A 142,657-nucleotide genomic window follows, 5' to 3' on the forward strand; every position below is an offset into this window, starting at 1 on the left:
TCCGTTGCTTCATTTCCCTCGGTTGTTAACACTCGAGCAACCGAGATGTATGTTCCGTCCAACGCCGCTATGGATTCTTCCCTTGACTCAACATTGCCATCCGTTTCGATTTCAACAGTCGGTACTTGGTCCATCTCCTTCCCATCCTGGTTTCCCATCTCTGGGCCACCTGCCGAGTCGTCGTTCGCAATATTGAATGCGTGGGCCGTCGACATATTGGGTTGTTGACTTTTGTTCCGCTCCTCGTTCTGCCGCTGTCTTGACATTTCGGAATTTGCACCAATCTTGCAATGAATACTCGGTGCCGTACTCAACACCTTCTGCGCGATGCCTGTATCCTCTGGATCAACCACCGGTGGCTCGTTCGCAGATTTGGCGACACACAAGGCCGGGACAGCTTCGTCAAAACGGGTGACTCCATTCAATCCAGTGCCGTGACTTGTCGCTTCCGTGGTAACCCCTGACTGGACACTAACACTCGTTGGCGTATGTACCACGTTTACCGGCCTCAGTAGTTCGTGTGTACGCACTACCGAGGCTTCGTTCGCGTTATTGCCTCCGCCATGGGTTGTCGTGTAAGTGTCCAAAGGTTCTGCGGAAGGCTGACCGTCGGCCAAATCCCCGGCTGTCACCCCAGACGCCAGACAGGCTTCCACTCGTTCACGCTCTTCCAGGATCAGTGCCCAGCGCTCTGCACATGTCAGACGATCACTAGAATCCACTAGCGAGTCTTCTAGAGGTCGTGCTAGCATCCCACCGGGTTCTGGGTAGTATGGTCGATCAACTGCTGAAGGCTGAGTTGCAAGCCACTGTTCGTAGATTTCGCATTCACGCTGAAAGAGCCCGCGGTCTCTACAACCTTCGTAGGCCAACACTTGCCAGTCTTGGTACTTCTTGGACTCCAGACGCACATAGCCGTCATCTCGTGGGCAAATCCCCATCTGGAATCCACATAGCGATCGAGTCGTGTGCTGGTAGGTACACAGGTTCGATCAGACACGTTGGGTCAATCGAATGCTCTGAGGCCGTCCACGTCGAAACCTCGTCACTGACGGGATTAGCTTGTTCGTTCGACGAACCCACAGTACGTGTTCTTCCAGCCCGACTTGACGCTTCGCTAGTCGATATTCTCGCCACTCGTGCGCTTGAATGTCCAACCGCTCGGGTGGCCCGGCGTTAACATGGGAGCCGTATTCTTCGCTGTCGATCATGTTTTTGGTCTTTATCAGCGGGATTTGGACTTCGTGCGGTAGTTGCGCCGCGCCGTGGAACAGGTCCAACCGGATCCCAGCTGGGATCATAAAGTCGGTCCCGAGTACCACGTCGACGCCTGCACTATGCGCCATTACCCACATCTCAAACTCGTACACCATCTCCTATCCGAGCGTAATCTTGACGCACGCTCGTCGCGTCGTAGACACCTTGCCTTCGTTGATTCCTTGAATGTCAATGCGGCGTCCGTGATCAGGTACATCTCGGAGTCGCAACTTCTTGGCAAAGGCGTCAGTGATCACACTAACGTTCGCTCCTGTGTCGAGGAGGATCCTCGTTCGCTGGTCGTTCACAGCGCCTTGCACCAGAGCTCTCATTCTGATCCGTCGGTCGAATTTCTTGGCCGACCACCACCCCTGTCTCTCGCCAGGGTTCAGCTTCATAATCTTGGAGTGACCCTTGGGCTCGTCTCGCGCTGCACTCGAAACCAAGCCGAGCGAGCCCTCGCTGGTGCCCTCATCAGCATCAGCACACTCCATTATTTCTCCAACACCTCCACCGAGGATTCTACTCCTCTCCTTTTCATTTTCCGTCGCGTTCACACTTGTTACGTATTTATCAGGCCATTCACTCTGCCCCATGAAAGCAAAGATACACTCTGCTTCCATTGAAGGCTCGGTTAACTGTGGCAGCCCGATAGGGACCAACCCAGTTGTAGTTGGCGGGCTGCCTAGTTTAAATGACGTTCTTGAACGACGGCCTTGAGCTCTGGCGGGAGTTCCTCCTTCGTGCCTTTGGTGCGCACAAATTTGGCAAGGTCTTGGAAGTTGCGGAAAAGCTCGCATTGTCCAGCATCGTGGAGCTGTTTGCAGAACTTGCATCGCTTGTTACAGTAGTGGGCGGAGTGACTCATGCCACCGCACACCGCGCATGGTCCGTACTGTGGGCGTCGGTTGTCGCGGTTGAAGTCACGTCGACCGCGTTGGTCCTGATTGAACCCACGGTCACCACCTCGGCGATCTTGATTGAAGCCATTATCGCGATCAGGCATGTTTCCACGTGGTTGACGGTTGTCTGAACGTGCGTAGGTGCCTTCAGCAGCTGCACGGCGCTCATTTTCGTTAGCCGCGGCGAATTATCGGTCGTTTTCGTCCAATGAGAAATCACCGTCCGTATTATCAGGCTGAAAGTCGTTGTACTCATCTTGGACATCGTCGTAAGCGTTCGGATCTTCGTTTGAATACTCGGTGCCTCCCTGAGCAGCTTCACGACCTTCTAATTCAGCTAGTAGGTCGTCCACCGTGGCTTCAATGAGTGTCACTCTTAGTTTGTTGCGGTTGTCATCGCGGCGACGGTCATCACGCCGGTTGTTGCGGGCGTACCCATCGTCGCGTCGCGTATCACGACTCTTGGAGTATCGGTACTCACTGTCACGCTTGGCCATTCTCTCCTTGCCCTTGAGAACATCTTCGATGATCTCTTCGAGCTCGTGAATGTCGGCGACTCGAGCGTGGTAGAGACTCTCCGCTAGCTTGTCATCGTCGCATGTTGCCAGGAATTGCTGTACGTGTTCTTTCGCGTCGCGACCACTCTTCTCAAAGTGTAGACGGGCGGTCCGAGCGTAGCCATTCAGCCTGTTTATGTAGTCGCACAGATGTTCATTACGTTCCCGCTTGGCGGAGTAGTAACGCGACAGTGCCGTCTGCGTGAACTGCGAGCAGTAGTAGCGGATGAACGCGTCGCTCAACAGCTTCCACTTGCGCTTCGTCTTCTTCGGCAGTTGACGGAACCAATGAATGGCTCCGTCCCGGAGACTTAGCGCAAATGGAATGCACCATGTGTCGGCATCTGTGTGGGTTCCAGTCATTTCATAGACGAACCCACGGAGCCACTGCATACAGTTCTCGCTCTTGTTGCGAGAGCCTGAGAACGGCGTGATGCGATCCAGCGGTCGGTGCGACGCAATTTTAATCCTCGGTGTCGGGTCCACGTCGTTCAGCGTCGCTAGCTCATTCATCTGACGCATCAACTCGACTTGAGGATCTTCCTCGTCGAATGTACGCACCAAAATGTCATCGTCACTGGACGAACCATCGCTGTCGACTTGACGACGTCCGGCACCACCTGTGGGTGCTCGCGGACCACCTCGGCGACCGAACGAACCCTCGTTGCCAGCGTAAATACGCTGCATACGGCTCTCCGAACGTGGCGTAACCATGTGCGAGTCTTGAAAGTACGGTGAAGTTTCGGTAGTGTCAAAGGCACCACGCTCAGCTCCACGCTTGGTCGGAGGAGTACGAACGAGTCGTTGGGGTGTCGGCGGCAGTGGAATCGTGGACGGATCTTCATCTTGAACGATCGTTCGACTCACAGGCTGCTTTTCGGCGTTGATGCCAACAGCGCCAAACGCCTTCCGAAGCTTCTTCTTCCATTTCTGGAGAGCAGCTCCGGCTTCATGTGGGCTCCAATCTTGGAGCTACATCGTCGATGGGTACGTCTCGTTCTCGAACCCCAGCGACAACAGTAGCGAAACTGAATCCTCGGCAACTTGACTAGTCGAAACCGAGTTGACTGGGTATTGAAGTTCCTGCGCAAGCGCAGGCCAGTCGGTCTTTTTCTTGGGGATGGGCTTGAACAGCTGCATCCACTCATCATTCTGCATCAGCGCTTGTACGCGGTCGAAAACGCGCTTGGCGGCTGGTGTATCACCGTTGATAGGTGGGCGAGGTGCCTTCAGCAGTGCTGAATGCTTTGCACTCGCCACCGAAGGTTTAAAACCCCTCAGTCCCATCGTCATAACCATCATAGGCCGGTTCCGGTCCCGCAACATCATCGAGCTCGTCGGCGAGGTTCCTCGAAAGGGACTTGGTCGCCCCGCTCAGTCCCGATGATAGCGTGGCCGTCTCCGGCGTCGCTGCGCCTGGCTCTGGAGCCGGCGTCTTATCTTCGTAATCTTCATAATCGTGGGCGTCAGGACCGATGTCCGCTTCGTCGTCGAAGCTCACTGAAAGCTCGGTGGCGGCTGCAAAGCGCGCAGCCGGGCTTGAACTCTCGTTGCGAGCCCCGCCAGACTTGGCAGGCGTAACTGGTACCGTCGGTTGTCCTTTCGCCATGTTTCTTGTCTTTTTCTTGTTCTTCTTCTCTTGGTAGCTCGTAAACTGGAAGGCCATACAAACAGTTCACAATGGTCACAATCTGTTCCCGGGTCGCGGCACCAGTTGTGGTGTTGGAAATCCCACGTGAACTCTAGCTACAGATGTAGTTAGGATGTTCCCACAACAATACGTCTACTAGGATAGTAAACGATCGTTCGGGCGGACCTGAAGACCCCAGTTCTGCCCTTGCACCGGGACAAACTGGACCTTGTAAACTACTTATATAGGCCAACCAGTAAAATAAGAACACGCTACTAGCACGAGCAAAGCTAGCAGGTGTTTTGAATCCTCGTGGTCCCAACAGCGGAAGGGTACCAGGCACGGGTAAGCCTTTTACGAGATCACCGAGTGTTCAACACTCGGCTGGAAGAAATAAAAGGGAGGCAATTCAAGCACTCCCAGTCGTGCAAATAGGCAACAATAAGCCGTCACGTAAAACCTCCCGATAATAATCGGCCAATACACAAAGTCTCTTGGCCTTGCCGGATGAACCCTCGCTACAGAGCTTCGAGTTCACCGACAGGCATAACACACTCAAACAAGCTTGACCTGACGCTTACCTTGAAGCCGGACGTCGCTCTGTGTGCTTGAGTGGAAATTCTGTTCTGTATTTAAGCTTACCCTTTCGGGTCTATTCCTAATAAGAAGTCCTAATCAAGTATACAAATATCAAGTGAACAATGATCCGTTATGGATCTTCTTGCATGCCAAGCGTCGTCTGCACTGTCGCATGAGCATCTTTAACGGTCCGCGCCCTGTCCCAGACGGTTAACGTGTCTTCCAAAGGTCGCTGAGTATTCCGCGAACTCATCCCAACCGCCACTGAGAGTTCGTACCGTAGATGGGTTAGCTCTTGGCCGCTGAATGCGAATCCGGCCAGTCCATTATTAATAATAAGGACAGCCTGGATTCTGTGACATAGGGCCGTATCCGATATTTGTTGAAAACTCGGAGGTGACGCCGTCGAGTCCCTTGCACCTTGGCGTCTCCGCACATCACTCGACCGAGGGTTCGTCGCTTGAACAACTTGGGCGGTGTCACGTCTTTGTCGACGGGTGATAATCCGCAACCACGGAGAAATCACTACACCACACGCCTTACGATAGTCTAGGAGAAGTATCAGTTCGCTGAACGCCGCTTTCAACTCGGGATGAGCTGTCGCTTTTGCTAATACTGCTAGCATCATCACTACCGTTTTAAGCATCTGCCTGCCGTGCACAAATCCCTGCTGTGATTCGCCAATTGGTTTCCCCAGCACCCGTTGAGTTCTTGTCGCTATGACTTTGGTGTGAACTTTGTAAGCTGTTTGCAACAACGAGATGGGCCTAAAGTTCATCGCATCCGTGGAGTCACCTTTCTTTCGTAGCGGGATGATAAGGCCCTCTAGGAACGATCGAGGAGGGTCGGCTCCCTTCAAAAGCTCGTTTCCAATGGCCACCAATGCTGGTACCAGTACCGCTTGGTGGTCCTTGAAAAAATCATTGTTTAACCCATCCGGCCCCGCCGCTTTATGACGATTCAGCGCCCGAATGGCCTGAATGACCTCATCCTCTGTAATGGGTTTCATCAGCTCCATGTTGTCCGCCATGGAGAGCAGCCGCTCAGCAGGTATGGTGACGAAATTGTCAAATTCTTTTTCTAGGGTCTGCCCTGCGTAAGCGTTGTGAACTTTGCCGAATATAGGCTGCCACTCGGACCCGAATTTGCTCGCTATATTCATTCCCCGGGTAAACGGTTCCCCGTTGATTCGTCCAATCGAGGAGACCGTCTGGTCCTTCTCTCAGTTGGAGACGCGTTTGTAGTCCCATCGGAGCTGGTCCATCGTCCGCTCTAGCTTTTGACCTAGACGGATTAGGTGTTCTTGGCGTGCGTCCTCTTCGGAAACTTCTAGCAGTCCGCGTCTGGTGAAAATTTGTGCCCGGTTTTGGGCCCGCAACGCAGCTACTGACTGCTTCCGTCGCTGTGCCTCGCTCCGAGTGATTTGCCGTATGCAATCTTCACACTTTCCTGCCGTCTTATCCCACGTACGTGTCGATTCCTCTCTCCCAACTCCCACACGCATGAGTGCTTCCAATACCGCTGTTTGAACTCTTGCCGGCTGGGACGATCTAATTGGGTAGATCACTGACCTGCGTCTGCGACGTTGCCTCCCTGTGTGTACTTTGTCGCTGATATGTAGCCGTACCCGCTGATGGTCCGAGGGGGCCGCCGGTTCTGCTACTTCAACTCGGCCAATCTCTGCTGTCCAGCTACACGGGACGTAGTAGCGGTCAATTCTGCTTGCCGCATTAGGTCCCCAGTATATAAAGAATTCGGTTGGGTCTTGGCCCTCTTCCTCCTCATCATCAGCTAGTTCTTCAAGAATCCGTGCATCTTCTAGCTGCAGTTGTTGAACAAGCCCGGTTAAGGCATTACTTTCTGGTCGACCTGACCGTTTGCCTCCAAGTCGGTCAAGAGGCGGACTCTGAACGCTGTTAAAGTCCCCTGCAATGATCGTGTCGGCAGCTGTCCACGTCCACTCTTTTAAGCGTGTGAAGAAAACTTCCCTGTCGCTGTGAAGGTTGGGCGCGTAGAGGTTTACGACCTGCAGTGTTCCAATTGTGATAGCTAGCACCCGATTAGTCCACTTGTCTTTTTGCCACGGACTCACCGTGTCTGCGATACTTGGGTTGAGTAGAATTGCTACCCCACCCTGATTGCTGTCATGTATACTCCAATATGACAAGGTGGGCCCGCCTGACTGGATGCGTCGTCCCCACAATCGATGCCATTGTTGTTGGAGCTCCTCCGCTTCGGCCTCGGAGCTCACGTGAGTTTCTTGAATTAGCCATGCCATTGGCCTTTGTTGCACCGGTGTCCGGCGCCATGCACTGAGCCACTTCATCCTAGTTTTTTTGGTAAAGCCTCGGACGTTTTGGAGTTCAAGTCTGCGATGCCGCACTCGTCCTGTCCGTGGTTTTCTTCCCAACCTTCCGCCGTCCTCATTTCGCAAAAACATAGTCCGCCCGTACTCGTCACTGCCATCTCCTGTCCAACTCCCCCCCCCTTGGCGATCAGGAATTATGTGACTACTAATCATATTGGCTAGTTGGACCCGGTCCCCCGTGTTCGATCTCTGTGTCGAAATAACGAGCCGTTCTAGTCCAGTTAACGTTCACTCCGTCTGGTGTAAACGCTTTCCTGAATGCATTTGCGTCTTTGAGGGCTGCAAGGTGTCGAACCAGCCTGGAACGGACTCCTTGTTCGTCTAGTTCCTCCTGGTGGGTTAGCACTTTGATCGCTTTGTCATACAGTAGAGAGCAAAGAATGTGTTGTGCCAGTCGCAACTTGTTGGTAGTGTCGCACAGCTTCAAAATCTCGTCCTTGCCATATCCATTTCCTCGTAGTCGAGTCCAGTCGATAGTGTTGTCCGAAGCTTCGTCCAGATTTTTCGTTCTTGGGCGAGCGATCCTGGTTCGCCAGTCCTCAATCCATTGTTGCGTCGCTTTGTCCTTGCATCTCGTGACGTAAATGCCTAACTGGCCATGTAAACATTCCCGTCTCCACGCGGCCGTCCACTGTTGTAGTACCGGTTCCGCTACTGCTGTCAGCAATTCATCCGGATATGGGAACCGTTGTAGAAGACGAACGAGCTTGGCTGGTTCTCCTTTTGCAGCTGCTGCCCATTGCGTAGTATTTCCAGTGGCCAATGGGAACTCGGACTTGGCGGACGAAGGCCAGGTTGTCCCGAGCTGCTGCCACAGCTGCGACCAATTCGAACGGTTCACCGTCGCGGCGTCATTCCCTGGCCCTACTTCATCCTCGTCCATTGGGGTCGGCTGATGCGTGTGAGATTGCGAGTCCTGTTTCGCCCGCACTAGAAGTCGTATTTGCTCGCCTTCCATCGGTGTGAGGGTGTGAGGCCTCTTTTGAACGGACTGCTTCGACTGGAAGTACTGTGGAGCTGCACTCCGAGTTTCCTGCGAGCTTTCTGGTGAACTGGACTCTGAGGGAACGTAGTCTGCATCCGAGTCAATTTCTGCTTCTGGTTGCACCCCCTCCTCGTTATCCAATTCCTCCTGCGCTGTCTCAGCTGCAGACTGCTGCCATTGCCGAAGGACTGCAAGGGAAATCTGATACTGCTGCAACATGTGGCGTACAACCGGTGAATCTTGGGTATCCAGGCGGGTCGATAGTAACGCTGTTCGTTCCTCAAGTGAGAGCGCTGAGACAGTATTGACCAAAAAGGCTAGGCGTTCGGTGTACCTAGCCGGATCTGCCTTGTCAAGGATCAAGTGGATCTCACATTTGAGATCATGCGGAATTGACATTCCTTTCATTCGTTGCTTCAATTCGGGAATGCTCCCGCTCCATTTGGCAGGGTCCCATGGATCCATATCTGCATCTTGGCTCTGATCCGCTGACGAACTGGAATCCGCCGCCCTCGCTGTAGCTGTCGACATCTGCACGGTTTCGCTACTCTCTGCATCGACTTCCGCCTCCTTAACCTCTTTTTGGCGCGTATGTACGAATGCGGAGTAGTGATTGCCCCAGAAACGGACAACTAGCGGCGGCGTCTTGTCTTTTCGTTTGGCCTTTCGGATTTCTGCTAAGCATCGCCCCACCTGGAGCGGAATCTGCTGCCCTGTGTCGTAAGTCTTGCGACCCTTGGACAGCAAACTGGGGCGATACTTGGAGCAGTACCAGAGATGTTTACCATCCGTGTTATAGGCTAGCACGTAGATTGGTCTCTGGAGAAAGTTTGCCGCCGCGGCCATGAGCTCGCTGCTGCCCCAGACTTCTCTCGGGAGAAGCTCATCCCGTTGCGACGACGAGCTCGCGAATTCCTCCAAATACCATCTAAATTGCTTGCTGGATTCTTTCGAGTCCATTCCATCCCAGCCCCGGCCTACGTTGACCAACGTATTGGCTCGCGTGAAGTGGTCGTATTGCTCTGCGTTGTTTAACAGCGCTGACCATTTAATGCCTCGCTTCAGCGTTGATGCGAGTTGTTCCAGTACCTTGCCATACGCTGCAAGGTCATGGTCCACGATGGCCTGAGAAAGTGCCATCACCATGCAATTGCCGGTTGCTGGTGTTGCAACTTGTCGAAGTCCTAGCAAAGCCTCGATCTCCGGGAAAGACGTAACCGCTTGGCTCGCGTCCCCACTACTTAATATGAGCTGCCCTTAAACTGTGACATGGAATCCTTGAGGGTTTCCATCTCTTCCCGCTCCCGTTGCTTTAGCGCTACTAATTGGGGTGATTCAATAAGTTTTGGTGGTTTCGCCTTGACCAGGCGCAGTTGTGCTCGTTCCTGTGGCGTGAGAGTACGAGGCTTCGGACTTTCAGATTCCTCGCTGGACGATATCTCGACCGCAGCTTAAACTAAGGTAGCTTCTCTCTATCTCCTTTGTTCTCATCTTCTTCTTCGAATACTGCAAACCTAGAAGAGATTCCAAACCTTTTCTCGGCTAACGCTGCTGGATGCGCGTATAGGGTTCTCCCTCGCGAAAGCGGAACGGTGGCCCACTTCTTTTGGGGTTGAGGCGCTGGTGGCTGGGACTTGCGGTTGTCCGATGCTACCGGCCCCACCGGATACAAACCCGATGTTGACCCACTGACTCTCTGTGAGTCCAGGGAGCCGAGATCTGGTGCTGGCGGTGCTACCGCCTCTCGCGCTTTGTTTTGGTGGGCTTGATGCACCGAGAGTCTCGTCTCTGCGGCTTTCTTGAACTCCGAGAGACTGGCAAAAGGTCGCGCCATATCTTCCAACTTCGTTACCTCCGTGTCACTCGCTACGCGGCTGCCTTCTCCCTTGAGTTGCTCCACTGTGTACCGGCATCGCACCATCGTGTGCCCCACGTTCCCACATTGGAGACACTGCAGACGGTTTCCAACTGCTGGATGTTTAAGCACCAGTGGCCGACCATACCAAATTACTCGCACTATCCCCCGCAAAAATTCCGGGCATTCAGCTGTCTTCATCGTAAGTCTCCACACTACTGAAGATCTGGATTCCGGATAATAGACATCTAGGTTTTCAAACTCAATGTCTGCCTTAATGTGCGCCTGTAGGTACGCATTTAAGCGCCCAACATCCGTGCACCGGGGTACATTGAAGATGTCCACCACATATTCTCGCTGCGTGTCCGTCCGTACACCGTCGTTGCCCAATTGCCTGGCCCATATCGATCCTGTATCCGGCTGATGCGGGTTCCGAAGCCTGTAAACGGCTCGCTTGAACGGAACTTGGGTGTCCTGGAACCGACGGGCCGTTGCTCGGTCGAAAGTGTGGAAATGAATGCTGCGTTTCGTATGGTCATAGCTAATGGTCTTGACCAAATGCAGCATTTGACGTAAGTCGTTGCTCGAGACACCGTGCTCCTCTGCAGCTAACAAAATGTCATCCTTGAGTGCTCTGGTGGCTTGCCTACTGGGTTTGACAGTGACCCATCCTCTGAGCTGTAGGATGAGTTCTCCTTCGACTTGTTTCTGGATCGTTCCGTAGAGACGGAGACGTTCCCTCGAGTCTAATACGCTCTTAAGGAAACCTGGCGCTTTCCGACATAGAATGGTTCCTTCCACCATGCCCGTGATGATCTTCCATTCGTCCTTGGAGCCTTCTCGAAGACCTCGTCCACTTGGTGCCGCTGGGGGCCTTTCACACAAATTTCGTAGCAATACGATGTCTGCTTTAGGAAAGACCGCTGGATTGAACATGTACATGGTGTACTGAGGAGTCCCCGCTTGGTCGGATTCAGTGCCTACTGCTCCACCAGCTCCAGTTCCTCGCTTGACTTTTTCTGCCCATTCGGGGTCTCATGCGCCCATTTGACCCTGCTGACCATACTCTGCATGATGTGCTTGAAGGACCACGTTGTGTTGTAGAGGTCTTGGGTCGCCGCTGTTGCCAGCCGGACCCAGTCTACGTAACTGCCTTCCGCCACTACACACGCTTCCTTGAACAACTTGCATAGCCAAGTTCGGTCCTCGCCTTTCAGCTTCGGATATTGCCGCTTATTTGCTGGCACCATCTCCACATCAACATTGACTGTATCGTGTACTATCGTGTACAACGTCACTATTGTCTCCATCCATTCCTCACGAGGCTTCTCCTGTGGCGCCACACTCACCACTGCCCCGAATAATTCTTCCGGACAAGCCGGTGAAGGAGGTTGTCCCGTCTCTCCATCCTGGGTTCTCGCTGGCGCTGCTAGGGAATGACCGATGGATGGAGGATCTGCGTCTCCTGCTGCTCCTACGGCTCCTGCTTGGCTCTCTATTGTTTCCGTTCGTCTGGGAGTGTTTCCGGATACTGACTCTGCCAGATCCGGTTGCGACTCTTCGCGTTGGGAATCCTGTGTTTCTCCAACGATGGAATCTTGGCTGGCCCCGAAGCTGCTATCATCGTGCTCGCTTTCCACGTGCTCCTGGTTCTCGCGGTCATCAGGATCCGGAAGTGACGCACATAGAAACCGTGAGAGGCTTTGAAGCGCAGGAATTTGCCAAGACCACTGGAATGAACTGCTTATGAGACGAGGTGACGCTAGCGGGTTTTAATCGACAGCCGCAACCGCGCTGTCCATGGCATCGGGTGTTTGGCACAAAAGCACGTTGTCGCTGTCGGCCGAAACCATGTCCTTAGGTATGGACTTGCTGCCTGTAGAGCTCCATGGGGATCCACTCGTACTGAAAAACGCTGTAAACCCTTGAATCTGCGCGAACTGATCTTTGGTTACGTTGAAGCCCTTGATCTCGTTGCCCTGGATGTATAGCGATTCCAATCTGCTCGTGTTGAGCGACGACCCCGGAAACCGTGAGAGCGTTGTGAGACAAGTACACTCCTTCAGTGTGGAGTATGTGCCGTCCACATACTCGGTGTGGATGCTTTCCACGACAAGTCCAGGTATTGGATCCAATTCGCGCATGAGGCTACTGCTGGGCGTCGAAATATTGCAGTCGCGCAGCGTCAGGTTCATCACAGTAACCGGCACGAAGGCAATGTTCGTCTTCGCCACGGAGCTCAGATCAACGTTGTTAATCGAAAAGTCGAGGTGTTCGTGGAGTTGCTGACGACGGTCAATGAAGAGCTGGAAATCACGCGGTTTTCGTTGATGGATGCAATTTCAGCTGAAGAATCTCCAGTACCTTCGATCTGAAAACTGTACAAACTGGAGGGGACCCAAATGGGACGGAAGGCGGTGAGCACCAGCTTATCCAAGGGGTAAATGCGTCATCGTCCTGAGCATATTGGTCCGCACTCGGTTCGGCTTGCGGACATGCACATGTGGCAGTTTAATCCCTTTCGACCTGCACCAGAAGTGCGAATTTTGCAGCGACATACTATGTCGTGAATTCTACTGTCATTTATGAGGTCTGTAGTGACGGCTCGGACCTGTATGAAGTGGAGGAAAACAAAGTATCCAAGAAGAGACTCTGTGTACGTCATTAACGTTGACTCGTGCATCTTCGAGGACGAAGACTTCATGGCTGCATTAGGTCCAGCAGTGACCGACGACGACTACGGTGAAGATTTCGTCGAGGACTACGAGTGTGAATGTGAATGGCTCTGAGTCAATTGGGTGTCTCGAGTGTTCATGGATTGAGACTGGTACTGATAAAATTAAGACATACTGAGCTGACTTTGAATCAACGGATGCTTGCAATTCGCCTGTGATTGCGACTGGCTGAGCTGCGACTGAGTGAGTCGAGGACGCTCGAATAGAGTAGACTTCTTCAGTCCATTAACCTGTGCGTTCACAGGTTTATCAAGCGTTTGCAGTGTTCTCGGATGGTTCAGTACATTCTCTGGATACAGCTCCGACACGTCATCTCGAAGTCTCAATTCAAGAACACTAGAAACAGTCAGCTAACGCAGAGTCGACTCAGTTGCTCCCAGCCTGGAACCTCAAGGGAAAACGTGCTGTCTCACAGTTAACTCACTGAATCGCAGAGTTCAACTCAATTCAAGGATACTCAACTGACCCAAAGCCAATTGATCACTTCCAGGAATCGCAGCTCACTCAGAGTCAACTCAGTCAATCGCAGAATCAATTTAAGCAACACGATTCAAACAAGATCGATTCGACGAATCCCTCGTTGCTCAACTGCGAGCCGATGTGGAATACCATTTAAAGCGGCCATTAAAAGCAACACTACGAGAGACAAGAAGGGGGTTTTACAGTACTGACGAGCCTGAACTCTCCATCACTCTGTTGGAACGAGATTACCAACTCGAGTTCGATGATACGACTGTAGTACGTTATTAGTTTTGGTGTCTTGAGTCCTACGTACGGTCGAAGTGCGCTCAATTTGCTGCCTCAAATCGCTGCGCCCCATTTGGATTGCCCCATTGGATACGACACGGTGATCGATCAATGGACTCAGTACGTCCACTTTCGTGGAGCCATCGGGATGTCAATTTCTCGAGAGCAATCCATGTGCTCACACACTATCTACCACGAACGGACTCTGGCCGTCAAGAACGCCTTGAACGACACCCGCTTCAGCCACATGGGCGTCGTCAAGCAAACAGATGCCCGGTTCTACGCTGGTTTCCCGATCCGAGCGCCGGACAGCGCTATAGTCACTTGCTGCAGGATCCACGAACTCGTACTTGTACAAAGGTACTGGGTTCACCAACTGACAAAGGGATTCCGGAGCTTGTGAATGTTTACTCGGGTCATCTAAGTACAATTGGTCCGTGAGCTCCTCCACCCAGCTCGAGTCAGAAGTCATTAAAGCTGTATCTCCACCCACATCCACGTGGAACTTGTCATCGTTGTATCACAATGCGTCATTGTGCTCGATCTGTTCCAACCGCTACCGCTTATTCCGTTGCGACTTCTTCTGGCATTTGTGTGGTAACATGGTGTGTGGAGATTACTCCCAAATGTACGAGGTGGAAGCTCGCATGGGGGGAGCTTCGATGCAATCGATAATGTCTACAATGCGTACACCGTGGTGACACATGTGTGTTTGACGATGAAGGAGACTTTGGGCATGCAGTTGTACCTGTATTGCCGGATCGTCGTACCCCATAGGGAAGTAGATGAATGTTTGGAAACCAAAGCGACGACGACGAACTGCCCTTTCAAATTGACAGAGAGACGTTCAGGACGTGTATAGCTTCGGGGTTCATGATACTTTCACGTCTACGAGCGATATATTGAATGGGTTTGAATCCATTGCAGACATGGAGCTCATTGAATACTCCGTGGTGAATGCCACAGCGAATGCGATCTTAGCTGTCGGATCTTCGTGTAAGAACAAATGGAGCCCAGTTGTGGGATCATTGAGCAGGCTGCTAGCACCAATAACACCTGGTTAAAGTCCAATGACCAAGAAAAGATGCCTCCAAACGAAGATCCATTCAGTGTTCCTGCTACGAATAAGTCCATGATGCTCCTGTCATTGTCGCAGCGTTGATGGACGCTTGAGCGTGTCCTCTAGTAGGCAGTGGCTCTCTCCGGGTAATTTCCCCACGACTGTTCCAGAGGTCGGCTTTCTAGTGCAGTCTCGTGCCCCGTCATTCCACGACATCATCAACCAGATACAGCACCTCTTTACCCACCACTGGACTTTGAAAAGCGCTGTCACGTCATTTGGAAATTGATTCAAAGCCGAATGCTGTTCCGGCGATTGAAGCGAACTGGGTGGATGTGGACTATGGGCTGAAGACGATCGTACTTGCTGTGTGGAGCTTGGCATTCATCGGATGAGTCGAAACAGATCTTGCGTAGATCCTGGGTGTATATCTATTGTGTGCCACGTTCTGGGTGATTGAATGTCGATGTCGCGAGTGTGGTGTGCACAGTGGTCGACGTGGTAAGAACCTGGAGCTCCCAGAAGTACATGAAGGTGGTAGCAGCTCCAGCAACTGCGCTACGTTTCCTTGTTCAGTTATTTCCTATCGTTGCTCCATGAATTTGACAGCAGTACAAATGGATTGCAGATAACATTTCGGAACACAGCGACTCCACTGGGAACTATTGCGTGTCTTGCAGTTCCGCTCGTGTGTGTCATTCAGAGTCATGTGCCGAGACCACTCCTGTTCTTCTGATTAACATATTACTTGCCTTTCGGATGGTCTCTCTAACGCTGCTGGACATCTTTTAGCTGTGCTGGAATCTCCGGTGCAGCAATTGGCAAGCGTCACAAAGAGCACGAAGACCTTCCTTGGCGCCTTTGGTGAACTGTTTCCAGTATTGTCGACGCTCAGCAGCCTCGCGCAGGCGACGCTGCCAATTATTCTGATGTGGATGGCCGACACCATTGGAGAACGTGCTATCGATTACATGACCAGGAGCTAATGTTTCACTGGCAACCAAAGTGATAGAAGACAAACACAAAACAACATTTTTCAACCATATCTCCGCGAGAGATTAATGCGCGTTGCCTGGGCGATAGATTCTGATGGGATCAATGGTTCACTGTACTGAACTAGTCAGTGAGCTAAAGATGAGCATGAACATCGCCTGATGTCTTGTTGAAAAATCCAGAAACGCTTGTAGCTCCGATATCGCTGTCACAGCATCATCTCCAAGCCTGGCACGACGAGAACTAATAGTTGCACCCGACGCAGAGAATGCCTCTTCACTTGGGACTGATGTTGCCATAATTGCCAAATAATCGCGCGCCATCATCTGAATCCGCGGAAATGAAGCGGCTTCATTCTTCATCCAGTTGCAAACAGCTCGACTTCCTGTCTTCAGGTTCATGGATCTGTCCTTGTGCTCCAACCACCGCTGTAGCTCCGACACGAACGACTCATTTGTGTTGTTGACCGGTTCGTGTAAATCCAAATGCTCATCAATGAGACCATATAATGCTTCTTCGTCATCGTCTTCTTCTTTCTCCTCCTGTGTTCTCTCAGCCTCGGCGATGCCCACAGCTCGTTCGTATTTACTGCGATACACAGATTCATATTCGTTCTCAACAAGGCGCTTGGCCTGCCCGATATCACCGTCGATCATCACAATGTGTTCCTTAGCTCGAGGATCAAGAACGGCAGCAATCCTTGCCTCGCGAGTCTTCACCAACGGGAGGTACTCATCCAACTTTGTTGTAAAGGCACGTGCAAAGTCCCTAGTGTACCACGACTCGGCATTCTGCATTATCTTTGACGCATGCTCCGAGATCAAATGAAAGACAACAAGTGTTACACCGAATGTGGGGTAATTTTTTGGTGTAGGATAATGCGTCCTAAGACACGTCCTAAACTGTCCTATTTGTCCTAAATTTTACAGGGAGATTTTGGAGATGTGTCCTAAAAAGCGACTAATCCTTCGTTACAGAATATTATAATTTGTGTCCTCCAGATTGTCCTAAACCTCAAATAATAACTTTTTCCGGACTATCTACGTAAATTTACGTAAGAGTTACTTAAAACTCACATTGGCTTTACTTATTGTCCTGGGGCACACCAACCATTTCTGAAAGCATCATGGACCATCGCGGCTACTCCTTCTGCAGCTAGGGCGCTCGTCTATCTGGCCTCTGCTGCCACCTGCGGAAGCAATGTCTTGTCCGCTCTGCTCACGAGCGCGAACGTTCAACAGTGCGGCACGGACCACTGAGATCCCGGACCAGGCCACCATTGACAAGATGTGCGCCTCGACTGCCTGCAACACCCTGCTCGCTGACGTGAAGGCCATGAACCTGGAGGAGTGCCAACTGCCGGTCGGTGTCAGTTCCAACCTGAAGACCGACCTGGTAGTCTACGTGCCGTCCAACTGCTCATCGACGTCGGCTCCAAGCCCGGACTCGCCTGCCACAAACGCACCTGTTGTCGACACCCCGACGACGCCAGACAACTCGACGAACCAGGCCGAGCACACTGCCGCGCTAACCAAGACCCCCATCGCTTGCTAACGCGTCTTCGGATCGACTTGCAGCCAAGTAGCCCTTGCGAGTACTTTGCTGCTTTTTGAGCCCCCCCCTATATCGTTACGTTCTGATTATTAACCGTCGTTTGCTATGTGTATGTTGAAGTCGCTCAACCGTTATAAGCGGCTATTATGACCTTCAATGACTGTCATCCTTTGAAACGCTTTAAAGATATTGTCACACACTTTGAAGTAGAAAAGTTTCGTTGAGGTGCTTTTCGCGCACAACAAAGAGTCGGCTGCTCTTGGAGAGAGGGGCGTTAAGATGATTATTGTTTCTAGCTAGGCCAGTTGAGGATGTTTTGAGGACAGTACATGTTGGGCTTGGTGTTGTCCTAATAGGACAGTGGTCTGAGTTGCAGTCTGTCCTAATAGGACAGCTGAGTGTCCAGTTGTCGAGTGTCCTATTAGGACACGCGGACCCTGGCTTGTTTCGTCCTAAAACTCATTGTGTTGTCCTAAATATCGGTTTTTTTATGAGCTGAATTGCTAGTTTTTATCCCAGGTTTTAGGACAATAGGACACTTTAGGACTCCTAGTAGGACGCATTCTCTCCTACCAATTTTTTCAGACATCATAGTAGTTGCTGCTTTGATCGGCTTCAAGAACGCCGTAAACTCGGTCAAGTAACTCCACGTAGTCTCCGAAATGGGGAAGGCAAGACGATGTGTATGATAAATTGACAAGTCTCTGTATCCTTCATGACGCTCGCGGATTCTACGCAGCAGTTCTTCGATCGCCTTTTGTAATGCACGAGCTGAAGCCAGCAACGTCAAAGTGCTGTTCCATCTTGTGACGCAATCGAGTTCTGGAGAAACATACTTGATACTAACAGCGGCACACACTCCTTGCAAAGCTTCTAGCAAAGACGGTGAGTCCGATATCTTCTTCAAAATGTCGCGAATACTTCTAACGCCATCATCCATTAAGGGGCACGCTTTCATTCCTTCTCTCACAGCAAGTTGAAGCACATGAGCGAGACAACGAACTTGTATCACCTTCAGCTGAGAACTTCTGCCTTCCTCACCAGCTATATGTACCCCCGTCGTGGTAGAAGCCGCGGTTGTTTGTTCATTGGTAAACACCTCATCAGCAAGTGTCTCGTTAATTTTTCTTACCATGGTCCCATTGTTAGTCGCATTATCTGCAGTAATTGCCCACAGCTTCGAGATAAGAGATTCATCCATTGCCCTCAGTGTATTCATTAAATGGTCGGCAAGTCGGACGCCACTATGAGGATACTCCACCCGTGTGAATCCAACCACTACGGACTTGATAGCCCATTCGTCATTGATCCAGTGTAACGTCACGACCATATACCCTTTTTGAGCCGCCGACGTCCACATGTCGGTTGTGGCAGACACACGACACGACGCAATTTCTTGGAGCATTGTGTGCCGGGCCAGTTCCTTTTCACATGTCCAGCGTTGTATTACCTTCTTGCGCACCGTTTTACGAGTTGGAGGTGTGTAATCGGCTTCAAGAATCTTACAAAATGATCGCAACTCTTTCTTTTCCACCAAATTAAACGGAAGTGAGTTCATCACGATCAAGTCCACAAGCTGATCATCGGCCGCAGCTTTGTCAAAAGTGCGCTGCTTTACAAAACGTTCAAAACCAAACGCAAGTAACTTCGTTTGCTTGGAATCCATTGCAGCCTCTGAAGCCTCGTCGTCCCCTCCGGAATATTCGTCACAATGGTACCGTTTAAGATGGCGGCGAAAAGTGGTGTGTGCAATTGATGACCATCGACAAGCTGAGTCTGTAGGGCACAGCAAGCAGGAACCTTCATCGTTCTCACGAATGAAAGACCAAATGTCGGAACGCTTGTGACTGTGAGATCGCCGATATCCACTCGATGAAGTGTTTGCGTTCGACGAAATGTTTGTGCTCGACTCGTCATGAGCGTCCATTGATTCTACTCATGTGGTATCTTGCCTACGTAGTAAAGCCAAAGTAGAGAAGTGAAGTCAGCTCATTACCGTTCGGCGTGCAGCCTTAGTCTGTCCCACGGAGGTAGCTTCTCGACAGGAATTTGGTGCAGGTGCAACTACGAGAGAGACAGACTTATCTATTTAACCTTAGTTTCTAGATGTCTGGTAAATCCTAAGCCTGGTTAGCAACGCCGGTGTCTGCGCTAGATCCGGTGGTTGTGCGAGGCTTGTCAGCTCATGTGACTGCTCTCTTGGTTCGAATTCCAGTGTAATGATACACCCCTGTAGTCGTGTTCCTTGCTCCATCCGTTCTGGTGAGCGGCGCTCGCGTTTCGCGAGCGCCGTTAGCTGCCTGAGTCCGGTTGTCCAAAACTCTTGTACTATGCCATCGATAGATGTCTCCTCGTGCTGAAATACGACTCGGTTTCTTTGGATCCACAGCGTGGTAATGCAGACACTGGATAGGATACGCCAGATCCTCGTCCATTCTTCTCGGTAGAGCTTCTCGTCCTCCGGATGAGCTGCTATGATGCTTCTCACTCTGGGCGTAATTAACGCCGGTGCTTTCATGGCCGCGCAATTGCTGCGGTACTGTTCGCGACGACTGCTTTCTCTGTGATCTCCCGTCCAATGGATGATTAGCTTGGACCAGCACTCCTGCGCACATGAACACTCCCAGAATATGTGCGCTAGGGTCTCCTTCACTCCTTGACACTCCGGCAACTTCCGGCAGCTATTATCCGTTAGTCGGCCTTCGTGGAAGAGATTTAGCTGTGCCACAGCGACCCGGTACGCCACTTAAACTTGGTACACTGTTAATTCGTTACCATGGGACCAGAGCTGCTTCGGTAGTTGGCTTAGGGCCCCGCATTGCCACTCGTCGGTTCTCCTCCGTACATCTAGTCCGTCCACTTGGGTCTTTAATCCTTTCTCTGCAACTTGGTAGCGTTTGAAAGGCTGCTTGTTGATAGCTGATAGCACTCGCTTGTTAGCAATTGTCGCCTGCACATCCCATTGTATGCCATGAATCGAGGGGTGTGCCTCAAAGACGATGCCCCCGTCATCCTGACTGTGCTGAAGCACCTGAATATCCGGGTGCACCTCTTCTGCTGTCGCGGGGCCCTCGACTACCCTCCAATGTATGCCGTTGGATTGTTGCTCGAGTTGGATGGTACATGCCCTCCCAGCGGCATTATCTGTCGATACTCCGATGGCGCGTGCCTGGCTCACACAACTCCAGTTGTAGGAGTTGATGAGCTCTGGTTGATTTCGTAGGCGTAAGGCCGGGTTGACCTGTATGGATTGCCCTATGTCTAACCGCGGCGAGCCCCTCAGAATCGCTATTGCCCAGCGCCGTAACGTTAGTTGGCGATGCCTCTGCTCTCCTGCCACGGGAATTATCATTGAGTATGTCCACTTGCCTGTCCTGTGAATTGCCAAGTCGGAGATCGAGCATTCCTGGATACGGTTATATTTTCGGCTGTTGAGTGTGGCTCCCGTGCTGTCTACGACCCACGGATTGTTAGCCCAACTGTACGTCGGCCAGAATTGCTCTTCCGACGTCGATTGTTCCCGATAGGGGGTTGGGAGCAATTGTGGGAGCTCCACTATCCACTCGCCATCTGAGAACCAGCTGATAGATCGTTTTGCCAAGTCGTCATCTGGAGGCTGGTCCTGCCGTAGGTCGTCGTTAGGCAACCGCGCTGTTTGCCACACCTATTCCCCCATTGTGTGCGCTAGTGCCACCCCGGGAGTATCCAAACTCCGTCGACTTCTGCCGGACAACTTTTTCCTGGGCGTTATACTGCCGTTCCAGGACTCCGGGAGACCCCTGAACATCCATGCCTTCCACGCATAAAAATACCGATCCTTCCGCTGGATTAACCATTGGAGAGTGTGCTTCGTTCGTTGCGTCTGACAGGCCAGTTCAATCGATGCCAATCCTGCTCCGCCTGCCTGTTTGGGTGTGAATAGAAGGGCTGGACTGATTTTATGGCGTGATGCCTCCGTCGAGGTAGTTTGGCGCCACAAAAACTGTTTCTGTAGGTTGTGAAGCTGCTTATTCGCCCACTTGGGCATGTCAAACACCGCCGCCGTGAAGAGAATCGACGGCAACACGATGACGTTGAGTATCTTGATCCTGAATTCGACACTAGTACCCAGCTTGGCCGCTGTCGCAAGACGCCTCTGCACTGCTCGAATTCTTTTTGCCCAATTGACGTCCGTGAGCTTGCCCGTTCCTACTTCATACCCCAGATATCTCACCGTGGCTCCCGGTTAAAGCACTAAGATCCCGTGAAATTGGGGAACTTCCACTGCTTTGTTCAGAAAAATCGCGCAGCTTTTTGTGGGTTGGACATGCAGCCCCGACAAGCGCCCGAATTGTTCTACGATCTCCATCACTCGTGGTAGTTGCCGAGCCTCCTTCAAGAACACTGTGGAGTCATCTACGAATGCCGAAAAGGTATGCTTGACCCCTGGCATCCCAGGGATTTCGATTCCAGAGAGTGTTGGGTCCTGTTGTATAGCCATAGAGAGAATTTCTGCTGCTAGGATAAACAGCAGAGGCGCTAATGGGCATCCTTGTCGGATACCAGACACAACTGGCTGCATTGCAGGTGCAACAACCGATCCGATCCGATCGGATCCGACCGGATCGATTGGATCGAATCAACCCATACAATTTCCAAGTATAAAAACTTCAATCACACACAGATCATGGCGCAAAATTCCAACCTCAACGAAGGGAAGTTCGGTCCCAGAAGTGGCGAGCCAATGCCGTGATGTGCTGGTAGACACTGCCAGGGACAGGTATCACACTTGGACTTGAGCTTCGAGGAGCGGATAGTTCGGGCGGTGAAGTGGTAAGCGGTGGGGCGTACCACGACCAGGTGTTCCGAAATAATCATTGTATTGCTGCTTCAATACAATAGTTTACACTTAATTATTGATTTTACAAATTGGATAACTTTTTCCAATTAGTTGTTTTGTATTACTTTTTTTTTCGTAAAATCTTGTTTTTTCTGCTTTGTTTTTGCGTAATACGGAGGACGGTCCCCAGACAGAATCGAATGGCTGTTAGCGACGGTCGCTCAAAATGCGAACCTGAGGCGCTCGTCTATCATTTTTGATCTCACCTTGGCTCTCTCCAACACCTTCACGGCTAAGCAAGTCTGCAGCTACTTTTTTACTGCTCTATTAGACGCTCAAGATGAGCCGACGCCGTATTTTCAGTGCCAATGCGGTACCACTCGCAAGCAGGACCCCAAAACAGGGTACTCAAACCTGTCTAACCACGTGCTGAAGCGCCACCCCGACTACCTGACGACGATGCAGTTAAGCGGCTTCAACTCGGGCACCCTTGTCACCTTCATCGACCAGAAGAGCCAGCAGCTGGCTCGTCATGATAATCGAGTGCAATCTTCCGTTCAGTTTCTGTGAGAATGACATCGTCACAAAGTACACGGTGATGAAGCCAATGTGTCACCCTTCTCAAGTACGCGGACTTAGTGACTAAGAAGGTCGAGGCTATTAATACGCTGAGCGAGGTGCTCCCCACCAAGTTTGGCATCATCATCGACGGCTGCACGTTTATGTCGGAGCATTTTGTCGCGGTATTCGCGGTATTTGAGCACGATGGCCGAGCAGAAAAAGTTCTTCTGGCGATGGCTCCTATTGTCGACGACACTACCGCAGATCATACGGCGGACAGTCACGTCTCTTTCTTAGAGAGTGTCCTCCCGTTTTACACGTGAGACATTAATAACATCGCTTATCTCGTTGGAGACAACTGTTCCGTCAACACCAGATTGGCTGACCAGCTGAGCGTCCCGTTTATTGGCTGTGCAAGCCATCGCTTGAACTTGGCGGTCAATTTGTTTCTTGCTGAGTACGAGCACCAACTGATTCAAATTCAGCAGCTTATGCGAAAGCTACGCGGACGCAACAAGGAGGCAAAACTACGGTAATGTTGTGGTACTTTTAGTATCTACCGCTTTTTGACTTTGTTGCTAAAAAGTGTTTTTTCTATTAGGAAAAGGACCACTTTGCTCCCGCTTCTTCGCTAGACAACACGGTGGAGCTCCACGTACAAGATGCTTGAACAATATTTCAAGCTACGTCCTGTTCTGGACGAGGATGACGATGAGATTACGGAGCTGATGCCGTCCCGTCGCCACGAAAACCGACTGAAATCTTTGTTGAGCCAGCTTGGCGACTTCCAGTCGGCCACCATGAAGCTTCAAGACGACAGCGTAACGCTTCTCGATGTGCACGATATCTTTGATGCGCTCATCGAGAAGCATTCCGTTGTAAGAAAGTATCTTGCTGCCAGCGCAAATATTGTCAAGGACGTGGACTTCGAGCGAGCGTGCGTTGTAGCCCTGTCAGGCGCCGTGGACGAGCTGACGAACGACCAGGAGCTGATGTTGCAGCCATTTGAGTCGGTACCCGCAATTACGACACCGGACACCAGGCACGGACGCCCACAGGGCTTTGCCGACAGAGTCTTGGCGACTAGGAAGAAGCGACGCGGCGCAAAGAAGGTATTTGACGGTGTGCGCTTCATCCCGCCGACGTCAAAGACCGTGGAGCGTCTTTTTAGTGTGGCGAAACATACTCTTTCCCACCATCGCCAGCATATGCTGCCTATTCACCTTGAAATCGTGTTGTTCCTGAAGATGAATCGGCGCTTCTGGGACGCAAACACTGTAGCAGCTATCGTGAACGCAAAGTAATGTGCAGTGCTGTACATCTAAGTAGTTAATTTTCCAATACACTACTATTGATGTCAATTATTTATTTATTTAGTTGTAGTTTTTGTAGCAATAGCTTATTTCGGCATGGACCTTCAATATGATTGCAGTTGTATTATCGGGATGCCTGACCACGACGGACAGCGCGGCAATGATCTTAAATCAAGTACATGTACAAGTCGCCAATCAAGACTCTTGATGAGCGACTTGTACATGTTCGGCTCGCCATGGACAGCTTCACAACGGGACGTGGAAGTTCCCGGGCACTTCGATGAGCTGGGTGGTGCTCAACAACAAGCAGGCAGAAGTGCTGGTACGACGTGGCTACACCGTTGCAGGCGTGTCGCCGCTGGATATATGCTCATTAATTTTCCGCCGGAGTCTGCAGTGGGCTAGCCGCAGACGTAATCGGTGGCGTAGTTTTCGGATGTGTTCCGGGAGTCTCTATTGCTGGTATTCTGCGATAAACGAGATGCTGCACTGAATATACGGAAGGTGCGTCTGCTGACGATTTCATGACGGCGTCCCGACGGGTAGCGTAGAGCCACACACAATAAAATTCGTCACTTTCCTCTGCCTTAGGCTCCTACGAAAAACACTTCCTAGCAGAAAACTTCTTGCTAGGACTCCTGCTGCAGGAAAACTCATCCTGGAGACGAACAACACGTACGGTACGACAATATGACCTCAAATATTTAATGCAGAACGTCTTAATCGTTTCATAGAATCGTAAAGGTTTTAAATGTCATTGGGTAGACTCTATACCTACAAGAACGTATTTCTTGTGAATCCCAACACAAGGGACTATATCATTTTTTGTGTTTCTCCTAGAATCTTATACATTTTTGATTGGATCCGATCGATCGATTAATCGGATTCAATCGAATAAGATCGAAACGAATTCAACCTCGATCGGATTAGTCAGACGAGACATATCGATTGATCCGATTCAATCCATTTCCCAAGCCTAGATGGAAGGTTTTGTACAATATCAATTTAGTGACTGCTACATCTTACCTTGTTCAATTTGTTGTTTGATATTGCTATGGTTTAGGTCCTTCCTGAGAAAACACGCGTGTTGAGGCTGCGTCAAACAAAATAATACTAGAGGAGCCCCGCTTTCGCTTAGAGTGCTTAAATCGCGATTCGTACTTAGATTCATAAGTATCATTTTGTTTGACGTATGTCTTTGATTGGCATCGTCTTTTTTTCTTCAAAGGGTTAGGCTAAATTTTAGTCGGTTGCAACCGATCAGATAGGAGGTCTTTCGTAAGGGCCATCCTCCTACGTAGGACCATAAAACTGAGGGCGTTTTGGCAGAAAGGCACAATATTTATATCACAATTTGGACTACCAAGCACATTGTGAAGTATTAGGTCATATGACGTCGCTAGTTAGAAGTACTTTTGTTACTCCTAGCTGGATCGAGTTCCATCGTCCACAACTCATTGTACAGCAGGAAGATGCCCCGACTCAGCAGCAAAGTGTCGTGGTATTGGAGAGCTGATAATTTATCCTCGTCCTAGTTTCATCCTGCTTCGTTCCAATCTCTACCAGCCTCTGCACGAGCCAAAGGTTTCCATTGTGTACAGCACTGTAAACTTCTGTAAAAGTATGGGATAGCGAAAAGGCTCGAGCCATCCACCCCTGGCCACATACTCCCCCAGTGCAATTAGCCACGAGTCACAGCTCCGCGTTATCGTCGTTTCTTATAAATCACGACTCCCGTTAGCAATTCGTTGGTCGTCCCACTACATTCTGTGGTAGTCACGCCAAAATAACGTGGGCGATTTCGCGCACGCAGCCTCAAATGAGTAAAATACAAAATAGTCGAGAAATGCTTAGACATAACTATTAAAAGTCGTTGTCTTCCCATGAGCGACTAGTAGTCACCCATGGAAGCTGCTGGCACAAAACCGCGATGTTTGCCAACAGCGATGGTCATCTTGTTGAAGTATTAATAGGGCCAGATGCGCAGTCTGTGTCCTGTGCGATGTGCGTCGAGCAGCCGCGAAGGTCTGGACGTGGGTACATGTGGCTGTATGGCTCATGAAGCTCGGGGGGGGGCAAGCAAGCTAGTTAACGTATCCGATATCACTCCATATTTAGCATTGTTAACCTCGTTGTCGTATCTACAAGGACTCGTGCGGTCTGAGTACTGCGGTTCAACAGGTCTTAAGCCCAGTGATCATTCTAAACACTGGAGCGGCGTCGACATACGCACCGGTAGCCAGCCACGAAAGGGTTGGTCTGGCTCACGATGCAGAAGAGAAGAGCATCGCCGATGATTACGAAAGGAAAGGGGAATCGTCAACACGCCTATCGTCCACGCGGCTGTCGGCAACAACGGTGTCAAGGACTTGTCCAAGATGTTAGTGCTGACAAAGGGATACGCTGGACGCCCGGGGTTGATTGCGGAGTCGCAGACGAAGGTAAAGAGAAAGCTCCATGGCGAAGACAAGCGTGCGCGCGAGATCGACCGTCCGATGTCACCACCTAACAATTCCAGCCAATTTCCTCTCGCCTCGGCCGAGAAGTACGCATGTATTTGACCTCCATGGCCGGATCATCGAGCATGATACCCACGACGCCTATGGCCCTGTGCTACAAGGTAGAGGAGTGAGGCACGAAACCAAGCCTGCAACAGTAAGGTCTAAAGGTCGCATCGCACAGTGATGAATATGGCGAGATGCATGACGTTTCCTTGTAGTATTCCTCTGGGTATCTGATGAGATGCGGTGCAGTATACATCCTGGGCAGAGACTACCTGCACAGTCTCAAATTCAGACTGTGCAGCCGATGCACAGTCTCGGCTATATTATGTTCTCTTCGCGCAGATTGCTGATCCATGTGGTCGGAAAGGCTAGCACGTTAGCGACCAAAACAATTGCATCTTCGGGTACAAGAACGTATGAAAAAACCAGAGTGATTGTCGGTGAGTGTGGCGGCAACTCGACTTTTTAAACTTATCTAAGCACCACTCAAGCGGCTTCACCGCGGTGTTCGCCTCGCCGCAATGTAGTCCCTGCTTCGTAAAGCCTTTCATATGTATGCACACCGGTCGATATCATTCTTTTTACAAAGAATCATTGACAAAAAATAACTACAAAAAAAGCTTACATTGACGATAATATAAGACTTAAGTATCTGTACCGGAAGAATTCCATCGCTTGTCTGATCCCGCTTTCACTGTCCAGTCCAGTGACATGCACTCCATAAAGCTGGAGCTCAACGAAAAGAAGGACAAATACGTAGGTTTTATTGTAGAACTTAAACTCCTCAGGGACTAGCTTGAAAGCAGACATATTTCTCTGTATTCCAGCGTTTCTTGTCCGCACTGGAGTGTTTGTTCGAATGGTGTAAATCTGATATCAGTAAGAATTTAGTACGATTTCAGAAACTGTTTCACAGTCTAAGCAGCACAAACCTGGAATGTTTTCCTGCTGTATGCCTTCAGATACGACTCCAGCGCGCCCCAGCTGTCGAACGCCGTCACATCCAGATCCGGTACGTCCACTAATTCGTCTTGAGGAGCGATGTCACCTCCGTCGCATCCTTCTGTTTCCGAATCGGACGAATTTTGGCTGCTCGCATCAGAGTCTGATGCGAATGAAGAATGAGATCCCTTCTCGTGCTCGGATTCTACTGACGAATCCTGAACGTTCAATGATTCTTCATTTCTGCGACTAGAAGAGTTGTGGCGACGCGAGGATAATCGATGAGGCAATTGCTTTCTTCGCTTGGTTACCGCTCGATCTCGGGCGGTAGGATGCCTTCTTAATCTCTTCTTCTTCTTCCGTGAGTTTGAGTGAACTGCAATGTCGCGGGATTCGCCGTCGCTGTTAGATCTTGACGCAACGCTTGCTAGGTCTTCGTCACCCCCTTCGCTGTAACGGGGCTGGTGGCGTGGCATGGCGGGCGTCGATACAGCAGACGTCGGACCCGTGCTGCTTTTGGAACGCTGGGATTCTTTTGACTGGGGAGGGGGAGACTTTTGACAGCCATTAAACTTTAGGAATGATGGTCTGCATCCGGGTGAACATCCGAAGATCAAAATGCACATCCGAAGATCAAACTGCACATCCGAAGACAAACAAAAGATTTGTCCCCACCGAAATGGCCCTTTTAAATACTGTGCAGGGAGACACTTTCATACATCCTGAATCGATCACCGACGAATTATAAGCCGGGAAGGCGTCGCCAATAAAGCTATTAGCGAAACAGACGCCGTCTCTTACTCCTTCCTTCGCGTAGAACACCACAAACTTGATTCGGACGTCGATGTGCTTCGCCTTCGACGACGTGTCACATTTTAACTGCTGAGGTGCTTCCCGGTTGTCGACATGCAACTCGAAAGACCGAATACAGGCCACTCCCAGTCCACCCAGCCGTTCTCGTATCCCCCGCAATTTCTGTCCGACGACCGAAGCTGCCGTGTACTTCGCTTCCATGGCGGACAACGCCACGCCGCCTTGGTTTTAACATTTCCATCCAACAGCCATGCCGTTTCGTCACAAATCACCCGTGACCGACTTCCTATCTTGCTTATTCGCGGCAAAGTCCGCATCGCTATATACAGCGACCTCCATCGCCTCACGCGAGCCACCGTCGCATTGCATCCGCAGACGCAACTTCTTGGCTCCCGCCAAGTATCCAACCACACGTTTAGCGAGCTTCTAATCCGCTACAGACGTGCGACGCGTGCGCCTCGACGCCTTATGTGCGGCAAACGCAATGTACGGCCATGTACATCTCGCTATCCAGAGCAGGGTTCCCACCGGAGATTGGAAACTGGAGTTACCGCTCCCGCCGGACCCGTAACCGGCAGTAAATCGGCTCCCGAGTCACAAACGGCGTTATATTCTTCCCCTATCAGGGACCTCATTCCCTGCACCATCTCATGCCCAACTCCTGCAACACGCTAGCTCCTGATCCAAGCTGTACAGAAGTCCCTCAAAGTAAGCGTCACCTACTTACGTAATACCCCGCCATATCTGCTACGGTACATACAGGTTCAACTGGCCAATCACAAAAATGCACTGATTTTGGATGTGCTGCAGTCGGCGGGAAAGATCTCCATCAATTCCAGACCGGTCCGGCCTCTTCGCTAACTAAACTATTGGAAAACGGAGAATGGAGATTAAATGTACGAGGTAACTCATGCTCCCGCTACGTACGTCTCCCTCCATGCACAATATCACTCTTCCAGGCGACCATGACCGCCAGCCCCATGCCGCGCCGGATCCGCCTTAATATGGAGCAGAAGATCGCCATGTGCAAGTATGCGAAGGATATGCGCGCCAAAGGCAAACTGTCCAACACACAGCTCGCAGCGTGGGCAACACGTGCGTTCAAGCTGGAAAAATATCTTTCACGCGATGCCGCTCGCAATGTTATCGCTGGGGAGTCTAAGTGTGCCGCTATGGAGCCCTGTTAGCTAGAGCGCGCAGCTCGTCAGCCCCCAAATCCAGGAGACGGACGCTCGCATTTTGAAGGTCTTTAAGGCCATGGACGGCAAGGTGGAGGCTATCACAGGCAAGGTGATAAAGGCCATTGCTCTTCGCGTGAACGCGTATGGCGAGTACACCACGTTGAAGCTCTCTAAGGGCTGGTTGTATAGATTGCAAGAGCGTCACGGAATCTCCAAGAAGCGGAAGCACGGCGAAGCTGCGTCAGTTGACCAAGAGGCAGCTGAAGCCGGACGTGTGAAACTACGAAAGCTGACGGACTCGTACGCCCGGTCCGAGATCTGCAACATGGATGAGACCTCGTTCTTCTTTCGAAGCGAGGCTAAGTACACTCTCACGCAGAGGAAGGTGATCTCTGGACGCAAAGACCCCAAACATCGGCTGACACTGGCTCTAGATATCTACACCGCTCTTTGTTGGAGTAAGGTGGCCTACGACGAGATCTCGCCCAAAACCATTCAGAACTGCTAGCGGCACGCAGGCATTCTGTCGGACAGGAGCAAGATCGCCTCGCTTCTTAACTAAATATCAGTACTTTTTAAACATCTGTTTTATCACCCTCTAAGATCGTGTCTCGGTCCCCCCTACGCTTACTTTGAGGGACTTCTGTAACCATCCGTGCTCCATAGTCCCCTCTCATCCCGAGGAACTTGCGTGCTCTTCTGAGACCCTTGACAGACAGAGACGCAAGATCGGCGAATAAGCGCCAACCGCGCCTTGATCAGTGCCCGTAACGAGAAGATCATCAACATAACGTCAGCAGCGACCAGAACGTCGCCCTTCGTACGGAAGTAGACGCACCGACCAAACTGTGGACAAAATCTTTTCTGTCAGTTTTCGGTATGGCAGTTTGCTCCACAGACTTCCTGTCTGTTTCAGGCCGTAGAAAGCCTTACGAAGCTCCAGCACCAGGGCTCCCGATTTTGGCATTGTTATTTAATGGGAACCCTATTTAACCATAAATAATGGCATTGGGCAGCTAGTGTCATCACATACATTATGTCATGTGCTGCGCACAAACAATAAATAAGAGCATAATGTAAAGCAAACCAACACCATGTTAAAATTAGCGAGTGACCTCGTCGACAGTCTGAGCTGACCAATACTCACCATTTTGGCGTAAGAACAGCACCATTTCTAATGTAATAGGTTGCAAGCTGTGGCGCTCTTGCCCGTACGTCGTCCTGGTGTCGCTAAAGAACCTCTCAACAATGTTAGAAGTGGATGGAATGGACCATAGTAGCTTAGCGAGGGGCTTTGTTCGAGTTGCTCAAATTAAAAAGTGAGGACGTGAGCAAGCTGTGTCCTTAGAGAAGTGAGAATTTAAGTACAGTAGTGAGAAGTCATGGTTGGTTGTGAGAGGTACATAATGATAAAGAGGTTTTGCTCATAAATTATGTCGGATGATTCCTTAAGTAAATAAATTATTAATAACATCCAGGTAATCGAAGAAATAAATAATTTTATGATTTCATAAGAAATAATTGAAAAGACCATGCCATAATCGGGAGCCCTGGGCTGGTCCTCAGACGACGCCCACAGACGTCTTAGCAACCATTTAGGGATCTTTATTCCCTGTGGGATCCAGATGAAGATGTCCAGCTCCATTACTTTGTCCGCCTTGACGTAAGCGCTAGGTACGTCAACGTGTTTCACCAGTATGCGCCACTTCCTTACCAGCACAAGGATCACCTTCACACCGTCACTTCAATGACGTCTCGAATGATACTCCATAATTCACATCGAACTCTTGTTCGTTTCCGCACGTTACCAGATGCCTTCGGGCGCTCGATAAGTCCCCCAGCGTTCCTCATTGTTTTGTACACCCATTTCATGTGGAGTACATGCACATCATGCGGTACACGAACCACTTCCAGACTCCGTTCACTTCTAGATCCTCAAGCTCTTCACTCATTGTTTTCATCCATCATGACGACTTCGCTAAGCTTGCATATATTTCTTCGAATTGGCCTTCATGACGTTGTTCACAACATCCTGCGCGCTCTCCGAATGATCAGCGAGCTCGTCCGCATTATCGGTAGTCTGGCGATTCACCGACCTCATCACCGGTCGCTCTCTCGTCCAGATGTTTTGTTCTTATACTTATTTCTTACGTTTCTTCACACCGTTCTCGCGGTCACTCATGACCGGCGATCTCCAGCTCTTCCCGCGTAAGCGGTTCTCAACGGTTCACTGGCAGACTCCTGATCTGGAGCATCCTCGTCGCTCAGATAGATGCGTTCAACTTGCTTGTTTAAGTCTTTTTCAAAATATCAATATTCTTGTCGTGCCGAGTCGCTATCACCTTCTTATACTTGATTGATACACCCTGTAGGCTTTAGTTTTCTCACTACATGTATTACCAATATTCATCGCTTGTTGCGATAAGTTGCGGCTCTCAGGATCCCAATACAGGTTCTCGAAAGTGTTGGCCGCACCGCGTTCGTCTAAACTGCGTGCGCTCGCATAATTTCACTAGGAGGTGTGAATGAGCTTGATCATCAAGTTGTAGACTCGCGCTCCTCGACGAGGAGGAGGGTTGAAGTAGATCCAGAGCGAGCCGCAGTCTGTGTCCTGTGTGATGTGCGTCGAGCAGCAGCTCCGGACCGCGGAGGCCTGGATGTGGGTACAAGTGGTTGTGTGCTCAGGGAGAGGGGCGAGATAAGCAAAGTAGTTAACGCACCCAATACTACTTCATCTTTTGCATTGTTAACCTCGTCAGCATATCTACAAGAACTCGTGCAGCCTGAGGACTGCAGCTCAACACATATCCTCTTCGCAGCCTTCTTCGTCAGCTCTCATACTGCTGAGCTTTGAGGGTCATGTACAACGGTCTCACATGTTTTTTTTCTAGAAGCCGAAGCCTCGAGGTCACCCCCTCCCCCATAATCTGATTTTAAAAAAAATTGTTTTATACTGCGTTGTATTTGCAAAAACCTGGGTTAAAAACATACTTGAAGCTCTGATCAGCTTGTTTACTGTTGCTCTTCAAGCCCGATGCTGTCCTTGTCCAAGCTGCCGTCCGTACTCCCGTCGCTCCGTCATGCGCGAAGCATTTCGCAGCGTGTGCGGACTCTTCCTGACAACGTGTTTGCCGAGTTCTCTGCCCTAGCGGCGAAGCATGATGCTGTGAATTTGGGTCAAGGCTTCCCGTCCTTCGGGACGCCTCAATTCGTCCAACAAGCTGCCATCAACGCTATTACGGACGGTAACAATCAGTACACGAGACCCGGAGGCCACCCAAGCTATGTGGAGGCGCTGGCTGGGATGTACTCGCCCCTATTGAACCGAGAACTAGACCCCATGACTGAGATCGTGACGTTTAACGGCGCCCAGGAAGGAATCGCGTCCATCATGGCGGCAGTACTCGAACCAGGGGACGAGGTGCTCACGTTTGAGCCCTATTTCGATGCCTACGTAACAGTCTCCCAACTGCACAGCGTTAAGTCTTCAGGTGTCCCGTTCCGCTTCGATCCAGCCAAGCGTTCTGCCTTCGTAAGCGAAGCCTCGAATGTGACCGAGCGGTTCACGTCGCGTGATTTCCAGGCGGATCTGGAGAAACTCGAGACCAAACTGACCCCCAAGACCAAAATGCTGGTGCTCAACACACCTCACAACCCCATGGGCAAAGTCTTCTCCAAGCAGGAGCTGGAACAACTCGCACGTGTCCTGGAACGTCACCCGAACGTCATCGTCTTGTCTGATGAAGTGTACGAGTTCATGACGTACGATGGACTGAAACACGAGCGGATCGCGGCGCTTCCCGGCTTCTTCGACCGCACCATTTCACTCTTCAGCGCTGGCAAAACCTTCTCATGTACAGGCTGGCGCGCGGGCTACGCAGTGGGGCCGGCACATCTGGTTGGAGGCATCACTAAGGCTTACAGTACTGTGCCGTTCTGTGGCACGACGCCGTTTGAAGTGGCACTAGCGTCGGCTTTCCGTCAGGCTCAGCACAATGGATACTACGACGAGCTAAGGGAGACGCTGCAGGTATAACGGGGTTCAAATACTTGTTAAGTTATCGCTGATTAGTGTACACTGACGTTTTTGTATGTTACAGACCAAGCGCAATCGGCTGTGCGACGCGCTCCAGGCGTACAACTGGCGCCCGATCGTCCCCGAGGGCGGCTACTTCGTGTGCTGCAACGTGGAAGGTCTGCCGTTCTACGACGAGTTCCGTGGCATCGAGATCACGCCGGATACTCCCAAGACGGTGCGTTGATGGTGTGGTTATACGCTGCCAGCCTTGAAGCTTACATAGTTGACCTGTGCAGGAATTCCCGGACTACCAGTTCGCGTACAAACTGGCCAAAGGTGGTCATCTTGCCGTGATCCCGACGTCGCCTTTCTTCAGTCGTCCGGAGAACCGCCTTGCTCCGGGTGTGGTGCGCCTGGCCTTCTGCAAGGACGACAAGACGTTGGACGATTCCATCCGTGTCATCGAGTCCCTCAGGAACTAGACGCGCGCGCAGTTCCTAGATGCTCGCAACGTAGACTCAACGCCTCACATTTTGCTGAACATGTTCGCGGATCTCCTCCGCTGTGGTCTCTGAAATCCACGGCAACATCCGTCTCCAATGCATCTCGTTGAACTTGAGTACAGGCACCTGCATCGCCGGGAAGTTCTTGAAGCGGAAGCTCAGAGACAACGCACTACCCAGCGACAGAGGAGATATCGAGCGGAAGAACTTGAGCCGCAACGCGAAATCCGCGTCTAGTCCTCTTACAACCCCGCCCTTAAACTCTTGGCGACATTGACTGGGAGACGGCAACTCGTAGCCTTCAGCAAGTTCCCGTTGTGAGATCTCGTGAAGCTGCGTACACAGAGACTCGACACGAGGCTGAACGATGACTGTAGCGTTCGGAAATTGCCTCAATCGGTGCACTTCAGGGAGGTCACCTACGTCGTGGGTGACTGCTATAATGAGCTTCTTGTGCATCGCCAAGAGCATTCCAACTCGTCGACTCTTGACCACACTGTGCGCTGGAGATGCTCGAGCCACCTCGTGCAGCTGTTCGCCTGTCAGGAAGAGAACGGCCGTGCGTACACTCAGTAGAGCGTCCGCCTCCATCGACTCTACGATGGCCACAGTGCAGTCGGCGTGCTTCGCAGATAGGAAAGCGGGGAAGCTACTGGAGCTGGCAAACCCTGAGCTGACAAAGATAACCCACTTGGGCTGCTGGACAGACCCGGGCTTTGCCAGCTTCGGACTTGTCAGATCGATGGTGGACGTCAGCGATGATTGAACAGCTCGAGTAGGGGTGGCAGGCAGTGACAGGCCACTTGTACTCGACCCCAGCAGGTTAAATGACATAGCGCCGGCTTCTTCCTCGGTTTTGTTAGAAACTAGAGCTGCGGCGGAGGTGAAGCCAGTTCTAGACTGGCTATTGTTCAGTGGCCGCGCATGGGCTTGCTGAAGCCTGGCTTGCCGACGTTCTTCCAACTTCTTTAGAGCCTTCAAGCGGTTTGCCTTGATCTTTTTGTGCAGTTCATCGCTGGTATCCTGAGCCTCGTTCGATGGTTGATCAGTAGACCGTGCTGGCACCGTTGCGTCAGTTGAAGAAATCCACCGTTGCGGTCTACTTGTCACTGTCGACGAAGTGTTTGCACTGCTGCCAGTACCAAGCAAACTGAAGCACGGAGGGGCAACTTCGCAGTCGGCCGTAGCGCTTTCCTCTTCTTGAACTGTTTGCAGTGGCTTTGCTGCACCAAGCAACTTGAAACTGGGCGAAGGTTCAGCTTCAGTGGCACTATCGTCTCCATCCGGTTCGGTCACGGTAGCCGACGCACTAAAAACGGATGCTGATAACGCTGACAATGTCGCTGCATCCTCCGTCGTCTCTGACACTCGAGAACGTGAACGAGGTCGTGGAGACGGCGTGTCCACGTCATTCGATCCATTGTGCAGTTCGTCCAGACACGCCCGAATAATTCCATTCGTAGGGAGAGCGCCCAACTGCCTCCCACCTCGACGCAGCAGCAACGGAGAACTCTGCGATTCAAACAGCGACCGCGCATAGATCGCCCGCATATTCGGACTGGATTTCTTCCGCTTCTTCTTCGACGTGTTGGCTTCGACGACTTCAGGGGATACAACCGACTGCGAGTACAACAACTGGGACGAATCGTTGATAAACGAGTCGTCTGCCGCGTCTTTATAGTCGTCTCCGTAGTCGTCTTCATCGTCATCGTCGCCTCTTGCGCCTCGAACATCCGCCGCGTCGTCAATATACGCAGCGGCCAAGACACGTGACGTCTCTCGTCTTCGTTTGGATCTTCTGATGCGTTTCTGTTGCCACGGAGAGGATGACACTGGAGCTGCCTTCGCTCCTGGCTGCGAGAACATCTGCGATTGAGAGGCGTCGTACTTTCGCTTAAGTCGTCGAAAGGTCTTGAACTTCTTCTTTGCCTCTACAGACGACGGTGACGCCAACAAATGACTCGGAGATGAGACTCTCGTAGGTTGCGATGGCTCGGAGGGTCGAGTCGTGGGTGTTAGGTGCGTTTTGTGCTGCTCAGGAAGAGTAACCGGGGCTGTCGAGTTGCGATGAAGAGGACAATACGCCAGGAACAACGTACCACAGTCACGGTCTTCGTCTTTGGGAGGGTCCAGCTGATCCATGCGATAGTGAGCGAAAGCAGCACAGCTGACGTGAAAAGCAGCCAGACATCTCTTGTGTGCGCACTGGATAATTCCGTTCCCTTTCCTCGAGTGACATAGAGAACAGTCCAGCGTCTTGCGGTCTGGGTCCAGTCTGCTTAAGTTACCGAGAACAAGCATGTCGTCACGGCCCTGCTCCACACGAAACTCTGGGATCCATAAGAAACACTGGACGTGAACCCACTGGCCGCATGTCGTCCGCTTATATGCACCACCGCGGTGTGGACACAACTGGCAGCGCGGTTGACTAGGCTTCGGTTCGTTAACACCCCCAGCGCGTCTGTCGGTGCAGACGTCACAGAACCACTTGTCATGGGGCACGCTGCGGATGCCATAGCAGAATTGATGCACAGCCACGTTGCACCCGTCGCAAAACACGATAGGATCATCGTCGTAGGACTCGCTCTCAAGGCAAACAGCGCAGCTTTCATCTTCCTCTTGCTCTGCTTCTTCCGGTTGACTCTGAGCTGCCTGCTGAGCGGCATGCTTGTCTCCGGTTGGATGCATGAACAACAGCGATGCTCCTTCACGATTCACCATCTTCCCCACAGAGGTGTCGTGGTCGTCCTTCTCCGTTAGGTCAACGACGGAGATGTCTAACTCGTTCTTGGCTGCAGGCTTTTCTTCGAGTGCTTCATCAGCCTCGTCGCCATCAGTTCCGTCTTCCACTGGCTGTGGAGAAGCCGTCGGACTTGGTCTCGTAGATGCAGCTACTGATCCAGTGTTGAGAGAAGGAAGCAGAGCGAAAGAGAGCGCAGAAGCTTCTTCCTCTGCCTCTGACCCTTCTATAGTTTCAACTTCAGCGCTTGTCTCTAGAGGGAGCAATGCGAATGAGAATGCAGCGTTGTCTATATCTTCACCTTCTGACGTCACCTGCTTCTCGGGCTGCTGCTGCGTTTCTGAAGTTGGCTTTGGTGGTGGGAGGTCAGTACGTGTGGCTTGATCCTGCAGATTCGCATCGATGACTTCATCATCAAATTGCAGCTGTCGTGTGCTACGAGGTCGAGGGGCATCCACGAGAGGCTGGGCGGTGTCACTTTCTTCTGCATTTTCTTGTTGGCGTACCGACTTGCGTGCGCTGTGGGGAGGGCGAGGAGAATCCGATGTGAGCGTCAAGGACAACGTCGCCAACATTTGCTGAGACTTCTCCTTAAGGTTGTGATCACCAGATGCACTTGGTACAGCTGTCAGCACTCGTACTCCCGACTCGTACGCGCTTCTCGAAGTCGACACGTTCGACAAAGATTCCACTCGGGAAACTTCTTCGACACTGGAGTTTGTCTTCTGTTTCTTTGCAGTGGCCATATCGAGGTCGTGTTGACGCCGTTTAGTGCCATCCTTAGACAGAATTTCCTCGTCAGCAGAAGCGAACTGCGTAGCCGAGTCCACAAACTGCGGGCTAAAGTGCATGTCAAAAGAATTCAGCGACTCGTTCATCGCAGAGAAAGACTCTTCGCATCTACTGTCTCCGTCCAGTTCCATGGGAGTGCTGGGTTGTCGCCAAGGAGAGCCAACCTCGCTGTCAGTTTCCGCGTTATCCGTACTCGCCCTGATTCGACGGTGCTTTTTTCTGTTGCTTTCGCCGCCGGACTGCTTAGAGTTTTGAGAGACTTCAGCAACAGTTTTGTCTCCATCAGCTTCAGACTTTTCCTCGTCATCGTCTGAAGCGGTCTCCAGTATTTCCTCCACACCGTGAATCTTCCGTACAAGACCCTGCAACATCAGCGACCTAGTCGAATATCCCACCCGAGCACCCACACTTGTCTGCACTAAACTCCGCGGCTGACGTCGTAGCAGATGCCCCCGATTAGCAACGACAGGAAAGAGTTTGTTCCTCGAGCTTGAAGCGAAATTCGGCGGGAAATACTTCATGAGCGCCACTGCTCGTTCAGCATCGCTGAGCTGCCACAGACTTGGATCGACCGCCACTGACGCAGTCTTGCCCCCCACCTGGGACGCGTGGAAAGTTGGAATCTTCATCTCCAGCTCTCTTAACTGCGGACAGATCCCCGTGGGGATCATGCGGGGACACTTGGAGTACGTGAACCTGCTCTTGAACGTCGTGAGAGCGCGACTCACAGTCTTCGCTGCTGACGCACTGCGGGCCAGCTTCTTTTGCTCATCGCCTTCCGTCACTAGGATGATAACTCTACCCACACGCTTCCGTCCAGTTCTGCCCATGCGTTGGATCATTCGCACAGGCGACGTGAGTGCATCGAACGACACGATGAGGTCCACTTCGCCAATATCCAGACCTTCCTCTGCAATGCACGTCGCCACGAGGACGTTGAACTCGCCCAGCCGAAACCTCCGCACGATCTCTTGTTGTACCTTCTGGGACTGGCCTTTGTTCTCCTTGGCTTTCCCAGTCGCGCCCTGGCCAATAAACGGCTGTGCATTCAGGAGAGGAGCCAGCGGACGCAGCAGCGCTACAATCTCCGACACGCTGGCCCGATACTGCGTGAAGACAATGGCACGCGTGCTGGACCCACCCGCAGAATGGCGTTGGAAATGCTCCAGCAGAACTTGACGAAGTTTCACCAGTTTCGGGTGGCTGTTCGTGTTGCTGGAGCTGTTGCTATCGTCAGTCACAGCCAGACTCGCTTCAAGCGCCTGGAACTCTGGAGACTGCAGCATTTCGCGCTTCGACCACGACATTTTGCCCTTCTTCCGTTCCTCCATCCAGCTCATGATTTGATCTCGGAAGCTACTGAGCCCATGGCCTGTCAGCAGACTCTTGGCGTGAAGTAGACTCACGAGAAGCGCCAAGTCGCTTTCAGCACTGCGGTTCGAGGCATAGTTGGGGCTTTTCCGAAACTTTTCCCGCGCTTGCAGCACATACCAGCTCGAGAGCTTCTCTGGGTCGCTGTTATGGATGATGTCACCCCGGAGAAGTCGTTGAATGATGGGCGTAAAGAACTTGAGGAACTGCGCCTTGATCTCCATGATCTGAGCGCCCAGACGACACACAATGACCTCTTCCTGCCGTGCGTGGGTGTATTTCTTCACGTCGGAATCGTCAGCCGAGCGACTTTCAATGTGAGAGATCCGCAGATTAGTCACCACGTCCTGGATCACGTCAAACTTGGCTCCTGGTGTGGCTGAGAGCGCCAAAACACGGAAGAAAGGCGTCTTGGCTTCGATCTCCTGCACCACGCAGCAGTACGCGTAGTTTCCCGTGGCTCGATGGGCCTCGTCCACCACAATACACACGAACTTCTCCGCTGCACAGACGCCTCGACGAAGATCATTCTGCAGACTCTGCGGGGTGCAAAAGAAGACGCGCCTCGAGTCCCAGAGCACGCGACGCATCGTCGGAGGCACATTTCCCTGCAGCTCTGCGGTGTCTGACAGCGGGATGCCCATGATCTCGTGACAAGCTTTGATCTGTTGTGCCACTAAGGGCTTGGTAGGGGCCATGAAGACGATCTTTCCAGTGGGGAACCAGCGATAGAAATTGTACATGACAACTGCAGCCACCAGCGTCTTCCCCAAACCGGTGGGTAACGATACCAGTGTGTTGTGGTACAAGGCCTTCTCAGCTATAGCCAGCTGATAGTCTCGGATGGCGTAGTTGGTAGGGTACACAAAGTGCTGGGCGGCCTCGTAGTCGATCTGGGGAAAGTTTGAGCGTGCCACAATGTCGAGATACCTGTTTCTAGCCTGGGAGTCCTCTCCTGCTGCGTGTCGAGACATTTGTACGGGCGATGAAGCTGGTCTCTTCGCTGTGGCAGCTCCAGAAACTTGCTCTGAACGTCGAGACGTGAGTACCAGCCCCGATCCAGAGGCTGCAGAGCCTAGAGTCGTCTCTTGCGAGGTCCTGATTGCTTGATCTCTGTCTCTTACTATAAATGGAGACGGCACGGAGCGTCCGACGTCCTGTTCTGCGTCCCGTTGCCTCTGTGGCTGGGACGGTGGCACCGCTACAGGCGCCGACGTCCCGTCAAAGGAAAGTCGAGCCTGTACATGCGCAGACTTCCTAGCTGGGGTAGGTGCAGTCTCCTGGTAGACCTTGCCACGCAGTGTGGAGCACACTTGACAACTCGCTCTCGACGCCTCGTTCTGTAGCGTACACGACCTGCAGCTCCACACTCCTGAGGATGGAGAAGAAACACTCGTAGTTGTGCTGGCTGTGGGCCGACTCTGGGTCTGATTCTGCTGAGTACGAGTCTGCAAGTGACGCTTCTCCAGCGCTGTGATCTCTGAGAGCAGCGCGTCGTCCCATTCGTCCTCCTCCATTGTCACGAACAAGGAACCAACTGCGAGCCTGCGTACCTTTTTGTGAAAGGCTTACTTTGCAAGCTCGTGTTTTTAACCGATGAGAAGGTTTAGCCAATCACAGATTATTCCCGCATCAGTTATTAATACCCTTTGTACTTCTTCGAAGTACTAATTAAAAATACCTGTATCGCTGTTGAGCATGGCGCAGTGCGGCGTCTTGTGTCGCTACTTTTTCCAGCAGATGCTGCTGGAGGCGGACGGCTCGCGGCTGGAGGAGTTCGCGTCATCTCTACTTCTTTCATCGCGCCCCACTTTGGCTGAGCTGCGTCGTAAATTTCCCTTCGAGGGCTCGTACCATTTCCGTCTACAGATTGACACGTCGAGTGGCTATTGCTGGAGGGACTTGACGGACGAGAATCGCGTACTTCCGATCTCTGACAATGGGGAAATCCACGTGAAGGTTCTGCAGCTATCATCGGCCGATGAGGGGGATAAGACGCCAGATATTCACGAAGACCTAGTGGATGTGCCTGAAGATCGACATTTCCGTGCCTTCTTCCACTGGCAAAGTAAACCCTCGGGCGAGGGATACCCGATGCCACAGCCCCAACAAGCATCGCAGCAAGACGTGAGTTCGGTTCTCTTTGGCGTAAAGAAGGCGCTTGCCTCCAAGATGAAAGGATCAGCCATGGCACAGACATTACAGAAACACTCGGCGCAGATGTGGGAGAAGGTAACGGCAGCTACAGGAGTTGGAGGAGGAGGAGGAGCAGGGAATGCGCCACCTACAGCGACAACATTGGCTCAACTGGCCAAACTCATTAACGCCATGAAGGCTCCACTACAATCTGGCAATCCTGAACATGATGAGTTACTGCAGAGACTGTGGACCTCCTGTTTTGACACAAAGCCATTCGCAGTGACGAGTGCCGAGTGGAATCGACTGGGATTCCGACATGGCGACCCCATGCGTGAGATTCAGTTTTTACTTCCGCTACAGTGTCTTGTATACTTCCACGAAGTGCGCCGCACAGTGGCACTGCCCATTCTAAACGACCAGAGCGGCCCAGAGGCGTTTTCGTACGCTTTGGTAGGCTCCCAGATCGCGTATGTCCTGGCTGATATCCTGCAGCTGAGAGATGGCGGGTGTCTAGGTTCCGAACGCCCCTTCTGGAGACTTTTTGAGGACCCGGTGGCCTTCTTTGAGTTGTTTTGCATCGCCTTTCGTGCCTTCGCCTCGTCCTGGAAACTGAACTCGAACAACTCGTCCGATGTCAATTTCCACCTCCACTACGTAGGTGACTTCTCCCAAGAGCTGCTTCGTCGAGGCCCAGAGACTGTAACAAGCCTCGGGGAGCACGCCTATCAGTTGCAGAACTGGTAGGCAGACAGAAAATCAAACGGAAGGATCAATAAAATATGCAATTTTTACCCATTTTGACAGGTGTCGTCTTACAGGTGCAGCTGAACCGCAAGCATCACCCGAAGAAGTTCTTCTACACTCGGTGCCTCAGACTTGGCGGACAGCACACATTGTGGGAAGGCCCTTTGGAGTTTCTCCATCACTTCCTTACGCTTCTCCACTGTGTCCAACTGAGCAAACACTGCGCTTTCCCTCACTGTGTTCGCCTGCATTGAAACTTGTGAGCTTTAGGAATGGTACGAGGCAGTAAGTTGTAGTCACATACCAGAGTCGAATCCTGTAGACCTCGAGTTAATGTTGCCTGCACGTCACGGTAAACGAAAACCGTGCCTGAAGTGCTGATGCCTACAATAGTGGGGTCGATCTGAGCAGACGAATCACGGATTCCCACTATTCACAATTACAGAATAAGTCAATACCTGAATCGCCCTTCAGGATCAAGAGAGATGCAAAACTTACCACAGAACATCGAGCAGCCAGGCAGCAGCATCCGGAAGCGCACGAGCTGTCGTTCGCTTTGGATTGCGTACATTTGTCCACTCCACGTGCAGACCACAATCTGCCACCAACACACCCAGGTCACGCACGCAGAAACTCCATTTACAGTGATCTCAACGTACAGCATCCTGGCGATCCCCACGCTCTGTTGTCATCTCGAGTTTGTCAGCGTTCACCACAGCCTCAGGCAACTGAATCGAGTCGAGTAGAAAACGCCATTCAAGCTAGCACAGAGGACAAATCTAGGGTTACTTTAACGCACCTGGAAATCCCACTGCCTCTCCCCAGAAGACGAGAACAAAGACACAAGGCCATTCATCGACACAAGCGCATTCATTCCTCGTTCACCTCCCAGTTCGATGTCGCCCACCACGAATGTGACACCTTCGGTCTCGCACGGCGGGCCTTCCCAAGGCACAATCGCTCTCTTGTCCCCATGACTGGATCCACTAATGGAATACACTTCACCCGAGAAGCACCGAGCCACCAGTCGAGGCGAAGCGTCCGTCTTGGAGTGAAGCACGATCAGCGTTTCGATCTCGCCATTGATCTCCATTTGAGCGACCTGAGAATACTCAGCAAGCTGAACACCCACCGTATAACATCATGATATATCCGCCACTCTTTTCCAAGAACAGTGCAAATATCACACACGAACCTCGTCATGATTCGTGTTGGGCCGGTAGACGAGCACTCGTCCATCACGTGTTGAAAGAATGAGCTCGTCATTCAAGTGCACCACATCACAGACATTGAGCGCAACACTCTATCAGCACATCAGTAAGTCTGCAAGAACTCGCACCCAAAACGTCGCATTGTCCGTACAAACTCGGAGCACAGCTGCAGCACTTCAGCGCCCTCCACCGAACGGAACACGGAGCATTTTCCTTCCGCTGTCGCCACAATAATCCGAGTCTAACGCAGGCGTCACAACATACCCATCCTACGTATCAGTCTTCCATCCGGCAGCATTCTTGACCCACACTCACGTCTCCAGCAAAGCAATAGTCGAGGCAAATGGACGTCACGGATCCGTTCACCTCGCAGCTTCTCCACTGCGCCAGGCGACCCCCCACAATCTGCATTCAACTTCGTCAACATTTAATTTACGGAGCAATAGTCTATCGTATCGACTGCAAACCTTGAAGACCGATACTTTGCCCATGAGTGAGCCGAAGAGCAGTTCCGTCGCTCCGTCGCCGTCTACGTCGCCCGCCGCGTGTGCATTCGCTAGGATCTTCCCGTCCAGCTGCGCCGCGTACGTCGGCGTTAACTCCAGCTTAATATACGCAACGTCAGCGTCGACCACTAGACTCAGATTTAGCCACCTGGCGAGCGCCATTCATACCGCACCTGTCCGCGCATAAGCCTCTTGATCTGATCACCTTACAAAACTTGAATAGCTTATATCGATATGTGTTATAAGAGCCCGCTTTATTTAGGATTTTTTCTTCTAATTAACAAGTTGAAGTTATACGTTTTTCAAACTGAGCTGTTTCGGTCGATCTTATACTTCCGCTTTTGCCTAGTATCCCGCACGCCCTCTCCTTCATCCACGATGCCGCCAATGGCTTCCAAGCTTCGCCCCCTTATCTCCAAGCAGGCGGCTGCACGTCTTTCGTCTCGCAGTGTTGCTGTCGCGCGTCGTGCTCCTTTGTTTCACGCTGCTTCCGCCTTCGCTCCAACCTCCCACTGCGCCAATTTTACGACCGGGGGCAAAGGACCTTTCGCTCGCTCCCGGAAGAAACAACAGAAGAGCGCTGTCGAGTCGGTCGAATACGCGGAACTGGATCTTAACCGTATGGCGGTAATCGGCGGCGGTAACATGGCTGAGGCCATTATCACTGGAGTACTAACCGAGGGGCTCATCCCCAGCTCCAAGGTCGTCGTCTCCGATCCCAACCCGTCCATGCGTAGTAAATACGCCAAACTCAACGTGGAGACTCACACACGCAACAGCTCGGCGGTCAAGGAAGCGGACGTGATCTTGGTGGCGGTCAAGCCCCAAGTGGTGGACGACGTACGTCAATAACTTCAGTCACGCTTGGCACTTTTGTCAGTTGCCGTAACTAGTTTTTCTTAATAACTTGCAGGTGCTGCGGGCTGTAAAGGCGTCGATGGATCCGGATGCGCTGGTCATTTCAGTGGTAGCTGGTCAGAGTATCAGGCAGCTGCAGCAACACCTTGGACAGGACAGCCACATCATTCGCACCATGCCGAACACGCCGGCCATGATCGGAGAGGGCACGACAGTGTGGGCACAGTCAGCAGAAGTCACGAGTGTGCAGCACGAACTCACCAAACAGATTCTTGGGTCTTTTGGTGTTGAGGTGAGGCATACAAGAAGGCAGCGATGGGTTTTCTATCTAGTGTTCTGATCTCGTTTTTGTTGTTGTTGCTACTTAAACGCAGGTGTTCGTGGACGATGAGAACGCTCTGGACATGGCGACAGCGCTGTCTGGGTCTGGACCGGCCTATTTCTTCCTCGTCGCCGAGGCAATGATCGACACGGGCGTCCACATGGGATTTTCTCGACCTGTTGCCACGGTATGAAACTTTGGACAGCTATTCTGAAAATCCTTTGGCTTTCTAATGTTTTACCGATCGTTTCATTGCAGAAACTGGTGCAGCAAACAATGCTGGGCTCCGCGCTGTACATGCAGTCGGAGGATGTGCACCCTGTCGAGTTGCGGAATAACATCACGAGTCCAGGCGGCACCACCGCTGCTGGCCTCTACCGCGCCGAGAAAAACGGTTTCCGCGCCGTCATCGCCGATTCAATTTGGGCCGCGTATGAGCGCTGTCTTGAGATCGGCTCCTCCGAGCCCGTGCAGCGTCAACGTCCGCGCTCGTAAGTCCGCGCCGTTATGACAAACGGAAAATGTTTCCATGTCTTAGATACTGGTAACCTAGATAAAAGTATTTGCTGACCTTCTAACCCTTCCTGAACGGGTGATCAAACAGCTACCTGAATTATCATTGGGCCTAAGTTTTGTTGTGACTCTGCCTCACAGCACACCAGCTCCGCCAACGTGCACGAAGAGGATTGCGACCTGCTCAAGCAGCAGGGAATATTCTACGGACTTTACTGACTAGAGTGATGGAGAATCAGTGTGACAGAAGCTCTATTGCACAACAGCAGGATAAAACATTTAATGCATTCTCAATTTTACTACCAACTCCGGAAGTCCCTCTCAAGCAAGAACTTCCGGACCCGAGCACTCCTCTGCAATAGTGCTGGTTTGGAACAACCCTTGTTCTGAACGTTCCTTTTGTTCCAATTGATCAGAACGTTCAGAGCTATTCCTAATTGTTCAGTTGGGAACTGTAAATCCCTCCTAGACGCACACGCAGTGTAGGAAGAACAGACACACACTGGGCGGCAAAAGCCACCTTTAGGCACTGGGTATATTAGCAGCAAATTCTCAACTGCAAATTCTCAACTGAGCCCCCTCGCTCCAACCCTTCTCTCTGTACCCATTGTCTCACACAATACAAACTTCAAGTGCCATAGTGTAGATCGGTATAACCCCACCTACTGATCCACAACTATCGCCTCACACCCTGAGACTTCGTGCCCTTCATCAGTACAACCCTCAATCATTCTCTCTTTCTTTGGCTCAGCTCAACAACTCAGAAAACGCTTCTTACCAAGGCTGTTAGGCACTTAGCTTGAGGTCTTCACAAGAAGTCAGCACTACTCTCAGCATGTACAGCACGTTCAGCCCCCATGTAGATGGGCCTGCTGACATTTCTCTCTTTTCATCCACTCACGCTTATTATAACCCCACCAGTTTGACCATCTCTCTCAACACGCATCATTGGGTTCACAACTCAATATGCCTCATCGTCATGGGATATGCACCATCCATCTCTCTCCTCAACGTCTCTACAGCTCCACCTTGTCTGCCCATTCTCGTTGTTGCATTATTTTCAGTCTTCGTTGTTGCCGGCAACATCTTCAACACAACTCACACAGCCCAACCAGTTCAACACTCTTTCTCAATTTCATCAAAACTCTCGAATCGCAAAACCCACAACTGACCGGTCACCTTCGTTTAATACGCTTCATCGTCATCAACCTCCTCGCTATATCTTCCGCCCGCACCAGACTTACTCTCATACTTTGCGCGCTATGGTGTCAATTCTCTCTGCGGGTCATCGCTTGGCGGTTGCTGCCCAAGATGAGGACATTCATACACGTAGTGGTCTCGTTTCCCACAATGGAAGCAACATTCTCGTCCTCCACGACCATGTCCATATCCACGACCACCTTCACATTGTTCATCTCGTCCTCGTCCGTAGCCGCGTCCTCGACCACGACCTCGACCTCGACCACGTCCACGTCCAAAACCCCTACCACAGTCATAACCAACATAGGCCTTCTCATTATCATTCTCCTCCTTGTTACTCTCAGGACCCTTCGCTGTCTGGCGGCTCTGACGTCTGTCATACGCCACCTCCAGCGCATGCTTCAACTACTCGTAGTTGGGCGGGGTACTCGGATCGTGCGAGGTGTGACTCGCAAGGAACGTCTCGACCACGTTCTCGTACTCAGATGGCAGCGTCCCAATCAGCAGTGCAGGCTTCATATACTCATCCACAGGCTTACCCAACAGTGCGATGTGATTCATCACTTGACGGACCTCTCCCAAATGTTCAGCAACGTTAGCATCCGGAGCCAACCGAAGGTTTCTCAACTTCGTCATCTCATCCGCGAACTATAAGTACGCCCTCCCCACAACCACTCCTTCAGCCGCTCAAAGATTCGATACAGAATGCTCTCGTGCTTCACCGTCTTCATAATCTTGTCCGTCATGCAGTCGAACTGTATCTCTTTTGCACGCAGGACCTTCTTCAGTCCGTCCTTCTTCTCGTCTTCCTTCGACTCCTCCAACTCATCCATGTTCTTCACATCGCTCTTACAGTACGACCACAAGTTCTTCCGTCGCAGTTTCAGCGTCACTCTCTCCATCCAAACCTTAAAATTCTCTCCATCAAACGGCTGGTGCATGATCTTATCCTCTTTTGCCGTCTTCATACTATTCTTCTCTTCTGCGTCTTTACCGTCAGTGCTCATCACGACTAATCAAGTGTCGTCTTCCACGCTGCGGCCGTTGGGCTCATTACCAGTTGGGAGCTGTAAATCCCTCCTAGACGCACACGCAGTGTAGGAAGAACAGACACACACTGGGCGGCAAAAGCCACCTTTAGGCACTGGGTATATTAGCAGCAAATTCTCAACTGCAAATTCTCAACTGAGCCCCCTCGCTCCAACCCTTCTCTCTGTACCCATTGTCTCACACAATACAAACTTCAAGTGCCATAGTGTAGATCCGTATAATCCGCAACAGTTCCTATTCATTTAAGTTCGAAGGGTTCGACTGGGCCAAAAGGAAACCAGCAAAAAGAAAACGAAGCTGGCGCCCGCGTGCACACGCTGAGCATGAGAATGCGGTCGATACCCTCGCCGACTGAAGTGCTTGCCACGCCTACCTGGCGGTCTACCCTGAGCTACCATGTATGACTCGCTCAAATGATGGGTTGCCTGCTTGATAGCAGACGCTGGGGCGCTTTGCAACTGTAGTCAATACAAAAAGCAAGACTGCTGCATTGCGGAGAGCCAGTATACAAATATCGTGTCACCCCTAGCTACACGGGCGTAGCATGAAGGCACCACGATCATGGGACGCAGAAACACTTAGCAAAGAAACCAGACCATGACATGCCGCTAGCCCGAGCTCGTTAAGTTCATGTCCTATAAGGACAATGTCTCGTATAGTAAGGACCACACGTTCACGACGGAGGCGCTCCTGCGTATCACACCAGAGGACTTGTGTCGCTGAATGAACAGGCAGACGTACGGAGATTCAGAACCAAGTGATGAAATGAGACCAATACCTCGCCGCTCGACGACTCTTGAGCACACGAAGAAGGCCATTTCTTCGTTCACGCCACGCATTAATTCAACATGGGATCCAATAACAGAACGTGGAAACCCTACCCGATCTGATGTAGTGAATAAGTTAATCAAGAGGGTGAAGAAGTTGGAGGTTCGGCGCGAAGGATCTCAGTCCAAAGCCCGCCGACCCGTGGAGTTTGACGAATTCATGAACCTACTCGTACTAGTACTAGCCCACTGGGAGCGTAATAATAAGCGTACATGGTGGGCAGTGTGCTAAGTCTTCAATGGCAGATTTGTGCTCGGATTGATGGCATGTTGCAGCTCACTAACTTCTCGCCTAACACTTAGTACCCTTCAACACTCCTTTTCCAAATGCGGTGGTCAAAGAACATACTAGAAGAGCGTGATTCCCCAGAGTAGCTTATACTTGGCAGTATGGACGTGCTCTGCTTAATCTCGCCGTGTACATTGAGTCAACAGCGAATATGGCAGGCTCAGAGTATTTGTACGGCAATCCGAAAGACGGCGACCGCAATGTACGACGATACTTAACCGATATGATCGATAACGAAGCCTTCAAGAAACCGAACCCAGGCAATTTAGGAACGCATACTCTCCGTAAGGGTGCAGCAGCGTATGCAACGAAAAGTGGTATCTCAAAAGACTTCGTGAATGTACGAGGTCGTTGGAGAACACGCAAGGGTGCGATCGATGTTTGCGTCGATAATACTCAACCATATCCTGATGCATTAACTGCAGCATCATTAGCAGGACCTGCAGGCCCATGCTTTTACGTAGTGAAAACTGGAATTGGTTGCATCACGCCAGACCTACTTTGTAACCAGATTACACGAACAGTAAAACAGCTCATGGGCGATTCAATTGCGGCAACTTTAGCATTAACGCTGCTGTGGGCAGCAATTGAACCGTCGGGCGCGTACGAGTACGCGCTGCTGCCAAGCAAGCTCAAGCAAAGAATTGTAAGCGTGTACATGAGCGCTGGAGGAAGAGCAGATCTTAATCCTGTTCAGCGGGAGAAATTTTAGGTTGCTGGTGGCAGCTCTCAATTTTTACTAATACATATCGGCAACGATGAGAGCGCTGACCAAGCTCAAGTACCAAGTTCTCAGCGACCACATGCATCGAGAACGACAGGAGGTGAGAGCACACGCTGCGATTTCGCGGTCCTCCACTCGCAGATTGCTGCTGGACGACGTCATACGACAGAAGTGATGAGTGAAATTCGGCGTTTACGACACCAACTTCAACGCGAGCAACAAAAGACACAGGTAGTATTAAGACGATTGGTAATCCAGGGAACTTTCACCAGAGGACCCGTGCCAACTGCTGCCCAAAACAGCCCAGCAGTGACATCAACTACTCGACGTTTACCCGGAGCCAGACTCTCAAAGCGGCCCAAGGATCTGTACGAGTTATGGCATGAGTATCAATTCGGATGCGGCGAATTAAAAGCAGCGAAGGACTTCACAGCCATTGAACGAGGCGCAAACAAGTTCGCATTCTTACGGAGAAAAGTGTTATGGGACGTCGTGTCAAAGCTTCGGGTTTCACAAGTGACACTGCGATTGACAAAGTTTATACTGTTTATGGTAAGCAGCTTTCGGTAATAGCATCTTTGTAGCTTTACGAAAGGACCGAAATCGAGGTAGGCATCCGGGCCTGGGAGTGTAGATCTGTAGACACTTCAACACAATCATTTCAACCAATCAAATCTGAGTAGCACGTTTAGTTGCAAAAACGGCATGCATATTTAGAGTACAATAGCGTAGCAGCAGCACCGCGACAAAACAAAACACAAGACCACTCTCATTATTACCGACACAAAGCAACGGCTACACCACTCACAACAACAGCGCTCAAACTCGTGGCTACACCACTCACAGCAGCAGCGCATAAAATAACGTCTAACAGCAAAATGGGCTACATTAGGAATGCAAAGAGCAAATTCTGCGAATTCAGTGAATGTAGATATCACTGTAGTAAATCCCGGGTGAAAAACCAATCAACACTCGACAAAGCGGGAGCCACCCCGCTGGAACTTATAGCCAAGTGTATTGTATCGGGTAAATCGTAGAATGAGTCTCGAGTCTGATGGTAACCAGATCGAGCTCAATTATCAGCTCCTTTCTAAGGCGTCCCTCAGAAAGCTCGCTGGGAAAGTTATAAGAAAGATGATATGTAGTTGGCCTGGTTCCTAATATAAAACCCGGGTCGGACCTTACTAGCCCGACTGGGAAGACACGCATACCCATCGCCTGAAGATGGCAAAGCTGCCAGGCGCCCTTGGGTCGTCTCCGTTGAACTATGAGGGAAACCAAGGTGAAATACCTAGGATTCACTACACAGCCTTCGAAGCTTGGTTTCCCCACTACCCCTCCGCTCGACTTGCGAAGGTTGTGGCGATATCACCCAGAGCGCATGACCAACGGCTGGCAAGCGTCTGACGCTTACAACCGGACTGGTTTCTTGAGGCGCTGACTGGGTGCTCGAGATCTCTGCTGACTGCGGACACGCGGAACTTGGCCCACGGTGGCTGTCATCATTGATCGAGTTCGACGACCTAGAGGAAGCTGAGGATCTTGGTCCTCGGCACCGATGTGCCCTTGGCTGTCCTCATCCAAAGTACGCTGAACTGTTTGCTGGACACTTCGAGGTTGTACCTCATCCGCGTCGTCGCTGTCACGCCGGACGGTTTCTCCATCGGGGTGACTTCGTTTCTTCCTGCCGCGAGGGCGGCCACGAGGCTTCATGCCCTTCGCTGAATCAGGAGGTGTAGACGCCGTGCTGCCGTCCTCACGATCTATCTTCTTCCAGTGATCCGTGAGACGAGGGTCTTCAGCAGTGTCCACATATCTCTTTAATAAAATCTTGATGTCCTTATTCAAAACTTGCATTGGTTCGTAAGAGTCTTCGATCGACTGTAGGCCCTTCCAGCTTACTAAAAATATCAAAGTCCTTCGTAGCATTATTCCACTTGTGGCCCTTCAGCTCCTTAACTGCTAAGATGATTCCTTGAGCAGCTACGTGTTCGAGTAGCTCATCCGTGACATTTAAGCTGTCGTCTGCGTACATCTTTAACCGTGAAGGGTGCACATCATGTTCTTCTCCTGTAATCAGGTGCTCTACACGAAAGGAGTGGGAATCGGCCCGAGTCACTCGATGCGGTCCAACCCAATTCACTTGGAGTTTGTTTCCACGTTTCTCATCCGTTCGGGATCGCAAGACGTAATCTCCAACGTGAAAGTTTACGAGATTCTCTCCTCGTTCGCGCTTCTTGTTCAAAAGTCTTTGCTTCAGTCTTTTATCTTCAACCACCTCATGCATCTTCTGTAAGCTGCTTCTCAACCGATTTAGGTAGTCGTCTATCTGCTCGCTCTGTGGAATCTGCTGTAACTTGTTTTTCACTGGTAGATAAAATTCACAGAGGGGTGTAGGCCGTGGCAGTCCAGTGAACAGCTCAACTGGCGCTCGATTCCCAAGAGATGGGAGTGCTGTATGGTTCAAATTGGCTTGCACCACCGGAACCAAGTAGACCCAGTCTTTGTATCCAATTTTGTATGTTAAAATCATTGCTCTCACCACTTGTAGTACATCCCGGTTCACACGTTCAACTGATCCGTTAACCCACGGACTATACGCAAGTGTGAATGACTGCTTCGACCGGAGACGGCGACTCAGCTCGGCGACAATCTCGTTCTTGAAATGGGTTCCACAATCAGACACCCACTCAGGAGGAACACCGAATCGTGAGCGCCAATCCAGTAAAGCTTCAACCACAACACTACTTTCGGCTGAGTCTGCAACAACCAATTCGCAGTAATGTGTGGCGTGATCCTTCATAACCAAAAGATATTTGCTGCCTCCAAAGCTTTCACCCATGTAAAGAAAGTCAAAATGAAGAACACCATTACGTGTACGACACTCAATCACCTCGCTCCACGGACGTGGGATAATCTTTCCCCCTCTTGAATGCAGACAAAGCAGACACTTCTTAACGAAATTTGCGACCACATCTGAGAGGTGCTCGATAGCGAAAAGCCGTCCCAGGTGTGCAATCATGGCTTGTTGGCCGCGGTGCCCTTGAGCGCCACAGTGCGCAATGATGCACAGCCGCTGAAGTAACTCTTTTTCTTCATATGGGATCCACAGCTTGTCCTCTAGGGTCACGAGACCATCATCATTTCGATTAGCGTGAACAGGAGCCGAGTTCTTGGCTTGTATTTCCTTGAGTTCCACCAGTGTAGGCCACACAAAACGATCATCATCCAGAGGGCGCAAAGCAGACACAGTCTCAGTCCTTTGGCTTGGGCGAGCCCGAGCAACCTTCAGTCGTTTCACAGTTGGCGAATGGTTACCAGCCCAGCGGGAAATCATATCGGCCCATACATTATCAGATCCCGGTACATGCTCCACTACATACTGGTAGTTCATTAGCTTCATGGACCATCTTAAAAGTTTCCCTTTAATATGTTTCTTGATCGAAACGTCCGGTGCGAAGATGTGAATCAGGTTACGATGATCACAATACATCCGAAAGGGTTTTGGCCTTAGTAGCAAGTAATCCAGTTTATCACAGGCAACGATAATGGGGAATGCCTCTTTCTCGATGACAGTCCAGTTTAGCTGGCTACCGGCAAACGTTCCACTTGTGCAGTGAATGAGCCGATGTTGTTGCTCTGTAGCAGGCTTCTGAGGGTCGAAGTCCACAACTTGAGTCACAATAACGGCGTATCCAACGTTCGAGGCATCCGTGAAGAGACATGTGGTAGCGTTGTCATCAGGAAAATCGAGAGTAGCAGCTTTGGCGAGCGAATCCTTAATCCGGTCAAATGCCACTCGTTCATCACTGCTCAGCTTAATGTTAATGCCAGCAGCCGCCCTCTTGGTCCTCTTGGTTTTCGTGAGAGCCGCGTCAAGTTTTTGTTGTAAAGGGGCAATCTGCCTTGCAAAATCAATAATGCTTTGACGCATCCAATTGACCGCACAGACAAATTGCTGAAGCTCTCCGGCAGTACGTGGGTATGGCAAAGCACGTAGCGAGTCAATTCGGTTTGGGTCATGTCTGATGCCTTCACCACTTATGATCCTGCCGCACCACTTGATCTCAGTCTGGTACAAGCTCGTTTTCTTTGCACTCAGCTTTAAGCCAAAGTGGTCCATTAGTGACAGCATTTCTTCCAACTTGACCAAATATACATCAATATCCTTGGCATAAAGGAGTAAGTCGTCGATCCAAATCAGTAAATGGTCGTATAGTAGACTGGCAAAGCAATTCTCCATGGTCTTCTGAAAGAATATCGCAGCATCACTACTACCCTGAGGCACTCTGCGAGGGGTAAAAACCTTCTCATTGGTCATGTATGAAAGCAATTCTTGACACATTAGAGCCAACGGAAGCTGCCAAAAGCCCTTCAAAAAATCAAAGAGTCCGAAATGTTTCATTCCCTTCGCGTTCTCCATCACCACGGATAAAATCGGCATAACTGCTGCCATGACTTCAGTCAATGCGTTCAACTCACGATAGTCTGTGGTTTGCCGAAGATCCATAAGGTCCGCTGACTTCTTGACAGGAAGAACGGGACTCGCCCATCGACTTTCCGAATTCTCGTAAACGAGTCCTAGTTTTACCAAACGAGAGTTGAAATCGTGAAGAAATTTGCGAATGTGAGGGGGATACCGTCGAGGCTTACACCTTGTTGGACGAGCCCCTTCCCGTAGTCGTATCTCCAGAGGTGGCACACGTGCTGGTGGGTCATCCTGCAGAGTCAAACGCCATACATCGTAGGCATGGATGATAGTACGAAATCGATCGAGCTTGTCTGCTGGGAATCCGTTCTCGACTGCTTGCTCAACCAACCGTTCAACTGCAGCAAATACGTCCTCATTCTCAGATTGAGGTTCTCCAATTCGGACCGGAGATTCATCGGCTTCCAGTTCAACAGGATCGCCACTTGTTTCATCCACATTTAGGTCAGCTAGTTGCTCCAGTTGACGCTCCACATCAATCCCAAGCATTCTTAGTACATCATTGCCAAGTATGAACTCGTCGTCATCCATATCGACAATCAACACATCCACAGCCTTCATCGGTTTAACCTGCCCAGCCGCGGTGCGAATCATTAAATGGAGTTTGGCCTTCTTATCGGCAGTCACCAACATAAACCCAAACGTCTGGTTCTGAACAGGGACAGTAAGTTCTTCAGCTTGAACACTTGGGTCCAGAGCCCGGAGTTGATTCCAGTGAGAGCGGCCCATCACGGTATGGTCAGAGCCACTGTCAGCGCAGTACGGAATCTCCAGTACTCCATTCACCATAACAGCACGAGATGGAGTCGGTAGAAACTCACCAAGGCGCTTGGTCCTTGTACGCTTGGCTGCATTCGCCTCACGCAAGCGTTTTCTCAGCTCCACCTTTTCATCTTCAGTTGCATTGGGGCACTCGTTGAGCCAGTGCATCTCATTGCACTTTGGACACGGACTTGGAGGTAGCTTCTTCGACTTCGATTTCGTCTTGGTCTTGGATATGCTATTGGTCTTGGCCACCTTCCTTGAAGAGTCCTCCGTATTCTCACCGGTCCTGATTTTCTTCTTTCCTTCGGGGTTCTTCTTCTTCTGCAGATCTTCATCGCGATCTCGTTTCTTATTCCTTTGTCTTAGAAACTGGCGCTCATGTTCCTTCGCCTTCTCAACGACTAGGTCAAACAACAGTCTTGGAATCGAGGCAGCCTGCTTATGCGTATACTGCAAACACTGCTCCACTTCTTCCTTGAGAGCCGCTGGGTGAAGAGAGGCCACGAGTTGCTTGCACTTTGCCTCGTTACCCCCGTCACCTTCAAAGCAGGCGCCCAGACCATTCTCGCGCACTAGCTTCCGGAACTGGTTAAAGTAGTCCAGCACACGGGCGTCGACATCACTCTCCATCAGGTTCATCCTCAGTTTGGATCTGAATAATGCCTTGACGTCAGGGAGCGTGTCATTCTTCACGCTTGAAAGGATGAGGGCGAACTCAGCAATAAGCATGTCGTCATTCACGTTAGCAACGTCCTCGTTCAATCTCAGCTCGCAAAGTACATCCAGTAAATCAGGATCCATTGAGTCGCGAACGGACTGGACTATGTTGTCATAATTTTCTCCAGTAGCGCGGCATCGAGCTCTCAACTTGCTCTCGTAGTGACGGCGCTTGTTCGTCCAATCAGTCAGAGCTTCATGAGAGATACTTGTAATTTCCGGTGCTACGATCGGTGTAAATACCGGTGTACCAGCTCCTTGCATCCTGGCTGGTACTTGCTGAGGTTCAGTCCCACTCACGCCGAAATAACCACGATTAACCCTTGGGCCCTTAGCGGCTTGCTTCGGTCGCGCCAAAAGAAAACCACAGTCACGACGGCAGAAACAGGCTCTTGTACTTGTTCTTGTCTCTTGGTACAGGCAGCTGGACTTGTACCAAAGAAAACACTTTTTCCACTAAAGAATTCTTTGTAGTAAATCCCGGGTGAAAAACCAATCAACACTCGACAAAGCGGGAGCCACCCCGCTGGAACTTATAGCCAAGTGTATTGTATCGGGTAAATCGTAGAATGAGTCTCGAGTCTGATGGTAACCAGATCGAGCTCAATTATCAGCTCCTTTCTAAGGCGTCCCTCAGAAAGCTCGCTGGGAAAGTTATAAGAAAGATGATATGTAGTTGGCCTGGTTCCTAATATAAAACCCGGGTCGGACCTTACTAGCCCGACTGGGAAGACACGCATACCCATCGCCTGAAGATGGCAAAGCTGCCAGGCGCCCTTGGGTCGTCTCCGTTGAACTATGAGGGAAACCAAGGTGAAATACCTAGGATTCACTACAATCACTTAACATTACTATATAGCTTGAGCAAGCAAATGCAGCGAATTTAGTGAAACGAAAGCAAAAGGAAGTATTCATGACCACGGCATACCAGTTAAACTGAGCTCAAGAACAATGATGCACCACAATCCACAGTTGTCGCTGGCCTGCTGCAAGCACGATGTGTAGTTGTCGTACATCAGCTCGGTATCTACAGGCAGCAGAGTTCCACAACTTCCTTGATGCTTCCTTTAATCTTGGCGTAGTTTATATCCTCTTGTAGCGGATCGAAAAGTCTGCAGACCCGATCCCCCACGTCAATGAAAAACGCGACCCAGGGCGCTCCATCGTAGTTTAGCGCCCCTATCAGCTTGCTCTTGGTGGGTGTCAATGCCGTATAAGAATTTGCGACTATTCGCTTTCGGTCGGGCTCCTACGGCTCACGAAAGGAGGGCACCCACGTCAGCGTACATCTTAGCTAATACTTTTATCGCTGTTACGATGCCCGTCGTGCTAAGCGACCCCTTGGTATCATTTTCGAAGGCATGTGCTTGGCTGTGTACTCGACACGCATTTGCTGTACCTGAGCCCCCGCGGCCTCTTCGTTCAGCACTTCCTACACTAGCTTTAACACCGCAGATTACGTCGTTTACCGGAGCGGTTTTAAATTTAGCTGCTCTCTAGTTCTCTTCAAGCTCTCGCGGCTAGCGCGAAGGTTTAGTAGACGATCTCGACCTTGGAGCAGGATGTAACCCCGTTGCATCTGTCCATCATAATTTTCATCGCGTTCATTCTGCCGTGTTGCCCCACCACCTCACACGTCAGTACTGGCAATCTAACAAACGGAACAAGTTTCCTTATAGTCTTCCCCGCGCACATCTTTCTTACAAATGAAGGGCAAACTAATTTCTATAAATTTGAGTGCTTCGAATATTAGTAAACAGATCGAATTACCGGTCCCACATTTTGGTATACCGGAAAACACACGTAGAGTCTACACTTTTCCGGGATCTCTAGAACTTTTCAGAAAAGACACCCAGACAAATGAAGAGCTGGGGGCGGCACTCATTTTTAAATGAGCCGCCTCGTCTGACGGCTAACTACATCTGCAACTACAACTGCGCTCAAGATTACAACATTTCAGATACTTCGGATGACCTCCACGAATAACCAAGATAAGGTCGTGCACGTTGGAGTTCTCTGGCCGGCAAACTGAATAAGTTACTTGGAAAGAAAACCTCATCACGCACGTGACGAAGCTAGACCTGGACGTCGAGAATGAGTTCTTCGAGAAAAGGTTTTTTCTGAAACCAAAAATAGTATGATATATGTCGTGGAGTCTACGCCACCACGTCTTTTGAATGAGGAAGTCAAGGCCGCTCGAGAGGAGGGGCAAAGAGCTATGCGAAGAGGGGTCATGATGTGGCGAAAGGAGGGTGTCGCTATGCGCCATGGCATCAGCACGTCACTATCGAAATCGCTTCTGTCATCTCTGTCACACGGCGCGAGGAGCCTGGAGGTTTGCGAGAGTTGACAACACCTTGAGCATATTTTGGACTCCGTGACGCTGGCGGCTTAGTGACGCTAACGCATCGTTATAATCGAATTCTCAACTCGAAACGGGATGCACTCTGGCCCGGTTCTCACAGGTGAACCATGCTCGGACCCAGATAAATCGAAAGTCAAAGAATCTCCTCGGAAATGAGATAAAGACCGAGATGTGGTGTACGTGCAAGGTTTGGCGCAACTTCCTTGCAAGATATGACATTATCTATGGAGCTGGTCGGAGAGCCGCTCACGGCGGAAAACGTAGAGATCGCTCTGAATATGCTGTTCGGTGACATGTCGAAGAAAGCGATTGTCGGTCAGAACGAGGTAAGCTCAGTTACCCGCATAAGTCATACCAAGAGAGCGCGCCGAGAAGCGTAAGTCGGAGGTAAACACCCTGCTCAAGGTCAAAGGTACTTTTAATGCAAGTAGCACCTCAATTCGAACATTGCCCTTGAAGTTAAGATCATCAGAAGGCCCAGTGTGAGCGAATGAAGACTGACCGGGACCATGCTCGTGAAGGTGGGCGGACCAACATTTGGGATCAACTGTCGCAAAGGGCGACAAGCAACGTCAAGAAAATTACTACGATGCAGCACGTGGTCAAGAACAAAAAACTGACGCACAAACCGCCAACGGATGCTGAAATGGCTAAAAGTTCAAGATGCCGGCGACCGATAAAGCGACTAGAAAAACGAAAAACGGATATTGGCTTTTTATTTTTGGACAGGTGGACCCAACGGTACGTAATAAGTTTGGCTTGTATTTGAGTTGGTTACGTCAATTAATAGTTTTGGAGGATTGTTGATACATGAACTGAATTCGGAATAAGCTCTAAAAAACCTGGTTTGAGAGTCTAAACACAGCAACAGCCACAACATTGAGCATGGAAACGGTAGTACGTCAGAGTCTACCTTAACCGGGCCAATGCAAATACATGGTGCACGTCCCATTTGTAAGTCTATAAGCTTAAAGATAAGAAACATTGCGTTTGATCATCAATGTGGGAGTGATTTGATTAGTGCTATGATTTGGTGTCGCAAGGGTACAATCACATGCAATCAAGGGGAAGGAGAGAGAATTTCTATAGTTTTCTTCATATGATACATCAACTCCTATTTGCAGCAGTACAGAAGAAACGTTTTCCTTTCTGGTTGAGGAATTGCGTACCGCCATCATTTTTCTAAACCTTTTCTCTGTAAATTGCTCCAATTGAGTTCTGAGCAGCAACATCAAATTCACAACCTGTGTGCACTTCTTTTGCCAATTTCATCACATAAATTCACTTATAGAATTTTTCTTCATCGGGAACCATCACAGCAAAGAGGGGAGACAGACTTGATTAGCTCGATTGGGCTGCACTCATGGAGGTTGACTCCTTGGAGTGGACCGTTGAGTTCGACTCGTTTGAGCTTCCCTACTTAAAAATCCTACCCATGGGACAAAACCTTAAAAAGGTGAAAAACCAATTCTAGTAGGACTCCTATTTGGATTACTAATCAAGTTCTGCCGATCGAAGAAGAGAAAAATTCTCACTGGCAGCTCGAGCTGCTTCTTCCCGACGCATCGAGCACCGTGTCGTTCTCCGAGCTCTGATCTCTTAGCTTGAGCTCCTTGGGCGTTCATCACTAAATGACCGGATTTGCTGATCTTCCCCTGGTTCGGAAATACCGGTTTCAACTCGTGGCTCTGCTCACTCGTACTTAACCGAACACGTAGCTTTCCTGCAATTGCTCATGTATAGTGATATCCAGTTCCTCCATACGTGCCATCTACTTTCATCCTTCCCATAGTTTCCAAGAGCAAAGTATGTAATGGCTACTTAACTACTTAACTCACGACCCAATTATTATTACTGTATGAAGCTCTAGTAGCATTTGGTACTTCACATATCGCAATAGCCTTTAAGCTCAGAGTACTCCACTAACGGAATGATGTGCAAAAATTCTCGTTAGTCTTGCCTTATGTACATGACCTAATCTGAGGTTCCGTTTCTTCATCAAAGTCATTTCTACTCCCAACATTTTGTTACCAACTGTATTAACTTTGCTTTACTTTATGGAGGCAGACAGTACACCGTTCCTTTCAGTCAAAAGGCATTTTAATATGAGAAATAGGAAAATGCATAAAGTCAGGAAGAGAACAGAAGCGCTGAGCGATGCCATAAGACATCAAAGAGCTTACCACTGCGACTAAACCCACCCCACATCATTAGGGAAACACCTCTTCGTTTCGCATCATTTCGATCGCACAAGCAGACCCGGCAACGTTGAAAGGAAGTGCAGCCATGTCAGGCAAAGAGTCCACCGCTGCGTGGCTGAGCTCGGACAGCATTTCCATGCTCAGCTTTCATCACCTTCCGACAAGGGTGGATGGGTGAAACTCGGCTTAACGCACTTGAATCTCCAGTAACGTTCGTGTCTGCCACAATAGCATCGAAAGTTGCTTGCGATACGAGCTTTGAGCCATCTGCCAAATCAATTACTCGATCCTGGATCAGTCTCTTTAGTAACTCTGGCGCTTTGGCACACGCAGGTCTTGCCAGATACCCTGATACCCGTCTAACCTGTCGAGGTTCCACTTTTTCTCATCCTAAAATAACATGCGAGACCCCACATCCTTGGTGCTGAGTAGCCACGCCTTCGCATATTCACGGTGATCCAGCTTGTGTTCGGCTGTAAGCTCCCACGTGTTGTCCATCTTCGTGTACTGAAAAACGTCCACACACGCAAGCACACGTTGGATGATACGCAACGAGGATGCGCTGTTCACCAACTGGTTGAGCTGCAAAACCGAAAACTCCCTGGTGGAAGCCTCATTCCGAGCCAGCAGACGCACCTCTCTATCGGACATCAGCGGTGGAGGACCCAGATTTTTGGCCTATTTCCGCGACGGTGGAGCCAGAATGCGAGCTACTGTTTGGTCGCTGCGGCTGACTCAGAAAGCAATAGCACGGTTGGACCACCCGGCTTCGTGTAGGCTCTTAATTCGGCCGCGTTTTTTATCGGTGGCTCGAGGCTTGGACAGCATCTTTGCGAATGCTATACTTAATTTCTGTCAGTATTGGAGCATATCACTTTACCAACACCCTCAGTGTATAGAAGTTGGTATAGTTCCGACTTCGTGATAATAGTGTCGCGGTGGCGAATTCACTTATTTGTACGGGGGCTCACCACAGCCATCAAAACCCCGATTGTTAGCACAAGTGCGGGGTCTGTCGCAGTAACAGGAACTACATATCAAAACAGCATTTTCTAAACCTAAATATAGATTGAGATTTGGCCACAGATTGAGGTGCATGAGACCGTGACGCGGGGTGTAGGATCGTCAGGATCCAGGTGTACTCACGATCGAGAAATATTTCTGATTGAGGGTATCCCTGGTCGGGGATAATTTCACGATCGGCCACGATATAATGATTGCGCCAGAGATCTAGGGAGTCCGGTGCTGAAACATCTGGGTAGATGGACCAAGGAGAGAAAGGACAAGTAGTCAGGCCTGGCAAAGGATTTAGCGAGTAAAGGGTAGAGCGGATATGGATCCAGGCTGGTGTAAGTTTAACGTTGGATCAGAATTCAATTTGCACAGTACCACGCAAGTGCCTCCCCGCCCTCATAAAATCGGAGCTCCGTTGGCCATACAAGCTCGGTGAAGGTTGGGAATAGCCGATCTAGTGTTGGTAGTGAAAACTGGATACTTTACTGGCTAGATACTACCACCTAGTGAGCTTTCCTGTGCAGATCCGTAAGGTTAACTGGATTTACTTCTTAGCCGGGTATGCCTAAGAGGCTCTCAACTCTCAAGATCCGCAATAGGAAGCGGCAAGTACGACGAGAAGGAACTCAAAGGCAAGGGAACACAGCCGCAAGGCAATCCTACGGTCGGATCGCAGATCAAGACCGTGTGGTGTAGTAGAACACACAAATACTGTCAGATGTGGATATCTTACACAAACCACAACGAATCGCTGAGTTAGGTCGGCGGTTGTATGGGCTGCGCAGAGGGTGGTCCCCTCGCGGTCCGGCCCTTCCGGGACAGACGAGTGGCTCGCTTCCACTCGGTTCCGACTAACCAAGTCAGAGCACTTCCGAGGCTCCGCCGAGTTTGGTTCGGCTGAGCTCGTTCACAACCCTGTGCCCTCCACCAAAGGATGGACGACGGCGCGCGAGCGCTTTTACAGGTCACCGAGCGCAGAGGCAGCTCAGCTAGAAGTGTTACGGCACCCGGGCTATCCAACGTACCGGCCCGCTGAGTATGCGGGACTTTCTTTCGCGCGTAGCGAGACTTTGTCCTACCCGGACCGACCTAATCTCTTGGCGCTACCAGTCAATACCCTATGAGCTATGCCTCTCGAGTACTGACGGCAGGCATAATCCAGCGCTATGCAGGGACTTACCGGAAAAGTGTACACGTGTCTTGAACTAGGAAAATTCTGCTCTGTTATTTTCTGGGAGCCTCTTCGGCTCCCCCTATTTCATCCTATGCTTCCTTTACAAATATCTAGTGAAATGTAGTCGTTTCGGATCTCTACCGACCCTTCAGCTGCGTTCCGGCGACCGTTGAGCTCAGCGGCTATCCGGATAGCATATCCGGACAGATCGCCGAGTACTTACCGTGATCCTTTGCTCCTAAGCTCTGGGTTATCAGACCGAGCCGATTCTTGACCTAAAGTAGGTCGGCGTATGGTCGAATCTGGAAATCCCTACACCACAACTGCCACGGTTATGATACGAGCCGAGCCGGTGAGTGTCTTAATCCTTCATTTGGTTCTGCCACCGTTGGTCCATACTCGGCTGATGACGTCCCGCGGCTCTCCACCACCTTCTTCGGTACGTTTGTTGCTTCCGTTGTTACTTCCTTGGCAGCTCCTTACTCCTCGCTTGTTACTCCAGCACAACTCGCGGCACCATCATTCTTCTCCAACTCCTCGTCGAGGTGAAGGCGTGCCAGCTGAGTCGATTCCCCGACCCGTCGGTAATCGTGGGGTCAGCGACCGGCCTGAGGCTAGGCTGGTCGACCTGACAACTTCTCATGAGTCTGACGCGGAGTCGGCGGAGTCTTCTCGCGCGCGCCCTCCTGGTCCACCGAGCTTGCCGGGCGACACCACTTCGGGCGCTACCAGTCAGTCAAGCTCGGCTGCTCCAGTGAGTCTTGACTCCCTCATGGCCAGAGTTAACGAACAAGGGTATGAGCGCCGAGAAGAATTGACCTTCTTGGCGAGGCTCATGGCTTACGGATTTACTCGTTCCGTGGAGCCCTCCGATCCCGTGCAACGGCGAGCGATCTTGCATGCTGTTTCCGCGGGGGAACTGTTGGATATCTTGAAAGGCAACTACGCTGCTCATGATTATCCACAGACCATTGGCGATCTCCGAGCTGACAATCAAGCTGTTCAGGAGGAGAACCGCACACTGACTCGGCGACTGGACTCGCTTGCTCTCAGCAACGTCGACTTGTCAACTCAGCAGCGTCAACCTTGCTCTGCTCAGCTGCGATGGCCCGAGCAAGTTTTGCCTCACTCAGAGCTACAGCCTTTCGCAGTGACGCGAGGAGATTAGCCGACTGCGTGGAGTTGATTGTCCATCCTCGCCGAGATGCTCCAGTAGCGAGTTCCGTTATCGGTCCTAGTGTGGCTCCCTCAGCTAGTCAAGCGTCTTCGGTATCTTCATTGGCAGACTCGGCGGCGGCTCCAGTCAGCTCAGCGGCGGCTACGAGCCAGGCTGAGCCGACTCTTGCCCAGCTTCACCGTACGCCTTTGGCGAACTTGACTTCGACTCAGCGGCTTCGACGTTATGCCAACCTTAAGTCTCCCACTGCTGCAGGTCCTCGTCTTCGTCCACCGGCGCCGCATCCGCCTCAGCCGTACGCTTGTCCACTTCCGGGAGAGGATGGACACGAGGCTATCAGTGCGCTTTTGCACCCAAGTTCTCCTCAAGCTACTATGTCCGATGGAGGAAAGCCCCGCTCTGGAAAGTCCCGTCATCGGACTCGGCGGAAAAAGGTTCGTCACCTTCCGTTGAGTTCAGCTACCCAACCCGCTGTTTCTGCTCGCTCTGAAGACGACGATGACGCTTCGAGCGAGGCTGAATTCGAGTTTGAGCTGCCTGAACCGCCCGCCGACACTGTTCCTGCGGTTTCTTCGACGACTTCGACGGGTTCTTCGTCTTCCGGTCTTCCGTTGACTTCGTCAGTCGCGGCTACTCGCCCACCGCTGGTATCTTCATCCGATGTCGTGGCTTCGCTGCCTGTCCCGACTACGAGCGTTTGTGCCCCAGGCTCGGCTTCGCCCATCTCCGCTGGGTTGCCCCAGTCAAGTGCACCGCTCAGCGTCGTGTCAACGGTGGTTGGGCGCTCCCAGTCGTCTTCTGGCCGATCTTCTCACGTCTCTTCTTCTCGGGGTCTGAGCGTATCCACTACGCCGACTGACCTAGTGACTCCGGCCGTGAGTGTCCCAGGCCGTCTCTCCCTGCGGTTCCGGCCGTGTTGACGTCCCCGTCTGGGCGCCCTATCCGGAGATCTGCTGCGACCGCCCGCACTGTGACTGCTCAGCTGCTTGAGGACCTCGACGCGTCTGACGACGAGGTGTTAGGGCCTGGTGATGGTTCTGCACCGTCCACCGGCTCGACGAATCCTGCCGCTGGGTCGCTCTCGGATCCCATTTCTTTATCCGAGAACTCGGCTGGCAGTCCCTCATTTTCTGACTCAGCGGCCGAAGATGCTCGTCGTTCTGCCAAAGCGAGGAGCCTTCATGCCGCAATCTTCGGCTCCGACGACGAGATGAGTGATGAGTCCTTGCCGCCGAGTGATCACTACTCCTCGCGGCATTCATTGAAGGATTCTGGTGACGGGACGAGTTCTGCCTCTGCGCCAACTTCGGGGAAGCAGCAGCATCGCAAACGTCGTGCCTCGTCGAGTCCTAACGGTCACCGGTCATAGCGATCCAAGAAGCACAAGAAACACAAGAAGCATCACAAGACGCACCAACACCACAAGCATCGGCAGCTTCCGTCGACTCCTGATCCAGCTCCGGCTCAATCCATTCCGGCTGCTCCTTCGCCGAGTAGGCTTCCGGTAGTGTCGATTCTTTCTCAGCCGATGCGACTGCCTCACGTCCAGCTTTGGTCACACTACCCAGCGCCCTTACACTCCCGCTGGCGACGTTACGGACTCGGGCCTCGCAAGCGGTGTCCAAGGATTGTCGCTTGACTCTTCACATGGCCCAACTCCGCGAGGTACCATTTATGCATTTCGGCTGAGCCCGTTGTTGGAATGCATTATTGGATACACTGAGCGGAGGGGTGCAGATGGAGCTCGTAGGAGGCAAGCGTCGTGTGCCCCCTACGCCGTGTTCTCTTGACGGCATTCGAGCTTTCATTGTCGTTTTCGATCCGAGCCATCCTTGTCAGCGTCTTCGGCGAATGCTCCCTGAGCTTCCTTTCTTCTTTTCTCCGTCGATACTGGAGGAACTCGGCGGTGTTTGGCTTCTCAGACCCGACCTCGAACCTTGATGCAAGTTCTTGGGGATATGTGGGTGAAGCTTCGTGGTGACAGTCCCTTGGACTCGGCGGGGAGGCCCATCCAGACAGATGGCCAGATGACCCGTTATTTCGTAGCTCTCTATGAGCGTCGTCATTGGATCGTCGAGTCAAGTGTGTTGATGGGTCTCCATCCTGACGTCAACCCGGCTGCCACGCCCGCTCAGCTTGCTGAGGTGTACGAGCTGTGGCTGGTGTACAAGCGCGAGCGTAAACGCCGCAGTGATACCCTGCGATCTTCGGTTGTCGCTGTCTACGACCAGCTTTACTCGGCGGTCACTCAGAAGCTCGGCGATGAACCCGCCCCTCTTGTGGACGCAGAGGTTTATTTCGATCCGTCCGTTCCCCATTACTCTCCCGTTAACCTTTCGTGAGTTCCCTCCGGGAGAGACTGGGTCCAATGTGCTCACGATGTGGATCTAGCCGAGCCCTGGCGAGCTTGGTAGCTAACTGACCCGGCGGTCCGCCCGTATAACACCTGCTTCCGCGCTCAGAACGTGGACTTCTTGGTTTTCGCTCCGCGCGGTATGGATCCTCAGGTTGTTGACGACGCGATTGAATAAGACTTCGATCTTGCCGAACAAGCGCCTCCTGCCTATGCTCCGGGTGCTCCAACTCGGCTGAATCGTCAAGGCATCCATATCTTCACTGGGTCTTCAATCAATGAGCTCGGCTCAGATGACGAGAGTGCGTCTGATGACGACTCGGCGGACGATGGGTTGGGATCTCCCAATCTCCGAGGCGCGTCTCCGAATATGTCTCTATTCGGCACCCCACTCCCCAGTGGAACGGATCCGCCTCAACCCACTTCAGCTGAGTCGGGTCCTGAGGCATCTGGTTCGGCTTCAGCTTCGTTGGCTAGCTCGGCGATGATACTTCTTGCCACGGCTGCGAATGTTGCATCTCCTTCCGCCGTTTCCCAAGGGATGACGTCTGCCACGACGCCACGCCTCCAACCGTCGAGTCCGCTGAGCGTTTCCCAGTTGTCTCCGTCGGGTTCAACTCACTTGGAGTCCGGATCGCCAGCTTTTTAGTTTTCTTCCTTTGACTGGGCGTCCCGTAGGATCGTTCAGGACTTCATTTCGTAATTATTCCGTATATGTAGTTTCGACACAGTAGCATTCCATCTCAACTCGGCCTGTGTCGTCCGCTGAGTTGGTGTAACATCTGGTGCAATAACTGTTAATCCTCATCTGCAACTTGCACCATTTGCAGACGGTTATCACGTTTCTTCTGTCGAAGATAGTTAAACATGAGACCCCCACATGACAAATTCGACAGTGGTTTCCAAGTAGGCTCATCGTAGCCAACCCACTTAACTTTAAACTTCCGTTGCGATCGTGACGTACTCGTGGATAATGGTAGCTCATCGTCGAGAATTGCTTCGACTTCATACTGGTTCGTACTTGTGTCTGGCTCCCAGCTGTCTTCAGGCAGTAATTCTTCGTCAAAGTCAAATCGCTGAGTCTCTTCGAGGTCGGCGACTAGCCTCGTCTTCGGTCTTCCGCCGAGTTCGGTGACTGCCTTCAGGCGTGATACATGGACCACTGGGTAGAACCTATATCCACTCTTGTCGGGTAGCTCCAATTCATAGGCGAATTCTTCCACCTTCTTCTTCACCCTGAATGGTCCATGCCATCGGTGGGCTAACTTCTTGGTCAGGCTTGACTTGACTCGCTCCATAAACAACCAGACTTGATCTCCTTCTTTGAACAAGGATTTGGTGGATTCATCGCCTGGTTCTGCAACTTCAACTTCGTCATCTGCTGTGTTGGGAATGGATCTATTCTCCTTCTTGCTCAACGCTTCGTTGTGCTCCCGAGCTCGTCGTGCTTTATCTCGCACTTGTAACTCAGCTGCTAATCGAAGTGTCACTTCTCGTTGTCTGCTCGCTTCTCGGCGCCACTCGACTGCGTCCGCCGAGTTGACTGGGCGTCCCTGTCCACGTCGTATTGAACTCGTCATAGCCTTGAGTGTAGACTTGGCGTCCCAACCATGTACCAGATAGAAAGGGGTTTCTCGCCGAGTCGAATCTCTAGAGTTGTTGATAGCGTGTACCATCTTCTCGGCGATGTCATCCCAGTCGGCTTGAAGTGGGTCTTCTACGTAGACCCGTATAGTCTGAACCATTGTCTTGACTGACCTCTCTTGATGGCCGTTGGCTTGTGGTCGGTAACTCAGCGTAGCTCTTGATCTCGACTGCATCATCTCGGAGAACTTTTGGAATACTTCACTCATAAACCTTGAATCTCGGTCGTGCCGTATCAGAGACGGAGCCCCGAACTGCCTGAAGACGCATTCTTCAAATACCTTGGCTACTTCTAGTGCCCCGGTGTCATGCATAGCCTTAGCGATAACGAATCCCGTGAAGTGGTCCTGGAACAGCAGCAGTGTAGTATTGCCCCGCTGAGTTCGAGGAAGGGGAATCACGAAATCCATTGACACGACTTGGAATGGATGGTCTGACACCACATTTCCCGGCGAGTAACCTCTCAACTGTGGCTTGCTCTTACTGGTACTGCAGTCCTTGCAGGCCCTAACATGTTTCACCACGTCGGCGTAAAGACCAATCCAGTAGTAGTCGGCTTTGACTCGGTGATAAGCTCTGACGATGCCTTGATGACCCCCTTCGATCGAGTTGTGACAGTTATGAAGTATTTCGTCGACCATAGTTGACGGAATCACCAATCTCAATGAGAGGTTCGGTTCGCCGAGTTAGCCCAGTCGGTGAGCTTCATCTCGGCGGTATAACAGGCCGTCTTCGCTGAGTACAAAGACTTCTGCGACTTTGCCGGCATTCTGAGCTCGACGGTGTGTAAGGCCTTCAAATTCACCTCTCAGGTACGCCTTCAGATCGGCCCACCTGAGTTCTTCATCTTGTGCTTTCGCGATTCGTCGTCTCCGCTCAGTCTGTACTGTCACTGGATCAATGTCGTTGGCATTCTGAGTAGTTTGGGTTGACTCCATCTGCGACCTTGTTTCGACATTCGGGGTCGTGTGGTTAGTCCGCCGAGTCGACGCCCTGCTGACTTGTTCGAGTTCATCTCCACTACTTTCAAACACAGATTCTCCAGGATCTGTTGACATGGCTTCGTGATCCTGACTTCCTCCTCTTGCTCTAGCCGAGTCTTCATCCAGCTCGTCCTCAAAGTGAACTCGGCGTACTCGGCTACGAGTGACTACCGTGACAAACGGGGTTTCCGCTGGGTTGTATGTGGCGTACAGTTCTTCGGCTACTCGGTTAATCATTCTCAGTTCTGCTTTCCTATCCGTCCCGAGAATTACTCGTCTAGCTTTAGCTTCAAGTGCTTCTGTAGCGATAGAATCAGCCGCTGCGTTATAGTGTCGCGCTATGTGTCGATACCGGACCGAGTTGAGTTGCTTCGTGAGATCCTTGTGTCGAGCTAGCTCCACTTGCAATGTTTCCTTCTTGCATGCTATCACCCCCATGGATTGCTGGATTGCAAGCCGGGAGTCACCCACGATAATCAGATCGGTTATCCCTCGGTCAATCGCCGCCAAGACTCCATTGTTCATGCCGGTGTACTCGGCGATGTTGACTGTGGTGGACGACAGGTACGCACTCGCAGCAATCTCAATGTCCCAATTCGGAAGGCGCCACAGTATCCACGAACAACTGCCATACCCGCCGTATTTAGCCGTCTTCGCTGAGCCATCAAATGACAGCACACATCCTACAAACACAGGGCGTATAGTAGCGCTGGGTCCATTCGAACTGTCGCCGAGTTCTTGGAGGGAGGCGCAAGGTGCTTCAAGTAATCGTCGAGCCCGATAAACGGGGTTATCGACGCCTGGAGCAACTGGGCGAAGTCTACATCTCGTTCACGTACTCGCTTCACCTTCAAATCGTAGGGTGGTAACATAACTGCGAAACTGACTGCGCGGCCGTACAGCGACTTTGACTTAAACACCCACTCCAGCGTGGAGAAACGGGGGGTGTAGACGTGTAGCTTCTTTCCCGCCAAGCGAGTGTAGCACACTTTCAGCAATTGTAGCAGCGCGACTACTTCTTTCTCAGCGGGATGATAGCCGAGTTCATTTTCCTTCGGTACGCGTCCGCAGAAGCGAACTGGGTGCAGCTTGTCGTCGTGCGGTTGCATCAATGTACGGCTCAGTGCCCAGTCATTGGCGTACAACATTATGTGGACTTCTTTCGCCGAGTCGAAATGGCGCAGAAGTGGAGCTTCTGCTACCCGTCTTTTGAGCTCGGTGAATGACGCTTTTGCTGACGCCAAGTCACCCCTAGGGCCAAAGTCCGTATCCTTGAGCTGATAGAGTACTGCTCCGTAAACAGCCAAGTTCTGGATGAATCGGCCGTAATAGTTCAGGGCACCGAGGAAAGCTTGCATCCCTTTCTTTGATTTCGGGAAGGCGAGCTCGGCGATCGCGGCTATCTTCTTCGCATCAGCGCGTTACCACTCGGCGTAATCTCGTGCGATAGGCAATCAACCTTGGGTTGGACAAAGATACTCTTGGTAAAGCTGATGCTAATTCGACATTCTGTGAACCGGGCTAGTAATCGGTCGAGTGTCTCCAAGCAGGCGTCGAACGTCTCCCCTCCAATCAGATATCATCAACAAACGACCTCCGCTTGAACACCGGAATCAAGGAAGACTGGTCTGGTTCTCCATTAGCAAACATGTCGCCGTCCGGTCCGTTGACCAGGTCTTGGACCGGATCGCAGTCAGCTTGTGATTAATGATCAGCTTCAAACTTCGTCAGCTGACTCTGCGTTGAATCGCTGACTCCGCCGAGCTCGACTCGCCGAGTACCCGACTCGGCTTCAGCAATAGCCATTCGTTCGGCAAACAGCTGCCATCCTCCCTTTGGTTGAACGTATCATTATAGAGCGTTGTCGATCAGTCGCTGGTAAATCATAGGCGCATTCTTCGATCCAAACGGCATGCGTAACCATTCAAAGTGTCCAAGTGCACAGACGAACGCTGAGATCTGTTGAGCTCGGCGTGTCATCAAGACTATCCAGAATCCCCTCGCAGCATCGAGCGAGCAAAACCACAGGTAGCTCTCCAATTCGGTAAGCAGGTCATCGACTAGTGGCATAGCGTATTCCATCGGTGTCGTAACCGCATTAACTAGTTTATAGTCAATGCATCGCCGAATATCCACACCATTTTTCTTGAGCACTATCACCACTGGCGAGGCCCAAGGGCTCCCCGAGAATGATATCAACCCAGCTCGAAGCAGCCCTTTCAACAACTCGTAAAGTTTGCTCAAGTGGCGGAGAGGTATCCGCCGAGCTCTCTGCTTAAAGGGTGCGTGTCCTTGAACATCGATGTCGCACAATGCTCCGTACGCTAGAGGCGGCAGGGCATTACCACTTGAAATCATTATCTCTTCGTGCTTTTGTAGCTCTGCCACTAATTTAGCCGACTGTGCTGGCGTATGACTACTCGACTTGACGCTTGCAGCGCCATAGTCGAGTTCGGTAGGTTCAACTTCAGTGAGGTAGGAAAGGAAGGCCAGCTCGTGAGCGTAATCCGTCAATTCCAGATCTGTTCCACTACGCTCAAAGGCGTTGGTCGTACCATCGTCAACATCATCTTCTTGCTCGTCTTCGGTCGCGGCGATAGCCAAGTAGTGTTGTCTTAGGGTTTCCGCTGGGTCTCTCGTCGAGTTGCACTCGTCATCTTCAGCTTGTCCTAAACCGTAGTCAATTCCGCCGGGGTCGAACACCGTCGCCGCTGAGTTCGTCACTCCGACCTCAGCTATAGTACCTTCCAACAGTGATACCTCTGGTAATTCATAGTTGTCGGCTGCGTCAGGGCCCGTATCGCTGAGTTCACTGCGATGGTCGATCTGACTCCTGCGTTTTCAAACTTGGCTCCGAGGTAGATGGTATCACCGTCGCGCTGTCTAACCACTTCCGGACCGGTCGTAATCTCCATAGTCTCCAACGCTGAGTCCGCCGTAGCTGGGTCGTCGTTCGGCTTTATTCCTTCAGGTAGTAATACCTCCCGACTATCATAGTCCTTGGTCGCGTCGGAGTGATCAACCGCTGAGTTGGTTGTGACGGCAGAACTACCGTGCATGCAAACGCGTCTTCGGTATAGCTGACATCCTGACAACATGCTGTGGCCACGTCCGAGGCACTCTCAGTGCTTAGATCTGCTGACGCCGAGTTCACTGCCCCCGACTGGATAATGCAGGCTTCCGGTGTACCCATCGCTGAGTTCACCACGGCTGCAGAACTTGGCCTAATGACTCCAAACTTGGCTCGGTTGTCAGCAACGGGTTGGGCGTCACTTAGGACGCGTTCCGAGCGTTCTTTAAGGTCTCCTTCCGTTATAGCTGAGTCTTCAGTCGCCGACACGTCTTCCTTGGCCCTTTCTTCACTTGTTCCTTCAACCGCTGAGTTCGTGTTGACGTCAGAAATGGCGCCATCGTCTTCAAACTTGGACAGCTGATAGGAGACATCTTGGCCATCGTGTAGCACCGGCGTACGATCCGCTCGGACGTCTTCCAGCTTGAACGCTGAGTTTATAGCCGGGTCACCCCTTGTCACCCCTGAAGTCGATATGACGTCTGCGTTATCGCGACGCCTCTCGTCGTCGCCGGCTTCAGTATCAGCTTCGATCCTTCTCCAGCGTTCGGCGCATGTTAATTCTGGTCCACTTTCCACTGGATGAGGTCGTCTTTCCACCGCCGTCGGAGTTGGTATTTTCGTCTTTCCACAGCTGGCGGCTGGTGTGACAACCAGTCTTCGTACAGTCGTTGTTCTTTCTGCAGCAAATCTTTATCCATCGCCGACTCAAATGCCAATATCTGCCAGTCACGGTACTTCGCCGAGTTCACGCGGACATATCCCTCATTGGCCAGTACTCCGTGTGGTTGCCTTTTTATCACATAAAAGTGAGGTGGGCACCAGACTGACGTCGGTCGTACGTTCGTAATCAGGACATGGGTTGGTTTTCCTCGGCGACTAAAAACAACTGTTTGAATCCAACCCTTCGTCTGTCGCACCCACAAGTCATGCGTCGACTCACTGGGTTGTCGCCTGGGCAATTTGAACTCAGCGGTCATTCGACTTTCGATCGTTAGCCCGTCTGGTGGTCCGCATGGGACATTTTGTCCGAACTCGGTTTTGGTCGGCTCATTACTTGATCGGATGCGTGGGATCACCATCTCATCGGGTAGCTTGACCGCCGAGTTGTACAGATCCAGACGGATCCCAGCTGGGATCATGAAGTCGGTGCCGAGAATCAAATCGACTCCGGCATGATGAGGCATTATCCATACTTCAAACTCGTATGCCACTTCCCAGCCGAGTGTCACCTTCACGACTGCTCGTGACGTTGTCACCATTCTGTCTTTACTTATTCTTTGTATGTCGATTCGCTTATCTCGGCTGGCCACTCTCTTGAGACGCAGCTTCCTCGCGAAGTACTCACTAATCGCCGAGACATTTGCTCCGGTGTCCAATAATATCTTGGCCCTTCGGTCGTTCACTGCACCCAATACTAGGGCTCTCATTCTAACTCGGCGATCAAACGTCTGTGCTGACCACCATCCCAGCCGTTCTCCCGGAATCAGCTTCATGATTCTGGTACGATGCACAGCCTGATCTGACTGCCGAGTTACACTTGCAATCGCTCGGTGGTTATCATCTAACTCACCGAGCTCACGTTCAATTCCGTCGATTTCACACATCCAATTGCCATCCCCGCTTCTTCCCTCGGACCGTCCTGCTTCGCCTACGGAGGCAAACAAGAAGTTTGCCTCAACTGCAGGTTCAGCTGACTGTGGCAGCTCGGCATATTCCAACCCAGTCAGTGTTGGCGGGCCGCCGAGTTTAAATCACTCGGCGCGTAAAGGTTTTGCAGGTCTTCTGGCACTTGCGACTTGTCGACAGAGTTTTTCACGAACGCAGCCAGCTTCTCACATTGACGAAACAGCTCGCACTGGCCGCCTTCATGGACTTGTCTGCAGAATTCGCAGCGTCGTCGACAGTAGTGAGCCGAGTGCCCCATTCTTCCACAAGCTGCACAAGGTCCACGTTGAGAGTTGTCGCGTGATCCATCTCCACGGTTCGACTGTTCTCGTTGGTTGTACGGTCGCGGAGGTCGGTTCGCTGAGTTTCCCCAACTTCGATTCGAGCCATTCTGGTCTCCCGCCGAGTTCTCTCGGCGGTCCGGTGTATTTCCTTTATCATTGGAAACGCCGGCGTCTATGTAGTCGTCGTCTTTCGCTGAGTCGTGTCCTCCGGACTGGTCCTCATCATCCCATTCGTCTTCGGAGTTGTACGGACTCGGCGGGTTCTGATCGATGAGTTCCTCCCCGTCGGAGTCAGCGTCAACGACAGTGACTCGGCGGTCGCGGTTTTCTTCCTTGCGACTGCGCTTCTCATCTCGACGTCCATCTCGGCGTTTGTCTCGGCGGCTCTGATCCTTTTGCTTGTCATCTCGGCCTCGTGCGATCACGAGTCGGTCGCGTTGCTTCTTGCGCTTCTCGCCGAGGATCCGACGATTGATTATCTGTTCCACCTTACTGATGTCTTCCAGCTGCAAGGGGTACATCAAATCCATCACATCGTCATCACCACAATGCAGCAAGAAGTGTTCGACATGGTCAGCCGCGTCGGCTCCACCCTTCTCGTACTGGATCTTGGCTGTCCGAGCATACCCGTTGAGTCGAATCAGGAAGTCGTAGATCGGTTCGTTGACTTTACGTCTCGCCGAGTAGTAGCGAGTGCGGGCGGATTGGTCGAACTGTGAGCAATAAAAATCCAGGAACGCCTCGCTGAGTAGTTTACAACGTCGCTGAGTCTTCTTCGGCAGCTGCCTGTACCAACGCTTCGCCGCGCGTCCCAAGCATAGCGAGAAAGGTTCGCACCATGCACTTTGGGGCATCCTGGTGCTCTTCATCTCGTAGATGAAACGCTTGAGCCACTGGAGCGACACGTCAGAGCGGTAGCGCTTTCCTTCGAACTCGGCGATTTTGTCGAGCGAGGCGTGGGTTCGGACTTCTAGGTACTGCGTCGAGTCCTCTTCAGCCGCGTCAAAGCTCAAGTTTCGGATGTAGTCCTTCACGGTTTCTTCACAGTTACATCTCACGTCGAAGGTGTCGTCGTCTTCTTCATCCTCCTCGTAAGCCTCAGCCTCATCTGCAGCGTCATACAATTCACGGTAACGACCAACATTCCGCTGCCCACGACTCGGCGCTCGCTGAGTCGGGTTTAGCTTCATTGGAGTCAGCATGTAGGAGTCTTCGAAGTACGGAGTCCCTTGCGTAGCGCGGAACACTTCACGTCTCTTCGTCTCCGGGGTCTTCGGCAAAGGAATCTTGCTTGGGTCCTCGCCGAATGGTTTGAACTCGGCTACTCGGCTGTACACCTTCTTCGTTACTCCAGGGGCCTTCTCCAATCCAAACGCCACTCTCAGCTTCATCTTCTATTGCCAGAGCTCGGCTCCGCCACGGGTCAGACTCCAGTCGGACAAGATGAGGCTGTTTGGTCGGCTGTTGCACCGATAGCCCATCGCCTTCAACAGCAACACAGTTTCTTCCACCAACTGATTGAAGTTGGCTGCACGCACCGGTTGAGTTAACTCGGGACCCAACATCGCCACTTCGCCTGCGCCATCGCCACAGACGCGAACATCATCATCCATTCCGATCTCGTTCTCATCTCTTCGCCAAGTCGATCCAACACTTTATTGGCGCTCGGCGTATCGGCGTTCCTCGTCGCTTTCGGAATAAGGGGCGGACGGTCCCCTTAAGCAACGCAATGTTCTTCTTTATCTTCTTCATCGTCCGCACCTTCGTCGAGCTCGGCGGATAAGTTGCGCTCGACAGGCCATGGGGCTCCTATGCGTCCCACCTGCAACGTCAACTCCTCCACCTCGCCAAGTAGCTCGGCGGTAGTCTTAGTTTCTCCGAGCTCAGCGGTCTCGGCCTTCTCTTCATACTCTCCTTCACTTGCATCTCCGTTCTCGCTCTCCTGGTCTTGGCCATCCTCGTCGAACTGGACGGTTCGTCCCACCTCTATCGTCATGGCGATGAGTCGTTGATCCGCCGGGTCCGACCCCGCGAGAGGCAATCCTCCAGCCGTCGCTGGGCTTCCGTCGCTCGGAGTTGCTGATCCCTTGACCATCTTCACTCTTCTCTTTCTCTTCTTTTCCTCTTAACTTGGTTAGCTGGCACCTACAAAAAAACAAGCACACACTCCTGTTCCCGGGTCGCGGCACCAGTTGTGGTATAGTAGAACACCCAAATACGGTCAGATGTGGATTCCTTACACAAACCACAACGAATCGCTGAGTTAGGTCGGCGGTTGTATGGCCTGCGCAGAGGGTGGTCCCCTCGCGGTCCGGCCCTTCCGGGACAGACGAGTGGCTCGCTTCCACTCGGTTCCGACTAACCAAGTCAGAACACTTCCGAGGCTCCGCCGAGTTTGGTTCGGCTGAGCTCGTTCACAACCCTGTGCCCTCCACCAAAGGATGGACGACGGCGCGCGAGCGCTTTTACAGGTCACCGAGCGCAGATGCAGCTCAGCTAGAAGTGTTACGGCACCCGAGCTATCCGACGTACCGGCCCGCTGAATATGCGGGACTTTCTTTCGCGCGTAGCGAGACTTTGTCCTACCCGGACCGACCTAATCTCTTGGCGCTACCGGTCAATACCCTACAAGCTATGCCTCTCGAGTACTGACGGCAGGCATAATCCAGCCCTATGCAGGGACTTACCGGGAAAGTGTACACGTGTCTTGGACTAGGAAAATTCTGCTCTGTTATTTTCTGGGAGCCTTTTCGGCTCCCCCTATTTAATCCTATGCTTCCTATACAAATATCTAGTGAAATGTAGTCGTTTCGGATCTCTACCGACCCTTCAGCTGAGTTCCGGCGACCGTTGAGCTCAGCGGCTATCCGGATAGCATATCCGGACAGATCGCCGAGTACTTACCGTGATCCTTTGCTCCTAAGCTCTGGGTTATCAGACCGAGCCGATTCTTGACCTAAAGTAGGTCGGTGTATGGTCGAATCTGGAAATCCCTACACCACAACGACAGATCGTATGAGATCGAAGGACTCGCTTGTGATCTGGATCCTACATCGGACAAGATCTTGCACTCCTACTCAGCCCCATCCCCGCGTCTCGCCAAGACGCTCAAGCTTCTACCACTTGACCTTCCCTGCAGTTGCCAGAGGAGCAAGATCCCGGGGTAAACAAGAAGAGAATAGTTCGGCAGATCACGGATCATCGGGGGGCCCTCTTTGTTAGTTGGTGTCTGGGTACTGGTGGGAAGTAGAATCCAGCATTTTCGCAGATTTTGCGGATCCTAGTACACCACACCAGCACGCTCAAAGCTAGCAGGGGTTATGAACCCTAATCAGCGGAAGTGTACCAGGCACGGGTAAGCCTTTTACTAGGACACTGAGCGTTCAACACTCGGTTGGAAGTATATATGGCAGGCAACACGCACTCCCTGTCGTGCAAGTAGGCAAGCTAAAGCCGTCACGTAAGCATTCCAGTATATAATCGGCCAAAATACACACAGTCGGTTGGTCTTGCCAGAAGAACCCTCGCTAGTAGGCTTCGAGCCCACCGGCAGGCATAACACACACAAAGCAGCTTGACCAGACGCTCATGTGGTGTTGTAATTTCTTCATCATTGCTGGCAGAAAGAGACCTGATCGCCCAAGATGTTCAAGCGACGAACCCTCGGTCACGTGATGTACGGTGACGCCAAGGTGCAAGAGACTCGACGGCGTCACTACTAGACACTCAGGGAATATTGGATACGGTCCAGATGTCACTCAATCTAGGCTGTCCTTAGTATTAATAATGGACTGGCCGGATTCGCATTCAGCGGCCAAGAACTGACCATCTACGGTACGAACCCTCGGTGGCGGTTGGGATGAGTTCGCGGAAGACTCCGCGACCCTTTGATGGCACGTTCACCACCTGGGACAGGGCGCGAGATGCTCATGTGACAGTGCAGACGACGCATGGCGAGCAAGAAGATCCATAACGGATCATTGCTCACTTGATATGTGTATACGTAATTAGGACTTCTTATTAGGATTAGACCCGAAAGGGCAAACACAAATACAGATCAGAATTTCCACTCAAGCACACAGGGCGACGTTCGGCTTCAAGGTAAGCGTCTGGTCAAGCTTGTTTGAGTGTGTTATGCCTGTTGGTGAGCTCGAAGCTCTGTAGCGAGGGTTCATCCGGCAAGGCCAAGAGACTGTGTGTATTGGCCGATTACTATCGGGAGGTTTTACGTGACGGCGTATTGTTGCCTGTTTGCACGACTGAGAGTGCTTGTATTGCACCCCTTTTATTCTTCCAACCGAGTGCTGAACACTCGGTGACCTCGTAAAAGGCTTACCCGTGCCTGGTACCCTTCCGCTGTTGGGACAACGCGGATTCAAAACACCTATTAGTTTTGCTCGTGCTAGTAGCGTGTTCTTATTTTTACTGGTTGGCTTACATAAGTAGTTTGCAAGGTCCAGTCTGTCCCGGTGCAAGGGCAGAACTGGGGTCTTCAGATCCGCCCGAACGATCGTTTGCTATCCTAGCAGACGTATTGTTGTGGGAACGTCCTAACTACATTTGTAGCTAGAGTTCACGTGGCACCACAACTGGCGACCCGGAAACAGAGTGTGGCCAATGTGAACTGTTTGTGTGGCCTTCCAGCTTACGAGCTACCAAGAAAAGAAGAACAAGAAAAACAAGAAAACAAGAAACATGGCGAAAGGACAGCCGACGGTACCAGCTACGCCTGCCAAGTCTGGCGGAGCTCGCAACGAGGGTTCGAGTCCGTACGTGTCGGCTGCACGCTTTGCAGCCGCCACCGAGCTTTCGGTGAGCTTTGTGGACGAGGCGGACAACGTTCCTGAGGCCCATGATTACGACGGTTACGAAGACAAGACGCCGGCTTCAGAGCCAGGCGCAGCGAAACCGGACACGGCCACGCTATCATCGGGGCTGAGCATGGCGACCAGGTTCCTTTCGAAGAACCTCGCCGACGAGCTAGATAACGTCGCGTGACCAAAACCGGTCTATGAAGAATATGACGATGGGACCGAAGGTTCTAAACCTTCGGTGGCGAGTGCAAAGCGTTCAGCATTGCTGAAGGAACCTCGCCCATCTATCAACGGTGATACACCAGCCACCAAGCGCGGTTTCGACTGCGTACAAGCGCTGATGCAGAATGATGAGTGGATGTAGCTGTTCAAGACCGTCCCCAAGAGACAGGCCGACTGGCCCGCGCTTGCGCAGGAACTTCAGTACCCAGTCAGCTCAGTTTCAATTAGCCAAGTTGCCGAGGTGTCAGTCTCGCTGCTAATGACGATGGGCTTTGAGAATGAGACGTACCCATTGCCGATGTTGCTTCAAGATTGGCGTCCTCATGAGGTCGGAGCTGCTCTCCAGATATGGAAGAAGAAGCATCGGAAGGCATTTGGTGCAGTGGGCATCAACGCTGGAAGCAGCCTGTGAGTCGACCGACCATTCATGACGAAGATCCGTCCAAGCTTCCGCTGCCGCAGACACCCCCAACGACTCGACCATACTCCTCCGACCAAGCGTGGAGCAGACCGTGGTGCCTTTGACACTACCGAGGCTTCACCGTACTTTCAAGACTCGCACATGGTTACGCCACGTTTGGAGAGCCGTATGCGACGTATGTACGCTGGTGACGAGGGTTCATTCGGTCGCCGGGGTGGTGTGCGAGCTTCCAAAAGTGATGCCGGGCGTCGTCAGGTTGACAGCGATGGTTCGTCAAGTGACGATGACATTTTGGTGCGCACATTCGACGAGGAAGATCCACAAGTCGAGTTGATGCGTCAGATGAATGAGCTGGTAACGCTGAGCGACGTGAACCCGACACCGAGGATTGAAAAGGCATCGCTCCGACCATTGGATCGCAACAAGCCGTTCTCAGGCTCTCGCAATAATAGGGAGAACTGTATGGAGTGGCTCCGTGGGTTCGTCTACGAAATATCTGGAACGCATACAGATGCAGACAAATGGTGCATTCCATTTGAGCTAAGTCTCCGGGACGGAGCCATTCATTGGCTCCGTCAACTTCCGAAGAAGACGAAGCGTAAGTGGAAGCTGCTGAGCGATGCGTTCATCCGCTGCTATTGCTCGCAGTTCACGCAGACGGCACTGTCCCGTCACTTCTCTGCAAAGCGGGAGCGTAATGAACATCTGTGCGACTACATAAACAGGCTGAATGGATACGCTCGGAACGCCCGTCTACACTTCGAGAAAAGTGGTCGCGACGCGAAAGAACACGTACAGTAGTTCCTGGCAACATGCGATGATGACAAGTTGGCGGAGCGTCTCTACAACACTCGAGTCACCGACATTCACGAGCTCGAAGAGATCATCGAAGATGTTCTCAAGGGTAAGGAGCGAATGGCTAAGCGTGATAATGAGTATCAATACTTCAAGGGTCGTGATACGCGACGCGACGATGTGTACGCCCGCAACAATCGACGAGATGACCGTCGCCAAGATGACAATCGCAACAAACCAAGAGTGACTCTCATTGAAGTCACGGTGAATGATCTACTAGCTGAATTGGAGGGCCGTGAAGCTGTTCAGGGGGCACCGAGTATTCAAATGAAGATCAGAACACTTACAACGATGGTCAAGACGAGTAAAGCGGCTTTCAGCCCAAAAATAGGGATGGTGACTTTTCATTGGATGCAAATGACCAATACCTCGCCGCGGCTAGCGAAAATGAGCGCCGTGCAGCCGCTGAAGGCACCTACGCATGCCCATACAACCGTCAGACGCGTGTGAACACGCCTAATCGCGAGCACGGCTTCAATCAAGATCGCCGAGATGATGACCGTGGGTTCAATCAGGACCAACGCGGTCGACGCGACTCCAACCGCGACAACAGACACCCACAGTACGTACCATGCGCGGTGTGCGGTGGCATGAACTACTACTCCCATCACTGCAACAAGCGATGCAAGTTCTGCAAACAACCCCACGACACTGGAAAATGCGAACTTTTCCGCAACTTCCAATACCTTGTCAAATTCGTGCGTACCATAGGCACGAAGGAGGAGCTTCTGCCAGAGCTCAAGGCCGTCGCTCAGGAGCGCCATTTAAATTAGGCAGCCCGCCAACTACAACTGAGTTGGTCCATATCGGGCTGCCTCAGTTAGCCAAGCCTTCAATGAAAGCAGAGTGTATCTTTGCTTTCACGGGGCAGCGTGAATGGCCTGATAATTACGTAACAAGTGTGAACGCGACGGAAAATGAAAAGGGGAGGCGTGGAATCCTCGGTAAAGGTGTTGGAGAGAGAGTGGAGTGTGCTGATGCTGATGAGGGCACCAGCGAGGGTTCGTTCGGCGTGGTTTCGATAGAAGCGCGAGACGAGCCCAAGGGTCACTCCAAGATGATGAAGACGAACCCTGGCGAGAGAAAGGGGTGGTGGTCGGCCAAGAAAATCGACCGACGAATCAGAATGAGAGCTCTGGTGCAAGGCGCTGTAAACGACAAGCATACGAGGATCCTCCTCGACACAGGAGCGAACATTAGTGCGATCACGGACGCCTTGCCAAGAAGTTGCGGCTCCGAAATGTACCTGATCACGGACGCTGTATTGACATTCAAGGTATCAGCGAAGGCAAGGTGTCTACGACGTTCATTTTCGCAATCATCTATGCTTTACTCCAAGCAAACGTCAAAGGGCGAGAACGTGTGATCGTGTTTGGTCCTCTCCAGCTAGAAGCTGCAGAGACGAACTATCCAGATCATATCAAAGAGTAATTTGCAATGTAGTGATCTCTAGTAACGTCCGGGGTATATCTGCTAGGCACTTCGCCTTTTGTGATCTTTACAGATCAAGCGTCGCTACGCACGGCGACTCAGTCGGCTCACTTCTCTCAGTGAATAGCAAGATCGCACTCCTTCTTTGTTGAGTGCAACTTTGATGTAAGGTACAAGCCGAGGCAGCTTAGTCTAGTGGTCTACGCGCTCTCGCGCTGGCCGGATTACGAATTAGCCCATGGCACCACAGCGACGTTGTCAGTGCCTGGCCTGATACGCTGAGCGTATGCACAGAACGACACGTGCGCAGAGCGAAGAGGCTAAATACTACGGCAAGAAATTGTCTGGGCTACACTCTCGACGACGATGGCCTGTGTTTTACTCTGGAGGTCGGATTGTTGTTTGAACTATCAATGCTAATTTTCGTGATGCTTGTCAATTTAACGCCTGCCTTTTATAAATCATCGACTGTCGACAAAACATTATCGCCTAGCATGAGACGATTAGACAGGAGGCCTCTACAAGCTCGCACAGCTTGAGGCTGTGCTCCAGCTTGTGCTTAGTGGTTCTGGCGACAAACGTCTTCTCCTCGAGTTGAACACATGCATTGATAAACGAGTATCAATTTAAAATTAGCGGTGTTCTTATTAAATGATTTCGTGCTTCAAGCTGTGCCCAACTGATCCAAAATGCATCCGTCTGCAAGTCGAAGTCCCAAGCCTTGAGCAAGCGGCGGCGCTAGGGACTCGAGCGCAGGGAAACGTCCAGGTAGAACCGGCTCCAATTGGGTCCGAATAAGCCCAGTTGGGTGTAGCCGGGTGTCGGCGGGTCTAGAAGCGTACTGAAATTACCCCTCAGGGATCTAGTCCACTTTTAATATTTCTTATCGAATCTATAGTTACGCTCATTCACAGTAATGCTCATACAAGACCTGAATACTTGGTGTGTAGTAGAACACACAAATACCATCTGATGTGGATTCCTTACACACACGACAGCAAATTGCTGAGTTAGGTTGGCGCTTGTATGGCGTGCGCGCGCAGAGGGTGGCTCCTCGCGACTCGTCTCAGCCGTGACAGGTCGCTTCCGCTGAGTCCGGCCCGAATGATTTTATGTACAATTCCCTTTACCCTCCACCAAAGGATGGACGACAGCGCGCGAGCGCTTTTACAGGTCACGGAGTGCTTAGGTAGATCAGCTGAAAGTGTCACGGCACCCGGTCTATACGGCGTACCGGCTTGCGGAGTCCACGGGGCTTCTTCTGCAAGCGTAGTGTGATTTTATTTCCTTTCCGGACTGACCTAAGCTCTTGGCGTTACCTGTCAGTACCCTAAATGCTATGCCTCTCGGGTATCAGCGGCAGACATAATCTGGCCCAGTACATGAGTTTTCCGGAAGCGTGCACACCTGTCATGGACTAAAAAAAACATATTTTTTCTGCTCTCATGTCTGCTATCTTTCGGAAGCCGCTTTGTCTCTAAAATACTTCCAATACAAATATCAAGTAAAATGAGTCGCTTTAAATATCAGCCGATCCTTTAGCCAAAATCAAGCGACTGTTGGGCTCAACCGTTATCCGAATTACGCTACCCAGACGAAACACTGAGCTTGTACCGTGATACACTGCCCCGGAGTATCATGGGTACAAGGCAGAGCCGATTCTAGGGTCTAAAGTTGGTTCAGATGCGGCCGAATCAGACCCCGGTTATGATACGAGCTGATCAGGATAGTGTCTTATCCCTCATCCGCTTCTGGTCATTGTTGGGCAACACTCAGCTGATGATATATCGCGCTCCTTCCCCTTTGGTACGAACTCGTCTGATATGTCTCTCTTTGACAGCTCTTCGTACTCATTATACTTCCCGTAGTAGATTTCGCGGCATCGTCGCCCCCGATGACTCAACGTCTAGGTAAAAGGCACGTTTACTAAGTCGGCTTCGGGGTCCGTTGGCGTATATGGGGTCAGCGACCGACACAATGGAATTCTGGTCGACTTGACAATTCCCATGAGTCGTATGAGGAGCCTTCAAAGTCTTTTCACGTGCGCTTTCTGACCCACAGTGTTTGCCAGGCGACATAACCTCGGGCGTTAGTGATAAGTCGGGCTAGATTGGACCGGTGAGCCTCGACTCCCTAGCGACTGATCCCCCCGTTGGATACCAAGATCTCGAAAGGAAGCCTTCTAGATTTAGTAGGATTGCTTGACTTCTCTTTCGCTGAGGTGGGGTCTGAAGCGACGATGGTCTGGTCCTTGGGATCAGGGTGCTCGCCGGATTCTCAGACAATGAAATCGGGTCGGCGTCGCTAACGTCGCTGAGGCAGGCGTCCCATTAAATCTACCACCAGTACCTAAGACTGACTCACCCTAAGCCTCAATGTCTTTCAGCAGCTGAATCGATACAGTTCGGGTAGTCGCTACAGTTCTTCGAATGGGACGTCCGAAGGGCTAAACCAAGACTGACGAACTCGTTGGATAATTTGTGCTCAAGCGTTGCAGCGATTGCCTGGTGATGTAGTCACGAGATTATTGTCCTCCTGCTAGATATGCGCGCAGTGACTTTGCGCTGGATAACATCAAATGAAGCGCTTTGCGCTGAATGTAGAGCGCGCATGGGTCGGTTAAAATTTACTGCAAACGGATGCAAAGAGTAATAGGCTGTGAGGGCACTGCCGGGGCAGAGCCCCATATATAAATTCATTTTAGAAATATTTAGAAATTAAAAATGGCGATCCGCAAAAAAAACTGCATTTTTCATTTAGTGGCAGTAGTACTTCTTGATGGTCTGATATGTTTTTCAATCAAAGGGCTTAGCGTTTTTTTCGTACGATCGTCGAACGTAAAGACGCCCAACCAGCTCGGTTGACTCCACCAACGAGCCAGCGGTCTTCATGGTGTACACCACGATGGTACTTGCTCTTCTTCTCAACACTTGTCTCGTCAATCTCAACGATATGACCCGGACCGCCGACTTAAACATTATTTATAAAGGATTTAAAAACATCATTCCGTGAATAGATCTATAGAAATACCTGCATAGGCCACGTTAACATCTCCTTGCTGGATATGTCTCTGTAGAACGAGTACCAATCCGTGACGTCCTTGTCGCTGACGCCGACCCAAGCCGAGGCGACACCAGCGGAAAGGGCCGACGACCAAAAGTACAGAAGGCGGCACAATGGCACAGCGTCAGCTTCGCCTTCGCCAAGAAGGAGCCAGCCCGCAAGCTGCGCACTTTTTGGCATCCCTTTCGAGAGCACCGCCACATCCAGCGCTTTGCGCGCTTCTCCGCGGCTCCAGGGACAATCGGATAGAGACGCATATCTCCGTTGCACTCGGAGCACAGCATCCGCCTTGTCAACAACCTTTTACTTGACAGGACACGAAGCAGCTGTGCTCGTCCGCAGTGACCCTCATCACGTCGTCAAAGCTGAAGGACACGCGGGTGGGCACGTACGCGTACGGTGAGAGCTACGGGTGCGCTGGACTGGGATTGGTTGAAGGGGGGGGGGGGGGTGTTGGGCTTCATATTGGCCTGCGTGCTGGTCATGATACACATACGGGTCTTTGGGGGGGGGGCTTTGAGGCTAAGTTTGTAAATTAGGAGTTTTTGCTGCTGGCAAGGCCTCAAGCGTGCGCAAAATGTGGGGCTCTGCGCAGTTTTGGACACTGTCATGGCGCGAAACATGAAGTGAGTGGTTGAAGTTATCGATGATTGCGGATCGTCAATTTAATTTCTAAATATTTATAATTACGTTGGTCGAGCCGACAAGTGGTCTTACAAAGGGCTGAAACCTATCTACACAACTAATTTGTGGAAGTAGAGAGGATGCAAAGTAGACTTCCAGCTGCAGTGCACCTTCACTTCATGATCCAATATCCAGTGAGCACAAAAAGGCTCGGAACAGCTTTGTCAATGTCTTGGACAACAGACAGAGCTAGCGACAGTGCGGCGAGAGCGTGGCATTGCGATAGCTCGCGTGCCACGACGATCTTGTCTTTTTCTTCGAATAATTGTTTTTCGCAAAGACCAACTGTCGCGCGGCTAAACGGGACCTTTGCTGAAATTCGGGCTTCTCTAACATCATTGATTTTCATGTGAATCTTGCACAGAAGTGGATAAATCTCTTGGTGAGGTTGGGTGCTCGCTTGGTCGAGCGAGCACAACGCCCTCCGAAGCTCAATACCGATACAAGAGCTGATACTGGTAGTGAGGGCAACTTGGACAAGAATATTACCTATTCCTGCCCCAATGTCGAGTAACACATCATCTTCAGTGACAGCCCCAAGGGTGTCTATCATTCTGAAGACACTATCAGAGAAATTCTCACCCGCATTTTCGTACATACGGCCAGCTTCCTGTCGAATACCACTTGCTCAGATTTCTTTAAAATAGAAGCCGACACACGAGTAACAGTGGGCTGCGTGAGTAAATGGGTTTGTGGCTGAGTGAGCAGGCGCGTCAGTCGTGGAGGCTAGATACGTGGCTGGAGTGACGTCATACGAAGCTGAGGTGGAGAAAACAGGGGCTGTCGAATGCTGTTTTGTAAGAAACAGGGAGGGAAGTTTCTCACAGTTTGAGCGTACCAGTAAGTCCTCTTGAGACTAACTAGTCTCAACTTTACCTCGCGAGTAGTGCGCTTCGTCCTTGCCAACCTGCGCGCTACCTACGTCCACGTAATGCGCAATTCTTCGCCCTCAAACCGCAAGGCAATTTGCGCGAGAGCTTTATCCTCTCAGTCCTCGAAATGTGTGCGCATAGGACGCAAAAGACTAAGTGAGCAAATAGCGGCATGTCTTTTTGAATTTGTATGGGCTGCGAATGGATGGCCGAGCTAGGGTGCCTGAGTGACAGCACAGATTTCTACCCCGCATGCAGGGATTGGCAGTAGCGGCATTTTCTTTCAAGTTACTGCCAGTACTTTCCAGTAAAACAATACAAATTACTGGCAGTAACAGTAAATCAGTTCAATTATTCTTAGTTACTGTAGCTATAGTACTATAGTACTGGCGAACTACTGGCTTACGACCAACTACGCAGATCGTGTGTGGTCCACACTACCTGGCCCTTGACTGTCGACACTCGCCACTTCCATCCGACGGATCTCACTCCGGCTGTGCTTCATAAGCACCTGCATCTCAGCACGGCGGTTGTCCGTTCTGGTGCGAAGAGAGCTCATGACGAAGGCCTCAGTCGAAAACACGCGCTCCTGGTACGCGTTTGACGGACTCCGTCCGAGCCACACCCGAGCAAGTGCAGCGACGGACAGAAACATCGGTGAGCCCGTCTAACGAAACAATTGCAGACGTCCACGTGCTTGCAGAGTCCTTGTAGACATCAGCACACTCTGTCCTGACGTCGTACGAGGAGCAGTCGGGTGAAGTCCTCTGAGGTGAGCTTGCTGTCTGGAGCCTGGTACGGCGACACGGACCCATTACACAGTGTGCTTCAGCCACTTGCTCAGGACTTTGTTGGTTTATTCGTGAATAGTGGACACCGGCGAGCTGTTCATAGCCCAGGATACCAAGGTGGCACCATACATGACCAGATCGTCCTCAACGGACGGTACTAAATCCAGGTTCGATGGCATTTCCACATCCGTGCTGTTGTTGGCTCCCGAATTGGAGGTGTGCATCGCACAGAAGACTCTCCGGTGTGCGCTGCGTAGAAGAACCTTCCCTTCCTCCATGACAGCGTCTGCTATCACGGTGCTACTCTCAGCGGGAAGCGGCAACGCAAGGTTCTCGTCAGTGTCCTTGATGCTCTTCTCCTGGAAGACCGGTTGAATCAGGCTCTCCACTGTGAGCTTCGTGCGGGGGTCCAGAAGCAGTATCACCACCGATTCCGCCGTGATATTCGGCATCCTCTTAGTGATCTTCCCCTTGACCCTTTTCAGACAGACTTGGCCTTCTTTGGAGAAGGCGCTGATGTGGACCTCGTGACGCGGAAGCGACTGCTTGTTGGTTTTGGGCGTGCGGAGAGTTTCGACATCGTACACCTTATAGTTGTCGGTACCGAGGCGGTCGAAGGCGAACTTCATCAGGACGATTAGTTCAGATGCAACTTGGTTGCTGCGTTAAACTTCGATGCGCGCGAGATCAGACAGGGACGACGTGATCACCTCCATCTCAACCAGCAGCCTCCAGTTGACGTCCGTAAACTTGTTGATCACCTGTGAGTCGTCGTACGACTCACAGTGCTGGAAGTAGGCTCTAAAAGCCGGAAAGTTCACGATCGTCCGCTGGAGTATGATCACCGACGACGCAACACGAGTATCACAGTCCACCATTGGGCTCAACGCCGGAAGACCGTAGAAGCGCTGCACCTTTGTAAGACGATCAACTCTCTGAGGTGTATTGAAGTAGTTGTTGAGACCTCTGGCCTTTCAAATCATCACGGCATCTTCCAAGAACGGGCCACCCACCGTGAGCACTCAGTGCTCTTTCTTCTGCAGGTTGGTCTCGGGGTCCACCATGTACACCGTCTCAGTATTCTCCCTCATGCCCATGCCGTACAAGAGGCATAGGTTTAGAACGTGCATTCCACAGTCGGTAGGCGTAGAGTCCTCAAACAACTTCGAGACTTTCTTGGCGCTCGGCGTCGTGTCGGGCATGGAGAACTGAGCCATCTCCTCGATGGCAATGCCGTAGAACTTCTCAATCCTGGACGTGATCAGGGGCTTCACCTTGCATGACTCGTGCGAGCCGTTGTGCACAGTCACTAGCAGCGCAAGACTGCAAAAAAAAACAAATTCCGCGTGATGAAGGAGACCGATGTACCCACCACACCTTTTTCTTGCCGCTGCCAGTGGTACTTGAGTCGAGCAGCACGTTCAGGAAGGGCAAGCCAAACGCAGCCTTAAACTCGTCCTTCAACATCTTCGCCGCCATCGTGCAAAACCACGCGAATAAAGCCTCGAGCATGTTGCCGTAAGTCCCAGACGAGAGAATAGTAGCGCTTGCGTTACCCGTGAGTAGATGAACGAGGTTACGAAAGTCATCCGTCACAACCGTGTTGTACGGCAGGCCTGAAGCATCACAGATAGATATTGTTAGTGCATCCTGTCACATAACTAAAACAAAGTAGCTTAATGTCCTTGATCAGCCAGCGTGCAATGTGTACATTGAGCTCCTTCTGGGTTGGGCTCCAAAGTTTCTGTGGAGCTTCGCGCTTGGTCATCTTCGCCTCAGGGGTTGGCATGTCCGCGATGCGTTGTGAAAGACATCTAGAGACATTGCTCAGCGCCGAGTCAATTTGGCGACGAGCCCGCTTGGTGCGCTTCGCCATCTCCTCCTTGCCTACCCGGTGCGTGCTGTGCATGGCGACCATGTGGTCCTTGGCGTTAGACGTATGACTCTAGGGTCGAAGCTCACACTGCCATGAGTCAGCTGCAGCGTTAGGCTGACTGGCTGTATTCGCCGTGCACAAGACACAGATGTGTTTGAACCTCTCGGCGTCGTCGTCGTCTCCGACTGCAAACAGCGTCACCAAAATGTGCGCGACGTCCTATACGTTGTCTCTCTTGCCGACCTGACGGTAGTGATGGACGTCAAGCGGGATTTTATATAAATCCACGCACACTTGGCTTCCAGGTGGAGTGGTCTCCTCCGACGACTGGCTGCAGGACAGCTCCAGTGTCTCGCTCTCAGGGATCGAGGACTGACTGTCCTGCTGGTGAGGCGCGCCCGGCGACCAGCCCGCAGCGTCGAAAGCGCCTAACTGGTCTTTCGTAAAAGGCATCGCTTTGGGTGGCGGGTTCTTGGTCTTCCACGCAGCAACACACGCGTCACTGCAGAAACTATTGTAGCACATATCAAATAACTAACCAATTAACAATATAACTTTCAGTGTAGCTCGCCGCACGGATAAGTTGCCTGGACTGTGCAGGTCATTGGAGCACAGGTCCTGGGCCTCTATGTCGCGTACAGAGCACGGGTCCGTTTGAGACAATGCATGGTTGACACAGTTGATGAATGCACACTTCATTTTAGGTTGTGGTGGTAGTCGTCGATGTTGTCTAGTGTTGGGCCTGCAATGCAATTTGCGAAGTGGTTAAGCAACGTGCCTTCCAAGGATTGAGGCAGACAGCATTTAAAGAGCAACCGTATCCCAAAGCAGCAGTAGAGGAGCTAGACCACGGCCTTAAACCGACCTCATGTCCTGCATCTAGCAACCAATCGCGCAATCGTGCGACGAAGAGGGCGAGAAGTGAGAGGGATAGCGTGTCGAGTAGTGAGAAAGCCGTCTTGCGTCCTACCCGCGATCCATAGCGGTGGACAAAATGGAGGATTGTCAGGTGCCCGTCTGGATTTCGGTATTAACTCGCCAGTAACTCGACAGTACTGGTGGAGCTGTAGCCTGGATTACTGGTTACTATAGTAACATTAGAATCAAATTTGACAAAAGTGCTGGCAACTATAGTAATAGCAATAGTATTATAGTATCTATTACTGGCGATGCCTGCATGATAGTATACCTGATGTGCTTTTCACATTCTATAAGCACATATTCGTGATGTTATCTACGTGTCACAGGACATCTAATCATTTTTCGTGGAATTTATATAAATATATATATTGTGGCTTGCAGTATTTTTGCCCATCGTTTTGACGTCGGATATCGTAGAGGTGCGACAAAATAAATCGGTCTGTGTAAGGGTTAGGTTTATTTGTTTCTGAGAGAAAAGCGACCGTTCTGCCACTGCTGAAACTTCGTTAATCCGACCTCCCCCCAAAGTCACAGTCAACCGTCCGCAGCCCTCACCAGCAAGACACGAGGCTCCGGCAGGTAAAGCCTCACTACCTCCCCTGTATGATCTGTCTAGCTGCTAATATCCTCTTGTGTTTGTGCTCTTTTGTAGTATAAGACGGCTAGACTGACAAACAAGGGCGATAGACTGGAGGGGGAGGCAGACAAACAGGTACTAGCGTCTTATGGGCAGCAAATTACAGGTGACTGGCTAATGTCTTTGCGTTGTTCATGTGGCGGCATAGGTGGCGAAGACATGTGACGTTCTTGTTGGGTAGAGCGTGTGTGGTGCGGTATCGTGGTTGCTAACAGACAACGAGATGCATCAACCACGCGGCGAGATAGCATGTAAGTTCCATCAAATGTCCTCTATGCCGCTTTACTTTAGTATATACTAATTAAATGTACGGTGCACTTGTGCAGATTAGTTTTTTTTATACTGGCAGTGGCATTTCCAAAACACAATTGTCACCACAAGTCGAGTTGTCTGCAATTGCTAGTGTGTGCGTTTTGTCATGGATACAAGAGAGAATCAAGCTGCGATTTCTAATAGTGAACCCGAAGGTAATTTACCCAGAGTTTTAACTGCCTGTTTAACTGTCCGAATTGGCGAAGCACACGGTAGTGCCCGAGGCGGGTGGAAGCAAGATGTGATGTTTGACATAGCCGAAGGTTACGATGTGTTTCGCGCAAAGTGCATAATGAAGTTTAATGCTTTAGCAGCAAGTGGTGACGTACTGAAGCGCAAGAAGCAACTACAATTGCGGGAGAACAGTGACATTTACCTGAAGCGATCGAGCAACGAAAATCAAGACAAATACATGCGATTGTCGACTACAAATTTCGTGGAGTCTTTGGGCCGGCGGTGACAGCTTTTAAAGTCTAGTGACAGATCCCCAGGAAGTGGATTCAGATTCTTGGCGTTCCTGTATGTGAAAAACGCTACACCGATTGCTGCATCGGCTGACTTTCAGCGAGCTACCGAGAAGCGCATACAGCGAGCACGCTTGCAGCGTTTAGCTCACGAAGCTACCAACGCGGTTACGTTTGGTGCTATTACCGGACATCATCTTGACATCGTCAATGCGCGTCGTCCAGACAGCGCTGTCTTTACTACTGCTCAAGCGATGGAATAAGATCGACAGCGGGAAGCATTAAGAACCCAGCGCATACAGGTTGAAGAACAAGCGCTAGCTCAAACAAGAATCATCAAACTGAAATGGAGTGTGGATTCCTGTAGAAGTCGATGTGGTTTCACTGAGGAGAGCTATTGGCTTACCAGACCACGACATTTTTACGTCTGGAATCTATCACGAGTTCACGCCAACAGCTCCGTCACAACCAAACCTAGAAGACTTTGAGCACAAAGAAGAAGAAGAGCATGAAGAAGAAGACAATGAAGGAGAAGCCATGGAACTTTCTGATTTAGGATTGATTTAGATCACTTGTTCGCCTGAATGTATTACACTTTACTCGTGTTTCTTGGAGCTATCGATTAAAGCCTCAAATACTTCGTCTCGCAGCGAGAAACTGTTGTAGCCACAGTGCTGGAAAGACCCAAAAAAACTTTCTCGTTCCCGCTGGGTGCATTTGTTCATGGCTACATCCAATACCAATTCTGGGTAGAGAGGAAATAGAAGATTCGCGTGGCGTTGAATCCATCGTTTTAAAAGGCCGAAACCTTGCTCGATTGGGTTTAGCTGTGGACAGTATGGTGGAAGAAAGATCAGGCGAGCACCGCACGCATGAACCGCAGCTTGAAGCTCAGGTTAAACGTGGATTTTCGCATTATCCATTACGACAATTGATCTTGGAAGTGGCCACGGGTTTAGCAGCGGGATGACATGCTTTAAAAAAGCCTCGTGAAATTTTCCTCTTGTAAACGTTCCTTCTGTCCATTCCCATGCAATAAACCCGGAGACGTCGAGTGCAGCCAAAATCGAGAGTCTCTTTCCCCGTCGAAATGGCAACCTCACGATAGCTTTCGTGTTTCGTCGGGACCACGCGTAGCGTCGATAAGCGTGGCGTCCATCCTTGGAAGTTTCATCAAGAACAATTAATTGCTCAGCGTACGAGTAAAGTGGTAGCAGCTTTTTCTTGTAGATACGAATTTCGGCTGGAACTGCTTCGCGTGCCGCCTTCGACAACACCTTGCGGCTGAAATTTAAATCAAAGTTGAGAGCACGACAAATAGTAGAGGTTGAAATCGTTCTAAGAAGAGGAAATTGTATGGAGCTGCTATCTCGTAGCTCCTCAATGTAAAACGTTGAATGGTCATCCACATACGCTTGCACAAACTGAAGTACCTCTGGTGGCCATTTGGTCCTCTTCTCTTTTTGTTCAGGCTTGTCATTGACAATGCCATCACTTAAGAAAAGAGCGTACCAGCGTCGAATAGACCGTAGCTTTGGACCTAGCAGCTCTGACACATGCGTGACAGGGATATTGTAGACGTGAAGGAGAGCGACTGCACGCCACCGAAAGTCGTCGGAGTAAGTCATACGACAGTGAATTAATAGGCGAAAAAAATGCAGCAAACTCAAAGCAAAGCAACGACCACTCATTTTGCCGATTTAAACCAGCAAAACGGACTTTATTTGATTATTCGGGCTAGAACAATCTGTGTAAATCGTAGCAAGACAGGAGACATGCTCTTCTATTTCGGAGCTGCAAAATATATCGGACCCGATATATCGGATATCTTACCATCCGTTTGCCAAAAAACCTGCAAGCCACAATATATCAAATGGAGTTATATCACCCACCCAATAATCTGCTAGATGTGATTGGTAGAAACAAAACAAGGTAGGCGATCAATCTGCCGAGTTGAAAAGGGCGCAAATCACGCCCTTTTGATAGGTTCCGTGTATTGGAAACCCACGGTTTTTGCGCCTTTGTTCCGCGAAAGGGTTAAACTCTTACCTTGTGTGACGGCGTCACACAGCATCCTGCGCTAGAGGAAGCTAGCTTCCGAGAGTTTACAAACTCTCAGTGAACGGCAGTTCACAGGTCCCCTTTTTGCCCAGGGGAGCGAAGTGACCAATTTAAGGTAAGTTGCAAGCTAGATATATTTATGGGTAGGCTAACCTTAAGTTAAATTTACAAACCATAAGTCACCTGTAGAAAACCAATGTCCTTTGCCCTCGGACGACCTTGGTACCATGTACCAGATATTCCGAAGTATGACGTGTCACACTTCATGTAACTAAGGGTACACTTAGGGCTATGTACCCCGTTACACCTTGGATCACAGTCTCATGTTGTACGACCGAGGTAACAAATTAGTCCAACGAGAATTACCACTCGATTTTAAAGAATCTAGCTCATTTCGACGATTAAACTCTGTTTGTATAAATTCCTGTGTAGTGTTTTTTTTCAGCTCCAATGCTTCGTTGTGAATTGGAACGTAGAATTGCCCTTCAAGAAGGACAAAAACGATTTTGTCGCTGCCAAACAGACCTCTACTAGCTCTATGTAGATTTTGACCTACATACTTACATGTATAATGAAAGGTTAACAAAAGTGGTGCCTTTAAGACTAAGCGCGCATCATTGGTGCGACTTTTATGCATGATAGTAACATCTCAAAACTACTAAACTCTTAAATATACTACCACTTGATTAAAAAAATCCCCCACTGCATCCCAAGCTCTGACGCCTTGAAATGGCGACGTTGGTCTCAGATTAGAGAGTTGTAATTGCAATAAACCTTTAATATAGCAAATAATCCTCAATCAAAGTATTCTAAAAAGCTCAGGCTCCTTTGTGGGCAAAAATATTAACACCCCAAATCCAAACAAAGTTCAAGAAATGCATCGTGATGACAATTATTCTGGCGTCAACGAGCTCCACCGGAAAAGCGCTACAGGCTCACAATCGGCCACGCGGCAAGGAGACCACGGTCACGACGATTACAATAGCCAGCTTTAGCTTGCTGTTCGACACCTATGTTTTCGAACACACGAAAACGATACTGTTACTGTGTTCAGGGCACTTAGCGAGCAATCTGAGATTTGTGGCGCATTTTAAAGATTGATAAAGTGCTGTACGTCAACTCATAACCCATAAAAAAACTCGGTACCACTTTTGTGCAGCCAACTTGTATTGTAAACATGTATATTATTGTGTGGAGTGTCCCTCCATTTTATAGCCTAGATCGAGCATAAAACCAGGCTTAAAAATGAGATGGGAACGATTTGTTTTGTACCTTAAAAATGGCAAAAGGGTCGATTTACAGGATATCGATGATGGAAGATCGATCCCGTCGTAGAACTTTATGTTCTGGCACCAAACAACTACCAAATCGGACACGAGGCACTAAACGATGAACGTTCTTTTGTCTTGTCGCACTGAACAAATTTAAGTTGCGCAAACGGCAACAACATTAGCACCAAATTAGCGCCATTTTAGTGATCCAGGGAGTACCGACACAGAAGTCAGGCCATTTTCGAACCAACCTCTAAGGTACTTACAGTTACCATTTTTATCTTATATGTCGTTCGTTTTGCTTGGGCAGAGGAGAAGGCTGGAACACCCCCTCATTTTACACCCTTACCTTAATAAAAATCCAATGGGGGCAAAAAACTAGCTTTGCAAAAACTGCAATTATAGCCAAAACACCCACTCATTGGTCTAAAAATCCACCCTGCGCCGAGCACAAAGCGCACCGATTGGAGGAAAACAACAAGGCGAGCTGTGACGCCGATTGGAAATTACCATCCGTCAGACGTATTTCCTGCGTTTCACTGTCGACATAAAATCTGCCACCCTCTTTAACTGTGGAGTACCGTACATACAAGAGAGCCGACGTCACCCCTCCAGTGTCAACTCGAGGTACCCAAACTTAGAAATAGAGCTATACGGTGTACCCAAAATGATGTACCCAAATGCATTTTGCATTTTATACATCGAGTTGTCAGGCTGGACGTTATTGCCGGCATATACATGTAGAGCTGCCGCAATCGCAGTACAATACCTCTGAAGAAGAATGTCCTGAGACGCAAAGTGCTCATCAACTACAGCGTAGCATACCCACACAGGTCGGTGAGATAAACAATATGTCACGAGAAATAACAAAAAGATAACTCTATTACTCTTTAAACCTACGAGGGGGGGGGCTGGACGAGATGTAACACTTATGCGGCGAGCAGGTCTGGCATACAACGTTGCCGCAGCGTCGACTTGAAGCGTGTTGCATTTTATCGAATAGTCTACCTTCCAAACTCATTATGCAATCAACGCAGCCAGAAAAAAGGTTGAAAAATTTCCTGCTTTGGAGTAGTGGCTAGTAATACCATGGTCGTTAGGATAGCTATTGACTGTAACGAAACATGACTTTGGAGAAGAGTAGTGACTAGTAAGATTTCGTGATGGCTGTGAGAAGGCTTCGCCAATGGAGAACTTCCTGCGTTTCTGGAGCAGTGCTCTACCAGCTCATGGAGGCGGACTTTGGTCCTGGGGGTGACTTGACGTCAGCGAAAGCGTCATTCGCCGAGCTCAAAAAGCGGGTAGCGGACGGTCCAATTCTTCGCCATTTCGACTCGGCGAAAGAAGTTCATATAATGTTATACGCTAATGACTGGGAGCTCAGCAGCACTATGATGCAGCAGCACGACGACAAGCTACATCCAGCTCACTTCTGTGGGCGTTTGCTCAAGGAGAACGAGCTCGGCTACCATCCAGCTGAGAAAGAAGTGGTCGCGTTGTTGCAACTACTCAAAGTGTGCTACACTCTCTTGACAGGGAAATGCTTCACGTCTACACTCGCTTCTCACCCTAGAGTGGGTGCTTAAGTCTAAGTCGTTATACGGCCGTGCGGTCACCATCACAGTGATGCGGTCGCCCTACGATTTGAAGGTAAAGCGGGTACGCGAACGCGATGTAGACTTCGCCGAGTTGATCCAAGCGTAACACCGTTTATCGGACTCGACGAGTCCTCAAAGTACATTGAACTTCTCTCCACAGAATGGACCCGGAACTACTTTACGCCCGGATACCAGCCTACTTCGCGGGACATGTACTTTCCTTCGATGGCTCAGCGTAGACAGCCAAGTATAGCGGGTATGAAAGCCGCTCCTGAATCATGTGGCGTTTTCCGAATTGGGACATTGAGATCGCTGCGAGTGCGTACCTGTCGTCCACTACGGTCAACATCGCTGAGTATACCGGCATGAACAATGGAGTCTTGGCGGCTATTGACCGAGGGATAACAGACTTAGTTATCATGGGTGACTCCCGACTTGCAATTTAGCAATCCATGGGGGTAATAGCGTGCAAGAAGGAGATGTTGCAAGTGGAGAAAGCACGACACAAGGGTCTCACCAATGACTCAACTCGGTCCGGTATCGACACATAGCGCGACACTATAATACAGCCGCTGATTCTCTCGCTACAGAAGCACTCGGAGCAAGGGCCGGACGGGTAATTTTCGGGGCGGATCGGAAAGCAGGTCTGAGAACCATTAACCGACCCCGATCGTCACGGCGTTGAGTACCTCGAGTTCGCTTTGAGGACGAGCTTGACGACGACTCGGCTATAGCTCAAAATAGAAGACGGGATCATGACGCTATAGCATCTTAACCGGGAGAATCCGCGTTTGACAGCGGCGTAGATGAATTTGATCAGGTCAACAGGGCGTCGACTCGGCGGACCGATAGTACGACCCCGAATGCTGAAATAGGGTTACAAGTTGACTCAGCTCAGGCAGCTCCGGCCGCCAACGACGTGGACCCAATGGTAGTACAGACTGAGCTGAGACGCCGAATCGCGAAGGCACAAGACGAAGAACTCAGGTGGGCCGATCTGAAGGCATGCCTGAGAGGTGAATTCTTGGACCTTACGCACCGCCGAGCTCAGAATGCCGGCAAGATGGCAGAAGTATTTGTACTCAGTGAAGACGGTTTGTTATACCGCCGAGATGAGACGCGCCGACGAGGCGAACTCGGCGAGCCAAACCTCTCATCGAGATGGGTGATCCCGTCAACTACGATCGACGCGATACTACACAGATGTCAAAATTCAATCGAAGGAGGTCATCAAGGTATCGTCAGAGCGTATCACAGGGTCAAGACCGATTATTACCGAATCGGCCTTTATGCCGACGTGGTGAAACATTTTAGGGCCTGCGAAGACTGCAGTACCCGTAAGAGCAAGTCACAGCTGAGCGGTTACTCGCCGGGAAATGTGGTGTCAGACCGGCCATTCCAGGTCGTGTCGATGGATTGCGAACATTTCCCTCCCTCGAACTCAGCGGGGCAATACTGCGCTGATGCTGTTCCAGGATCACTTCACGGGGTTCGTTATTGCTAAATCTATGATCGACACCGGGGCACTCGAAGTGGCCAAGGTGTTCGAAGAATGCGTCTTCAGGCGTGTCGGCCGCTGATACGACATGACCGAGATCCAAGAATCATGAGTGAAGTACTCCATAAATTCCAAGATGATGCGGTCGAGATCAAGAGCTACGCTGAGTTACCGACCACATGCCAACCGTCAACAAGAGTGGTCAGTGAAAACGATGGTTCAGACTATACGAGTCTACGCAGAAGACCGTCTTCAGGCCGACTGGGACGAAATCGCCGAGAGGATGGTACACGCTATCAACCGTTCAAGAGACTCGACTCGGCGAGAAACTCCTTTATATCTAGTGCATGGCTGGGATGCCAGGTCTACGCTCAAGGCTATGACGAGCTCGATACGACAGGGACAAGGCCACTCGGCTAACTCGGCGGATGCCGTCGAGCGGCACCTAGAAGCAAACAGACAACGTGAAGTTACCCTACGTCTAGCAGCCGAGTTCCAAGCGCGAGAAAAAGCTAGGCGATCTCGATAACACAATGCAATACTAAGCAAGAAGGAGAAAATATTCATTTCAAACGCAGCAATTGACGAAGCCTAGGCTGCAGAACCAGGCAATGAATCCACTGAATCCTTGATCAAAGAAGGAGACCAAGTCTAGTTGTTTATGGAGCGAGTCAAGTCGGGTCTGACAAAGAAGTTAGTGCATCGATGGCATGGACCATTCAGGGTGAAGAAAAAGATTAAATAATTTGTTTATGAACTGGAGCTGCCCGACAAGAGTGGATATAGGTTCTACCCAGTGGTCCATGTATCGATTTTGAAAGCAGTCACCGAGCTCGAAGAGAGACCCGACACTAGGCTAATCACCGAGCTCGAAGAGACTCAGCGATTCGACTTTGACGAGGAATTGTTACCAGAAGATTGCTGGGAGCCTGATGCAAGTGTGAACCAGTATGAAGTCGAAGCCATTCTTGATGATGAGCTTCCACTATCCACGAGTACGTGACGGTCCCAGCGGAAGTGTAAGGTTAAGTGGGTCGGGTACGATGAGCCTACGTGGGAGCCTCTGTCAACCTTATCATGTGGAGGTCTCATGTTTAACTATCCACGACAGAAGAAACGTGAAAACCGTCTGCAAATGGTGCAAGTTGCAGATGAGGATTAACAGTTATTGCACCAGATGTTACACCAACTTACGGACGATACAGGCCGAGTTGAGATGAAATGCTACTGTGTCGAAGTTGCATATACTAAATAAATTACGAAGCGGAGTCATGAACGATACCTACGGTAACGCTCAGTCGAAAAGCTAAAACGAATGCGATCAAGACCGTAAAGGAGGTGAACTCGACGGAGACAGCTGCGGGCAGTTAGACGGACTCGATGATTGAAGGAGTTGCGGCGGAATCGGTATAGACATCGCTCCCTTAGAAACCGGTGGAGAAGATGCAACATTTGCGGCCGTAACGAGGCGTGTCATCGCCGAGCTCGCCAAGGCGACTGACGCCGAGGTAGACGGAGTAGGAGCATGCGCACCAGAACACGACTCAGCTGACTTAGTGCAAGGTAGATCTGCCCCACCTGGAAGAGGGGTGCCGAGCAGAGGTATACTGGGGAACGCATCGCGTAGGTTGGGAGAGCCCAACCCATTGTCCGTCGAGTCGTCATCGCATCCGCTTTCGATCTCCGAGCCGAGCTCACCCACCGCGAAGATATGAATACCTTGGCGATTCAACCGAGGTGGGGCACCCTGGGTGAATTGTAGAGACGCTTGTTCAGCCAAGTCAAAGTCTTCTTCGATAGCGTCATCAACAACCAAGTGGTCCATACCGCGCGGAGCGAAAACCAAGAAGTCTACGTCTCTAGCACGAAAAACACGTCTTGTATGGGTGTATAGCTGGGTGCGTCAGCCACCAAGCTCGCCAGGGCTCGGCTAGATCCACGTCGTGCGCACACTAAATTCAATCGCTGCTGGCCGGGACACACGAGAGGTTTACCGGAGAATCGTGAGAAATTGACGAATCAAAGTAAACATCATCGTCAACAAGAGGAGCAGGCTGGCCGCCGAGTTTCTGTGTGACCGCCGAGTAGAGTTGATCGTAGACAGCGACAACCAACGACTGTAGCGTGTCACTACGGCGCTTGCGCTCGAGTTTGGATACCAATCAAAGCTCGTGCATTTCTGTGAGCTGAGCCGTCGTGGTCGTCGGATTCAAGTCAGGGTGGAGGTCCATCAACACGCTTGACTCGACGATCCAGTGGCGACGCTCGTAGTGAGTGACAAGGAAACGAGTCACTGGCTCATCCGTAGTGACAGGCTGCCCAGCTGAGTACAAAGGACTGTCGCCTCGAAGCTTCACCCACATATCTCCGATAATCTGCATTAAGGTACGAGGTCGAGTCTGCGAAGCCAGGCACCGCCGAGTTTCCTCCAGTACCGACGAAAGAAAAAGAAGGGAAGCTCAAGAAGCATCCGGTGAAGACGCTGACAGGGATGATTTGGATCTAAGACAGTCATGAAGGCTCGAATTTCCTCAAGAGAGCACGGTGTAGGCGGTACACGATCCTTACCACCAACGAGCTCCAACTGACCCCCGCCGGTCAACGTGTCCAACATCGTGTTTCAACACCGAGTGGGGCCGAAATGCATAAACGGCACTTCGCGAAGTTGGGTCATGTGAAGGGTCAAGCGAGAATCCTTGGAGACATCTTGCGAAGCCCGGATCCGCTACGTCGCCAATGGAAGAGTGAGAGCGCGTGGTAGAGTAGCCGGGGCTATTCGTGTAAGATGTGACAAATTCGAACTCGGTCGAGTCTGAGCGGATGTCACAGGGACCGCACTCGGCGAAGAAGCATTTAACGAAGGTTGAACCGGAGCCACGTCGGGTGTTGGCACTGGCTCTCGATGCTTGTGGTGTCGGCGCTACTTGTGATGTTTCTTGGCATCTTCAACTGGCGGTCGGTAGGACTCGACGAGGCATGACGTTTGCGGTGCTGGAGATTCCCCGAAGCCGACGCTGGCGTTGAAGGTACAGCTCCGTCATCAGAGCCTAGTGATGAGCGTCGCGACGTATGGCGATAGCTCGGCGACGAGGATTCATCGCTCATCTCATCGTCGGACCCGAAGCTCTCCGCATGGAGGCTTTTCATCTTGTCAGAAGGACGGACATCCGCTTCCGCCAAGTCAGAGCCTGAATGGCTACCAGTCGAGTTTTCTGAGAAAGAAATGGGATCCGAGAGCGACCCAACCGCAAAATTCGCCAAACCGGTGAACTGTGCAGAACCATCGTTAGTCCCCAAGATCTCGCCATCGGAAGCGTCAAGGTCTTCGAGCAGCTGGGCGGTCATAGTGCGGGCAGTTATGGCAGACCTCAGGATGGGGTGCCCAGAAGATGACTCCAGCGCAGCCAAGCTCACAGGGAGAGACGGTCTGGGAAGCTGACGTCAGAAGGTCAGTCGGTGTGGTGAACACACTAATGCATCGGAGGAGCGGATTCGAGGCCGAAGCAACCCCGGCTGAGACGTGGAGTGACCGTGAACACGACGACAGCCGCGTGAGCCCAGTTCCCGTTGACGCGACGCTTGGAAAAGCACTCGACTGGGGCAACTCGCCCGAATTGGAAGACTCCGAGATCTGCGTAAGGACCCCGCAGTCGTGCCAGGTCGAGCAGCCGATCCGCTGGAGGTCGGACTCGGCGCTCGAGTCACCGCGGTTAATGGAGGACCAGAAGAAGATATACCAGAACTCAGCGGCGATGAAGCCGTGGAATTGGCAGAGCCGCCAACGATGGTTGAATGTTCGTGGCTGACGACGCCGACGGATTTCCAACAGGTGAAGGCTCTGCAAAAGTCGACGGGCCAGACGCAGAAATCATGTCGTCAGCAGGCATAGGCACGTCGAACTCGTACTCAGCCTCGCTCGACACATCCGCCTCACCTTCCGAACGAGTGGAAACGGCTGGTTGTGTGGATAAAACACAACTGAAGACGACGAGCCTTCTTTCGCCGAGTCCGGCGTCAAGATTTAGCGATGCGAGATCTCTCTCCGTCGGACACGGTCGCATGAGGAGAGCTTGAGGGTAGAAGAACACTGACGGCGTCGTGTCCTTCCTCCCCAGGAAGCCGACAAGCGTACGGCTGAGGCGGAGGCGGCGCTGGCGAACGGTGACGAGGACTAGTAGCAGTCGGAGACTTTGGGTTTGCGTAACGCCGAATTCGTTGCGGTGGAGTCAAGTCGATTAACGGTGCACGACGAAACTGAGCGAGAGTCGGCGTAAGTTGACTCACAGCCGTCGCTGAGCTCGCAGGAACCGCAGCCGAGTTCCCCGGAATATTCACAGAAGAAGCAGGGAGCACAGGAGGCGCTGAGCTCAGTGGTTGAGCACCGGAAGCGGCAGCCGGCCCATCTGCAGAACCGTTAGTACCGTAGGGGCGTCTCGACGAGGATGGATCCCCAACTCTAGCTGGCGGGACTTGCCAGCAGAAATGTTGAGAGCTTCGGGGAAGCGAGACTCCAAGATGCGACACAACCGGGCGTTCAGACAAATGTCGGCAGGATCGAGTCCGGGAACGTCCAACCCAGCGGCAGCTATAACGGGCCAGATATTTACTCCGCTACTTGCTTACACTATAAGTGTCGAGGAAGTTCGCAATAGGACGACTGAGTCTTAGGTTTAAAGAAAATTCAGTTCAGACTTTATTTTAGGACCAAGGCCACAGCCCTGGTCACTCAAATACACGTCACAGTCTAATTGGATAATAATGGGTCTTTCTCCCCATATATCAGCCAATGGCATGACATCATTTCAGCACACGCTAATCGTATACTGATGCACCTACTTATGTAATGGACGGGTCCATTACAGCAGCCATGTGGGGATCATGCATCGGAAAAGTGCCATTGCGCCGGATGATCCGCTTATGCCATAAAATCACCACCCGCTGGCCAGCGATCGCTAACTGAGCGTGCCTCAAGGGTTGGTTGTCCATTGAGCTGTAAAACTGCACCGATTCCACCAGCTGTTCGAAATGCTTAGCTGCAACGCCCTGAAGCGTCGTGTACGCCGCCTCCTTCTTAGTGACGGTCTGGAGGAGAGTCGCGATCTCGGCGTCTCGATCCAAGACTTGCTGATGGTGGAGCCAGGCTTGATCTAACGAAGCCTCGACCCTGCCCTGCTCAACTTCGACAGCCCGAGCGAGTTTGGCTTCACTCAAAGCTATGACTTTGCGTAGTGAGGATAGGTGATTAACAGACTGCGTGGCATCGGCCTCCAGCCGAGACATCTTCAGCCTTGCCGACAATAGTTGAGTCGACAAGTCAACGTTGTCAGCAGCAAGGGTGTCCAATCGCCGAGTCTCGACTCTGACGGCCTGAAGGTTAGCTCTGAGGTCACCAATGACCTGGGAGTAATCAAGAGAAGCGTAGTGACCGCTCAAAATTTCTAGCGGCTCCTCAGCTGAAGAAGCGTGCAGGACCGCTCGCCGTTGTGCAGGATCAGAAGGATCAATGGGGCGAGTGAACACGTAGGCCATGACCTCGCCAAGAAGGTCAACTCCTCCCGGCGTTCGCAACCTTGCTGAGTGACCAGTGCTACGAGGGAGTCAAGACTCACTGGGGCAACCGAACTCGACTGATTGCTGGCGCCCGAAGTGGTGTCGCCCGGCAAGCTCGGTGGACCAGGAAGGCGCGTGCGAGAAGACGTCACCGACTCCGCGTCAGACCCATGGAAAGTTGTCAGGTCCACCAACCCAGCATCGTGCCGACCGCTGACCCCACGCGTATCAATGGGTCGAGGAATTGACTCAGCGGACGCGCCTCCACCTCGACGGGGAGTCGATGGAGGGGAGTGATGGCGTGGGATGTGCTGAAGAAGCAGACAAGGAGTGTGTGGAGCATCCAGGTGTACAACAATAGAGGCGGCGCACGTACCGAAGTAGGTGGTGGAGGACCGCGAGACGGCATTAACCGAGTATGGACCAACGATGGCAGAACCAAATGAAGGATTAAGACACACACCAGCTCGGCTCGTATCATAACCGGGGCAGTTGTGGTGTAGGAATTTCCAGATTTGGCCATACATCAACCTACTTTAGACCCAGAATCGGCTCGGCCTGGTATCTCAAAGCTTAGGAACAAAGGATCACGGTAAGTATTCGGCGATCTGTCCGGATGCTGCTATCCGGATAGCTGCTGATCTCAACGGTCGCCTGAACCGAGCGGAAGGGTCGGCAGAGATCCGAAACGACTACATTTCACTAGATATTTGAAAAGGAAGCATGTGATTAAAAAGGGGAAGCTAAAGGCTCCCCAGAAGATAACAGGGCAAAATTTTCCTAGTCCAAGACACGCGTACACTCTTCCAGTAAGTCCTTGGATAGGACCGGATTATGCCTGCTGTTGATACCCGAGAGACATAGCTTGTAGGGTATTGACTGGTAGCGCCAAGAGATTAGGTCGGTTCGTGTAACGGGGTACGTAGCCCTAAGTGTACCCTGGTTACATGAAGTGTGACACTTCACACTTCAGGAGTATGACACGTCATACTCCGGGATATTTGGTACAAGGTACCATAGTCGTTCAAAGCCAACCATTGGTTAAATGACATTGCATTTCTATAGGTAACTTATAGTTTGTATTAAACCCGAACTTATCCTACCTATAAATATACTCAGTTTACAATCTACTCTATTTGGGTCACTTCGCTCTCTTTAATAAAAGAGGGGACCTGTGAACTGCCGTTCACTGAGAGTTTGTATACTCGCGGAAGATAACTTCCTCTTGCGCAAGGTGCTGTGTGACCCCGTCACACTTGGTAGCACTCGAAGTCAATCCACGCCATCGCGGGTAGACTACCTGAACCTCCGAAGTTCGTTGCCATGGATAGGAACGACTTCTCCCATATGAACGACTCTCAGTTCGAGTCGGTTTGGAAGATGGCAGGCATCTTTGGGATTAAGGCCCTGCAGAGCCTGGTGGTATCAACACCGGCTGAGCAGCTCGAGCGCGTCAATGCATTTGACGCGTACGAGCAGGGCCTCATCGCGCATGCGCGGGAGAACCTGCAGGCTCCGGCGGCGGAAGCCAATCCGCCTCACCCGAAGCCAATACGGCTGAAGGTTAAGCCGTATGAAGGGAAGGAAGGCGAGAACCTTCACTTCTGGGTCCGAGAAGTAGAGCTCGCGATGGACGCGGCTCTGATCTCGACCGAGCAACTGCGTGTTGCTTTTGCACTCGCCAACCTTAGCGGTCGTGCTAAGATTTGAGTGTACACTCGGGAAGCAACATCCCCTGGATGTTTCACATCCTGGGCTCAGCTGTGCGAACAGCTCCGAGCCGCGTTCCTCCCGGCGAACTACAAGTACCGCCAGCGTTCGCGCTTCCTCGCGTGTAAACAAGGAAGGCGCGAGCTGCACGATATGTGCAAGAGATACGGGAGCTCACGGCGTCCCTAGTGGGAAACCCACTCAACGAACACATCAAGATGACTGTGTTCATGGACGGCCTTCGAGTGGGCCCCGCACGCACTCAGCTGTTCCGGGTGCAGTCAAGCACCCTTGAAGAGGTGATTCAAGTGGCTCTTCTAGAAGAGTACAGCCATCGCCAGGCGCGTACGCCGGCCTCAGCGTGGCCTGGGAGTTCCTTGTCGGCTCCCGGTCGAACAAGCCCCAACGGACCAGCTCCCATGGAACTCGGGTCCGCCGAACAGCGCGACATCCGCCGCTTCGGCTGTGGGAAGATAGGCCACTTCAAGCGTGACTGCCCCGCGGAAAGACTCCGCAGACGGTCCTTCCCTAAGCCCGTCCTCAAGGGTCGCTGGCAAAGCCAGGATCCCGGGGACAGGGGAACGCAGGGAACCAGTTGGGGCGGGGCGCCCTACTGGGGAAGAACTAAGTCTTCGTGATGGGTGCGCGGGTGGCGCGTACCACGAGGACTTAGCCTCTGAGAGTCTTCGCACTCTCAAATCGGCGAAGAGCAGCGGCGGGTTGCTCGTAGTACACGGACGTGTACGGGGATACGATCATCCCTTTAGAATTTTGATTGACTCTGGGGCGTCGAAGAATTTCGCACGCCGCCAGACGGCTGCTCGTAACAGCAACAAGTTGTCCGATGCTTTGAGAGAAAGCAAGGGCAACGGGACGGTGTCAGTGCGACTGGCCGACGGGAAGATCGTCACTGTCCCCAACGTCCAAGTGAATCTGGCCGTCAAGTTTGAAGACTTTGACAGCCTCGAACAGTTCACTGTTCTCGATATGGATCCATATGATATGATCCTGGGCATGCCCTGGCTTGAGAAGCACGAGCCCTGGATCGACTGGCGAGGCAAGGCAATCGGTGCCAGCCGCCCTGCACAGTCCGACAGAGCATTGGTGAGTCATGTTCCCACCTCTGTCAGGACCCGGGGCGCCCGCGAGGGCTGCCAGGGTACCAAACCATCCGGTAGATGCTTGGGAGTCGTCGACGTATATGACGACTCCAAGGATGTTTTGATGGTGGCCGCGCCCAGAAGAGGCGCCGGCCAAGTGGGTAACTTAGGTCCACAGGCGGGTAACTTAGTTCCGCAGACAGCTGCAGCTGTCATGAACACTGAGAACAGCGTGTTCAGAGTGGGTAAAAGAGTTCCACTCACGGTCGTCCAGACCATAACTGAAGAGGAAGACGTCGGATACGCTTCCTGTGTGGGTAACACAGTGCCACACGCGGTCGCCTAGACCTTAACTGAAAAGGAAGGCGTTGAACACGCTTCCTGTGTGGGTAACACAGTGCCACACGCGGTCGCCTAGACTTTAACTGAAGAGGAAGGCGTTGAACACGCTTCCTGTGTGGGTACAACAGTACCACACGAGGCCACGAGTGCCTCGGATGTCGTAGCGACGACATCCCTAGACGTGGGCAGCAAAGCTCCCCGTCACAGACGCCGTCGACAAAGACGCCGCCGCCGCCTCAAGTCGGATCCGAACTTCGTTCCGATCGACGTCGCTTCAAGCGACTCGGAGTTTAGGGCCCGGGCTCCTCCGACAAGGCCGGTGGAAGAGTGTTATCACATCTTCGATGGCGAGACTGGTTTACCCGTCAAGGCATCTGGTGTCCACTTGGAACTGTTGCCAGAGGTTGCAGAGATACTGCACCTCGAGGAAATGACGGCTGAGTCTTTCCTGACCAACCTCAAGGCTGGAGCGATTGCTGAGATGGTACTCATGAGACCTGAGACCACTCAGGAGGAGCTGAACTCCTCCTCTGTCTTGGACGAGACCGTCCTAGAAGACATGAACAAGCAGCGTCAGGCGCGCTTGGGTTCTGAGATTCTCAAGAACCCCAAGGATCCGGTGTATCCTTTGTTGACGGAGTATGCGGACGTGGTGAACAAACACCCACCGACCCAACTCCCACCGGATCGAGGCGTACGGCACGAGATTGATATCGTGCCCGGCACAAAGTATTGTGTCACGAGGCAATGGCCTCTCCCGCGCGAACAGTGCGAGGTCATTGATGCCTTCTTCGCCGCGAAAGCGAAGGCAGGCATGGTGCGGGAGTCGAAATCCCCGCACTCGACGCCGACTTTCTGCGTTCGTAAGCAAACGGAAAGTGGCGTCTGGTCACGCTTATAACAAGCTGAACAACGCAACGGTGCCGGCCCAAACACCGATGCACGAAAGGATGTGTTGTTGAACAACATGGCCGGGAGCGTACTGTACAGTGCGCTGGATTTGGTAGACGGATACTACCAAATCCTGATGCGAGAGAGCGACATCCCGCTCACCGCGGTAAGCACTCCAAGCGGAATGCTTTGGGAGTGGCTCGTCATGCCGCAGGGCTTGTCTAACGCCCCGGCGACCTTCAATCGCCTGGTGACGCAATTTTTCCGCCCTTTGCGTACCTTCGTACAGACGTACTCCGACGACATTTTCGTCCATAGCCGTGCCGAGGGAGGCAAGACGGCCATGGAGGTGCATCTAGGACACCTCCGTCGAGTGTTGGACGTGATGCGAGCGAACAAGCTCTACGCCAACATCGACAAGTGCGTTTTCGCGTCACCAGAGATCAAAGTTCTCGGTTGCTTCGTAAGCAACGTGGGCGCTCGGGCTGACCCACACAAGGTCAAGGCCATAGCAGCATGGCCGACGCCCCGATCCCAGAAGGATCTTCATAAGTGGTTGGGCTTGGCCAACTACCTTCACAAGTACAGCGCTGAGTACGCGGGCTTCGCTAAGCCCTTGTCGAGCCTCCTTCAGAAGGACGTCGACTGGCGCTGGGAGCACGAGCACCAGGATGCTTTTGACAGCATCAAGGCCAGTCTCCAAGAGGCCCCTGTCCTGGCCCTGCCGGACGAGACGAAGCCGTTTAGCGTCGTCTGCGATGCCTCCGATTACGCCATCGGATGTGCATTGCTGCAGGCCGACACGGCTGGACAGGAACGAGTCATCTCGTTCCAGTCCAGGCAGCTCAAAGCCGCCGAGCGGAACTACCCTGTCCATGACAAGGAGCTCCTGGCAATGAAATATGCCCTTGTGATGTTCCGTGTTCACCTTCTGGGCTCTCGGCCCTTTGTGATCTACACAGACCACGCGTCCTTGAGGACGGCGACTGACTCGCCTCACCTCTCCCAAAGGATGGCGAGGTGGCTGTCCTTCTTGGCGGAATACAGCTTCCGCGTCGAATACAAGCCGGGCAAGCTCAACGTGCTTGCGGACGCCCTCTCTCGGCGTCCCGACTATGAGTTGGCCCACATCACGCGGGTGACAACAGATCTATATGATCGGATACGCATGGCGTATCGGGACGATGAGGCTGTCGCGCCTATCGTCAAGTTCCTTAAGGCCGGAACGAGCGCGAAGTCCGACTGGCTCTCGTCGCGACAGCGCTCACGGCTCCACCGATATGAGTTGAAGGAGGACCTCCTCTATTACCGGGTGGAGCCCACTGATCCTCCACGGGTGGTCGTACCCAACGACGAGGATCTGAAGTTCGACATCCTCGCGGAGGCGCATGACGCGCCCTCCAGCGGCCACTTGGGCCGCGAGAAGACCTTTCTGTCGGTCTCTCAGTCCTTCTGGTGGACCCACATGTCGCCCGGTACGTTAAGACATGTGAAACATGTCAGCGGGTCAAACCCGCAGGGCACTCTTCGGCTCCACTACAGAGCCTGCCCGTACCGGCTGATTGTTGGAAGTCGATGAGTCTTGACTTCATCTTTGGGCTTCCCGCCGACGGACACGGCAACACCGAAATTTTGGTGTTCGTGTGTCGGCTGAGCAAGATGGTACATCTTGCTCCAATTTCCGTCACTGTAACGGGCGAACAAACCGCACGGTTGTTCGTCGATGGCGTGTTCCGCTATCACGGTCTCCCGGAGACGATTGTCTCGGACCGAGACCCGCGGTTCACTGCCGCGTTTTGGAAAACGCTGTTCCCTTTACTGGGAACTCGTCTGCAGATGTCCACTGCGGACCATCCGCAGACCGACGGCCAAACAGAGCGCGTCAACCGAGTGCTCGAGGACACTCTGCGCAGTGTGTGCGCGGCAGCTCCACGTACGTGGTCGACGCAGCTCCCAGTTGCTGAGTTTGCGCTTAACAACGCGGTGCACGCGTCCACGGGGTTCACGCCGTTCTACTTGAACGGCTTATGCCACCCCAGAGTGCCTCTCACTCTTCGAGGAGACACTGACTCCTCTATTCTAAGTGGGGGAGAGGCTCGGAAAGCCCTTTCCTCCCAGGTCTCGGATGTGAGGCCAGTTTCGCTGCGGAAACAGGTGGAATCCTTTATGGATACCAAGCTGAACATTGTCAGCAGGGTCCGCGATGCCATGGCAGCGGCCCAAGATAAACAAAAGGCGTACTCGGACAAACAAGGAAGAGGAAACTTAAGTATATTTGAGGTTGGTGACTTAGTGTTGCTAGACACGAGGAACCTACCTCTAGACACTGTTAGCTCTGTCGGCAGCAACAAACTGAAGCACCGCTTCATCGGACCTTTTGCAGTCCTGGCCAGACATGGTGCGCGTACACTATCGACCTTCCAAAGTCAATGACGACGCACCCGACGTTCTATGTCGGACGTCTTAAGCGGTACTTTGACCCGCAGGGGGTTGCTGACTCGTAGTCCCCCCCCCTGACCCAGCTCCTCGAAGCGAGGGCCGGTCACAGTCGTCGACGAGGGCATCGGAGCAGGCACCCAAGCCTCGGTCGGGACGGCAAGGCTGCGGTCAAGACCGTACGCCGGTGGGGCTCCATACGAACGGACCCCGGCGCCATACGCCGAGTACGCTGAGTACGCCGGGTACGCACCATACGCGTACGTCTGGGAGTGTGCCGCAGGCGGCTCCGGACGTGGCAGCAAAGCCTCGATCCGTCGGATCACTCGAAAGGCCTCGTCCAGGTCGGACGAAGAGGCCCGGCGATCCACCCGCAGGTGAAGGCTCGCGACCTCTCGCTCCACCAGGTCCAGGCGACCCGCAAGACGAGCGAGCTCGCCCTGATTCCCGGCCTGGGCGGCAGCATTACCGCCAGTCCCAAGGCCAAGTGCAATCTCAAGCACGAGGACACGCTGACGGAGGCGGTCAACCTCAGGGTCCCGTGTCGGACCCGCAGTCGGAGCACTCGGACGAGAGTGGCTCTCGGGAGGCGCCGAGTACTCGTACTCGTACGAGGGCACCTCCGCCCCTGCTTGACCGGAATGGAGAAGCCCACTTCCACGTGGAGCGGATCCTCCAGGAGCAACGGTGTCGCGGCAAGCAACAGCTCCTCGTGAAGTGGAGGGGTTATGCCCACTCCGAGAACTCGTGGGAGCCGATTGAACGGCTCCTGATTGACTGCCCGAAGGCTGTCGCAATCTGGGAACAGAAGCGGCGGCAGCTTCATAAGTAGTCCGGGGCTTTTTGCCCGAACGGGGTACGGTCGATGAATACATACCGTACCCGCGCTCATCGTGAGCGCTAGAAGCCGTGCGCTTCAGGATGTCCCTTGGCAGCATACGCTTGCTGATCAAGTGGGCAAACCTCACACGAAGATCACGCTGGTCCAGGATGTGGAACAGCTGCTGATCTTCATGGAGCTCCCATAACTCCGTGGGCGAGTACTTGAGAGTCTCCACCCACGCCCAGAACATGTCCTCACAAGAACTCCACGTGGGACAGTTCTCGGGCATAACCCAGGGGTATCCCAAACAGGATAGAGACCACCCCGGGTCTCGGGCTTCTTACGACTAGTCGTGAAGTCCTTAAGGGGAATGCGGTGTGGCGCGAGAAGCACACACCGAGCAGCCTCCAAGTTGTCGACGAACAACTGTTCTTTCTGAACAAGGGCTCGTTCATAGATGCCCCTAGAAGTGTGGCCGCCCACAAGGCCACGAGGAGCGACGAGAACCTATAAGAAGAGGTCAGCCCCAGAGCTCTCCTCGGGAGGCCAATACCCTCTTGAGTTGATGGCAGCTCCCTGGCTGACGGGTGCCGCCACCGAACCCCCACGCACACGCTGGGCAGCTTGGAAATTCTCCTGCTGCTGGTCGAGGCCATTCGAGACCTCCCGGGGCTCAACAATAGCACCCTCCTCCTCCTCTTCTTCCTCCTTCTCCTCCTCTTCATCCGGGGAGCCGAAGAGACTCTGATAGGAGCGTCGAGTCTCCTTCTCCTCGCGGAGTGGAGACTTAGAGGCGGTACGCTTCTTTGAGGGCTTGGCGCCTTCGGCTTTAGAGGCCTTAGCGCGCGCAAGACCCTCGGCAAGCGAGAGACGTTTGCGAGGATTCTCCTCCTCATCGCCACCGGCTTTGGGAGTGCCCTTAGCCTTAACGGCCGGACTCTCAGAGCGCACAGAGGTCCTGGGACTGTGATCACCGTGATCACTAGCGAGCGACTGCACGCTGTCATCTTTGTGCTCACTGGGCACTGGGCTGTGCCCTCCCACAGAGCCCGCAGGAGCATCATGAGTGCTCTCGGACTCGGCATCGTCTTCACTGCTCGAGTTGAACTCACGTTCTACGGACCGGGGGGTCGGACGATTGTCTGAAGACGAGGGCGACGGACTGCGGCGCCTGCTTGCGCGCTTGTCCACAGCCGCGTCACCCGAGGATCCGATCGCCTCGGAGGCCACCTGAGTAGCCTCCTTAAGTGCAGAGCCTTTGCCGTGAGGCTTAGTGCTCTTGGCTTGCGCCTTACCGGCAGCAGCCTTGAAGCGTGTCTTAGCACCGCTCTTAGCAGTGCCACGAGGCATGATAACGGTCGAGGTGGAGACCTAGACGAAGAGCGCACAGGTTGCTGCTCGAGGCTCATACTGTGAAGTGAGCCTCCGCCGCGCTCGCGCGGCCAAGTCGATGGTTTTCGACTTTGAGAATGAGAGTTTGTGACGAACACCTCTTCATTCTGATTGGTCGGTAAACCGAACCTAAGTGGGGGAGGATGTAACGAGGTACGTAGCCCTAAGTGTACCCTGGTTACATGAAGTGTGACACTTCACACTTCAGGAGTATGACACGTCATACTCCGGGATATTTGGTACAAGGTACCAAAGTCGTTCAAAGCCAACCATTGGTTAAATGACATTGCATTTCTATAGGTAACTTATAGTTTGTATTAAACCCAAACTTAACCTACCTATAAATATACTCAGTTTACAATCTACCTTATTTAGGTCACTTCGCTCTCTTTAATTAAAGAGGGGACCTGTGAACTGCCGTTCACTGAGAGTTTGTATACTCTCGGAGGATAACTTCCTCTAGCGCAAGGTGCTGTGTGACCCCGTCACAGTTCGGGTAAGACAAAGTCCCGCAAACATAGTGGGCCGGTACGTCGGATAGACCGGGTGCCGTAACACCTCTATCTGAGCAGCCTCTGCCCTGTAAAAGCGCTCGCGCGCCGTCGTTCATCCTTTGGTGAAGGGCACAGGGTTGTGAGCGATCTCAGCCGAACCAAACTCGGCGGAGCCTCGGAAGTGCTCTGACTTTGTTAGTCGGAACTCAGTGGAAGTGAGCCACTCGTCTGCCCCAACTGAGCCGAAACGTAAGGGGACCACCCTCTGCACAGGTCATACAAACCCCGACCTAACTCGGCGATTTGTTGTGGTTTGTGTAAGGAATCCACATCTGACGGTATTTATGTGCTCTACTACACCACAGATGTCGCTCTCGCGCATCAGGATCTGGCAGTACCCGTCTACCGAATCCAGCGCATTATACAGTACGCATCCGGCCATGTTGTTCAGCAACACATCCTTTTGTGGGATTGGTATCTGGGCCGGCACCGTCGCGCTGTTCAGCTTGTTATAAGCGTGAAGACGCCACTTTCCGTTCGGCTTCCAAACGCAAAAAATGGCGTGAGTGCGGGGACTTTGCTCCCGCACCATGCCTGTATTCGCTTTCGCAGCGAAGAAGGCATCAATGACCTCGCACTGTTCTCGTGGAAGAGGTCATTGTCTCTTGACACAGTACTTTGTGCCAGGCACGAGATCGCTTTTATGCCGTACGCCTCGATCCGGTGGGAGTTGGGTCGGTGGGTGCTTGTTCATTACGTCCGCATGCTCCGTCACCAAATGATACACCGAATCCTTTGGGCTCTTAAGGATCTCAGAACCCAAGCGCGTCTGACACTGCTTGCTCAACTCTTCCAGGACGTATTCGTCAAAGACAGGGGAGAAGTTCAACTGCCCCCGAGTGGCCTCAAGTGCTATGAGCACCATCTCGGCAATCTCACCAGCTTTGAGCTTGACCAGGAAAGACTCGTCATTTCCTCGAGGTTTAATATCTCGGCAACCTCTAGCAACGGTTCCAAGTGAGCACCAGATGCCTTGATTAGTAAACCGGTCTCGCCATCGAAGATGTGATAACACTCTTCCACCGGAAGCGTCGGAGGAGCCCGGGCCCTGGACTCCGAGTGTGACGTCGACCTGAACGAGGTTAAGATCCGACTTCCGGCGGCGGCGTCGTCGACGGCGACCGTGACGTGGATCTTCGTTACCCACGTCTGGGGATGTCGTGATGTCGACATCAGAAGGCACACGAGGCCTCGTGTGGAACTATGCTACCCACACAGGAAACGTATCCAACGTCTTCCTCTTCGGTCAAGGTCTGGACGGCACGCTGTTACCCACCTCGAACACGCTATTGCCAGCGTTCGTGACAGCTGCAGCTGTCTGCGGAACTATGTTACCTGCTTGTGGACCTAAGTTGCCCACTTGGCCAGCGCCTCCTAGCACCGCATCCATCGAAGCATCCTCGGAGTCATCATATACGTCGACGACTCCCAAGCATATGCCGCATGCTTCGGTACCCTGGCAGCCCTTGCGGGCACCATGGGCCCTGACAGAGGTGGGAACATGACTCACCAATGCTCTGTCGGAAATCGCAGGGCGGCCAGCACCGATTGCCTTGCCTCTCCAGTCGATCCAGGGCTCCTGCTTCTCAAGCCAGGGCATGCCCAGGATCAAATTGTAGAGATCCATGTCGAGAACAGTAAACTGTTTTGGACTGTCGAAGTCTTTGAGCTTGACGACCATATCCATTTGGATGTTGGGGACAGTGACGACCTTCCCGTCGGCCAGTCGTACTGACACTGATCCGTTGCCTTTGCTTTCTCTCAAGTCATCGGACAACTTGTTGCTATTACGAGCAACCGTCTGGCGGCATGCGCGATTTTTCGACGCCCCAGAAGCGATCAAGATTCTAAAGGGGTGATCGTATCCCCGTTCAGATCCGTGTACTACAAGCAGACTGCCTCTGCTCTTCGCCGATTTGAGAGTGCGAAGGCTCTCAGGGGCTAAATCCCCGTGGTACGCGCCACCCGCGTACCTCTCACGAAGACTTAGTTCCTTCCCAGTAGGGCGCCCCGCCCCTACTGGTCTCCGGCATCCCCTGGATCCGGGATATTGGCTTCTGCCAGCGATCCTTGAGGACTCCCACATCTCTTGGACGTACTCGTGCAGCTCGCGCCTTCCTTGTTTGAATGAGAGGAAGCGCGAGCTGCCGGTACTCGTAGTTCGCCGGGAGGAATGCGACTCGAAGCTGTTCGCACAGCTGAGCCCCGGATTTAAAACATCCAGGCGATGTCGCCTCCCGCGTGTACGCCTAACGCCTAACACGACTGCTAAGGTTGGAGAGCGCAAACGCAATGCGGAGTTTCTCGGTCGACATCAGAGCCACGTCCATCGCAACATCTACCTCTCGAACCCAGAAGTGAAGGTTCTCACGTTCCTTCCCTTCATACGGCTTCACCTTCAGCCGTATTAGCTTTGGGTGTGGCGGACTTGTTTCCGCCGCCGGAGCCTGCAGGTTTCTCCGCACATGTGCGATGAGCCCTAGCTTGTAGGCGTCAAATGCCTTGACACGCTTGAGCTGCTCGGCCGGTGTTGACGCGACCACGCTCTGCAGGGCCCCCTTCCCGAAGATGCCAGCCATCTTCCGAACCGACTCGAACTGTGAGTCGTTCAGATGGGAGAAGTCGTTCCTATCCATGGCGACGAGCTTCAGAGAGTTTCAGGGTCTACCCGCGTTGGCGTGGATGGACTACAAGTGCTACCAAGTGTGACGGAGTCACATAGCACATTGCGCTAGAGGAAGTCGGCTTCCGAGAGTATAGAAACTCTCAGTGAGCAGTAGTTCACAGGTCCCTTTTGTCGAAGGGAGCGAAGTGACCAGTTTAAGGTAAGTTGTAAGCTGAATGTATTTATAGATAGACTAAGCTTGATTTTTATATGCAAACTACACCATTTCAGGTTCGTTCTCCCCACCGCAGGAGCTCGATACAACCACCCCAGAGCCGACTTGCCCGTTCAATACACACAGGTGTCTCTTTTATTTGTTTTGCCAATTACTGCGAAAGTACCAACTTTTGCCATTTCGAGACCATTCGAGAATTCAAAGGTATCCATCCATCCATCGCTTCGCCTCGGGCCAACTTTCGTTTTGGCAGAATGGGTAACACTTACCCTGAAGACGTTCGTGCACGTGTCCTCGAGGCAGCGAAGGAGGTTGAGAACTGGCGATTAGTAGCAGCTCACAACGGAAAGATATGGAGGTAGGAAAATGACAAACATTGGTACTTTCGCAGTAATTGGCAAAACAAATAAAAGAGACCTGTGTGTATTGAACTCAGGCATTGGGTGTTTTGAAGTGAGATTTGCCCGGTCCTATGTGCAAGTCGGCTCTGGGGTGGTTGTATCGAACTCCTGCGGTGGGCAAGCAAGAGCTGAAATGGTGTATAGGTCACCCTTCATGTAACCAGGGATACACTTGGGGTTACGTATCCCGTTACAATCCATACCTAACGTTACAGTGAAGCTTTGTTGTAATCCAATGGAGAACCCCTGGTACCATGTACCAGGCATTCCGAAGAGTGACAGGTCACTCTTCAAGTAAATTGGGAATCTTGTTACATAGACGATCCCAAAATAAAAGTCTTACGGACGTAGCTCACCAAATGAATACTCTCATTAGTTAAGAGCCTCTAGATATTAATTAGCGTCGATTTTGTGTCACTAGGACCTAAAATGGGGGCTAGAGGTAATTTTGACTTGGGTTTGTATCAAGCTTATCGGCTAGAGGGCATCACTATTTACGATATCACACCAAAGAGGATTGTCTGGGCTTCCCGTACAGAACAATAGAAACGGTTCTCGAGAATGCTAATCGACAGGTTTTCGCGCCACCACTAATAGTTCAAAACCGATTTCCTCTTCTTCCGCGTTTCAATACAATAATGGGTCGTCGCTCTGCCTCACCGCGCCGCAGCCGAAGCCGCAGTCCACGCCGTTCTCGCCCGCGTAGCCGCAGCAGTAGTCGTGGGGGACGTAATTCACCTCCACCCAAGCGTTCTCGTTCGAGATCCCGTGGAGACCGTAACCGAGGTCGATCTCGCTCGCGTTCACGTGACCGCCGACGAGACCGTAGTCGGGGCCGTGACCGTCGTGGACGCTCGCGATCGGCGGATCGCGGCCGTCGTGAACCCATCAGCCTTTTGGTGCGCAATCTCTCGCCCGATACGACGGGGGATGAGCTTCGTCGCGCCTTCTCGCGTCGTGCGGGCGACATCCTGGACGTGTACATCCCCAAAGAGTACAGCAGCAACCGCCCCCGAGGCTTCGCCTTCATCGAGTTCGCTGACGCTCGCGTGGGCCGCGACGTTAAGTTCGAAATGGACCGCACGCAACTCGGAGGCCGCGAGATCGCCGTGCTTTTCGCCAAGCAGCACCGCAAGAGTCCGCAGGAGATGCGCCGCATTCTCAACTTGCCGGCTGAGGGATCGTACGTACCGATACTGGAAGTCTTGATACTAGTACAGTACCTTACCATTATTTTCTGTCCTAACTCAGGCCTAAACGCTCTCCTCGACGCCGCTCCAGTTCGCGCTCGCGCTCTCCGAAGAGGTAGCAGATCTGTACTGAGATGGCGATATACGGCTGTACGTAGTACTGACATAATATAAATTGATATCTATGCAGACGCAGCGTCAGCCCTGGAGACAAGCGAGACTCGGTCTCTCCACGTGCTTCAGCCTCTCCACGTCGTGACTCTTTGTCCCCCAAGCGGTGAGTTGGATCTTACTTTTACTTAGAGGGGAGATAGTCATGGGTGATATTGTTTTTTTAGAGAGGAATCCAGCTCTGCGCGCAGTCCGCCCGCTGGGTACGCACCTGTTAGGCTCTCGTGGGTTTTATCAGTGCTAACGATTCCGAGATTGTTGTTTGTCGTAGTGATGTCAAGGGCGATGAGACGATGTCCGAGGTAACCGCTGGACTCAACTATAGGCGTTGGGTGTATATTAATACCGGTTATTGTTGCAGTGAGCTGGAAGAGAAATTTGTTCATAGTAGTATCGGTATTACCGGTGCAAGGGACTGTTGACAAAAGGAGACGGTCTGTTAAATCTTTTAACGGAGCGGGTCGGCTGCTGAAGAAGAAGATCAAAAAGCCAAGAGGAAACAAACAGGAACGGGGGAGAGAAGCCTTGCATTTTAACTCGATCAAGAATGTTTCATGACGATGCTTGCGTTCGAAGATGGTGCCGCCAAGGTTCAAGATGGCTGGCGGTGTTTGTGCTGACGACGGGCAGGGACAGGAACCTCAGGGATTGTCATTGCTGTCACCTTTGGCGCGCACGACACGATCTTCACCACTTTCTGCTTTACGGATAACTCGTGGCAGATAGCCAGAGGCTACGCAGGTACGCGATTTTCCCCCACAAGTTACCTTATTTTAGCGTCTTTTTTTACCACACGACACCCATAACATGTGCACTGCCCATATAAAACAACCCCAAACCGGCAGTTATTTTAACGCAGTCAAAAGTGAGCGAGACCGTCATTTGCAGGCACTGTCAAAGTTATGGTCCTGCGATCTCCGACAGCTCACGCAATCGCTTTGAGGCTGCTTGGGTTGCAGATAGTCGCGTCAACAACCTGTTCGTATAACACCTTGCGAGTTTTCGACAGCAGCCAGGACCGAATGCCTTTCTCGCTCGAGAGCTGTAACCTCTGCTTTAGCATGATAAAGTTTCTTCTCCCAGGCAGTGGAGACAGCACTCGCTTACTGTGCCCAATTTCGGATTGACTAAGGCAGGAAACACCACAAAGGAAAAGACTCGCCTCGACCTCATGCTACAGTGCTCACTCGGAAACGCGATCTGACCGAGTTGTACGGTGCTCAGCCAGAACAGTTGTCGTCCTCGCCGATTGCTTATCCGATGACTATAATATTCAAGCAGGAGACCCAATAAACAGCGACGACGCGAACGATGCCTTAACAACCAAGCGTGCTACCGAACAAGACAACGCGAATTCATCCGTGAGCTCCAGGATTGTGTCGAAGGGCTACGCGGATAAGTGCAAACACTGTCCGGAAAGCGCCACACGTTGTGCTACGGCGTCCAAACCAAGAACAACCTTTGGAATGTCGCTGTGGAATACTTTCGCCTCTTTCGATACGGGTATCTCGCACCGCTGAGTGAGCTCAACATGGGTGCGACTTCGTCGAATGATGCCTCTTCCCCGCGCGAACCCAATCTCAGAGATAAAGAGTGGTTTCTTCGGTCTGCGATGTCACCTGGCGTCACGATCGGAGAATTGAGTGGCGTGGATGCTCTTATTGAACAGTGGCGACGCTATTCCACTTACTTTGGCCATCTCATTTTCCAGCTGAAAAAAAGGAGGAGCAGCCTCATGGGGCTTTGGTTGCATCTGCCTCGCTGAGTGTTACCATCACAGAAACCTCTCTGCGGCGTGTGTTCCCACATCTGTTAGCAGATTCTGGTGCTAGGGCCGAAGACTGTGGGTTTGTCATGCTGTGGAATCGTCTTCTCGGTCAACGACTTAATTGTAATTGCTCCTTGCGTTTTGTATGGGATGATGCAACTGGGCGGGTGATCCAACTGGACTGCAAAATCGACCTGTTAACGTCGTTGCTCCAGCTGCTTGGCAACCTTGTGGATGTCAATCGTGTGCTGGAGATAGCCTTGATCACGCCTGCCTATTCGATCTGTGATCTATCGACGAGTGCAGAATAAGGACGAGCTGTGACGCTCCATGGATTCGATGCAGTTTTTTAATACTGCTGCGTCTGTAGGTGTGCAACGATTCTAGTAGCTAAGCCTGAAAAGACACTTGTCATCATTGATGGGGTTGTATTCATCATGATTTACGTAATAACAGAGTGGATTATCTTGATTTTCTGCTTTAGGTGCAATGTCTGTCTGATACACAAGTTAATTAACATGGGCTATAATTTCTAGCCTAGAAACATGGGCACAGTCCTTCTAGGCTATAAAATGGAGGGACATTCCACACAATAATACATGTTTACAATACAAGTTGGCTGCACTAAAGTGGTACCGAGTTTTTTTATGGGTTATGAGTTGACGTGCAGCACTTTATCATTTTTTAAAAGCGCACAAATCTCGGATTGCTTTTTGAACACAGTAACAGTATCGTTTTCGTGTGTTCGAAAACATAGGTGTCGAACAACGAGCTAAAGCTGGCTATTGTAATCGTCGTGACCGTGGTCTCCTTGCGTCAGAACACCCACTCTCTAATCCGATAACACGTGTCAATTATCCTCCGATGAGAATCATGGGGCGGTTCTTTGCCTTCGAAAGGCCATACATATCTCCATGACCACCAAGTGCGAACTTCTTGCGTTGCACTGCCACATCGACGATGTCGCGGATATCTTTGTTGCCAAAATTGTAGCGCATCGCGTCCCTCAGACTAACCTCCGCGTTGCCGAACAGACAGACCTTCAAGTTCCCGTCGGCAGTGAGACGAAGTCGGTTGCATGAGCCGCAGAAGTGCTTGCTCATAGACGTGATGAAGCCGAATTGTCCTTTGAATCCAGGTACACGAAACGCTTTGGAGGTGTCATTTTCTCCGTCCCGCAGCTTTTCCACTGTCGGGAATTGAGCCTGGATCAGCCCCATCATCTCCTTGAACGGCACAAAAGTCTCATCATTCCACCGATTGCTATCGAATGGCATCCACTCAATAAATCGCACATCCACTGCGTGCTGCTGCGTGAAGGCCACAAAGGCGACAATTTCGTCCAGATTGAAATGGCGTTGTACCACACAATTTATCTTGAGCGGGGAGAAGCCCAACGCCTGTGCTTCCAGAATCGAGTTCATCACTCGAGCAAATCCCTGGCGCCTTGTGATGTGTGCAAACCTGTCCGGTTTCAACGTATCCAAACTGATATTCAGTCGGTCCACACCTGCCTGTTGCAATGTCAGCAGCTTCTTTTGCAGCGTGATACCATTGGTAGTAATGCCCACCGACTCAATACCAGGGATCGCCCGCAATTGAGCCACAAGTTCCGCCAAGTCGCGTCGAAGCAGCGGTTCTCCACCTGTCAGTCTGATTCTCGTGATGCCGGAAGATGCAAAAACCTTCGCCAATCGTATAATCTCCAATGTAGTCATAAGGTTTTCTGTGGGTTGCAGTGGCACTCCGTCTTCGGGCATGCAGTATCGACAGCGCAAATTACAGCGCTCAGTCAGTGATATACGCAGATAAGTGTGCGCGCGTCCAAATCGATCTAACAATTGCGTTGTCTCCTCCTCCCGAGGCTGCAATGCGCACGCCCACAGTCCACCGTCTCATAGTCAGTGACTGACACAGTCTCATTTACGTGCATCCCATGATTCAGTCGTACCTCTTGTCGGATTTCTGCCAGCATCTGACGGATTTGATGCAGTGTTTCGTCGGAGCTAGATGCTTTCTCTTCTTTGGCTGCGCTACTGCCGGAATGGATACACGTCCGACTGGTCGTGAGGAAGTCTTGCAGTCTCGGCCCTTCCGCCACTTGACGCTTCCAGTCGGCACGCGTACTGAAGGCGACACTGCGTTGTAAATGTCGCGGTAGGGAGCAGACCGAGCGCTGCATCACCTGCGAATGAAAACACGGTCCAAACGATGAAATTTCACTTTTAAGTTGCAAGAAAAAACCTATTTCGAAACATAGTGAAGTGAAGTACATTTGCGCAAAACTGTGTCCCGAAAAGAATTGTACACAAGCAAGCGTCAGAGTCAATTCACTGCACCATAATCATCTTCCAGTCTCTGACGTAGCAGCAGCCTCTTTGTGAGCTTCGCCCAACGCCTGAGAACCAGCTTCTGATTATGTGCGAGGGCCTTTTCAATGGTCTGCTGTTGCCTCTCAGCATGAGCGTCCAGTAGCATCTCCTCGTGGCTCGTTGCCACCACAACACCCGACATTTTGGGCATGGGGCGGCCGTTGCGCACCTCGAAGCCCACGACCGCAGGCGCAAAGTCAATACCCAATGACTCGGCGATGGCGTCAATGCGAGGAAGGCACAGATGCACAGCCCCTCGAGGGATATGAGCTGGACTCCAGATCTCAATATTGCCGTATTTGTTCTTTGGTACCCGACCGTCCACCATCGGCGGAGGCTCGAACTCTACTGTCTGCCACAATCCAAAGAGGGCCAATGACCCATTAGATTTTCCTTCCTCAGCAGCGCCGTCACTGTCTTTGCCGGTATCGTTGCCTCTTGCCTGCCACTTTGCGGGCTTTTGACGCTCGCTCTCCTTCACTTCTCGACCGAGATGACGCCACTTGAAAGCTGACCGAAGTGGCTGAACATGCTCACGAAGGAACACAGACTGGCCTTTAAATAGTCCCACCACACTACGGGGGTGGAGACACTCGAAGTGAGAGAGATGACGCTCCAGAACGTACATGTCATGCTTCCTGAATCCTTCCAGACTGGTTGGCATCCCTTCTGCAAGTTTCAGGGTCTCCAACTTTTCCTTTTCTTCTACAAGAGCCTTTTCCATGTCTTCAGGTCTTGACGTCGCTCCATTTACAATTCGCTGGTCACTTGTATCGTCATTAAGCCGCTCGATCACTTGCTTGAGCCACGAGTCCGCCAAACGAAGCTCCAGACTCTTACTCCACTGTACAGTATACCGTGACGTCACATCCACCACCAGTCCGTCGTCCTGGATACTAACCACGTACGAGAGACGTGCTGCTTTACCCCTTTGAGACTCGACTTCTTGCGGCCGATTAACTAGTCGACGCACCGCGTCAACATGAATCCAATTCTGATTTTTCTCATCTAGCACTTCGCACCACAGCCAAAACACTCGAGGAGTCTTTCCTGTGCTCTCTGGCTCCAAGTTGTCGTCGACTTCCCGCTTCGCCTCTGCATCCCCTGACAACGCTTTCTTCTTCAGCCTACCAGCCCCCTTCTGTGCTCTTCGCCTTCGCTTGTTTGGTCTTTGTCTAAACGACGACTCGAAAGCCTTCCCTCTCTCCACCAGTAACGGGTCCAATGGACAAGTAAGACGGTAGCGCAGTTGGAGTGCTCCACACAAGGCAGCAAAGAGTACGGCCAGCTCGTAGTCTTGTCCTTCTCGAGCGAAGAACACGTTCATCAGACTTGATCCAGTCATAAATTCGCCTTCTGTTGCGTCCGCCTCCTCCTCGTCAATTACTTGAAACTCTCCAGTGAACCATCGAACCAGCAGCTCCAACGAGTACGAAAGCGGCTGCAGCTTCATGTCAGCAACGAAATCGACGTCACTCGTGGCTGTTAGAGATACCAGAAGCCCTCGTAGTAGCTGCGAGCGACTGAGTTGAGTCCATTTGATGCGAGTTGCCAGTAAAATCAGTAGATGCGTCTGGTGCAACGCCTTCTCTCGCTGTTTTTGGTCCTTTGTGAGGCGGATTGGCGGCCGCCGCCTTTTTCGAGTGACCGTCTCTGCATCTTCGTCTGCCAGCGACAGATTCACCTGCTCCCAATCAATGTCCTGCAGGTTTTGCGCTGGTTCATACGGTTCGTCTTCAGGTTCATCGTCGACATTTGAAGCGATCTCGTGGACCAAAGAGGGGACGTTAAGGTTGTCTGGCTGGGGTATCATGTGGCACGAGGGCTGCAGCGACGGACCAACGTCCTCCCAGTCCACGCCTTCCTCTTCCTCTTCGTCATCGTCTAGCTCGCCTGCAGAGTATGCGAACTCCTCCTCGGACGCCATGACTGGGCGATCGAAAGTTCCGTACCCCGTGTGTCCCACACAGCCCCGTAGCTGTAATTGTTATTAAAGAGCTGGAATGTCTCAACCAGCTTTATTCCGCTAAGAAACACAAAAAATGACATCCAGCAGGATAGCTCCAAACGACTGGTTTCAAAATTCAGCTCTGGGTTGAATTTTGATTCGTCCTCCTTTGCGCCTTCAAATCCAGATGGAACACGATCACTTATTTTTATCTTTATTTTACTTACCAAAACGACTGTTCTACAGCTACAGTAGCTTATTTTCAAACAAGCTGGATTTGCCCCTGCAAACCGAACACGGCCTAAATGCTGTCATCTTTACACGATCAGATACTAAATAGAAGTATTTATAGTATGGCACTCGCTGCTATATCGACATAAAATGGACGAAATCTGAAAAACACATGTGAGCTTAGGGCTAGAAGGTACCGGTATGACTGTCGGTATGAATCTCCACGAGTTTGTTTTTCCTACAATTGGCCCCCAGACCAACTATAAACCAATGTAAGTCTATTACATAGGTGACGAATACATGTTATTTTTTTCAACAATGTCAAATAACTTTTTATTCTAACATAGGAAATGTGTCGGAATCCCCAACGTTATAGTGCAGACTGATACACGCAAAAGAAGAAATAGGATTAGAAGAAGAAGAAGAAGGGTGGGGGCGGGCGCTTTAATATAGATTAAGCCGTTATTTATTATTAGAAAGTAGGCATTAAAAAGTAAGAGAATCCATTTTTCTTTGTAGCTACTTAAAAGTATTCTTGATCTGCATCCCGAAGAGTACATAGCAGAAGATCTTGTAGCGAATTCTCTCCAGTTCTTTCTCTGACAATGGTTCCGTACCAGTAGATACAATCTTGTCTGGTGACAATATGTATGTTGACACGTAGTAGTCGAACCAGTGAGCCACATATACGCCACAACTGAATCCGTCTTGTTGAAGCCATGCGCGAAATTATCGAATCTCCAATTTGTAGGCTGGGTCGACTAGTTCCAAAAATACGTTTACCACCTTCCTTTTCACCTCATCTTCGTGTTTTTTCTTGTGAAAGGGGTCGTAGATCCAGATCACGCGTCTCTAAATATCAATTATAACTCCACACCAATGTTCGTAGTCGATATTAATGTAGATTGGACACAACATTGCTAAACCATCGAGACATTTGCTGAAAAGCTCTTTGTGTCTAAGAGTCGATTGCGCTGGTCATCATCCTCGAAAAACGAAAACGTCGGGTTGATTACGTGAATATTTGGAGGGGATTCCACGATGCCTCTGCTGCAATTCGTTGCGTTGCGCTCATCAGACACTGATCACTGAGACATCCGTCGTTGCCAAATCTAGCAAGCTCGGCAAATTTCACGGACACTCCACGAGAATTAACAGACCCACGTAGATCTAGCTCTAAAACAGTCTCCACAATCGCATTTCTCTCTTCCTCCTCATCAGGATTTTCAAACTTCACACTTTTAATCCATGATACCAGCGCCTTTGCCCCACGAACAACGGATGTCATGGAATGCCATTGCTGCATAAGTGCAATATCGTTTGCCCGAAATGTCCCCACCTTCAAACTCACCACGGCAACATCGTCATGGGAGACATCCCTCCCATTGTTTGCTTTCTTGCGGAGTATCACGTTTTCAATTGCAGTGATACACTTCTTAACTAGCGCAACTACAATTAACGGTTCATATATATATATGTTAGTTTCAGTTTACACAATAGTTGGTATCGTGTCGTTGGTAATTGGTGCAGAATTGGTATGTGGTACCCGAATACCAATTATAGCCCACTGCTTACCCATTAAACCAATTTTAAATCAACTATACCAACGCGAGCACAAGATAGCAAACTTACCAGGCAGAACACCACGGACTTTGGTTTCACATGCGTCACTTGACGAATCGGTAAGCAGCTTCGCCTTGGGACGCTTGAAAACCGCATCTGCATGCATTAGTTGGAGACCGCTAAACACGTCTTCAATCTCATAGAGCGTAATTGCCTCGTGCAGCGCAAGCTTGGCGAACTTGGCGAGCGTAACATCCCCTTGAGATAATCGATCACATGAAAGTGACACAGGATAATAGAAGCCTCTGGAAATTCAGCCTCGAGTGTGGATAGCTCGGTAAAATCCTTGTCAATAACTATGACTTGGATTTCCTTCCAGCATTCGTTGTTGATCTTTAATGCAGAAATTGCGTTTTTCATGTTCTGTTTAGTTTCACCATCAATCAGTGTGAAACAGGCCAATTGTCTTGTCCGGCTGTGGGGCAGGTCGTACAGCTGCACCGTGCTGCGCTGCGTCGTTCGTGTCTGGCAGCCGATGACTCACTGAAATGTACTCTTCTGTTGGCCGACAGAAGCCACTTAGTTCCTGCGCCGGATCGTCCACTCACGTGTCCGCTCCTATTTATATTCAGGTAGCTACTAGCCGACTTGCTAATACTACTTCGAGTCCTTCTACGAATTCTCACACTCCTGCCTTCGTCCGTCTCACACAACGAAAACGTCGGGTTGATTACGTGAATATTTGGAGGGGATTCCACGATGCCTCTGCTGCAATTCGTTGCGTTGCGCTCATCAGACACTGATCACTGAGACATCCGTCGTTGCCAAATCTAGCAAGCTCGGCAAATTTCACGGACACTCCACGAGAATTAACAGACCCACGTAGATCTAGCTCTAAAACAGTCTCCACAATCGCATTTCTCTCTTCCTCCTCATCAGGATTTTCAAACTTCACACTTTTAATCCATGATACCAGCGCCTTTGCCCCACGAACAACGGATGTCATGGAATGCCATTGCTGCATAAGTGCAATATCGTTTGCCCGAAATGTCCCCACCTTCAAACTCACCACGGCAACATCGTCATGGGAGACATCCCTCCCATTGTTTGCTTTCTTGCGGAGTATCACGTTTTCAATTGCAGTGATACACTTCTTAACTAGCGCAACTACAATTAACGGTTCATATATATATATGTTAGTTTCAGTTTACACAATAGTTGGTATCGTGTCGTTGGTAATTGGTGCAGAATTGGTATGTGGTACCCGAATACCAATTATAGCCCACTGCTTACCCATTAAACCAATTTTAAATCAACTATACCAACGCGAGCACAAGATAGCAAACTTACCAGGCAGAACACCACGGACTTTGGTTTCACATGCGTCACTTGACGAATCGGTAAGCAGCTTCGCCTTGGGACGCTTGAAAACCGCATCTGCATGCATTAGTTGGAGACCGCTAAACACGTCTTCAATCTCATAGAGCGTAATTGCCTCGTGCAGCGCAAGCTTGGCGAACTTGGCGAGCGTAACATCCCCTTGAGATAATCGATCAAATGAAAGTGACACAGGATAATAGAAGCCTCTGGAAATTCAGCCTCGAGTGTGGATAGCTCGGTAAAATCCTTGTCAATAACTATGACTTGGATTTCCTTCCAGCATTCGTTGTTGATCTTTAATGCAGAAATTGCGTTTTTCATGTTCTGTTTAGTTTCACCATCAATCAGTGTGAAACAGGCCAATTGTCTTGTCCGGCTGTGGGGCAGGTCGTACAGCTGCACCGTGCTGCGCTGCGTCGTTCGTGTCTGGCAGCCGATGACTCACTGAAATGTACTCTTCTGTTGGCCGACAGAAGCCACTTAGTTCCTGCGCCGGATCGTCCACTCACGTGTCCGCTCCTATTTATATTCAGGTAGCTACTAGCCGACTTGCTAATACTACTTCGAGTCCTTCTACGAATTCTCACACTCCTGCCTTCGTCCGTCTCACACTCACGTACGTCTCCTCGCTCACGTACGCTTCCTTGCTCACGTCCGTCTCGCACTCACGTACGTCTCCTCACTCGTGTACGTCTCCTCGCTCACGTCTGTCTCGCAATGCCTCGTCAACTCGCCGCACTCGTGTACGTCTACTCGCTCACGTCCGTCTCGCAATGCCTCGTCAACTCGCCGCACTCGTGTACGTCTACTCGCTCACGTCCGCCTCGCACTCGCCACTTGTGTCTCACGGCGCAAGTTCCCAACTGAGCCAATCTCGCGGTCGTCGCACGCCCTTAAGTGAGTCCAAGCTCTGACGTGCTGGCTGACCCAGTGGTACTGCAATGTCACTCACTTCGTTCTGGCCCCCTACATTTCGCATCCAAACGGCCGTAAAGCCAGTTCTGCCCGTCCGGTCTTCCATGATCGCGGAGTCGGACGTGAACCACCTGTGCTGCCGATCCACCGTTGGACCATCTGCGTCGTGGCTCACACCAACCGCTGATTCGCTACACGCCCTCCTCCAACGCAGAGTCTTCCACGACTCTGCCGGCTGCAAATAACTCGTCATAGACACCGCTGGATACCCAGGCGTTGTCGCCGTCGCTGAGACTGCATCGCCCTTTTTGCAGCGGCCGCAGCGCATACTCGAGCACATAGTACCCGGCACTGTTACGTCGCTTTCGCCTTCGAACTTCCACCAAAGGCCCACTCGACTCTCGCAGCTCCATCTCGTCTTCAGCTCCTCTTGCTTTCCTCTTTCGGCTTCCAGCAGCCGTGGCTGCATGGACATGAGCCGTCGTTGCTCCAGCAGACGCTCCTGCCGTCTCGGCATTGACGTCACGCCCACCTTGATCCTCGGGCCGGTGGTCTTCTTGATCTTCATCGCCTAGCTACTCCACAATGTCGTTCGTCGCCCGCTTCAACAGGTCCACCGGGTAGTGATACGAAATTAGAAATGACACGTGAGCTATAAATCGCTCCGCCTCGCCGTCCTGATCCTCACGCTCGATCAAGAAGTTCTCAAACCCAGCGGGCTCAATGATTTTCATTGGCCCTGCCCACTAATGCACAAATTTCGTCGACTTAGGGCCTCTGGGAGGCCGATACATCCACACTCGGTCACCTGGCGCGAACTCCCGCCGATTCCTCACGTTGCGGTTATAATACCGCGCCTGTCGTAGCTGCTCACGTACCCGTGCACGCTCCGCTGCCACATGACTCCGTTTCAACGCCACCAACAATTGCCGGTGATACCCCGCCAAATCCCCTGCTTCCGTCACCTGTGCCCGCTGTAGTAACTCGTTCGGGCTGCGCAGCCCTCTCCCCATCATGAGCTCGTTCGGGGACAGCGCCACCGTCGAGTGACGCCCGGAGTAGTACGCATACACTGCAAAAGAAATCCACTCCGCCCAATCGTTCTGCGCGTCGGTCTTCATGTAGGTGGCCACACAATCTTTCCAAGTGCGGTGAAACCGCTCCACGAGGCCGATCATCTGGGGCCGGTACGGCACCGGATTGATCTGCTGTGCCTGCAGCAGCATCACGAGCTGCTCAATCACTCGTCCTGCCAGCTCCGGAGCTCCATCCGTCAACAATTCTCGAAATACACCAAACTTCAACACGACCTCGTCCATGATAAACTTGGCCACGTTCTCGGCCGTGTGGTGCCTCACCGCCTTCGCCACCGCGTAGCGCGTCACATACTCAACAGCCGCTATGACGTACCGCTGTCCTCCACCTGCAACCGGTAAGGGTCCCGCGACGTCAAGCGCCCAACGATCACCAACGTCTCCGCCTCTGATACTCCGCAACGGGGGAACTACTTCGCGCGGCTTTGCCTTGCGGCTACCGCACTCTTGACAGCCACGCACCCATTTCTTCACCTCTCTTCGCAAGTCTGGCCACCAGTAATGCTGCGCGATCCGCTCGTACGTATGGGGCGCCCTCAAGTGACCCGCCCATACCGAATCATGATGAACCTTAAACGCCACTGGCCAAAGTTCAGGTGGCAACATTACTCTCCGTCCTCGTGGCGTCTCTACTGTCGCCAGCCCGTGTCGAAGTTGCACCGGTACGCCTCGATACTTGCCATCTTGAACTGCTCTCTGCACCCACTTACTACGACGCTGCGCCGCGATCACAGCGTCATCCGTCATCTGTAGCGTTGGAGGCATTCGCTGCTCGTCCGTATCATCATTAACGACCGGAACCTGCATCACCGTCGTTTCCCATTCCGATACCGCCTGCTCTCCCGAAGGTCCTTGAATGGGGTACACCCGTTCGTTCACTTCACCAACCGCCGCTCTGGACTCCGACTGCTGCTCGTGCGCATACGGCGTCGTTGTGCTTCGTCGTCCACCGATTTCTCCCCTCTCTACCGCACGGGCTCCTTTCCGTCGCGCCGTCTCCTCCGCTGGTTCAGCCTCATTACCTCTTTCTCCTCGTTCGCCCGACTTGGCGAGTACCCGCGACACAACTGGTTTCGCCACCGTCGCCGCTGGCCACTTCGCTCTTGCGTCTCGTCGCGCTCTCAGCCCACCCGACCACTTCGCTGCCTTCGGACCGGCAGCGACTGGTACATCAAATCTCACCTTGCGCCGCACCAGTCGTTTTTTCGGACTACTGCCGGTGACTGCGCCCTCTCCAGCACCGCGTCGTTCGGCACCAGGCTCCACTTCCCCAGATTTCTCAGCACCCTTCGCTGCCACTGCTGATACTCGTTCGTCACCCCTCGTTTTGACTCGCGCTGGTTTCACCGCCGTCTCTGCAGCTACTTTCCGCGCTCGTCCATCGTCTTTCAAGTCGGCTCGCTCCGGGTTCACCGCCGTCTTTGCGGCTACTTCCGGTGCTCGCCCATCGTCTATAGTTTTGGCTCGCGGCGGGTTCACTGCCGTCTTTGCAGTTACTTCCGGTGCTCGCCCATCGTCATTCAAGTCGGCTCGCGGCGGGTTCACTGCCGTCTTTGCAGCTACTTCCTGTGCTCGCCCATCGTCTTTCAAGTCGGCTCGCGGCGGGTTCACTGCCGTCTTTGCAGCTACTTCCTGTGCTCGCCCATCGTCTTTAGGTTTGGCTCGCGGCGGGTTCACTGCCGTCTTTGCAGCTACTTCCTGTGCTCGCCCATCGTCTTTAGGTTTGGCTCGCGGCGGGTTCACTGCCGTCTTTGCAGCTACTTCCTGTGCTCGCCCATCGTCTTTAGGTTTGGCTCGCGGCGGGTTCACTGCCGTCTTTGCAGCTACTTCCTGTGCTTGCTTATCGTCGTTACTAGCTGACTTACCTGCCGCCGCCGATTGCGTGGCCTCCAGGCGTCTTTTGGCTGCTCGCGTGAGAGGAGGCGCCGTCACCACCGCTGGCCTCGTGTCACCACGACCACGCACCTCCCTCTCCGCTAGAGCCTCGCCCCGCATCGGCGGCTCCCAACTTACCGTCATCTCCGTTGCTGCCGCCTCCGCTCCCGCCCGCTGACCATCGTCGCCGGCCGTCGTCGCCACCATCCGCTCCGCACTCGGCAATCCGTCCATTGGAGTAGCCGCTTCCTCCGTCCTCGCGGCCACGCCGACCGCCGCACCTACCTCCGATGCTAATTCATAGGCAGATCCACGTCGTCCTGCCCGCCGCCGTCTGCCTACCGCCGCTGCAAGCTTGACCGGCGCCCTGGACAAGGCGTCAGCCACCACATTGGTACTGCCCGGCCGGTACTCGACCTCGAACTCAAATTCTTGCAGCGTCAAAGCCCAGCGGTGCAACTTGCCCGTCAAATTTGGGCTAGTCATCAGCCATTTGAGCGCGGCATGATCGGTCACGATCACGAAAGCCCTTCCGTACACGGAAGGCCTAAACAACTTGATGGCCCAGACGACTGCCGCACACTCCAGCTCCGTAATTCCGTAGTTGCCCTCCGCCACACTGTTCACCTTGCTTGCGTACGCGACCGGTTGCCACCCGCGACCGCGATCCTGCATTAGGCACGCACCGAGCCCTACCTTACTAGCGTCCGTCACCAGTCGGAACGGCAACTTAACGTTGGGGTAAATAAGCAGTGGCTTCGTCGTCAAGATCTCCTTCACACGCTGGAACGCCGCTTCTTGGGCGTCGCCCCACTCCCACTCCGCACTCTTCCGCCGTAACTTCGTGACTGGTGCCATCAATGATCCGAATCCCGCAATGAACCGTCGGTAATAGCCGGCGAGATGTACGAACCTCTTAGCTTCCACGGCGTCCACTGGCCGTGGGAAGTCGCGTACGGCTGTCACCAACCGGACCAGAGGCCGAACACCTTCAGAACTGAGCTCATGGCCCAAATACTCCATCCTTCGCGTGGCAAAGACACACTTCTTCAACTTCAGCGTCAGTCCCGCCGCCGCCAGCCGCTCCGACACACACGCTACTTCGACAACATGTCGCTCGATACCACCACGCGTAAAAACAACAATGTCATCTAGGTACACTAGGCAGGTCATCCACGTTAGCCCACGCAGAACACTGTTCATCATTCGCTGAAACGTGGAGGGCGCGTTCGTTAATCCGAACGGCATCCTCCCAAACTGGTACAAGCCTTGCTTCGTAGTGAACGCCGTCTTAGGCCGATCCGCTTCTGCCACTCGTATCTGCCAGTAACCAGCCTTCAAGTCCAGCGTCGTGAACAGCACCGCACCTCCAAGTGCCTCGATAGTCTCATCAATTCTGGGCAACGGATAGACGTCCTTCTTGGTCACTTTGTTGAGAGCCCGATAATCGATGCAGAGCCTCACTTCACCATCCTTCTTCTTGACTAACACCACAGGGAACCCCCAAGCTCCTTCTCCCTCCTCGATGACACCGGCGTCTAGCATCTTCTTTACGTTGGTGGTGACCACGGGATCGTCCGTCTGTGCCAACCGCCGCCTCTTCAACATAATTGGAGCCAAGTCGCCAGTGTCGATATGATGCTCGACATTCAAGGTGGTTGCCGGAGGGCAATCGTCCATGTTTTCCGTGGTTCCACGATAGGCCCGCAACAACTGCATCACTAACCGCCGACTGCCCTCGTTTGTCTCTCCAATCTTTACATCATCCTCGTTAGCTAGTGGCGTATCGACATCACCCAATTCACTCAACCAAGATAGGACTCGTTCACGCTGCAATTCTCCGTTTACTGCCAGTGCCGTCATTTCCTCATCTACGGGTATCCATTTGCCTAATTCCTTCTTAGGTGGCAGCCTCGCTTCGCCATCGCCGGAGTTAATTGCCGGAACGCACGCCTTACCATTACGTGCACGAGTCACCGTAGCTGCCAGCATTACGGGTCCCGCACTTCGCGTCGGTATAAAGATGCCCTGCTCGCCGTCTTCTGCTGCTATCGCAATTTCCACCGGAGTCACTGCACTCCCCGCAATCTGCATACGTCTGGCCATACGTACCGCTGCTACCTTAACGCTTCCTTCCTTGTCGTACGTCCGAAACGGGATGACAACTAGCCTTCCGTTATCGCGGTACCTCACCTCGTTACTCTGGAAGTCCATCGTCGCTCCGTGACTTCGCATGAAGTCCACGCCCACCAAGAACTCGTCAGTGCATCCGTCCACAATGCACGCGTCCACACTAATGATCTCCCCAAACACGTTGCTCAAGCTGAACCGCCATACACCTACTACGTCGAGCAGGAACCCGCCGATCCCTTCCACATAGTCCACCGGAGCTTCCATGTCGATGCGATCACCAAACTCCATCCAGTCGGTCCCAGCAATCGTGTACCTGGCGCCACTATCCAGCTTTACATGACGCGATGCTCCCTCGACTTCCATTCTCGCAGTAGGTAGCCCGTCGTCAGCACCAACATACTCAACGTCACCGGCGTCTTGTCGCTTCTGTGAGGCCTGGGTGGCCGACCGCCGCTGCACCAGACTCACACGTGCTGCTTCTCTACCCGGGTGGACGCGCTCGTCGCCTTCGTGGGCTGCACGACGGCAACTCAGCTCCGCTAGTGCGCTGCTTCTATCTTCCAGCCTAGTTGCTCGCCGCACTTCGTCTGCCGTTCGCTGTTCCTCTTCCTGTGCCAGTGCCCGGGTCTGACGACTAGCCTTCGCTCTTCTCACTTGCGCTCGCTTCACCTCTCGATGCTTTTGCCGCCGCTCAGCTCTCCGGCGTACCACGACGTCGTCAGCACTCTCCACCTTCTCCACCGCCGTTGCCCGTCCGTCAGCAGTACTCATCGACGCGCCCTCTCCTGACTGGCATGCTTCTCCTTCATCTTTAAGCGTCCTCTCGTCCCCTTCGCCTCTCACTCGTGCCGTTGCCCGCACCAACCGCGCACCCGCCATTGGAGGTCGTACCGTGGCTATGTAGCGCTTCGCCCTCTCTCCGTCCTTTGCCAACACCTCCGCGTTCATCTACTCCAACACCGCACTTACGCACGTGCCCTCGTTCTCTCTCTCGCCTTGCTTACTCACCCTCGTTGCCACCGACGTCTGCTCCTCTGCGCCTTGCCTGTCGTAGATCGTCACTTCTTCATCCTTGGCCCGCACCGCTTGCCGGGGATCCACCAGTAAGACCGGACGCCGTAGTCCCCTCACCACGTCCGCACCTAGTTTTCCTCAGACTTTTTATCTTCGTCGCGCGGCTTCCGTCGTGCCTCGTTCCGCGACTTGGCCTCGACGTTCGTGCAGTCTCTAGCCAAGTGACCAAACTCCCCGCACGCGAAACACTTCACCCCGTTCGGACACACCGCTGCCCCGTGGCCGACTTCTCCACACTTGTAGCAATGAAATAAAGGTCTGCTTGCTACACTTGGCGGCATTAAGCTGTCTTTCTGCCCCGCCGACTGCCTCACAGCTGCTTTCGTCTTCTTTCTCACCGGCCTCGCATCGGATTCTGCGCCACTGGACTCCTCGTCCCGATGGCTTCGACTCTTCCGCTCCGGATTCTTACTCGACGTCTGCGCGTCCTGCGTTCTCTTCCGCCCGCTCTTGGTTGCGACCCAGTACTTGCCATTCCAGGTGTGGCCTGGTGGCACGTCCCAGGTACCGGAATAGTCGTTCCACACACCTTGAGGGTTGGTAAACAGAGCCACACCTCCTCCCTCACTGCCGGCGGTGCCTGCGTGTCCTGCCATCGCTGCCATACCAGCCGGAAGACCCGCACCACCGACGCCCGGAATCACCATGGTTTGACCCATCGTCCCCGCCATTGGTACCAGGTATGGGCTGGGAGCGGTCGCCCACACCTGCCCGATGTTGGACATCCCCAACGCCACATTCTCCATCGGATCATCGATCTTCGTTGCCTTGGCAACAGCTTTCTCCAAAGTCTTCGGCTTGGGTTTCTGCTGCACCAACTTCCTCGTAGTCTTGTCAAGACACCTGTAGAACTGAGCTAATAGTACTCGCTCGCTCACTCGGTTCTTACCGACCCACTCCCAGAGCACGAGCTGCGTAGTCGGCGTACGTCTCTACAGGCCACATCCTCCTACTGTTGACACGCCATTCAGCGGCTGACTTGTCAAGTCGCTCGCCATATCGTCTCAGAAGTGCCTTCTTCAGATAGGTCCACCGTCTCTTGCGATCCTTCAGTCTCCGATCCATATTAACCCACCACCGTGCCGCGTTCTCCATCAGTTTATTGCCCATGATGAGGTATAGTGCCCGGTCAGTCCACTGCCCTCACCCCGACTCCTCAGCTCCCTTAAGGGCCAGGTCGACTCGGTCGATCCAAGTCGACACGGACACCTTCGGCGACGGTGTGAACGTGGGAAGCTCTAGCTCCTTCACGCTCTTCCGCCTCGGCTGCTCATCCAACTCTCGACTCCTTCGCCGGTCGTGTCGATCACGTCGGTCCCGTCGTCCACCTCGGTGCGAGCGCTCGGATTCGCTACTCAGATTCAGGTCCTCATCCTCAGCGTCGCTACTGTCGTCACTCGAGCTGCTCTCCTCCTCTGAACTGCTCTCGCTGCTGCTAGGCGAATCGTCGGAAGCGTCGTCGTCATCACTCTCGTCTCCATGGTCATCACTGCCTGATGATCGTCCGGATCTTGTCGGCCTCCGTGACATCGCACGCCTCCGTCTCCCCTCTTCGTCTTCCGAGCCCTCGCTATCACTACGGTGTCGTCGTGATCGTTGCGAACGCCCGTAACTACGTCGTCTTCTTGTCGCTTCACTGCTCTGCCGTCGTCCGTGGCGTCGCTCCTCGTGCTCGTCCCCGTGCTCAGCGTCGTGTGGAGCAGATTGCAGATTCTGCACCATCGCGCGTAGCTCATCGATTGCCGCCGCCATGATCATCGCATCAGACTGCGGAGGCACCGCTTCACCCGGAATGTTTCTAGTGCCAGCAGCACTACCGGCCGCTGACTCCTCTCCAGTCTCTCCGTGCGTGTCACCCTGTAACGCACCGGCGTCGTCTTCTCCATCGTCATCCTGTTCGTCGCGCTGTTCCTTCTCCTTTTGAGTCGCTCCTTGAAACTTCCCGATTCGAGGGGACGTCCTCGTCTTGACCCGCCTCATCCGCGAACTCCTCGACTTCGTTTGCGTCTTCGTACTTGCCATCTTATCTCGTGATGCACGCGTTTTAGTCGTGTTTAGCCCCTGTATGACCACCATGAAACAGGCCAATTGTCTTGTCCGGCTGTGGGGCAGGTCGTACAGCTGCACCGTGCTGCGCTGCGTCGTTCGTGTCTGGCAGCCGATGACTCACTGAAATGTACTCTTCTGTTGGCCGACAGGAACCACTTAGCTCCTGCGCCGGATCGTCCACTCACGTGTCCGCTCCTATTTATATTCAGGTAGCTACTAGCCGACTTGCTAATACTACTTCGAGTCCTTCTACGAATTCTCACACTCCTGCCTTCGTCCGTCTCACACTCACGTACGTCTCCTCGCTCACGTACGCTTCCTTGCTCACGTCCGTCTCGCACTCACGTACGTCTCCTCACTCGTGTACGTCTCCTCGCTCACGTCTGTCTCGCAATGCCTCGTCAACTCGCCGCACTCGTGTACGTCTACTCGCTCACGTCCGTCGCAATGCCTCGTCAACTCGCCGCACTCGTGTACGTCTACTCGCTCACGTCCGCCTCGCAGTCGCCACTTGTGTCTCACGGCGCAAGTTCCCAACTGAGCCAGTCTCGCGGTCGTCGCACGCCCTTAAGTGAGTCCAAGCTCTGACGTGCTGGCTGACCCAGTGGTACTGCAATGTCACTCACTTCGTTCTGGCCCCCTACATTTCGCATCCAAACGGCCGTAAAGCCAGTTCTGCCCGTCCGGTCTTCCATGATCGCGGAGTCGGACGTGAACCACCTGTGCTGCCGATCCACCGTTGGACCATCTGCGTCGTGGCTCACACCAACCGCTGATTCGCTACAAGTGAATGCTGCGCAAACGCTCCACACCCGAATTTGTCCGTCACCATGAAGCTAAATAGCCGATTCCTAAAAAGGAATAGTTGAGAGTGTTTAGAAAGATATGATAATATAAGCTGAGCATAATTGGTAAGTAATTGGTATAGTAATTGGTAACGCAATTGGGTATCGAAATATTACCTAAATATACCAACTATAGCAACAGCGTCACCAACCAAATCGTTTACATCATTCAGCTCACCTGTTGATGTTCGTGCCATGGGTCGCATCAATGCAGACCACCTCAGGGAACAGACGCGCCATGCGTTTCATGTGACTCGTCTAGAAGGCAATACAGCTCGTTAACTAAGAGTCAGTGTCTCGGTAGACCCTCACCACTTTGGCTGCGTTCCACGAGCATCCGCTTGTCGAACACGAGTTCGATTGCGATCTCTAATTGAGTTGCTCGTCCGCAGTTTGTAGACTTGGAATGTATCGCGTTTGTAGCTAGGAACATAATATAATTGACCAATTAAAACAAATAAATAAATAAAATTAATTGCAAATAATTGTACATACCCGCTGAATGCCGCCTCCATATCATCCCACGAGTCGAATACCCCAGCGAAGGGCTCACACTCCACACGAACTTCGGCTGGGTCAGTGTCGTCTGGATCGCGGAAGTTTCCGTCAACTGGCGGTATGACATCAGCGTCGGCGACGCTCCTATTCGTCTTTTTGGCTGGTCGATGCGTGCTGGCCCCTGGTGACTCCACGCCGCTGCTCCCGGTGTCTTCTCGTCACTTCCCTCAGCAAACGTCTCGTTATGCGCGGTGTCTCCCTCGTTGCTGCGCTCGCCTCCTGCCGTCTGCGCGTGCTTGGCCTTCTTTACGTCCTCCATTTCAGCGAACTGGGGATAAGAAATGAGCGGGCAGGAACGGTTTGAAATGTCAAAACTTTAAAAATCCGAAAAATCTAGTTTGTGGTTAGGTTAAAGTCGGTATTTTGGATTGTACTTTTTCTACAGAAATAGTTGGTGGATATAGGCACTTTCTTATAGTATTGGTTTGCGGGCTGGTGGATCCGCAGTTCTTAGGTCTATCACACTTAGTGATCGTTATTGACGGGATTCGTCTGCGCTACTACAGCATATTTACATCAAAATTTGTGTGCGAAAATTGTGAGATGCCAGCAGGCATCTGATACTTCGCAAACGCGTAAGCGAGCACTCGCGGATGCCATGGCCGTGACACTGCAATGTCGCGGCTTCACTTGGTGTCCGCCAAGAAGCCGGTTACCGACCCGCTGCACGGAGGCGTGCGATCTAGGAGCCCGCTGGACTCTGGAAACTGCTAACGACGAGAAGATGCAGCCTCTTTCTGTCGCTGTACTGCGTAAGGACAGCGGTGGTTACAGCCGCCAGCAGTATCCAGCTGCAAGCAGCAGCAGCAACTATCATGAAACAAGCACAGTTAGCAATAGCAGCGGTTAATAACTCCTCAAATACCAAACAAGGGTTCCAAGACGGCTGTGTGCGCTGCCGCCATGCAGTGCTCACCTCACTTCTGGTTTTACCAGCTTGAGAGAAGTTCCTCAGCACCGCCGCCGGCTTGGTCGTTCCCGCCTGGGCTTTTTCCTGGCAACTGTGCGTTTGCGTCCTCGTCCTTCCCGCATTCCTCCTCCTTCCTCGCAACAAGCACTCTAAGGGTTTCATGCACGCAAACAACAGCCTTTAGCGCTTCTAGGTTATGAGCCCAAGTGATACGAACTGGAGAGCAGACGAAGAGCCTACTTGCAGCAGCGTGGCGTCGTCTGATGCCGTCGACGTTCCTGCAGTCGGCGGAGAAGAAGACGAAAATGACCGAGTTTCCGATCAGCCCGTGGGAGACCATCACTCACCTGCCCGTGTGACACAGAATATTCCTGCTCGCTCATTGGTGGAATCTTCAAGTAGTCAGCGTCTATTGGTCAATTTAATAAATCCGAATCGGAAGGATCTAGAAATCGGCTGAGCGCTGCCGTTGTTCATTCTTCATTAAGAAATCGGTCGCCTTCTCCAGCTGCTCGGAAAACAGAGTGCTTTGGCAGATTGGAAGGCCTACAGGACGTAGAATCAGACAGCAGTGACACTGGACTAAGTAAGGAGAGGATGAACAAGGTCGCAGCTGTCGTGACTCTCCAAGTGGATAAGAAACTTGCCAAACCTGAAGACTATCCTGCGTGGCGTCTGAGAGTCCTTTCCGGGCTGACCGTGTCAAACATGGCGAAGCTTGTGATCGGCCAGGAACCACTTGATGACAGCTGGTCTCGCAAGGCCAAGGGCTGTTGGTGGAGCCGCTATAAGAAGGCGAATGGCTTGTTAGGGTCCGCCATCTCGGACGAGGTCCTCATCCGCTACCAAGACGTAGTCAACCTTGCTGATCCTATCCGCCTGTGGCGTATGCTGTATGAGGATTTCGGCCAAGGACGTGGTGTAAAAACAGTGCTACTTTGGATAAGCTTTATAGTCGCACGCTGAACCATGATGAACCTATGCGTGAGTACATCGTGGACCTGCTGCAGTTACAGCGTGACCTCGCAGAAAACAGCGATCCTATTTCTGACGCACGACTAGCAAAAACTATATTGACGAAAGCCTACAAGGTCTATCCTCTCATCGCCGATGAAGTGACGGAAAAGATTCGTCGCGACCCTAGCTACCAATACTCAAATCGAGACGCACGCGCGCGACTGGAAAATGCCGAGATTCAGCGCCTTCAGCGTGAACCTGACCACCCAGCGGGTGGAAGTCGTGGCCTGCCTGCCCAACCCCAACAGCAGCCACAGACAAATGCGGTACAATACCAGAGCTATAGTAGAAATACCGTCGCTCGCAATCGCACCAGCGTGGCGGCAGATACGGTGGCCAGCGTAGCAACAACGGTGGTCAAGGCAGAAGCCGTTACGTAGTGGTGGCCGTAATAGTAATAATGGACGTAGCGCATCCCAGTCTGGGAGTCGTGCGGAGATTATGGTCAAGAAGAAGAAGAAATCGAAGTGCAAAACATGCGGCGAGAAAGGTCATTGGAGAGGCGATCAAGAATGCAGCCAGCGCAACAACAATGACACGGATAACCAAGGCGTGTAGTCGATTGCTGAGGCCGTGCTGCGCCGCGACGTGCAGCGTGCGTCTCCGGATCGCACCATTGACTACATTACGTCTCGTTCTTCACAGCAACCTACGAGTCCTGGGCCAAGCCCCCAATACTCACCAACGACTCCTGCATCGCCTGACCAGCGGGTCTACATGGCGGTGGTCGGTCAAGTGAGCCAGCGTGCTTATAATCTACAAGATGACAAAATTGAGTGGCTTCTCGACAGTGGTTCGCAAGTCAAATTGTGTGGTGACCTATCCTGCTTCTCGTACATTGAGCATGAATCCCCCAGTAGCCTGCTGATGACATGTGGTCAAGCAAAAGCCATGCAGACAAAAGGTAGCGTGGGTTTTCGTGTTGAGAATGGTGTTACGATTAAGTGGGAGCCGTGTCGGTTGGATGATGTGCACTACTCTGCGAACGCTCATGTTAACCTGATCAGCCTCGGGTACATGCGGGCCTGCGGCTTTAAGTTGGTGTTTAACGAGGATCAGAGTACGGCGTGGCTGTGCAAGGATGGATTGAAGCTGCGCTTCGACTGCTACGACATGCTGTATCGTATGATAGTAAAGCCGTCGCTGCGTTTGGTGGGAGCTGTCGAGAAGCAGACCAGCGCTATGGGGTTGTTGCACAACCGTCTGAGGCACGTCAATATGAAGCAGATTAAGGAATTGGCGGAAGCGAAGGTTGATTTCGGTGTGTTAACCTTAACATGCAATCGCTGAGCGATTACGAGTGCGTTCCATGTCTAACAGCTAATTTCAAGCGTATATCGTACAAACGTGACCCACCGCGACGAAAGCATCCGTTGGAGAAATTGTCTGTCGATCTGTGTGCTATCAATCAAGAAACGGGAAGTGGTGCTTCCTGCTAAAGCGAAAGAGTGAGGCAACTGCACTACTGATTGCGTTGGTCCTGAGACTGAACAGCCAGTTCCAGCGAGCTGGTCATTCAGTGGTTGTCCTGCACACGGATGAAGGAGGAGAATTTGTCAACGACGAGCTACGCAAGTTCTGCCCCGACAATGGCATCACCAATCAGTGTACCAACGCATACTCACCAGAGGAGAAAAGTCTGGTAGAAAGAGCGAACGGGATGGTGCTACCGCGTCTTCGTGCTGTAGCAATATGACGACTTTACTATGGGGAGAAGCACTTCTGCACACGTCATCTGAGAACATGAGGCTGCCTCACACATGCCCACGTGCCGCCCGAGACGCGTGCAACAAAGGCGAAGCTGGATCCGCGGTCCAGTTTGTCGCTCTTCCTGGGCTACAGTACTGAGACGGCTGGCTACAAACTGATCGATTTACGGACCGGTGCAGTCATTACCAGGCGAAGTGAAAACGTGTTTTTTCATGAACGATTTACAGCTTCGCAATCTTACGTACGACGTCTACTTCTGAACACGTTTCAATCTGGTAGCCACGAGCTGACTGAATCAATTCCGGTGGTGCCTATAGTGTCTACACTGGAAACTTGGTTATTTTCAGATGCTGGTAACGCACCTGAGCTTCCTGCAGCTCAAAACTCACCGGAACTCCCAGTAGAGCAAGGTCTCGATGTGTGCAACGATCCAGTGGGATCATCACGTGATGCGAAACCAGTATATATGCCCGGAAAGCGACCAGCCGCAGCTGGTAGTAGTCCTCGCAAGAAGCGGCGACGCAAGTCTAAAGTGAAACAAAGAGATGCAAGCGACTCAGTTCGTACCATCTGATCAGCTGACGACTCCTGTGCCAGCGCGCACATCGAGTCCCCACCGTAGCAGGAAGCTGCATGCTCACTTGCGGGAGTATGTGGTGGGATCAGTGCTGAACACAATCGTTGACATTGTTATTCCGAACACCTACAAGCAAGCTAAGAAATGCAAGTACTGGTTCGAGTGGGTGGCATCCACGGAAGAAGAGCTTGCTTCCTTGCGAAAACATGGTGGAAACTTGTAGTAAGAGCCAAGGCCAAGCAGCAAGTGAACCGGTGGGTGTTTGCTGTTAAGAGAGATGCCAAGGGCCGGATCCTGAGGTTTAAAGCGCGCTTAGTAATCCATGGCTTCAAGCAGAAGTACGGGGCTGACTATGTCGAGACATTCGCACCTGTTATTCGGTTCGAGACCATCAGAACAGCGTTTCTGTTTGCAGCTAAACGTGGGTGGCTTGTTCTTCAATACGACGTGAAGACTGTCTTCCTGTATGGTGTTCTTGAAGAGTGTATTTTCATGGAGCAACCGGTGGGTTTTGCAGACGATGGAGGAGGTTATGTTTGCCAGCTCATCAAGTCGCTCTATGGGCTCAAACAAGCTCCTGCTGTCTGGAATAAGACACTTCACGATCAATTGGAGAAGATTGGTTTCTCCAGAATGAACATTGACTGTGAATTGTATGCAATGTACGGATCTGACGAAGAAGTGAGGATGCTCCTCACGGTCTGCGTTGACGACCTTCTGCTAATGGGGCCGTCAGAGCTGTGCGATAAGGTGGCTGCCCAGTTAAAGAGTGCGTTCACCCTGACAAGTATGGGTGAGGTCAAGTTCTTGCTCGGCATTGAGATAACCATCGACATGACACACAACAAAATCATCTACTGCCAGCGTGCACACATAGACAAAATCCTCAAAGTGTACTGCATGACGGATGCGTATGGGTGTTGGACACCGCAAGCGGCCAGTGAGCCGAAAGCCAACCTAAACCCCTCCCGTCCGATGCGGAGCTACCGTACCGTGAAATCGTTGGCTCACTTCAATACTTAGTGTCTGGCTCGCGGCCAGACATTTATCATGCGGTCCTCCACCTTGGCAAGTACCTCTCGTGCTTCACGCAGCTGCGTTACAGAGAGGCACAACGAGTTCTTCGATATCTAAAACAAACACGGGCTTTTGCCTTGCACATGGACGTGATTCCCGGTGACAATGTTGAGGTCACGGTGTTCACTGACAGCGATTACGCCAACGACCCGGACGATACCAAATTTGACTCGGGGTACGTCACGTTCCTGGACGGAAATGTCATTTCATATGGGTCGCGAGAGCAAGGTATTAATGCACAATCAAGCACAGAAGCAGAGTATATTGCCATGAATGAAGGTGTCAAGGACGTTTTGTGGATGGTTGGACTACTTGAGGAGCTCCGGTGGCCTGCGGCTACGCCACTGCTACGTGGTGACAATCAAGCAGCCTTGTATTTAAGCGAGAAACCTGGCAAGCACCGAGCAACAAAGCATATCAACAACAAGTATCACCTCATTAGGCACCTCGTTAATGACGGCAAACTACGTACGCTCCATGTATCGACAAACGACAACACTGCGGACATCATGACGAAAGCACTGGTCAATGCGAAGTTCACAAAGCTCCGTATGCAGTTGAAGATGCTTCGCGTCTCAGATACCGCGACAACGGCCGACAAGCTACTACCCTGAAAAATCAGCTAGATATCCTGACCGTCGCTACTGTCAGTACAAGACACGCTGCTTGCGCTCAAGACGCTTGCGTGGTGGTGTTCCAGCTGCAGCCTGGACACTTACCTTACGGGTGATTGCGCTACCCCGACATGCGTCCTAAGCGAGTGGGAGTGTGAGATGCCAGCAGGCATCTGATACTTCGTAAACGCGTAAGCGAACACTCGCGGATGCCATGGCCGTGACACTGCAGTGTCGCGGCTTCACTTGGTGTCCGCCAAGAAGCCGGTTACCGACCCGTTGCACGGAGGCGTGCGATCTAGGAGCCCGCTGGACTCTGGAAACTGCTAACGACGAGAAGATGCAGCCTCTTTCCGTCGCTGTACTGTGTACGGGCAGCGGTGGTTACAGCCGCCAGCAGTATCCAGCTGCAAGCAGCAGCAGCAGCTATCATGAAACAAGCACAGTTAGCAATAGCAGCGGTTAATAACTCCTCAAATACCAAACAAGGGTCCCAAGATGGCTGTGTGCGCTGCCGCCATGCAGTGCTCACCTCACTTCTGGTTTTACCAGCTTGAGAGAAGTTCCTCAGCACCGCCGCCGGCTTGGTCGTTCCCGCCTGGGCTTTTTCCTGGCAACTGTGCGTTTGCGTCCTCGTCCTTCCCGCATTCCTCCTCCTTCCTCGCAACAAGCACTCTAAGGGTTTCCTGC

The 142,657-nt window shown here is 52.0% G+C and overlaps 11 protein-coding genes and 1 pseudogene across 11 annotated transcripts; 6 read left to right on the plus strand and 6 right to left on the minus strand.

Annotated features, from left to right (window-relative positions):
* Window positions 1–10,137: 10,137 nt before the first annotated feature.
* On the minus strand, window positions 10,138–10,700 carry PITG_10588 (uncharacterized protein; the record flags this gene model as incomplete). Its single annotated transcript, XM_002902308.1, has 2 exons — window positions 10,138–10,172; window positions 10,220–10,700. The coding sequence occupies 2 exons, from the start codon at window positions 10,698–10,700 to the stop codon at window positions 10,138–10,140; spliced, it is 516 nt and encodes a 171-aa protein (XP_002902354.1).
* A 6,158-nt stretch (window positions 10,701–16,858) lies between these two features.
* On the plus strand, window positions 16,859–17,267 carry PITG_22917 (annotated as a pseudogene; the record flags this gene model as incomplete).
* Window positions 17,268–32,352: 15,085 nt separating this feature from the next.
* On the plus strand, window positions 32,353–33,855 carry PITG_10590 (kynurenine-oxoglutarate transaminase, putative; the record flags this gene model as incomplete). The annotated part of the gene is made up of 3 exons (XM_002902309.1): window positions 32,353–33,385; window positions 33,456–33,608; window positions 33,670–33,855. The coding sequence occupies 3 exons, from the start codon at window positions 32,390–32,392 to the stop codon at window positions 33,853–33,855; spliced, it is 1,335 nt and encodes a 444-aa protein (XP_002902355.1).
* Window positions 33,856–33,891: 36 nt separating this feature from the next.
* Window positions 33,892–36,446, minus strand: PITG_10591 (uncharacterized protein; the record flags this gene model as incomplete). Its single annotated transcript, XM_002902310.1, has 6 exons — window positions 33,892–34,606; window positions 34,709–34,899; window positions 34,942–35,448; window positions 35,491–35,868; window positions 35,926–36,304; window positions 36,352–36,446. 6 exons carry the CDS (start codon window positions 36,444–36,446, stop codon window positions 33,892–33,894), a joined length of 2,265 nt encoding a protein of 754 aa, XP_002902356.1.
* Window positions 36,447–37,478: 1,032 nt separating this feature from the next.
* On the minus strand, window positions 37,479–40,296 carry PITG_10592 (DEAD/DEAH box RNA helicase, putative; the record flags this gene model as incomplete). Its single annotated transcript, XM_002902311.1, has 5 exons — window positions 37,479–37,485; window positions 37,649–38,611; window positions 38,678–40,017; window positions 40,069–40,151; window positions 40,200–40,296. The coding sequence occupies 5 exons, from the start codon at window positions 40,294–40,296 to the stop codon at window positions 37,479–37,481; spliced, it is 2,490 nt and encodes an 829-aa protein (XP_002902357.1).
* Window positions 40,297–40,477: 181 nt separating this feature from the next.
* PITG_10593 (uncharacterized protein) lies at window positions 40,478–41,662 on the plus strand (the record flags this gene model as incomplete). Its single annotated transcript, XM_002902312.1, has 2 exons — window positions 40,478–40,732; window positions 40,775–41,662. 2 exons carry the CDS (start codon window positions 40,478–40,480, stop codon window positions 41,660–41,662), a joined length of 1,143 nt encoding a protein of 380 aa, XP_002902358.1.
* Window positions 41,663–41,730: 68 nt separating this feature from the next.
* On the minus strand, window positions 41,731–43,564 carry PITG_10594 (uncharacterized protein; the record flags this gene model as incomplete). Its single annotated transcript, XM_002902313.1, has 10 exons — window positions 41,731–41,907; window positions 41,967–42,091; window positions 42,161–42,260; window positions 42,322–42,390; window positions 42,462–42,782; window positions 42,858–42,965; window positions 43,025–43,114; window positions 43,183–43,278; window positions 43,341–43,478; window positions 43,553–43,564. 10 exons carry the CDS (start codon window positions 43,562–43,564, stop codon window positions 41,731–41,733), a joined length of 1,236 nt encoding a protein of 411 aa, XP_002902359.1.
* A 163-nt stretch (window positions 43,565–43,727) lies between these two features.
* Window positions 43,728–45,291, plus strand: PITG_10595 (delta-1-pyrroline-5-carboxylate reductase, putative; the record flags this gene model as incomplete). The annotated part of the gene is made up of 5 exons (XM_002902314.1): window positions 43,728–44,219; window positions 44,293–44,529; window positions 44,612–44,746; window positions 44,818–45,050; window positions 45,222–45,291. The coding sequence occupies 5 exons, from the start codon at window positions 43,767–43,769 to the stop codon at window positions 45,289–45,291; spliced, it is 1,128 nt and encodes a 375-aa protein (XP_002902360.1).
* A 12,431-nt stretch (window positions 45,292–57,722) lies between these two features.
* Window positions 57,723–58,972, plus strand: PITG_10597 (uncharacterized protein; the record flags this gene model as incomplete). The annotated part of the gene is made up of 3 exons (XM_002902315.1): window positions 57,723–57,824; window positions 58,156–58,239; window positions 58,844–58,972. 3 exons carry the CDS (start codon window positions 57,723–57,725, stop codon window positions 58,970–58,972), a joined length of 315 nt encoding a protein of 104 aa, XP_002902361.1.
* Window positions 58,973–115,131: 56,159 nt separating this feature from the next.
* Window positions 115,132–117,777, plus strand: PITG_10600 (uncharacterized protein; the record flags this gene model as incomplete). Its single annotated transcript, XM_002902316.1, has 8 exons — window positions 115,132–115,171; window positions 115,494–116,079; window positions 116,277–116,363; window positions 116,425–116,460; window positions 116,619–116,653; window positions 116,903–116,998; window positions 117,217–117,235; window positions 117,555–117,777. 8 exons carry the CDS (start codon window positions 115,132–115,134, stop codon window positions 117,775–117,777), a joined length of 1,122 nt encoding a protein of 373 aa, XP_002902362.1.
* Window positions 117,778–118,657: 880 nt separating this feature from the next.
* PITG_10601 (molybdenum cofactor biosynthesis protein 1 A) lies at window positions 118,658–120,199 on the minus strand (the record flags this gene model as incomplete). Its single annotated transcript, XM_002902317.1, has 2 exons — window positions 118,658–119,890; window positions 119,977–120,199. The coding sequence occupies one exon, from the start codon at window positions 119,783–119,785 to the stop codon at window positions 118,880–118,882; it is 906 nt and encodes a 301-aa protein (XP_002902363.1).
* Window positions 120,200–120,350: 151 nt separating this feature from the next.
* On the minus strand, window positions 120,351–122,324 carry PITG_10602 (DNA repair protein, putative; the record flags this gene model as incomplete). The annotated part of the gene is made up of 5 exons (XM_002902318.1): window positions 120,351–121,123; window positions 121,166–121,432; window positions 121,529–121,728; window positions 121,804–122,099; window positions 122,241–122,324. The coding sequence occupies 5 exons, from the start codon at window positions 122,322–122,324 to the stop codon at window positions 120,351–120,353; spliced, it is 1,620 nt and encodes a 539-aa protein (XP_002902364.1).
* Between the last annotated feature and the right edge of the window lie 20,333 nt (window positions 122,325–142,657).

This window comes from Phytophthora infestans, genomic scaffold (genome assembly GCF_000142945.1).
Source record: "Phytophthora infestans T30-4 supercont1.18 genomic scaffold, whole genome shotgun sequence".
NCBI lineage: Eukaryota > Oomycota > Peronosporomycetes > Peronosporales > Peronosporaceae > Phytophthora > Phytophthora infestans.